The sequence below is a fragment of the Oncorhynchus gorbuscha genome, linkage group LG22, assembly GCF_021184085.1.
Source record: "Oncorhynchus gorbuscha isolate QuinsamMale2020 ecotype Even-year linkage group LG22, OgorEven_v1.0, whole genome shotgun sequence".
Lineage (NCBI taxonomy): Eukaryota > Metazoa > Chordata > Actinopteri > Salmoniformes > Salmonidae > Oncorhynchus > Oncorhynchus gorbuscha.
The window spans coordinates 3557007-3687317 of record NC_060194.1 but is presented as its reverse complement, the minus strand read 5'-3'; the positions used below and the strand labels follow the sequence as shown (position 1 = coordinate 3687317).

At 42.6% G+C, this 130311-nt stretch overlaps 1 protein-coding gene across 1 annotated transcript; it reads left to right on the top strand.

The window, feature by feature from the left end:
- Positions 1 to 16550: 16550 nt before the first annotated feature.
- kcnq3 (potassium voltage-gated channel, KQT-like subfamily, member 3) lies at positions 16551 to 129655 on the top strand. Its single transcript, XM_046320589.1, has 16 exons — positions 16551 to 16934; positions 17473 to 17838; positions 96395 to 96485; positions 96688 to 96814; positions 97102 to 97274; positions 100709 to 100882; positions 101853 to 101963; positions 102780 to 102875; positions 110173 to 110271; positions 111309 to 111331; positions 115053 to 115255; positions 115589 to 115688; positions 120315 to 120446; positions 124637 to 124738; positions 124878 to 124965; positions 128203 to 129655. Exons 2-16 carry the CDS (start codon positions 17534 to 17536, stop codon positions 129001 to 129003), a joined length of 2625 nt encoding a protein of 874 aa, XP_046176545.1. The 5' UTR covers positions 16551 to 16934; positions 17473 to 17533; the 3' UTR covers positions 129004 to 129655.
- The last annotated feature ends 656 nt before the right edge of the window (positions 129656 to 130311 follow it).

Below are 130311 nucleotides of genomic sequence, written 5' to 3'. Positions count from 1 at the left end.
GGAATGTGAAACTCTGTGAGTGTGGTGTCAATAGCCATGTACAGTGCCTTGCGAAAGTATTCGGCCCCCTTGAACTTTGCGACCTTTTGCCACATTTCAGGCTTCAAACATAAAGATATAAAACTGTATTTTTTTGTGAAGAATCAACAACAAGTGGGACACAATCATGAAGTGGAACGACATTTATTGGATATTTCAAACTTTTTTAACAAATCAAAAACTGAAAAATTGGTTGTGCAAAATTATTCAGCCCCCTTAAGTTAATACTTTGTAGCGCCACCTTTTGCTGCGATTACAGCTGTAAGTCGCTTGGGGTATGTCTCTATGACAATGCAGTAATAACCAACAATGAATCTAACTAACAATTCCAAAACTACTGTCTTATACACACAAGTGTAGGGGGATAAAGAATATGTACATAAAGATATATGAATGAGTGATGGTACAGAGCGGCATAGGCAAAATACAGTAGATGGTATTGAGTACAGTATATACATATGAGATGAGTATGTACACAAAGTGGCATAGTTAAAGTGGCTAGTGATACATGTATTACATAAAGATGCAGTAGATGATATAGAGTACAGTATATACGTATACATATGAGATGAATAATGTAGGGTATGTAAACATTATATTAGGTAGCTTTGTTTAAAGTGGCTAGTGATATATTTAACATAATTTCCCATCAATTCCCATTATTAAAGTGGCTGGAGTTGAGTCATTGTGTTGGCAGCAGCCACTCAATGTTAGTGGTGGCTGTTTAACAGTATGATGGCCTTGAGATAGAAGCTGTTTTTCAGTCTCTCGGTCCCAGCTTTGATGCACCTGTACTGACCTCGCCTTCTGGATGATAGCGGGGTGAACAGGCAGTGGCTCGGGTGGTTGTTGTCCTTGATGATCTTTTTGGCCTTCCTGTAACATCGGGTGGTGTAGATGTCCTGGAGGGCAGATAGTTTGCCCCCGGTGATGCGTTGTGCAGACCTCACTACCCTCTGGAGAGCCTTACGGTTGTGGGCGGAGCAGTTGCCGTACCAGGCGGTGATACAGCCCGCCAGGATGCTCTCGATTGTGCATCTGTAGAAGTTTGTGAGTGATTTTGGTGACAAGCCGAATTTCTTCAGCCTCCTGAGGTTGAAGAGGCGCTGCTGCGCCTTCTTCACGATGCTGTCTGTGTGGGTGGACCAATTCAGTTTGTCTGTGATGTGTATGCCGAGGAACTTAAAACTTACTTTACTACCCTCTCCACTGCTGTTCCATCGATGTGGATAGGGGGGTGTTCCCTCTGCTGTTTCCTGAAGTCCGCAATCATCTCCTTAGTTTTGTTGACGTTGAGTGTGAGGTTATTTTCCTGACACCACACTCCGAGGGCCCTCACCTCCTCCCTGTAGGCCGTCTCGTCGTTGTTGGTGATCAAGCCTACCACTGTTGTGTCGTCCGCAAACTTGATGATTGAGTTGGAGGCGTGCGTGGCCACACAGTCGTAGGTGAACAGGGAGTACAGGAGAGGGCTCAGAACACACCCTTGTGGGGCCCCAATGTTGAGGAGCAGCAGGGTGGAGATGTTGTTGCCTACCCTCACCACCTTGTTTATGGGAGATTCAAAGGAATACCTCCCAGATTGCAGTTCCTATGGCTTCCACTAGATGTCAACAGTCTTTCGAAAGGATTTCAGGCTTGTTTTTTGAAAAATGAGCTAGAATTTGTAGTTTTTCAAAGTGGCTGTCATTTGGAATGTAGTCTTGTGGTGCGCGTGGATGAGGGCGCGCACATCATTATTTATCTCCGGTAATGAACACACTATTCTCCTTCTTAAATTGTATAGTTTATTTACATATTAAGGTACCTGAGGATTGATTAGAAACGTTGTTTGACTTGTTTGGACGAAGTTTATTGGTAACTTTTGGGATTCCTTTGCATGTTGAACTAGTGGAACTAGTGGATTACTGAATCAAACACGCCAACTAAACTGACTTCTTTAGGATATAAAGAAGGACTTTATCGAACAAAACAACCATTTTATGTGTAGCTGGGACCCTTGGGATTGCAAACATCTTCAAAGGTAAGTGATTTATTTTATCGCTATTTCTGACTTTTGTGACACCTGTGCTGGTTTGGAAAATGTTTTTAATGCTTTTGTGTGTGGGGCACTGTCGTCAGATAATCGCATGGTATGCTTTTGCCGTAAAGCCTTTTTGAAATCTGACAAAGTGGCTGGATTAACAAGAAGTTAAGCTTTTAAATGATGTAGGACACTTGTATGTTCATGAATGTTTAATATTATGATTTTGTAGTTTGAATTAGGCACGCTTCAGCTTCATCGGATGTTGTCGAGTTTGATCCCGATAACGGGATTTGTGCGCTAAGAGGTTGGAGCCTTTTGGTCCCAGACTAGGCGCTCCGGTACAGTTTACCGCGTGGTCGTGGAGAGAACAGTCTATGACTTGGGTGGCTGGAGTCTTTGACTAGTTTTATGGCCTTCCTCTGACGCCACCTGGATGCCAAGACGTTGCCATACCAAGCGGTGATGCAACCAGTCAGGATGCCCTCGATTATGCAGCTGTAGAACTTTTTGATGATCTAAGGTCCCATGCCAAATCTTTTCAGCCTCCTGAGGGGGAGTAGGCATTGTTGTGCCCTCTTCATGACTGTGTTGGTGTGTTTGGACCATAACAGGTCCTTCCTTTTTAAAAAAAATTTTTTTATTTTTTTATTTCACCTTTATTTAACCAGGTAGGCTAGTTGAGAACAAGTTCTCATTTGCAACTGCGACCTGGCCAAGATAAAGCATAGCAGTGTGAACAGACAACACAGAGTTACACATGGAATAAACAATTAACAAGTCTATAACACAGTAGAAAAAATGGGCAGTCTATATACAATGTGTGCAAAAGGCATGAGGAGGTAGGCGAATAATACAATTTTGCAGATTAACACTGGAGTGATAAATGATCAGATGGTCATGTACAGGTAGAGATATTGGTGTGCAAAAGAGCAGAAAAGTAAATAAATAAAAACAGTATAAAAACAGTATGGGAATGAGGTAGGTGAAAATGGATAGGCTATTTTCCTATAGACTATGTACAGCTGCAGCGATCGGTTAGCTGCTCGGATAGCTGATGTTTGAAGTTGGTGAGGGAGATAAAAGTCTCCAACTTCAGCGATTTTTGCAATTCGTTCCAGTCACAGGCAGCAGAGTACTGGAACGAAAGGCGGCCAAATGAGGTGTTGGCTTTAGGGATGATCAGTGAGATACACCTGCTGGAGCGCGTGCTACGGATGGGTGTTGCCATCGTGACCAGTGAACTGAGATAAGGCGGAGCTTTACCTAGCATGGACTTGTAGATGACCTGGAGCCAGTGGGTCTGGCGATGAATATGTAGTGAGGGCCAGCCGACTAGAGCATACAAGTCGCAGTGGTGGGTGGTGTAAGGTGCTTTAGTGACAAAACGGATGGCACTGTGATAGACTGCATCCAGTTTGCTGAGTAGAGTGTTGGAAGCCATTTTGTAGATGACATCGCCGAAGTCGAGGATCGGTAGGATAGTCAGTTTTACTAGGGTAGGCTTGGCAGCGTGAGTGAAGGAGGCTTTGTTGCGGAATAGAAAGCCGACTCTTGATTTGATTTTCGATTGGAGATGTTTGATGTGAGTCTGGAAGGAGAGTTTGCAGTCTAGCCAGACACCTAGGTACTTATAGATGTCCACATATTCAAGGTCGGAACCATCCAGGGTGGTGATGCTAGTCAGGCATGCGGGTGCAGGCAGCGATCGGTTGAAAAGCATGCATTTGGTTTTACTAGCGTTTAAGAGCAGTTGGAGGCCACGGAAGGAGTGCTGTATGGCATTGAAGCTCGTTTGGAGGTTAGATGTCATGTTTTGTCATATATTGTCATGTCTTGTCCTTGTGCTTCCCCTTCTGTTCGTTTCCCCCTGCTGGTCTTATTAGGTTCTTTCCCTCTTTCTATCCCTCTCTTTCCCCTCCCTCTCTCCCCTCTCTCTCTCTCTCTCTCTATCGTTCCGTTCCTGCTCCCAGCTGTTCCTCATTCTCCTAACTACCTCATTTACTCTTTCACACCTGTCCCCTATTTTGCCCTCTGATTAGAGTCCCTATTTCTCCCTCTGTTTTCCGCTTCTGTCCTTGTCGGATCCTTGCTTGATGTTCGCTGTTCTGTGTCCTTGTTCCGCTCTGTCGTGTTTTACCTTATTCAGATGCTGCGTGTGAGCAGGTGTCAATGTCAGCTACGGCCGGTGCCTTCCCGAAACGACCTGCAGTCTGTGGTCGCGTCTCCAGTCATTCCTCTCTACTGACGAGTGGATTTCAGTTTTCCTGTGTTTGCATTTGCCTTGATATTATCCAGGAGTATCGCTTTTGTCTAAGACTGGAATAAAGACTCTGTTTCCGTTAAGTCGCTTTTGGGTCCTCATTCACCTGCATAACATTAGATAGCACAGTGTCCAATGACGGGCCGAAAGTATATAGAATGGTGTCGTCTGCGTAGAGGTGGATCAGGGAATCGCCCGCAGCAAGAGCAACATCATTGATATATACAGAGAAAAGAGTCGGCCCGAGAATTGAACCCTGTGGCACCCCCATAGAGACTGCCAGAGGACCGGACAGCATGCCCTCCGATTTTACACACTGAACTCTGTCTGCAAAGTAATTGGTGAACCAGGCAAGGCAGTCATCCGAAAAACCGGGGCTGTTGAGTCTGCCGATAAGAATATGGTGATTGACAGAGTCGAAAGCCTTGGCGAGGTCGATGAAGACGGCTGCACAGTACTGTCTTTTATCGATGGCGGTTATGATATCGTTTAGTACCTTGAGTGTGGCTGAGGTGCACCCGTGACCGGCTCGGAAACCAGATTGCACAGCGGAGAAGGTACGGTGGGATTCGAGATGGTCAGTGACCTGTTTGTTGACTTGGCTTTCGAAGACCTTAGATAGGCAGGGCAGGATGGATATAGGTCTGTAACAGTTTGGGTCCAGGGTGTCTCCCCTTTGAAGAGGGGGATGACTGCGGCAGCTTTCCAATCCTGGGGATCTCAGACGATATGAAAGACAGGTTGAACAGGCTGGTAATAGGGGTTGCGACAATGGCGGCAGATAGTTTCAGAAATAGCGGGTCCAGATTGTCAAGCCCAGCTGATTTGTACGGGTCCAGGTTTTGCAGCTCTTTCAGAACATCTGCTATCTGGATTTGGGTAAAGGAGAACCTGGAGAGGCTTGGGTGAGGAGCTATGGGGGGGGCGGAGCTGTTGGCCGAGGTTGGAGTAGCCAGGCGGAAGGCATGGCCAGCCGTTGAGAAGTGCTTATTGACGTTTTCGATAATCATGGATTTATCGGTGGAGACCGTGTTTCCTAGCCTCAGTGCAGTGGGCAGCTGGGAGGAGGTGCTCTTGTTCTCCATGGACTTCACAGTGTCCCAGAACTTTTTGGAGTTGGAGCTACAGGATGCAAACTTCTGCCTGAAGAAGCTGGCCTTAGCTTTCCTGACTGACTGCGTGTATTGGTTCCTGACTTCCCTGAACAGTTGCATATCACGGGGGCTATTCGATGCTATTGCAGTCCGCCACAGGATGTTTTTGTGCTGGTCGAGGGCAGTCAGGTCTGGAGTGAACCAAGGGCTGTATCTGTTCTTGGTTCTGCATTTTTTTGAATGGAGCATGCTTATCTAAAATGGTGAGGAAGTTACTTTTAAAGAATGACCATGCATCCTCAACTGACGGGATGAGGTCAATGTCCTTCCAGGATACCCGGGCCAGGTCGATTAGAAAGGCCTGCTCACAGAAGTGTTTTAGGGAGCGTTTGACAGTGATGAGGGGTGGTCGTTTGACTGCGGCTCCGTGGCGGATACAGGCGATGAGGCAGTGATCACTGAGATCCTGGTTGAAGACAGCAGAGGTATATTTGGAGGGCCAGTTGGTCAGGATGACGTCTATGAGGGTGTCCTTGTTTACAGAGTTAGGGTTGTACCTAGTGGGTTCCTTGATGATTTGAGTGAGATTGAGGGCATCTATCTTAGATTGTAGGACTGCCGGGGTGTTAAGCATATCCCAGTTTAGGTCACCTAACAGAACAAACTCTGAAGCTAGATGGGGGGCGATCAATTCACAAATGGTGTCCAGGGCACAGCTGGGAGCTGAGGGGGGTCGGTAGAAGGCGGCAACAGTGAGAGACTTGTTTCTGGAGAGTGTAATTTTCAAAATTAGTAGTTCAAACTGTTTGGGTATGGACCTGGAAAGTATGACATTACTTTGCAGGCTATCTCTGCAGTAGACTGCGACTCCGCCCCCTTTGGCAGTTCTATCTTGACGGAAGATGTTATAGTTGGGTATGGAAATCTCTGAATTTTTGGTGACCTTCCTGAGCCAGGATTCAGACACGGCAAGGACATCAGGGTTAGCAGAGTGTGCTAAAGCAGTGAGTAAAACAAACTTAGGGAGGAGGCTTCTGATGTTGACATGCATAAAACCAAGACTTTTTCGATCACAGAAGTCAACAAATGAGGGTACCTGGGGACATGCGGGGCCTGGGTTTACCTCCACATCACCCGCGGAACAGAGAAGGAGTAGTATGAGGGTGCGGCTAAAGGCTATCAAAACTGGTCGCCTAGAGCGTTGGGGGCAGAGGATAAGAGGAGCAGGTTTCTGGGCATGGTAGAATATATTCAGGGCATAATGCGCAGACAGGGGTATGGTGGGGTGCGGGTACAGCGGAGGTAAGCCCAGGCACTGGGTGATGATGAGAGAGGTTGTATCTCTGGACATGCTGGTTGTAATGGGTGAGGTCACCACATATGTTGGAGGAGGGACAAGGGAGGTAACAGGGGTATGCAGAGTGGATCTAGGGGCTCCATTGTGAACTAAAACAATGATAACTAACCTGAACAACAGTATACAAGGCATATTGGCATTTGAGAGAGACATACAGCGAGGCATACAGTAATCACAGGTGTTGAATTGGGAAAGCTAGCTAAAAACAGTGGGCGAGGCTAATCAGCTAGCACAACAAACAGCAGGTAAAATGGCGTTGACTAGGCAACTGGGCCGACAGATAAACAAACAAGCAGAATGGAGTACCGTGATTAATGGGCAGTCCAGCGTGCGTCAGCTATGTAGCCAAGAGATCAGTGTCCAGGGGGCAGCGGTGGATGGGCAGGGAAGCTGGGCTGGCGAGTGTTATTCAGGTTTTTTTTTTAAACTAACAATGACTAAATAGCTTGTAGCTAGTTAGCTGGTTAGCGTCTGGAGGTTCTTGAGTGTGTCATAAAAATAAAATTAAAATTAAAAGTAACAGCGATTCCGTATCACAGTGGGTGAGGCAGGTTTCCGGAAGGTATAAACAAAATAAAAATCAAAAAGAGATAGAAAGTAAATGGGTTCAGAGTGTTTGGGATGCGGTGATTCAGATGGTTAGCAGGCCTGTGCTAACAAGCTAACAGTTCGTAGGCCCGGGCTAGACAAGCTAGCCGTTAGCAGGCCGAATTAGCAAGCAGGGAGATAGCGAGGGCTAGAGAGTTAACCTTTGGGGGACGTCGCGATGGGGTGAGTCTGTTTATTCCTCTTCATGCGGTGACATCGACAGACCGGTCGTGGGTCGTGTAGCCCAGGAGTATGCTACAGCTGCTCTAGTACGCTAGGTGAGCTGGAGACACAGCGTTTCAGAAAGCTCGCGGGCCTTGGCCAGCAGATGGATGTCGCAACGAAAAAGCCTGTTGAAACCACCTCGGACGATTATGTCGGCGGACCAGTCGTGATGGATCGGCGGGGCTCCGTGTCGGCAGTAAAGGGTCCAGGCCAATTGGCAAAAGAGGTATTGTTGAGCCTCTTCGGCTAGTCGGGAGATGGGCTTAGCTCGAGGCTAGATCAAGGCTAACTGGTGCTTGTTTTGGGACAGAGACGTTAGCCAGGAGTAGCCACTCGGATTGCAGCTAGCTAGTTGCGATGATCCGGTGTAAAGGTTCAGAGCTTGCGGTAGGAATCCGGAGATGTGGTAGAGAAAAAGCAGTCTGATATGCTCTGGGTTGATGTCGCACTGGTGTCCTAGTTAGCTTTGAATACCGCTAGCAATGGCTAACTGAGTACTAGCTAGTAGCTAGTTAGCTGGCTAGCTTCTGATGGGGGTTCCGGTTCTAAAGTAAAGTATAGAAAAGGCAGATCCGTACCACATTGGGTGATGCGGGTTGCAGGAGAGTATATTCAGCTCTAGTTGGAAAGTGAGATTAAAATATGTATGAAATATATACAGAAAAAAAACGAAGAAAACTATATTTACACTAGACAGGACGGGACAAGACTAAACACACGTCCGACTGCTACGCCATCTTGGAATCAGTGATGTGGACACCAAGGAACTTGCTCCACTGCAGCCCTGTTGATGTGAATGGAGGGCGTGCTCGGCCCACCTTTTCCTGTAGTCCACAATCAGCTCCTTTGTCTTTTTCACATTGAGGAAGAGGTTATTGTCCTGGCACCACACGCTGTTTCATAGTCGTTGGTGGTCATCTGCCAACTTAATGATGGTGTTGGAGTCGTGTGCAGCCACGCAGTCATGGGTGAACAGGGAGTACAGGAGGGGACTAAGCACGCACCCCTGAGAGTCAGCATTGCAGATGTGTTGTTGCCTACCCTCACCACCTGGGGGCGGCCCGTCAGGAAGTCCAGGGATCAGTTTCAGGGGGAGGTGTTCAGTCCCAGGGTCCTTAGCTTAGTGATGAGCTTGGAGGGCAGTATGGTGTTGAACACTGAGCTGTAGTCAATGAAAAGAATTCTCATCTACAGTTGAAGTCGGAACTTTACATACACTTAGGTTGGAATCATTAAAACTAGACACAAGATGTACATACATCTTGTTTCTGAGCCGTTAAATTGCGACTCTACTTTGTCTCTATACTGACGCTTAGCTTGTTTGATTGCCTTGCGGAGGGAATAGCCACACTGTTTGTATTCGGTCATGTTTCCGGTCACCTTGCCCTGATTAAAAGCAGTGGTTCGCACTTTCAGTTTTGCACGAATGCTGCCATCAATCCACAATTTCTGGTTGGGGAATGTTTTAATAGACGCTGTGGGTGTAACATCACTGATGCACTTGCTAATAAACTCGCTCACTAAATCAGCGTATTCATCAATGTTGTTGTTCAACGCTATGCGGAACATATCCCAGTCCACGTGATCGAAGCAATCTTGAAGCGTGGAATCCGATTGGTCGGACCAGTGTTGAACAGACCTGAGCGTGGGTGCTTCATGTTTTAGTTTCTGTCTATAGGCTAGGAGCAAAAAAATTGAGTTGTGGTCAGCTTTTCCCGAAAGGAGGGCGGGGGAGGGCCTTATATACGTCAATGCAGTTAAAATAACAATGATCCAGGGCTTTGCCAGCCCTGGTTGCGCAATCGATATGCTGATAGAATTTGGGGAGCCTTGTGTTCAGATTAGCCTTGTTAAAATCCCCAGCTACAATAAATGCAGCCTCAGGATATGTGGTTTTCAGTTTACATAGAGACGAATTAAGTTCTTTCAGGGCCGTCGATGTGTCTGTTTGGGGGGGAATATACACGACTGTGATTATAATCGAAGATAATTCTCTTGGTAGATAATGCTGTCGACATTTGATTGTGAGGAATTCTAAGTCAGGTGAACAAAAGGACTTGAGTTCCTGTATGTTGTTATGATCACACCACGTCTCGTTAATCATAAGGCATACAGCCCCGCCCTTCTTCTTACCAGAGAGATGCTTGTTTCTGTCGGCGCGATGCGTGAAGAAACCAGGTGGCTGTACCGACTCCGAAAGCGTGTCTTGAGTGAGCCATGTTTCCGTTAAACAAAGAACGTTACAGACTCTGATGTCTCTGTGGAAGACAACCCTTGCTCGGATTTCGTCTACCTTGTTGTCAAGAGACTGGACATTGGCGTCAGAATACCTGCAGACGGTAGCGGGTGGCGCAGTGGTCTAAAGCAGTGCTAGCTGTTCCACCAGAGACTCTGGGTTCGAGCCCAGGCTCTGTCGCAGCCGACTGCGACCGGGAGGCCCATGGAGCGAAGCACATTTGGCCCAGCGTCGTCCGGGTTAGGGAGGGCATGGCCGGCAGGGATATCCTTGTCTCATCGCGCACTAGTGACTCCTGTGGCGGGCTGGGCGCAGTGCACGCTGAGCAGGTTGCTAGGTGTACAGTGTTTCCTCCGACACATTGGTGCGGCTTGGTTGGGTTGTGTTTCGGAGGATGCATTCCTACCCGAGTCCGTACGGGAGTTGCAGTGATGAGACAAGACTAACAATTGGATACCGCAAGAAAAAGGGTTAAAAAAGAATACCTGCAGACACAGAATAACACAAATAGGTGGTCAGTTCAGTCATCTGTGCCCAATGCAGCAATTGCCTTCTACATATTCTTACCTCTTTGTTGATGGACATCCATTGAATTGTGTCCTATTTTATATTTTAGAAAGAAGGGGGAAAGTGCCAAACACAGTAATTTGAACAAATATGAATAGATAGGTGGTATCATCATAAAACAATATCAATTTAGATTATACAAGCGAGAAACCTTACCTTAAATTGAGGAGATCTTTAAAAAATCCATGAAGTGCCTGCACCTGCTGTTTTCTCAAATTCAAATCCACATTTCTCAGTTGGGCAGTTAGGTTCCTGCAAGAACCCCCAAGAACGAAGGAGGTTCCCCGATAAACCCAACCTCTTATGCAGCTCTTGGAATAACCTTTTGGGGACATTTTTCAGTTCCATGAACTCTAAGGTTCTTCGAAGAACTATGAGGATCTTAGAGGAATCCTTGTTGAACCCATAATGTTTTTTGCATGTAGCCATCTGTTGCAGCACAAATGTGCAACATTGTAGCCCACACGTCAGACAAGAAATGTGCGCTGTTATTGTAGAGCCAACATAGCCTACAATGACCATGATCTGTTTTTGATTTATGATGGAATACACGTTATGCTAAATTATTATGGACTTACTGTGCATTTTCAGTTAATCTGCATTTGCATGTAGACAGTCTCTTCCATGAAGCTGCATTGCCTGATAACATGTCGCTTTACACGAAAAGGATCAATCAAACACATTTGATGTGTCATAGTGGTCTCTGACTTGTGGTCAGACTCGCTCAGGTGGACTTGAACTTATACATGTTTTCAATGCACCTAGGAGCAGTGAAATGTGTTGATTTATAGGGTCAGTCATAGTAGTACGGCGCCCCTGGAGAAAAGTATGGTTAAGTGCCTTGCTCAAGGGCACATCGACCAATTTTTCACATTCTCTATGCAGCTGGAGAGAGTGTATCTCCTACCACATGAAATATGTTTTGATTAAAGCATTCAAATATTGTTGTTAAAAGAAATACTGAATGTATATATAGGCTACAGTTGAATCCATTCTGTTTCTACAGTTTTAGAAGCTGAGTGGTGAGTAAAATACGTAATAAGTAAACTCTTTCCTTTCATGAAGACAGAACAAGAGGTGTCAAATGTCTTGATTGAGGAAGTGTCACACAGGGCTATTGCAGCTTTCGATAAGCAGAACCTATGTTGAACTCTGCACCCAAATCCCCACTGCCTACAGCTGACAGACTGTAGGCAATTAAGGTCACAGTTATGAAAATTTAGGACACTAAAGAGGCCTTTCTACTGACCCTGAAAAACACCAAAAGAAAGATGCCCAGAATCCCTGCTCATCTGCGTGAACGTGCCTTAGGCATGCTGCAAGGAGGCATGAGGACTGCAGAAGTGGCCAGGGCAATAAATTACAATGTCCATACTGTGAGACGCCTAAGACAGCGCTACAGGGAGACAGGACGGGCAGCTGATTGTCCTCGCAGTGGCAGACCACGTGTAACACCTGCACAGGATCGGTACATCCGAACATCACACCTGCGGGACAGTTACAGGATAGCAACAAAAACTGCCCGAGTAACACCAGGAATGCACAATCCCTCCATCAGTGCTCAGACTGTCCACAATAGGCTGAGAGAGGCTGGACTGAGGGCTTGTAGGCCTGTTGTAAGGCAGATCCTCACAAGACTTCAAAAGGTTTTGGGCCACATGTCAGCGTAAAGGTAATTCCTGTTCATCATGTTAAGTTTGTACGTTGCAATTTTGTTTGTTTCCTTGAATATTTATGCAGATTGCGTCATTCTAATAATATTAACAACATAAACATTGCTGAGTATATAAAGCTGTAACTATTCCAAATTTGGGATATGCATAGGCTCTTGAGGAGCTAAGACACCTCTATTAGCCTCATTGTAGCTACAAAACTGTCAGTGTTCAACTTTAACATGTGATGACAATACAACAGAACAGATTAACAGGAATGACATTTACTGTAACGGGTGGCCCAAAAAAAGATTGAGCTTAAAGTCAAGCCCCTACAAAGTGCACCTCCATTCCAGGGTTCTTCCAGGAACCTGCTGCTTCATTGAACCATTTAAGGTTCCTCCATGAACCCCTCAACTAAACGAAGGTGCAAATATGAACCAGTGACTAGCAATGGTTCCCTGAGGAACTCAACAGGTTCTTTGAGGATCTCCAGGGTTTCTTGAGTCACCACTAATTCTAATAGTGTAGACTGCTATCGATAGACTTGTCTGTCCATTCCTCCACCCACCATGCACTCTTTAAAGAGTGAAGGCCTACTTTCTATTAAAGATAATGGCAAAAAGCACAGGTCTGTTTCTTCTTAGCTTAAGATTTTGAAGAAAATAAAACGGATTTGACTATATAAAGTGATCTATAACAGTGCTTTGGTCCGCGATGCTTTAGGCTAGAAACAAGCTGTAAAATACCAGAGAAAGATGTGACTCCGATATCTATGGGAATATCACTTTTTTGTAGACAAAAAAATGACTTTGCTTGGGAAGTAATCTAATTCTGTCACTATCACTTGATTTAAGCTATTAACTTTCTGTACAATATCACATGTTTAAAACCAGACAGCTTTTAGGGAAACACATGTGACCTTCTCTCGTTGGGTTAACAGAAGAGTAGCCAGCAGTTAAAGCTTACATTTTTCTGAGTCGTTAGGCCGACTCTGTCTGGGGTGGAAAGTTAGGCCTAAATTTTGAAAGTACCATGTAAGGATTCCTAATGACACCTCAGATGTAATTATTTGCAAACAAGACACACTGATTTGGCATTGGAGAAATATGATAAGATGAACATGATAATGAACATTAAATATGATAAGATGGCAATTTGTGTAGTATTATAAAATACTCTGCTAATATGCAAAATAATGTAGATTTTATGACATTTTTATAAAATGATAGACTCATATAATGGTTTTACAATAAAGGAGATCTTTCCACCCCTAATCTTGTCCAGGAACCCACAACCTTCTGGCCCGCAGCCTTGTGCTCTGTCAAAATCCCTGCATTGCCATGTAATGCTAACAGATCAAAGACCAGTTTCTAAAACTGCATATCTAAGGCTCTGGTCTGTTCAAGAAGTGAGTATAAATGGTAGTCATGTTCTCTGCTATCCACTTTGTTTTAATGATTATTTTGGGTTTAGGGGAGTTGTTTTATTTGTTTTTTTTTTCAAGCATTTAGGAAGGGTTTAGTTCAAATATATTTTGATGAATGGAGGGCCAACCATTTTCATTTTAGAGCAGTCTGATTTTCTCCATGTAACACTTATTATAAATAAAGTTCACTCCCTTACTGTTTATTATATATCCTGTTGCCAAGACCCTTACCTATATGTACATACACTACATTACCAAAAGTATATGGACACCTGCTTGTCGAACACATCATTCCAAAATCATGGGCATTAATATGGAGTTGGTCCCCCCTTTGCTGCTTTAACAGAGTCTACTATTCTGGGAAGACTTTGCAATAGATGTTGGAACATTGCTGGAGGGGACTTGCATCCATTCAGCCACAAGAGCATTAGTGAGGTCGGGCACTGATTTTGGGACGATTAGGCCTGGTTTGCAGTCAGCATTCCAATTCATTCTAAAGGTGTTCGATGGGGTTGAGGTCAGGGCTCTGTGCAGGCCAGTCAAGTTATTTCACACCAATCTCGACAAACCATTTCTGTATGCACCTCGCTTTGTGCACGGGGGCATTGTCATGCTGAAAGAAGCAAGGGCCTTCCCCAAACTGTTGCCACAAAGTTGGAAGCACAGAATTGTATAGAATGTCATTGTATGCTATAGCGTTACGAATCCCCTTCACTGGACCTAAGGTGCCTAACCCAAACCATGAAAAACAGCCCCAGACTATTATTCCTCCTCCACCAAACTTTACAGTTGGTACTATGCATTGGGGCAGGTAGCGTTCTCCTGACTGGCGCCAAACCAAGATTCATCCATCAGATGGTACACTCCAGAGAACGCGTTTTGGGGGGACGGAGTGGCGCAGCAGTCTAAGTGCAGCGGTCTAAGTACCAACTACAGACCCGGGTTTGATCCCGGGCTGTATCACAACCAACCGTGATCGGGAGTCCCATAGGGCGGCGCACAATTGGCACAGCGTCGTCCGGGTTAGGGGAGGGTTTGGTCGGGGTAGACCGTCATTGTAAATAAGAATGAGTTCTTAACTGACTTGCCTGGTTAAATAAAGGTAAAATTAAAAAAGAATACAAAAAAAGAATGTGTTTCCACTGCTCAAGAGTCCAATGGCAGCGAGCTTTACACCAGCCGACGCTTGGTGCGTATGGTGATTTTAGGCTTGTGTGCGGCTGCTCGGCCATGGAAACCCATTTCATGAAGCTCTCAACGAACAGAGGCAGTTTGGAACTTGGTAGTGAGTGTTACAACCGAGGACAGATGATCTTTACGCGCTTCAGTGCTCGCCGGTCCTGTTCTGTGAGCTTGTGTAGCGTACCACTTTGGGGCTGAGACATTGTTGATCCGATACATTTCTGCTTCACAATAGCAGTTCTTTAAAGTTGACTGGGGCAGCTCTAGCAGGGCAGAAATTTGACTAACTGACTTGTTGGAAAGGTGGCATCCTATGACGGTGCCACGTTGAAAGTCACTGAGCTCTTCAGTAAGGCCATTCTACTGCCTGCAACAGGTGTGGCTGAAATAGTTGAATCCACTAATTTGAAAGGGTGTCCACATACACTATATATCTACCTCAATTACCTCGTACCCCTGCACATCGACTCAGTACTGGTACCCTGTGTATATAGCCAAGTTATAGTTACTCATTGTGTATTTATTCCTTGTGTTGTAATTGTTCTATTAAGTGAGCGTTTCACTGTTACTCTATACCTTTTGTTTACAAAGCATGCGACAAATTTAAATACAATGTGAAGCTCCAGTCCAACAATGTCTAACTGAACAGTGACACCTACTGGTATATGAGTGGTAATGCACTTCAGTAGTAACCAGCCTACCATGTCACATGCTGCCAAGACCGGACACGTCGCTTGCGCATTGCAAAATAAATGTACACATGTTATTCCATCATTGCACCCACACTGCTCTCGAGCATCTGTGTGGCCAGGCACTAAACTAGACATTGGTTCTCTTTGTGACGCTCAACGCACTGCAAGTTTGGCCTCTCCCATCTCCTATTTGGTTTTTAGGAACGTATACCCACGTGCCAACTCCTCATTGGTTTTTAGGAGCATATACCCACGTGCCAACTCCTCATTGGTTTTTAGGAACGTATACCCACGTGCCAACTCCTCAGTGGTTTTTAGGAGCATATACCCACGTGGGTAGTTGAAAGATGAACTTAGGTCCACACTCGTCGGTTGCGGCAATACACCTAAAGTTGGTTGCCAACCACCATATAAAGTCCAAAATAATAATGATAAGCCTTAAGGAAGGAGGAGAGATGACTAGAAATGAATATTTCAACCTGCATATCCTGATCGTGTCTGATGTGGGTGGGCAAAATCAATGTGCGCACGTTGGTGCGGTCTGGTCAGCATGCAAGACTATGTGCCCTGCTTAGCTTTGAAAATAAGCTATGTTGATTCAGCTGAGCTACATTTAGACATTGATCAGCTTCCATAGTAATTTGCATAGACTACCTCAAATAAAATGTCTAATCAAATATCCACTTCATTTCAATCACCCAATACATGAATAGGATTAAAAATATCTTTAATGTTTCCATGTGGAATTCTCATCGCAATTTCAAGGTATATATAGTTCTGATGATTATGTTGAAATTAGATTGATGTAACAACCTGTTAGTCAGATATAGTCAATGTATTTAAATGGACAATTTACCCCAATTGCAATGTTACACTGCTGGTTGAAATGAGAAGAAAACAGTACTTTTTTTCAAATTCAATGTATTTTCCACGTTGATTACACCTACATTGATTACCTTGAAAACCACTGTATGCCCAGTGGGTGTTGCAAATCCTATTTGCACCCACAGACGTCCATATATATATTTTTGTATTACTTCAGGAGCCTATACAATTCCTAATTACAATTTGCTTTGCTTATCACGAACCATTAACACAATATAAAAGCAATAAATAGGCAGTGCCGAATCTAATTTGATAATCATGTAATATTTACATAATTGTGCGGACGTGCAAAAGCGGTCGGGGATGCGATGTCAGCAATGCATCCCCTGCTCCAGGAGTCTCCTGTGCTGCAGCCCAGGTTGAAAAGACGTACAGACGTCGGTTCTGGCTTAAGCCTGACGTTTCACACTAAATTCTACCACTGCTCTGTCGCGCTCCACGTCCGTGGGCGTGGCCTACCGGATGGTCTGGGTAGCCAGGCAACTTGTTCTCGCCACTGTAAGAAAAAGGAATCTTTACCTTGTGTCGTTGATGCTTCAATTTCCGTATCGACTCCTTTCTCCTCCTCCACGCAAGACTTCTCATCCGTACCCCACCGCTCATCACAGCGTTGGTTTTATCGGGAGCGGCAGGTGTAGACTGGAAGGAGGAAGCCGCGACATAAATCATGCTTTGTCGGGAGCAGTCGGCTTTGGAGCACGGGTAGGCTACGGGTCAACTCCCTGTGGACGTCTCGTCCCTCGTGGATAATTTAGTCAGTGTTCTGAGCTCGCCGAGCCTATGTTTTTATATCAGTTATTTTCACATTTTAGCGATGCAAATGCAAGGTGTAGTAGCCTATTAACTGGTGACAGTCTGTTAAGGGTTATGAAATAACATGCCATGCAATTGTTGCTCGAATCTTCTTAATGTGGTCGAATGTTTCCATTCATGGCTACATTATTGCTTCATCACTAGGCATTAATAACCTACGCTGGCACGCTTCCTAATTGATAGCCTTGGCTGCAAACACAGCACCCAATTGAATAAGCTGAGCCATTCAATTGCATGAGCTATTCACTCATGCATTGTCAAGTGTGCAAAGTAGCTATAGCCCCCCTCCCCACATATATATATATATTACATACACACACACACCCTTTATGTTCTCTCCAGTCAGACTGAGAAGCACCTCCTTTTATGAAGGGGACCAGATCCTTAAATGAACCTCTGCTGAAGTCATCTCGATTTATCCCCTCAGATCATGACATGCGGCTCATACCAGATCTCCATAAGCGAGGCGCCAAGGATCACGAGTGAACATGGGGATCAGGTCCAGAAATGTTGCTAACGGTTCAGAGGAGCAGAGGGACAAAAAGGCATCAGCCCTGCCCGTGGACTTGGACCAAGAGGCTGGGGTGGACAAAGATGGAGCTCTCTTGTTGGTGGCTCCGGGTCGGGAAGATTTCAAAAGGAGCACACAGGGTTTTGGACTGTTGGCCAAGACGCCCCTGGGGTACACGCGACCCGTTAAGCGGAATAACATCAGGAAGCGGAGAATTCAAACCCTTATTTATGACGCCCTGGAGAGACCGAGAGGATGGGCGCTACTGTACCACGCGTTTGTGTAAGTAACCAAAATATCTATATGAAGTCTGTTTTACTCGCACACATGCGTAACTTGTTCCCTTTGTTCTACGGTATTTCAATTTGAAACATTTGCTGAGAAAAGTCTCTGGCAGAATACTGGATAGAAAAGAAGAAAAAAAGCTCACCTGGCTCACACCTTGGAAAATTATCCAACGTCAAGTCAATTTTATTAATTTTAATATCCAAACTGTTTATGTAAAAATGATTGCCCTAAGATAAAAATGGAGGTAGACTGCATTATATGCTCAGAGCATCTCAAGTGTCTCACTTATCAGTCTCGCCCAAGTAATTTGAGTATAAGTAGTCCACCATTTCCAAGACTTAGCGCTCACAATTTAATAAACATTTTTTAAGCCAGTCTTTCTGTAATTGAGCAAAATGTATGGTTTTGCTTTCATGTGTTTTTCCATGTCACAACTCTCTTCACAGATGAGTAACTGTGTGTATGTAAGTCTGGCAATCCTTTCATTTAGATTCATTGGAGAAGTGGTTGTTTTTTTAAGTCAATGAAAGACGTTTGTTTCACCAGAGGACAACAAAATAACACCTAAAGGGGATGGATGCCCCAAAAGCAAATGGATCTCAATTGAAATGTTGACCAATAGTCTAGGGCAGGGATGGGCAACTTTGATGGGGTGGGGGCCACAAAGAAATGGAACTCATCGTGAGGCGCCGCAGTGGGTCTGCGTATCCACATCAGTCCCTCACCTTGTTAGCAAAACATTTTAGTGGACCCCCTCGTGGAAGCAGAGATACTTAAAAAAAAAAATGTTTTAAAGTTAATTTTCTACACATTTTGACATGGGGCATAGTGAACATTTTTCTGTTTTTAAAGCAAGTTTGCTGCAATTCTAAACATTTTGCTATGGAGAGGAGAGAAACATTAGCAGTTCTACACATTTTTCATTAAAATGGAGGCAAATGATAACAGATGATCAATAGGCTCCACCCTGGTCAGTAATTCGACCATGCTTACTACAATTTTAGATAGCTGGCCGCTAAACATTTAGTTGACATGGGCTAACTGAGTGACTGCTGATGCACAACCACATTTTTGAAATTGCACCTTGTGTATTCTATTATTCTACCTCTCAACAGTAAGTTGAGACCCAGACTGAGTACCCAATTTGTGTGAAATTGGTCCGTGGGCCTACAAAAGGGGTCCGGGTTCCACTAGTTGCCCATCCCTGGTCTAGGGAATTGACTCTCATGACCATTCTTGATCTTAGCCTAATGCTGTAACTCAGTGCAATTCAAGAAGAGTTAAGAAAATATTTACCAAATAAAGTAAAGGATAATAAAAAAGTAACACAATAACAATAACAACGCTATATACAGGGGGTACCTAGTTGGTGTGCGTGGTTACAGGTTAGTTTAGGTAACTTGTACATGTAGGTAGGGGTGAAGTGGCTATGCATAGATAATAAACAGCGAGTAGCAGCAGTGTAAAAAACAAATGGAGGGGGGGGGGGGTGTCAATGTAAATAGTCCGGTGGCCATTTGATTAATTGTTCAGCAGTCTTATGGCTTTGGGGGTAGAAGCTGTTAAGGAGCCTTTTGGTCCTAGACTTGGCGCTATGGTACTGACTGCCATGTGGTAGCAGAGAAAACAATATATGACTTGGGTGAATGGAGTCTCTGACAATTTTTGGGGGCTTTCCTCTGACAACGCCTAGTAAAGAGGTCCTGGATGTCAGGAAGCTTGGCCCCGGTGATGTACTGGGCCGAACGCATTACCCTCTGTAGCGCCTTACGGTCAGATGCCGAGCAGTTACACTTGCCAGTTGGTCCGCACCTGCTTTGAATACACGTCCTGGTAATCCATCTGGCCCCACGGCTTTGTGAATGTTGACCTGTGTAAAGGTCTTGCTCACATCGTCTACTGAGAGTGTTATCACGCAGTCGTCCAGAACAGCTGGTGCTCTCATTCATGCTTCAGTGTTGCTTGCCTCGAAGCCAGCATAAAAGGCATTTAGCTCATCTGGTTGGCTCGTGTCACTGGGCAGCTCACGGCTGGGTTTCTCATTGTAGTCCGTAATAGTTTTCAAGCTCAGAGACAATTTAGTATGATCTGATCTTAATCCTGTATTGACGCTTTGCTTGTTTGATGGTTCGTCTGAGGACACAGCAGGACACACAGTGTCCGGATTAGTATCCCGCTCCTTGAAAGCGGAAGCTTTAGCCCAGTGCAGATATTTCCTGAAATCCATTACTTCGTACGGTCACTTTGGGGGCGATGTCGTCTGTGCACTTATTGATGAAGCCGATTACTGAGGCGGTGTACTCCTCATCTGGAATCAGGAGGATAGAATTATGGTCAGATTTGCCAAATGGAGAGCGAGGGAGATCATTTGCAGTGCTTGACTTGGGCAGGAGCTCACTGGAGCGGAGTACCGGCACCTCAAATGTTCTACTGCTTGAGCTCCTGTTCCTCTTATAGAATGTTAGCTCAAAGGTATTGTGGAGCTCCTGCACCTCAGTATAAACAGTACCTGCACCTATTCCAGTGCAAGTCAAGCACTGCTCGTTTGTGCCTAGGTGAGAACTATATGTGTGGTCCATTGCAGGGTCACATTTATATATGTGTGTTAGGCTCAGTACTGCATCTGTCAGGGTCCTAATGTGGTAGCATCAGGAGTGTGTGTGTGGTAGGGTCAAGAAGAGTTTGTGTGTGCGCTCTATGGTACGTTTAGCGTGTGTTTGTGGTCATTGACTGAAGTCTTTGCACTTCGCAATTGTGGTAGGAGTGTGTATGTGTGTGTGTGTGTGTGTGTGTGTTCACGCACAAAGGCGGCACTGGAAAAAAAAAATTGTTCGCATTTATCTATATGCTAAAAGTGAGAAACCATGGCTAATTTATCACAACCTTTACAATTGATGAATCCTAATTGCCAAATTGGACATACCTACTAATTTAAGGGTTTTTCTTTATTTTTACTATTTTCTACATTGTTGAATGATAGTGAAGACATCAAAACTATGAAATAACACATGGAATCATGTAGTAACTAAAAAAGTATTAAACAAATCTAAATATATTTGAGTTTCTTCAATTTGGTTGAGGTTGGGTGATTGTGGAGGCCAGGTCATCTGATGTAGCACTCCATCACTCTCCTTCTTGGTCAAATAGCCCTTACACAGCCTGGAAGTGTGTTGGGCTATTGTCCTGTTGAAAAACAAATCATAGTCACACTAAGCGCAAACCAGATGGGATAGCATATCGCTGCAGAATGCTGTGGTAACCATGCTGGTTAATTGTGCCTTGAACCTAAATAAATCTCAGACTGTCACCAGCAAAGCACCCCCACACCATCACACCTCCTCCTCCATGCTTCACAGTGAGAACCACACACGCGGAGATCATCTGTTCACCTACTCTGCGTCTCTCCCAAAGACACTGCGGTTGCAACCAAAAATCTCAAATTTGGACTCCATCGGTCGAATGTCCATTGCTCGTGTTTCTTGGCCCAAGCAAGTCTCTTCTTCTGATTGGTTTCCTTTAGTAGTGGATTCTTTGCAGCAATTCGACCATGAAGTGGTGTAAACCTTGCCGCCATTGGACTCTGGAGCAGTGGAAACCCGTTCTCAATGCATATTGGGTCATGTAGTAAATAAATGAGTAAATAAAATAAAAAACAAGTGCCATTTATTGAAACTGTAACATCAACTGGTTATATTATAAAGTAGTCCTGTGTTGCTCAGTTGGTAGAGCAAGGTGCGTGCAACGCCAGGGTTGTGGGTTCGATTACCACGGGGGATCGTTCTGAAAATCAATGCCTTCTGGATAAGAGCGTCTGCTAAATGACTCAAATGTAAAAATGGCTGTGCAATGGCATAGACTTGTTTTGTTAGTTTAGCAGACAAGACTATCTTATTTCCAGAGCCCTTATTACAGGGAACACCTATTTTATAGTATAAAACATGATTTAATATAACAGAATAAAATGGAACAAAGTACTGTGGCTGGAACAGTTGTTTTCAGTAATTATTTGAAACGGTGCTCAAATTGGCAAGTTGATAGTGTTACAAAGTCTTCTTTTCGATATACAGATGTTCGATTGAGTTTATTATGCTTTTTCCTTGGAATTTTCTACATGGATGAACAATTGTACATTGAACACTGCATGGGATTAATTATGGCCAGGACATCTGTCTGGTGAGTAGGCCTAGGCTTAATGACTGAAAATACGCACTTTGTCTTTATCAAACTAATGTTTTTGCATATTTTCAGTATGGAACTGTCTATTTTTTAGGGGGCTAGTAGCCTAGGTTAACGAATTCTAAATGCCACTAGCAGTTCGCAAAGTAGGGTTGTTGCTAACGTTAGTTACCACAGCCACAAAGTCATAAACCATTCTTGTATCTACAATTTTGCTTATTAAAATCAGATTCTAAACCTTACTCTTAACCCTAGCCACACTGTTAACCTTTCGCCTAACCCTATCCCATCAGTTAGATACCTTTTTTCTAAGCATTCATTTCTTTACACACACAGAGCGTGCGTGTGAAGCTAGCAGACAGACATAATGCAATTGAGCAGAACTGTGTGATGCTTGGTTTATTTTCTTTTGTGCCCTGTAAAGCGCTACAGAGGGTAGTGCGTATGGACCAGTATGTCACTGGGGCCAAGCTCCCTGCCACCCAGGACCTCTCTATACCAGGAAGGTGTCAGAGGAAGGCCCTAAAAATGGTCAGACTCCAGCCACCCAAGCCATAGACTGTTTTCTCTGCTTCCGGGAATATCTGCATTGACCCTTTTTGACTCATCACATACGCTGCTGCTACTGTTTTATGATCTATTCTGTTTCTTAGTCACTTTACCCCTACTAGCTATATGGACATACCTACCTTAATAAACTCACAGCACTGCATATCGGCTCAGTGTGTGTGTGTGTGTGTGTGTGTGTGTGTGTGTGTGTGTGTGTGTGTGTGTGTGTGTGTGTGTGTGTATAGCAAAGTTATTGTTCTTTAGTCATTGTGTATTTATGTTGATATTTTTCAATTTTTCTCTCGGCGTTGTTGGGGAGGGCCCAGTAAGTAAGCATGTGACAAATACAATTGTATTTGATTTGAAACCCACTCTTGCTCCACAGACTCATGTTACGAGAGACTAGAGGTGCATACACTTAACCGAGAGAGGGAGGGGAACCGGATGGACAAATACAGATAGATGGTGGGAGAGAGAGGAAGGGAGAGACGTTGTGCATCAGCAGTTCTAGCCTGGATCAGTATAGTGATCCTTGGCATGCAGACAAACTGGTGCACTCATTGGCAGACAGCTCCCAATGCCTATGCTCTCAGAGTAGAGATGACTGTATAATGCCTTGCTAAAATGGAAGTCTTTCCTTTTACTGGAAAAGGAAAGACTGCAATTACCAAGCAGGGCATTTCCTTACTTGGTTTTCATCATGGCATGTAACAGATGTTTATTTAAAAAAAGGAGATGCTGGAAGCGTACTGGTCAAAACCATATTCCGACTCAACTATTATTATTTTTACAAAAGTGAGAGTGCATAGAGCCCAAAAGGTGTGCGCTAGAGCAAGTTAGAGTAAACATTTGAGCTACATGCCTTCTTCACATGGAATTACCTATACCAGTGGAGGCTGGTGACTTGGAAAATAGAAGGGTGGGAGACCCACGGTATAGGTGCGGACCAGACGCAGACGTCAAAACATTTGAATAAAGACATTATAGTAACATTATGGGGGATGGGAATGATAGGGCTACTAGTGTTGGGAAGGGATCACAGCTGTGATTATTTGAGGCATGAGTTGAGGTGTTCAGAGGCTTGACTTCAGTGCAGGACAGAGGGGTGTACTACAAAGCAGGATCAAGGAATTAGCAAGCTAACTTTCAAGATGATTCGGTACATACAGTGCATTCGGAAAATATTCACATTTTTTTTACGTTAGAGTTATTTTAAAATGGATGAAATAGTTTTTCCCCCTCATCAATATACACACACTACCCCAAAAATGACAAAGCGACAAAAAGTAACAATAAATATAGTATGCAAAGAGGAAAAAATAAACAAAAAAGAAGTGCGCAATCAACAGGAAACTGTTGAGCATGAAAAACCCAGCATCGTTTCAGTTCTTGACACGAACCAGTGTACCTGGCAAACACAATCATACCCTGTTCTAAGGCACTTAAATATTTGGTCTTTTGCCCATTTAACCATCTAAATGGCACATACAAATGTCTCAAGGCTTAAAAATCCTTTTACCAAATAATGATGTCTGTGGTCTTCAGGTTGGAAAGCCATAGATCTAAAATGATACCCGAGTTTCTGGGTTGGATGACCATTCGAAACGATTTATCCCAGTTGGATCTCTTTTTCGGAGTTCTCTATTGTCTTGAACGCTTTCCGTTTTGAACAACGCATTCGTCTCCGTGGAGGGAGGGAGAGAGCCTGGGCCGTGAGAGGCAGACCCTCTGCTGCTCTCTCCCTCCCTCCCTCCACTCACTCCGGTGAGGCTGACCAGAGAGAGGGGACACCGTCTTCCACCCGATGGTGAAGTCGCACCACATCTACCTTGTTCAGAAATTCACGACCAGAGAAAGTGAAATATTCCTCTTAAAATAGACACAACAAGCTGCTAATGATAATAATAAAGCAGGGCTGTCGATACACTTGGCTGCTCATTCACTACAGCACGAGTGAAAGTAAGGACTAGTGGGTTTTATGTTTTGTAATAGTGTTGAGTAAAAACAGTGTAAATATAAACTTAAACACTCGTAAATTGGAAATCAGTAAGGAAGCATGGCTTTCAATCTGTCATGGAAAGAGCAGGTGTTCTTAATGTTTTGTAGACTCGGTGTATACAGTTGAAATCAGAAGATTACATCCACTTAGGTTGGAGTCATTAACTCGATTTTCAACCATTCCACAAATTTCTTGTGAACAAACTATAGTTTTGGCAAGTTGGTTTGGACATCTGCTTCATGCATGACATAAGTCATTTTTCCAACAATTGTTTACAGACAGATTATTTCACTTATAATTCACTGTATCACAATTCTAGTGGGTCAGAAGTTTACATACACTAAGTTGACTGTGCCTTTTAAACAGCTTGGACTATTCCAGAAAATGATGTCATGGCTTTAGAAGCTTCTCATAGGCTAATTGACATCATTTGAGTCAATTCGAGGTGTACCTGTGGATGTATTTCAAGGCCTATCATCAAACTCAATGCTTCTTCGCTTGACATCATGGGAAAATCAAAAGATATCAGCCAAGACCTCAAAAGAAAATTGCAGATCACCACAAGTCTGGTTCATCCTTGGGAGCAAATTCCAAACACCTGAAGGTACCACGTTCATCTGTACAAACAATAGTACGCAAGTGTAAACACCGTGGGACCATGCAGCCGTCATACCGCTCAGAAAGGAGACGCGTTCTGTCTCCTAGAGATGAACGTACTTTGGTGCGAAAAGTGCAAATCTATCCCACAACAACAGCAAAGGACCTTGTGAAGATGCTGAAGGGTGAGATGAGAGAGGCCTGTAATTTTCATCATAGGTACACTTCAACTATGACAGACAAAATGAGAAAAAAAATCCAGAAAAACATTGTAGGATTTTTTATTAATTTATTTCCAAATTATGGTGGAAAATAAGTATTTGGTCACCTACAAACAAGCAAGATTTCTGGCTCTCACAGACCTGTAACTTCTTCTTTAAGAGGCTCCTCTGTCCTCCACTCGTTACCTGTATTAATGGCATCTGTTTGAACTTGTTATCAGTATAAAAGACACCTGTCCACAACCTCAAACAGTCACACTCCAAACTCCACTATGGCCAAGACCAAAGAGCTGTCAAAGGACACCAGAAACAAAATTGTAGACCTGCACCAGGCTGGGAAGACTGAATCTGCAATAGGTAAGCAGCTTGGTTTGAAGAAATCAACAGTGGGAGCAATTATTAGGAAACGGAAGACATACAAGACCACTGACAATCTCCCTCGATCTGGGGCTCCACGCAAGATCTCAGCCCGTGGGGTCAAAATGCTCACAAGAACGGTGAGCAAAAATCCCAGAACCACACGGGGGGGAACCTAGTGAATGACCTGCAGAGAGCTGGGACCAAAGTAACAAAGCCTACCATCAGTAACACTCTACGCCGCCAGAGACTCAAATCCTGCAGTGCCCGACGTGTCCCCCTTATTAAGCCAGAGCATTTGGATGATCCAAAAGAAGATTGGGAGAATGTCATATGGTCAGATGAAACCAAAAAAGAACATTTTGGTAAAAACTCAACTCGTAGTGTTTGGAGGACAAAGAAGCTGAGTTGCCAGTTTCTCTCCTATGTTTTACACCTAAACTAATGTAGTTTTTGAGTAATGCATGTTTCTATTGATTATATAAAACATACCACTACTTCTGCATCACACATACCCTCACCTAACTTCAGATATATTGGATACGTAGCTGCAGGGTAAACTTATCTGTATGGGAAATTAAATCAAGTATGCACAAACGCATGTACATTAATTGAGCACTCAATGAATTGCAGTCTTTTTACAGTACAGTGGATAACATGTATTTTTTCTTCAAAACGGTGACCACATGTGCTATTCATATTGCATGCGAGACCAGGGTTACACGGCATGTATGTGTATGCGTAGGATTCTGTGTCTTACTTGGATTACTTGTGTTATACCTTTGAAAACATTGTTTTTCTTTTCAAACTTGACACTGTTTTCTAGATCAACAAATTCACACATATCACTTTCACAGATCTACACACACTGAGTCAGACATTCACCTCATTTATACCATTGTCATGACAGCGGTTTGTCACTGAAATCTGTTTTTTTCATCAGAAATGATTGCTCCGGGTAAAAATATGATTTGTTCTCAGATTGTAAATTCATGTAATTATTTTTGCAAAACACTATATATCCATTGTTTGGCTGGAATGGAATGTTCGTATGCTGTATATTTGTCTGTGATATGTGGTTGTATCTCACCTAGCCATCTCAATTAAGATGATTGCACTGGATAAGAGTATCTGCTAAATAACTATTGGCCGACTGAGCTCACTGTTTGGCAGACTGGCTGATGAACAGACCAATGTGGTACACAGCAAGCTGTGCCCCAACGGTCTGGAAAGTCAGTCGTTATTTTTTACATTTGATCAGTCTCAGAACCATGACATTATTTTCTAATCGTTCCGAACAGAACCCTTATTTTATTTTTTTCCCGTTCACTTCCAGTGTTACAACATGAACGGTTCATAGTTCCTTTTTTCAAAAAATGTTTTACCTGTGAAATCAGCAATAGGTTTTACATTTTCATTTACTCCACCAATTAGCACTTATGAAGCAGCTTGCTATGGAATGGGTGAGCTAGTTTTTGTTTCACACGTTTGATGGACAGATGCAGGCGCGAGATGTGACTGAAATGCCCAGTTGGGGAGCGACCTAGAGGGAGGGGTGGACATGCCGGGGGGCTTCGCTTGAAGCGGTGAGCTTCATGACAAGACGTGAGTTGGAATGTGTTTAGGCTATTACTAGCAACATAACTTCACTGAACGATAAATTGGACATTTAGGAATATTTTTGGAACAGGAAATAAGATTATTGACCGGTTGTCAAGATTTGAAAATAACTCTGTTTCAGAACACTAGAGATCACTTTCTTTCCCGGTTCCATTTCCGTTCAGGAGGACTTCGAGTTTGGTATCAGACAAACAAGTCAGCAGACAAAGCTCCTATTGGTTGAGTTGAACCCCATGGAAGGGGCACCTGAGGAAGAATCAGATTTGTATTGGACGATTGAAGATGTGTGGGCGGGGCATCCCAAAGACAGAGCTGTTATTGGCTTACGGATGTTGGTCATGGTGAGTGGTTGTCTTTTTAAGACCTGCTCTTAACTTTGTACTCTGTTGTCTGGCGTCAAGCACCATTATCCCAAACGCCAGAACAAATCCGATTGTCCAGCTCTATCAGCACTCATCTGCCCCCCCCCCCTCCATCCTTCCATTCCCCCTCCACCGCTCCAAGAGACACATTCTGCTATGCTTTCCCAGGCCCAGACAAGCGTAATGTGCATGGCGCACAAGTTCTCCAACCCTGCCCCAACCTCCCCCACCAGGGACCTTACTTCAGGGCTTAAGGATGATGATGCCATCCAATTGAATTATGTCAAGTCGTGCACAGAAAACATTAACTACTCAGGTACCAGTCGTTTCACTACGGTTGGTCTGGGCAGCTGTGCTGGAATGAAGGGCAGTGTGCTTTAGACTTGCTACAAAGACGGAGTGTATTGTGTTCAGACAGAGATGTGGTTGCGTCTCAAATGGTAACCTATTCCCTTCATAGAGCGCTACTTTTGACCAGGGCCCACTAGTAGTAGTGCACTTTGAAGGGCAGGTGTCAAACTCATTCCATGGAGGTCAGTGTCTGCAGGGTTTCGCTCCTCTCTTGTATTTGATTGATGAATTAAGGTCATTAATTAGTAAGGAACTCCACTGACCTGGTTGTCTAATTCTTATTTGAATGGAAAAAACTCAAACCAGCAGACACTAGGCCCTCCATGGAATGAGTTCGACACCCCATTCCATATCCACACAGGGTTTTTTCTCATTCCTCAGATCGACTGCTCTGTAACAGACGAACCCCTAGGGGGGAACCGTCATCTATGTAACAGACGAACCCCTAGGGGGGAACCGTCATCTATGTAACAGACGAACCCCTAGGGGGGAACCGTCATCTATGTAACAGACGAACCCCTAGGGGGGAACCGTCATCTATGTAACAGACGAACCCCTAGGGGGGAACCGTCATCTATGTAACAGACGAACCCCTAGGGGGGAACCGTCATCTATGTAACAGACGAACCCCTAGGGGGGAACCGTCATCTATGTAACAGACGAACCCCTAGGGGGAACCGTCATCTATGTAACAGACGAACCCCTAGGGGGGAACCGTCATCTATGTAACAGCCATGGTGGACTCAGGCTCTGTCTTTGAGATTAATTTGTGTGGCATATTCGGAGGTAATTAAGGAGGTCAGGTGCACATATGGCTCCACGACGCGCCGACGGGCATCTTGTGACTTATTTTTTTTGTCGATACGGAAACGTGGAAACTCAGTCGTACAATTACAGCGCTTGTGTCGACTACAGACTCTGTGTTCAGATACCAGATTGGAGGAAAGGCCATTCACCGTCACTGTTCAATATCGCAGCACAGTCAATGGACAATCGTACACCACCACTCACCATCCGATCTGGCTTCAAATAGCTTGAATTTACCTGGCGCAATGGAACCAATGGAATAGTCCCAAAAGTGCAAACGCCGCCCGCCGGGCACTCAGAATTTGAAAGAATACAAATACTATTTGAACCCAGCTGTATCAACTCATAAATTGAATGCATAAAAATATTATGAAGTCACCCACTGGACACAGAATACAACAGCCACTCAGGTTATTATTACTATGAATAACTTCAACATTTTGAAAATTATAGAATGATACTATAATATCCTGCATATTATACTGTATATAATACATTTACCAGAAATACTACACTGAGCTTTACCACAAAATAACATCCAGTTTGGTATCCTATGTGAAGCATGACCAAACACACAGACACTATCTTTGACTCTGACAACTCCCCAGTACCACTCCACATACAATGGACTGTGGTGGTCATGACATTTTTGTCAGACGGTTAATGTCATACATGTTTTATTTTAGGCAGGTCTAAATGAACATGATATGAAGAAAATGTTTTTCAGAAGAACAGAATATGAGTTGGCCTACTGTATGTTATCTGGCTTTGTGCCATACCATAGGCTGTAGGCTTGTTCATTTAGCAGACAAGATATGCTTATATGTCCATTGCCATTATTTTTACATGATTTAAAGTAAGAATAATATAATTGAACTTAGCTGAATAAAATAGAATGGATATTTTTCCCGGAGCGAGAGTGAACACGTGAGGTGGTTATGTTCACCGTAAAAGTGATCATTTGAAATGGGTCCTATACCCTAGATTTAGAGTTATTTGGCAACTTTAGTTGTGAATGATACAAACCTGAGAATGTCTTAGAAATCAAAACATACAGTGAAAGTATTATGACCCCTTGACTTTTTCCACATTTTGTTACATTTAGACTTTTCTAAAAAATGGATTTACACATTTAAAAAATCCTACACAAAATACCCCATAATGACAAAGTGAAAACAGGTTAGAAATTTCTGTAAATGTATTAAAAATAAAAACGGATATCTTATTTACACAAGTATTCAGACCCTTTTGCTATGAGACTCGAAATTGAGCTCAGGTGCATCCCTGTTTCCATTGATCATACATAAGATATTTCTACAACTTGATTGGAGTCCACCTGTGGTCAATTCAATTGATTGAAAGGCACACATCTGTCTATATAAGGTCCCACAGTTGACAGTGCATGTCAGAGCAAAAACCAAACCATGAGGTCGAAGGAATTGTCCGTAGAGCCCCGAGACAGGATTGGGTCGAGGCACAGATCTGGGGAAGGGTGCCAAAAACATTCTGCAGCATTTGAAGGTCCCCAAGAACACAGTGGCCTCCATTCTTAAATGGAAGAAATGTAGAACCATCAAGGCTCTTCCTAGAGTTGGCTGCCCGGACAAACTGTGTAATCGAGGGAGAAGGGCCTTGGTCAGGGAGGTGACCAAGAACACGATGGTCACTCTGACAGAGCTCCAGTGTTTCTCTGTGGAGATTGGGAGAACCTTCCAGAAAGATGACCATTTCTGAAGCACTAAACCAATCAGGCTTTTATGGTAGAGTGACCAGACAGAAGCCATTCCTCAGTAAAAGGTACATGACAGCTCGCTTTGAGTTTGCCAAAAGACAACTAAAGGACTCTGAAATCAAGATTGAACTCTTTGGCCTGAATGCCAAGTGTCACGTCTGGAGGAAACCTGGCACCATCACTACGGTGAAGTATGGTGGTGGCAGCATCATGCTGTGGGGATGTTTTTCAGCAGGGGAAAAAAATACCTGTCATCTCTCCACTTAATAACGAATGGAGGATGCTTTTTCCGTGACTCATTTTCATGTCAGCCAAGTAGGCTATACTCCTGTTTGTAACGAGAAGCAATGTGCTTAATATTAGGAAACTTAAGAAATGCATATAGTAGGCCTAGCCAATGCGATCCTGCCCTTTTTAATAGATGCCATCAAAACTCTGTTTTCTCACGGAATTACATAGCCTAAGGAAATGTTGTGCAACATGAGCTCATGGTCTCTCATGAAGTGTTTGAATCGAATTTTGAGTACATTTGCATTGATGTCAGAGTGATTTAGAGGGACAATAGAGTGCTGAGTACCAGGTAGTTGGGTAGGCTGCTAATGACCAGCAGCAGTATCAGAGCTTGTAGAAGCCTAATTACTGTGTCTAAACAGTCACATGGAATTTGACAGCCGTCATGACTCGTGACCGCCGTTGTGGCGGTAATGCAGTCACCGTAACAGCCCTAGATGGACTTAATTTCATATTTGGAACACACACACACACACACACACACCACATCCCCCAACCCATCTCCTGCCACACACCTCTTGCTTTATCCTTCCTCTGATCTCACCATTTCTAAGTGTATTTAAAAAAAATATATATTCACCTTTATTTAACCAGGTAAGCTAGTTGAGAACAAGTTCTCATTTACAATTGCGACCTGGCCAAGATAAAGCAAAGCAGTGCAACACAAACAACAACACAGAGTTACACATGGAATAAACAAACATACAGCCAATAATACAATAGAAAAAGTCTATATATAGTGTGTGCAAATGAGGTAGGATAAGAGGTAAGGCAATAAATAGGCCATAGTGGCGAAATAATTGCAATTAAACACTGGAGTGATAGATGTGCAGAAGATGAGTGTGCAAGTAGAGATACTGGGGTGCAAAGGAGCAAAATAAATAAAATAGATATCAATATGGGGATGAGGTATTTGGATGGGCTAATTCCAGGTGGGCTATGTACGGGTGCAGTTTGGTATTCTCCTTCCTCCTCCAATCTTGTTTCCCGCAGCCCTCTTAAAGGAGACTGAGATCAATATAGTAGCAGGCTTGAGGGGGAGCACCCTGAGGAGGATTCTCTTACACCCAGAGAGAGGAAAGGAGATCTGGCCCAGTGTAAGTGGAAACCCCTCTCCATGGCCTTGGGCACAGCAGCACGTTCCGATAACTGATAGGTCAGTGGCTGTGCTCCACTAATGTAACTCACATTGTCAGGGTCGTGGAGGATGTAGACACAATGGACAATTGGGTGACACTTGACATAACGTCTGGCAGATGCTTTGTTAGCATATTACGAGCATGACTCATAACTAAATTCCGAAATCTTGTAGTGTCCCTTTAAACTGACTCGATGTGCCAAGTGTTTCCCCTTTATTCATTTAGCAGTGGGCTGCTCAATCATTGCAGCCACTCCAAGAAATATGATATTTATTTATTTTTGGAAATACTTTTTCATAATGGTAAAACATTGTCAGTGTAAACTTAAATGACTAAAACCCAGATATAAAATATGTAGAAAAGATAAAGGCGCTGTATATTTTTTTTTAAATAAGAATCTTTGAGAACTAACAATCAACAATAAAACAATTGACTGTCAGAGAGAAAGACAGAGGGAGAGGCAGAGAAAGAGCTAGAGATTGACAACGAAAGGGAGAGAGAGACAGCGAGCAGTTCCGTTATGCTTCAGCAGTTTTGTCTTGCATAAGTAGGGATCTTTGTCCCATCCTCCTGGCACTCTGACAATACACTTTTTCTGTTGGCAGAAACAAGTTTCCACCATACCCTATCCATGGCTTTATAATTGGGCTGGAGCAATGAATCGCTTCACCAAGCCATTATTTATGTCAACACTTCGATATAATCACAGAGGGATTTCCGTGGTCGTAAAACCGTTTTGCTGCTTCTCTGTATAATTAGTTAAAACTTCTTAGGGCTCAGATCCCAATAACGAGATCGATATGACAACAGCCAGTGAAAGTGCAGGGCGACAAATTCAAAACAGAAATCCTATAATTAAAATTCCTCAAACATATAAGTATTTCACACCATTTTAAAGATCCACTTCTTGTTAATCCCACCACAGTGTCCAATTTCAAATAGGCTTTATGACGAAAGCACCACAAATGATTATGTAGAAGTTTATGAGTGCTTTTGGTGACAAGCCGAATTTCTATAGCCTCCTGATGTCAGAGCCAAGTCACAGAAAAACACAGCCATTTTTCCAGCCAAAGAGAGGAGTCACAAAAATCAGAAATAGAGAATTAATCACTAACCTTTGATTATCGTCATCAGATGACACTCATATGACTTAATGTTACACAATACATGTATGTTTTGTTCGATAAAGTTCATATTTATATCTAAATATCTCAGTATACATTGGCGCGTTATGTTCAGTAGTTCCAAAAACATCCGTTGATTTTGCAGAGCCACATCAATTTACAGAAATACTCATCATAAATGTTTACGGTGCATAAACGGTGCTCAGAGCCCAAACAAGCCAAAAAGATATCCACTTTGCAGTCAACAGAAGTCAGAAATAACATGATAAATATTCACTTACCTTTGATCTTCATCAGAATGCACTCACAGGAATCCCAGTTCAACAATAAATGTTTGTTTTGTTCGATAATGTCCATCATTTATGTCCAAATAGCTCCTTTTGTTAGCGTGTTTGGTAAACAAATCTAAACTCACGAAGCGCGTTCACTAGGAGCAGACAAAAAGTCAAAAAGTTCCGTTACAGTCCGTAGAAACATGTCAAACAAAGTATAGAATCAATCTTTAGTATGTTTTCAACATAAATCTTCAATAATGTTCCAACCCGGAGAATTTCTTTGTCTGTAGAATTGCAATGGGACAGAGGTCGCTCTCACGTGAACGAGCTCAAGGCATTCTGGCAGACCTCTGACTCATTCCCCTCTCATTCACCCCCACTTCACAGTAGAAGCATCAAACAAGGTTATAAAGGCTGTTGACATCTAGTGGAAGCCTTAGGAAGTGCAACATGACCAATGTCCCACTATCTTCAATAGGGAATGAGTTGACAAATGACCAACCTCAGATTTCCCACTTCCTGGTTGGATTTTTTTCTCAGGTGTTTGCCTGCCATATGAGTTCTGTTATAGTCACATACATCATTCAAACAGTTTTAGAAACGTCAGTGTTTTCTATCCAAATGTCCAAATAATATGCATATATTAGCAACTGAGACGGAGTAGCAGGCAGTTTACAATGGGCACCTTATTCATCCAAGCTACTCAATACTGCCCCTCAGCCATAAGAAGTTAACACTTGACTTGACTCCACCTATATAAAAAGGCTAAATAAAGCTGTCATGAAAGGCGTATAACGTTAATGAATTATCATGATATGGCCGGTGTTGGAAAGTGTTCATTTCATAAACCATTGGCAAATCAGGCACATTTCTAGTATGCTTTGGAGAATGCACATTGACTGTACTGGTACAGTACAAAAAAACAAAATAAAACGGCATAGGTGAGATGCAATAGATGGTATCGAGTACAGTATATACATATGAGATGAGTATGTAAACAATGTGGCATAGTTTAAAGTGGCTAGTGATACATGTATTACATAAAGATGCAGTAGATGATATAGAGAACAGTATATACGTATACATATGAGATGAATAATGTAGGGTATGTAAACATTATATTAAGTAGCATTGTTTAAAGTGGCTAGTGATATATTTGACATCAATTCCAATCAATTCCCATTATTAAAGTGGCTGGAGTTGATTCAGTGTGTTGGCAGCAGCCACTCAATGTTAGTGGTGGCTGTTTAACAGTCTGATGGCCTTGAGATAGAAGCTGTTTTTCAGTCTCTCGGTCCCAGCTTTGAGGCACCTGTACTGACCTCGCCTTCTGGATGATAGCGGGGTGAACAGGCAGTGGCTCGGGTGGTTGTTGTCCTTGATGATCTTTATGGCCTTCCTGTGACATCGGGTGGTGTAGGTGTCCTGGAGGGCAGGTAGTTTGCCCCCGGTGATGCGTTGTGCAGACCTCACTACCCTCTGGAGAGCCTTACGGTTGTGGGCGGAGCGGTTGCCGTACCAGGCATTGATACAGCCCGACAGGATGCTCTCGATTGTGCATCTGTAGAAGTTTGAGTGCTTTTGGTGACAAGCCACATTTCTTCAGCCTCCTGAGGTTGAAGAGGCGCTGCTGCGCCTTCTTCACGATGCTGTCTGTGTGGGTGGACTAATTCAGTTTGTCTGTGATGTGTACGCCGAGGAACTTAAAACTTACTACCCTCTCCACTACTGTCCCATCGATGTGGATAGGGGGGTGTTCCCTCTGCTGTTTCCTGAAGTCCACAATCATCTCCTTAGTTTTGTTGACGTTGAGTGTGAGGTTATTTTCCTGACACCACACTCCGAGGGCCCTCACCTCCTCCCTGTAGGCCGTCTAGTCGTTGTTGGTGATCAAGCCTACCACTGTTATGTCGTCCGCAAACTTGATGATTGAGTTGGAGGCGTGCGTGGCCACACAGTCGTGGGTGAACAGGGAGTACAGGAGAGGGCTCAGAACGCACCCTTGTGGGGCCCCAGTGTTGAGGATCAGCGGGGTGGAGATGTTGTTACCTACCCTCACCACCTAGGGGCGGCCCGTCAGGAAGTCCAGTACCCAGTTGCACAGGGCGGGGTCGAGACCCAGGGTCTCGAGCTTGATGACGAGTTTGGAGGGTACTATGGTGTTAAATGCTGAGCTGTAGTCGATGAACAGCATTCTCACATAGGTATTCCTCTTGTCCAGATGGGTTAAGGCAGTGTGGTTGAGATTGCATCGTCTTTGGACCTATTTGGGCGGTAAGCAACTTGGAGTGGGTCTAGGGTGTCAGGTAGGGTGGAGGTGATATGGTCCTTGACTAGTCTCTCAAAGCACTTCATGATGACGGAAGTGAGTGCTATGGGACGGTAGTCGTTTAGCTCAGTTACCTTAGCTTTCTGGGGAACAGGAACAATGGTGGCCCTCTTGAAGCATGTGGGAACAGCAGACTGGGATAAGGATTGATTGAATATGTCCGTAAACACACCAGCCAGCTGGTCTGCGCATGCTCTGAGGGCGCGGCTGGGGATGCCGTCTGGGCCTGCAGCCTTGCGAGGGTTAACCCGTTTAAACGTTTTACTCACCTCGGCTGCAGTGAAGGAGAGTCCGCATATTTTCGTTGCGGGCCGTGTCAGTGGCACTGTATTGTCCTCAAAGCGGGCAAAAAAGTTATTTAGTCTGCCTGGGAGCAAGACATCCTGGTCCGTGCCTGGGCTGGTTTTCTGTTTGTAGTCCGTGATTGACTGTAGGCCCTGCCACATACCTCTTGTGTCTGAGCCGTTGAATTGCGATTCTACTTTGTCTCTATACTGACGCTTAGCTTGTTTGATTGCCTTGCGGAGGGAATAGCTACACTGTTTGTATTCGGTCATGTTTCCGGTCACCTTGCCCTGATTTAAAAGCAGTGGTTTGCGCTTTCAGTTTCACGCGAATGCTGCCATCAATCCACGGTTTCTGGTTTGGGAATGTTTTAATCGTTGCTATGGGAACGACATCTTCAACGCACCTTCTAATGAACTCGCTCACCGACTCAGCGTATTCGTCAATGTTGTTGTTTGACGCAATACGAAACGTATCCCAGTCCACGTGATGGAAGCAGTCTTGGAGCGTGGAATCAGATTGGTCGGACCAGCGTTGAACAGACCTCAGCGCGGGAGCTTCTTGTTTTAGCTTCTCTCTGTAGGCATGGAGCAACAAAATGGAGTCGTGGTCAGCTTTCTCGAAAGGAGGGCGGGGGAGATCCTTATATGCGTCGCAGAAGTTAGAATAGCAATAATCCAAGGTTTTACCAGCCCATTGAAAGTCACTGAGTGTCCACATACTTTTATGTATATACACTGCTCAAAAAAATAAAGGGAACACTAAAATAACACATCCTAGATCTGAATGAATTAAATATTCTTATTAAATACTTTTTTCTTTACATAGTTGAATGTGCTGACAACAAAATCGCACAAAAATTATCAATGGAAATCAAATTTATCAACCCATGGAGGTCTGGAAAACCACACTACAGGCTGATCCAACTTTGATGTAACGTCCTTAAAACAAGTCAAAATGAGGCTGTGCAGTGTGTGTGGCCTCCACGTGCCTGTATGACCTCCCTACAACGCCTGGGCATGCTCCTGATGAGGTGGCGGATGGTCTCCTGAGGGATCTCCTCCCAGACCTGGACTAAAGCATCCGCCAACTCCTGGACAGTCTGTGGTGCAACGTGGCTTTGGTGGATGGAGCGAGACATGATGTCCCAGATGTGCTCAATTGGATTCAGGTCTGGGGAACGGGCGGGCCAGTCCATAGCATTAATGCCTTCCTCTTGCAGGAACTGCTGACACACTCCATCCACATGAGGTCTAGCATTGTCTTGCATTAGGAGGAACCCAGGGCCAACCGCACCAGCATATGGTCTCACAAGGGGTCTGAGGATCTCATCTCGGTACCTAATGGCAGTCAGGCAACCTCTGGCGAGCACATGGAGGGCTGTGCGGCCCCCCAAAGAAATGCCACCCCACACCATGACTGACCCACCACCAAACCGGTCATGCTGGAGGATGTTGCAGGCAGCAGAACGTTCTCCACGGCGACTCCAGACTCTGTCACGTCTGTCACATGCTCAGTGTGAACCTGTTTTCATCTGTGAAGAGCACAGGGCGCCAGTGGCAAATTTGCCAATCTTGGTGTTCTCTGGCAAATGCCAAACGTCCTGCACGGTGTTGGGCTGTAAGCACAACTCCCACCTGTGGACGTCGGGCCCGCATACCACCCTCATGGAGTCTGTTTCTGACCATTTGAGCAGACACATGCACATTTGTGGCCTGCTAGAGGTCATTTTGCAGGGCTCTGGCTGTGCTCCTCTTGCTCCTCCTTGCACAAAGGCGGAGGTAGCGGTCCTGCTGCTGGGTTGTTGCCCTCCTACGGCCTCCTCCACGTCTCCTGGTGTACTGGCCTGTCTCTTAGTAGTGCCTCCATGCTCTGGACACTACGCTGACAGAAACAGCAAACCTTCTTGCCACAGCTCGCATTGATGGTCCATCCTGGATGAGCTGCACTACCTGAGCCACTTGTGTGGGTTGTAGACTCCGTCTCATGCTACCACTAGAGTGAAAGCACCACCAGCATTCAAAAGTGACCAAAACATCAGCCAGGAAGCATAGGAACTGAGAAGTAGTCTGGTTACCACCTGCAGAACCACTCCTTTATTTGGGGTGTCTTGCTAATTGCCTATAATTTCCACCTGTTGTCTATTCCATTTGCACAACAGCATGTGATATTTATTGTCATTCAGTGTTGCTTCCTAAGTGGACAGTTTGATTTCACAGAAGTGTGATTGCCTTGGAGTTACATTGTGTTGTTTAAGTGTTCCCTTTTATTTTTTTGAGCAGTGTATATAGTGTAGCTAGTGATAGCGATGCACAAGCTAGGGCTATTTAAAACATCATCACCTGGCAGCATTTACCTGCCATATTCTGAAACTCGAAAACTCTATTTAAAGAAAGAAAAAAGCTTGAAAACCCTATTTGATTTTTGCCCAACGTTTAGATATATATTTTTTATGAATATAATTCATAATTTTTTTTTTTGGAGTTAAAGGTAATAGTTCCTGTATAGTTTGTTTTTTCAAACAGTTTTGTTAATTATTTTATTTCAGTTTACGAAATTGTTTTTTCATGATCCCTTTTTGTTTTCGTTTACTTTAATCACCTTGCAGGACATTTAATAAAAAATATGTTACATGTTCAGATGTTCCTCCTGAGATTCACTCAATCCCCGCCAAACTACCTGATTTTACTTTTTTTGTTCAACCTTGGGCTCCCTTGAAGAGAGTTGAGGTAATGGATCATAGGGAAATACCTTGTGCTGACACCAGCTTTGTGACACAGTAGGTGTCATATTAGAATTGGCAGGGAGCTATATCTGGTAAGAATTAACACATATTAAGCCAAATCACTCTGAAAGATGCGTGTTCATGTAAAGCGGTTGAAGGGCGAGAGAGGACACAGCTTGAGACCAGTGAGAGATGGAGAGAGGGAAGAGGGGATTGCTGACTCGACAGTTACAAACAATGAAAGCATACAAATCTAAAGGGCAGGTTACATGCACAGTTTCAAAGGATAAGTACTGTCACGGTCTTTGAAAAAAAAAACAGTTACAATACACACTTTTTCAGAGGCCATTTCAGTTGTGTGAATGTGATGCTCTCTCAAATTCTATTGGTCGCGTACACATATTTGGCAGATGTTATCGCGGGTGTAGGCATTTCGCTATCTCCAACAATGCCTGAAAATACAAAACAATACATGCAAATCCGGAATATATATATATATATATACATCTCATTCCAAAATAATGTTACTTAATATGGAGTTGGTCTCCCCTTTACGGCTATAACAGCCTCCACTCTTCTGGGAATGCTTTCCACGAAATGTTGGAATATTGCTGCAGAGATATTGGGTGATTAGGCCTGGCTCGCAGTCAGCATTCCAATTCATCCCAAAGGTGTTAGATCAGGTTGAAGTCAGGGTTCTGTGCAGGCCTGTCAAGTTCTTCCACACCAATCTTGACATACCATTTCTGTATGGACCACACATCATTCTCGGGGGAATTGTCATGCTGAAACAGGAAAGGACCTTCCCCAAACTGTTGCCCAAAAAGTTGGAAGCACAGAATCGTCTAGAATGTCATTGTAGGCTGTAGCTTTAAGATTTCCCTTCACTGGAACTAAGGGGCCAAGCCCAAAACTTGAACAACAGTCCCAGACCATTATTCCTTCTCCACCAAACTTTACAGTTAGCACTATGCATTCGGGGAGGTAGCTTTCTCCTGGCATCCGCCAGACGGTGAAGTGTGATAAATCACTCCAGAGAATGCCTATCCACTGCTACGGAGTTTAATGGTGGCGGTCTTCACACCACACTTGGCATTGCGCATGGTGATTATAGGCTTGTGTGCGGCTGCTCAGCCATGGAAACTCATTTTATGAAGCTCCCGACAAAGTTATTGTGCTGATGTTGCTTCCAGATGCAGTTTGAAACTCCGTTGTGAGTATTTCAAACGAGGACAGATGATTTTTACGCCTTACGTGCTTCAGCAATCGCTGGTCCCGTTCTGTGGTATCCACGAGTTCTTCTGACTCTTGGGAAGTAGATAAAGGGCCAAAATCATGACTATCCCTTTAATCTGGATTGGCTGAACCCATGAAAGATATGTGTTTTTAAATCTAACTTGGCTGAACACTTAACCAACTTGCCCAAACGTTAAATGCCCTGAAAAATCAGACCCTTGGTTCACGCATGAATTGTATGAAAAATTACAGGGAAGAAATGTAGCTTGAGCTAAAGCTAGATTGACTGATACTATGTCTGATTTGCAGTCCTTCAGACATTTTAAAAAGTGCAGTGCCTTCAAAAAGTATTCACACCCCTTGACTTTTTCCACAATTTGTTGTTACAATTTAAAATGGTTTAAATAGAGATGTGTTTTGTCACTGCCTATACACAGTACTCTATAATGTCAGTGGATTCATGTTTTTCTACATTTTTACAAATGAATTACAAATGAAAAACTGAAATGTCCTGAGTCGTTAAGTATTGTTATTGTTATGGTAAGCCTAAATTAGTACAGGAGTAAACATTTTCTTAACAAGTCACAAAATAAGTTGCAAACTGGTGCATATACCCTGACTCTGCGTGCAATGAACGCAAGAAAAGTGACAATTTCACCTGGTTAATATTGCCTGCTAAACTTTCTTTTAGCTAAATATGCAGGTTTAAAAATATATACTTCTGTGTATTTTCGTGAATGGACGGACTAGTGGTTATGATTGATTGTTTTTTATAAGATAAGTTTAACTGTGCAACTTAATAGTGTTTTGGAACATGGTTGCAAGATTTTTGACGATTGTTGAACAAGGCTGTTAACCCACTGTTCCAAACTTGAAAATAAGAATGTGTTCTTAATTAACTGACCCTAAATTAAAAAAAATAAAAAAACATCGGCGTCCAAAAATACCGATTTCCGATTGTTATGAAAACTTGAAATCGGCCCTAATTAATCGGTCGACCTCTAGTACAAAGCACTTAGAGACTTGCCCAGAAAGAATCACAGCTGTACTCGCTGCCAAAGGTGTTCTACAAAGTATTGACTCAGGGTTGTGAATACTTATGTAAATTGTATTTCTGTATTTTATTTTCAACAAATTCACTAACATTTCTAAAAACATGTTTTTACTTTGTCATTATGGGGCATTGTGTGTAGATGGGTGGGAGAAAAAATAGATTTCATAAAGACATGTAGCCTGTTGCACAACAAAGCCCTTGACTTATTCCACAAGTCAAAGGCTTTGACTATATTCTTTAGGCACTGTAAATGTCTCTGGTTAGAAAAGTCAGCATACTAACAATAGTGGAAATCCAGCCAACTTATGGGATGAAGTCAAATCTAGGGTTGCAAAAACCAGCAACTTTCCCAAAATCCACAGATTTTCCAGAAATCCGGGTTGGAATTTTTGGGAAGTTATTTTTTTAACCCTAGTCAAATCTCGGAAAAGGAACTCTACCCACCATCATAGGCCCAGCAGGTTATGGCAGCCTCTGGTTTCTTAATATACAAAATCAAAATTTCTGGTGCTTTCAATAACCATTTGTGACCTGTTTCAGGAAGCTAGGAGTATGTCGCATGTCACTACATCACAAGAGAGGTGTTTCAATGTCTTTAAATTTTTTATCAAAATGAGTTTTTTTCGGCAGAAATGCCTTCTGGAACATGTTAGCTTTCATGTGCCTTTTTAAAAATAAATTTGTATACAATATGTAAATACAGATAAAATTGTTAAATTACTAGCCTAGTTGGTTTGTCCCTGAAAAAGTCATGAACCTACCCGCTAGCCATGATTGGCTGAGATAATGGAAGGGCTGGACATGCCGGGAGATGGGTTTGGATTGGTCAGCCATGTAGTATGGTTCTGTATATAACTGGAGCTGCTCAGTATATACTGACAATCCTTTCTACCCTTTTGAAAGATATAACGTCAGCCATTGAGCACTACAAAAGATTTGCTACTTTTCTCAACAACATTGATGCCCTGAAGTTAGCAGGCGTTATCTTCAGGTCAGTTGGAAAAAGTTGTGATGGGCTACTTTCTGCACACGCCACGGTCAATGTAAACTGGCGTGTCTTGACACAACGCTGGCCAAACAAGATGTAGCTACAAACAAACAGAGTTAAATGCGTCCAGTCTGCCATGAAGCGTTCATCCATGTATACGGATAAGAGTCTAGCTACACTTTCATTCATTTATGTTTCTAATTTTGTCAGTTATTTTCATTGCAAGTTAAATTGTACAGTTAGTGAACAGTAGCTTGCTAGCTAAAGTTACATTTATGATCTGTGGTAATATTATTTGAATAAGAAATACATTTGCATGGCTACTAATAGCCTAATCTTAGTTAGCTAGCTAACAATGAATCTAGTTGGTCAGCTTTAGGTGCCTGCAGATTCATACAACAGCTTTGACAATTGATAAAATATTTTATCTGGACATTTTCTGTTTTTGATATTGCTACTAGGCAAATATGCAAGTTACAATTTCACTGTACCGTTTACACCTTCTGCATGTGACAAATAAACTTAGATTTTATTTGATATAGTGTGTGGTTAGCAGAGACTGTAATGTGAAGAACAATACCTGCACCAAAGTCAGATTTGATGTAGGCCAAGGACTAGATAAAGTATATTTTTTTACTTGGAGTTTTTCATTTTTGTAGGCTACTACTTTTACCACTTTTATTGCTGATAGGTGTAGACAAAGAAGAGCTTTCCAGTAGGTGTACCAAAACATTCAAGGGACATTTTTAAAAACATTTTTTACAAGTTTATCGACTTTCAAAGCAGAATTACTTTCCCATTGTTCCGCAATGTCTGATATACGTTTTCCCATCTCCGAGTCTCTACTTTTATCCCATGTAAAAAAAAAAAAACACAATTTCAAATTTTGCTACATTTGACCGAATCTTGGTTGGTGGGCCACATTTTGCCTCAGCTGGCCATCTATGTTAAATAATAGTTTCTTGAAATTCTTATAATTCTTGTGGAGGGATACACAAGCACTATTTTAATTTCAACCATTTTATACCTATGATGTACTAAGTGCCTTGCTAAAAATCTATGTAAAAAAAAATCCATAGGCGCTGATTCTATTGATCCCTTCTTACTGCAGGTCTCTGCCCCACTTTATATATTTTTTTTACTTGAGAATTGTTTCTGGTATTACCCCGAAGATCTGGAAAGTTGTACATATCCTCTACCTACACAAAGGAGGAGATCCTTCTGACTTCGATACCTTAGTTACATTATCTTGCCTTTCCAAAGTTTTATAATCCTTAGCCAATTCTTAGTTAAACTTTTGTAACTTATCATTATATTCTAAATGTGCACTAGTATGTATGGTTTTAGACCTGGACATAGCACTGTTTCAGCTGCTAAACTGGTTTTAGACCTGGACATAGCACTGTTTCAGCTGCTAAACTGGTTTTAGACCTGGACATAGCACTGTTTCAGCTGCTAAACTGGTTTTAGACCTGGACATAGCACTGTTTCAGCTGCTAAACATGGTTTTAGACCTGGACATAGCACTGTTTCAGCTGCTAAACTGGTTTTAGACCTGGACATAGCACTGTTTCAGCTGCTAAACTGGTTTTAGACCTGGACATAGCACTGTTTCAGCTGCTAAACTGGTTTTAGACCTGGACATAGCACTGTTTCAGCTGCTAAACATGGTTTTAGACCTGGACATAGCACTGTTTCAGCTGCTAAACTGGTTTTAGACCTGGACATAGCACTGTTTCAGCTGCTAAACTGGTTTTAGACCTGGACATAGCACTGTTTCAGCTGCTAAACTTGCCGGTAGGCCGTCATTGTAAGTAAGAATTTGTTTTTGACTGACTGGCCGAGATAAAGGGTTAAATAAATAAAAATATTTGGACCAATATATGTTGTTTGCTAATTCTCGTAAGAATGTGTCAGATGAATTACATATTTATTCACTGGATGGTTCGCCTATCGATCGGGTTTCCACCTATACATATCTGGGCATTTGGATTGACAAAGATATAATGTTTAAAATGTACGTATGAGCTAGTTAAAAATATTTGTTTTTTAAAAAGTGGGTTTAAATATATCTTGCCTCCCTAAATAGCAGGAAGCAGATTGTACAGTCAACTTCCTGACAGTTCTGTACTATGGTGACGTCATTTACCAGATTGCAGCAGCCACTACTCTTAAACCTTTGGATGCCGTCTACCATAGTGTCCTTCGCTTTATCACAGGTGACAGTTTTAATACTCAACTGTATCAAAAGGTTTGGGTGGTCCTCATTAAAGGCCCGCAGATCACTTCATTATTGCCTTTTAGTTTATAAAGCTCTACAACACAAGCTTCCTGGCTTACCTAACTTAAAATATAAAAACATGAGATACCAAACCCCCTGTTTCCTCGGGTCTTCGCCGACCCAGGTAAATACGCTTTTAGTTTTGAAGCACCTCGTTGTTGGAACCAAGTACAAAATACATCCCAAGTGGATTGTTCTGGTGCCGCTCTGACAATTTAATATATTGATAGGGTACCTTCTTATTGAGGAATCTAATTGTATATGCAGGTCTCAGTAAAACAAAACAAGGTTAGTTTTCATTTCCTCCACTACAACCATTTATATGGCTGGAGGTTGCCTACTGAAGCCTCTCAGAAACATTTACCAAACAGTTTCATGCTGTGACTAAAATTAACAAACAAATACGGTTTCTTCTATTCACCATCCAATATCTTGCCACTATGCAATATCAACAATATGCATGCGTTTTCCAACACTATTTTCCATTATAGTGAGCCGGCTCTCTTACACATAATGTCAGCCATCACGTTGTCATTGTAAATAAGAATTTGTTCATAATTGACCTACCTGGTTAAGTGAAACTACAATTTAAAGAAATAACCTCAAGTGGATAATTTACATTGTGACATGTGGGGATTGACTCCTGCAGATGTCTTAAATCATCTATTGGTCAACAGGGTGTATCAAGCATGGGCGTAAAAAAGGCATTGCGTCACTGACAGCCGTGTTCCTATTGGTTAGTCATTGGGATCAGTTCGTAACTTCTGCCACACTAGGCAAAACAATTGTGACACTGCCAGATCTTTTTTTCGAAGCCTACGACCCTACATAAGTTGACCTAGCTCATTCAGTGTGACATGGTTTAAGACGTCCGGCAATCGTTTACGACCTAAGAATTGGCCCACGACGTGGATATTTTGTCTGGGACGAGAAAATCGTGGTTTAAGATTTTAGCTATGTGGGCCTTAAGGTGCAAAGTTCTCTCTGTCCTCTGTGGCAATGAGACAAACTGCAGACAAGGTGAGGGTAAAACAACCCAAACCAACAAAGTTGTGAGTTGTGCTGATAAATATCCAGTTCTTTCACATAAGTGCAGATGGAGGAGTAGTGTAAAGTTGCCCCTAGACACAGATTTTGGGTTTGTTTAGAATTTCCACAGTAATGGTTAAGGATAGGATTGTGGGAAGGAAAGCTGAATCACTCCAGGGCATAGATGGTGGAAAGGTGATGAGGACGGGAAGCCACTTCTGATTGATTGTCGATAGACGCACTGAAAGAGCAACCAAGCTGTCTTCTGTCATCTCAATTCATATTTCCATGATTCCTTGCACCCTATCTACTCATCTCCTTTTCAACCGTATTGGAGGAGATGGTCCAAGGTCCTTTCCAAGGACATTCTTTTCCAATGTCTTTTTAGAAGAAGCTGAGGAGAGCGGATGCAATGAATCAAGGAAGGATGACTGGAGAAAGAGCCTTTGACTGAACAAGTATCACGTTTCAGGTATGACCCAGATGCAGACAGTGTTGCAGAAACCACGTTTATTTCTAATACAGGGGCAGGCAAACGACAGGTCAAATGTAGGCAGGGGTCAATAATCCAGAGAGGGCGCAAAGGGTCCAGAACGGCAGGCAGTCTCAGGGTCAGGACAGGCAGGGGTCAATAATCCAGTTAGGTGTGGTAAGGTACGAACGACAGGCAGGCTCAGGGTCAGGACAGGCAGAACGACAGGCAAGCTCAGGGTCAGGGCAGGCAGGGGTCAGTATTCCAGAGAGGGCGCAAAGGGTCCAGAACGGCAGGCAGTCTCAGGGTCAGGGCAGGCAGAACGGCAGGCAGTCTCAGGGTCAGGGCAGGCAGAACAACAGGCAGGCTCAGGGTCAGGGCAGGCAGAACAACAGGCAGGCTCAGGGTCAGGGCAGGCAGAACGGCAGGCAGGCTCAGGGTCAGGGCAGGCAGAACAACAGGCAGGCTCAGGGTCAGGGCAGGCAGAACAACAGGCAGGGTCAGGGCAGGCAGAACAACAGGCAGGCTCAGGGTCAGGGCAGGCAGAACAACAGGCAGGCTCAGGGTCAGGGCAGGCAGAACGGCAGGCAGGCTCAGGGTCAGGGCAGGCAGAACAACAGGCAGGCTCAGGGTCAGGGCAGGCAGAACAACAGGCAGGCTCAGGGTCAGGGCAGGCAGAACAACAGGCAGGCTCAGGGTCAGGGCAGGCAGAACAACAGGCAGGCTCAGGGTCAGGGCAGGCAGAACAACAGGCAGGCTCAGGGCAGGCAGAACGGCAGGCAGGCTCAGGGTCAGGACAGGCAGAACAACAGGCAGGCTCAGGGTCAGGACAGGCAGAACGACAGGCAGGGTCAGGGCAGGCAGAACAACAGGCAGGCTCAGGGTCAGGGCAGGCAGAACAACAGGCAGGCTCAGGGTCAGGGCAGGCAGAACGACAGGCAGGCAGAACGGTCAAAACCAGGAAGGACTAGAAAACAGAAGCAACAAACAGACAAGAGCAGGGGAACAAACGCTGGTCGGTTTCACAAACAAAACGAACTGGCAACAGACATACAACACCAGCATAAATACACGGGATATTGGGGAAGATGGCCGACACCTGGAGGGGGGTGGAGACAATTGCCTTCAGACATTAGGTAGCCACGCTTGCCTCGCTTCAGTGGCATTGAGAGTTTGGTGCTGTGGTGATCTGAGCATATGCAGAATTTTTGACATTTCCCAGCCCACAGGTTGGTGAATAATTGAGCAGAGCCTTCACCTCTGAGACTGTCTCTACTATATGAGCAACACTCCCTCCCTCCATCTCATTCTCTCTCTCTGTCGCTCAATCCATCCCTTCTCTCTGACTCTATCCATCTGCACATTTCTCATTGTTTGTATTTTTTGCTCTTTCTCCTCTTGCTCTTTTTCTGTCTCGCTCTCTTCTCAGTGCCAGCACTCGAAAGGCCATTTTTCCTCTCTCTCTTTTTTCATCCTGTCTTATTGTCTTTTCATGCGACTTGTTCTGTGTCAGCCTCCAGCCCTTCAACGTGGGCCTCTATATCCCTCTGAGTCTCTTTTTCTTATAGTAGCTTTGTATAATGTTTCTGTATATCTGCCTCTCTCTCTCATTGTCTCCAATGGTTTATACCACCACTCTTAAGAGCCACATTCTTTCTGCATCTGCTTCTTTTTCTCTTTGTTCTACCACCAGCAGTCACTCATTTCTCTTTCTGTCCTCTCCTACTCCCTCCTATCCCCCTTTTCTGTCACCAGCTCGTTTGCTCCCCCTACCTTTCTCTCACCCCGTCCTCTCTTCAACTCGTCCTGACACCAGCACTCCTAGTGCATGATTTTGACCCCCACTCTGTCATTATTATTCTCCCCCCCCCCCCCCCCCATTGCCACTGTTCTCCTCACATTACCATGTGCAGATGGTAAGGTCTGAAGTTATTCAGACTTTTTTTTTTGTGCCTTGTGTCTTCAGCATCGTGGGCTAAGCAAGTGTTTTCTTGTTGAGCATTACACCTGATACAGTGTGACTGGCTGTAAATTAGCTGAGAGATGAACCCACCTCAATGCGCACACACATTTGTGTTGTATAACACTGCAGTCCTTCCGCTTTGAAAACACACCCCTTTCAAACTCTTGTTGAAACTGTGCAACTGCCAAGCGTCGGCAAGGTTACCTCCTTTTGCAAACTGTGCTGTGACTATAGCTCTTTTTTATTGTTACAACATTAGCAGTGGCAACTGGCAGCATCATGTTGTCTTCTATAAGGAATGCTTGAATCATCAAAACTAATTGGCGAGGAAACGAGCTCTTTTGAACAGATTATCGTGGTGTATTATGAACCCAGACACTCACAGCAGTTGGTCTCTTTCGTTGTATAACCCAGGCATGACTCTGCAAATATCACAACGCAATAGGGTCACTCTTTAAATGACTTTTCGCTTATAAAGGCTTCAAAATGCTTTCATAAGCAGTAAATAAATGTTGTAAAGTTTCTAGAACCGTATGTCCTGCTTTATAAACGGTTCATAAATGTGCCATAATCACCAATGTCAAATGTGACATAACCCACAGGTTTGCAATACGCTCTGAAGTGAAAAGTGAGTTGTATTACACCTAGTCTTGTTCCCAGTCAGTTTGGCCCAAATGTGGACCAACGCACCAAACTTGGCCTTCATTAGTTAGGGTTAGGTTTAAAATCACCTTTTAAGAAGATAAATTTTAAAAATGGGCAGGTTTAGCCTTTTTTTTTACAGTTATCTAGTGACCCTGACACACATTTTTCTCAGTAAGGTCACACACACAATTCTATGGTCACTCCCATTAAGACCAATTTGGAATAGTTGATATAAGCCTGGGATATTGTATGTGATGTGTATGCAATAACCTGGGGACGACGTTACACCCAGAAACACTTACCTTGATGAAAGTTAATTGAAATGGACTTCCTTCTGGAACCAAGTTGCATGTTCCTCATTACACAAACACACATGCAACAAAAATGAACCACGCGGTGTGGTTGTTCAGGTCTTTGACACATTCAACCGTTGAAAGATCAGCCACAAAATGTTGGCCCCATTGACACAGAATGTAACCCCTGGTCTCCATGGTGCGGTCGTCTCAGGTTGACCTACTCCAAAACATCTTGGTTCTGACACACACACACACAGAATGTAACCCCTGGTCTCCATGGTGCGGTCGTCTCAGGTTGACCTACTCCAAAACATCTTGGTTCTGACACACACACACAGAATGTAACCCCTGGTCTCCATGGTGCGGTCGTCTCAGGTTGGACTACTCCAAAACATCTTGGTTCTGACACACACACACAGAATGTAACCCCTGGTCTCCATGGGAACAGAAGAGGAATACCTGGTGCGGTAGTCTCAGGTTGACCTACTCCAAAACATCTTGGTTCTGACACACACACACAGAATGTAACCCCTGGTCTCCATGGGAACAGAAGAGGAATACCTGGTGCGGTAGTCTCAGGTTGGACTACTCCAAAACATCTTGGTTCTGACACACACACACACAGAATGTAACCCCTGGTCTCCATGGGAACAGAAGAGGAATACCTGGTGCGGTAGTCTCAGGTTGACCTACTCCAAAACATCTTGGTTCTGACACACACACACACAGAATGTAACCCATGGTCTCCATGGGAACAGAAGAGGAATACCTGGTGCGGTAGTCTCAGGTTGGACTACTCCAAAACATCTTGGTTCTGACACACACACACACAGAATGTAACCCATGGTCTCCATGGGAACAGAAGAGGAATACCTGGTGCGGTAGTCTCAGGTTGGACTACTGTGGATCATGAGAACCTTCATGAATCAGCAAAACGTTAATAACCTATTTATTGACACTTTATGTCCTGTATAGAGGTCAACCGATTTATGATTTTTCAACACCGATACCAATTTTGTGTGTGTGATTCCCATTGTATATGGAATATATAAACATCACATGTGCGATAAGTGCGCTACAGAAAACCCTCTAACCACACAACTATGCAGGGCATGAGCACTGAATTAAAGAACAAATACACAAAGTAAATAGAAGCTTCTTGGATTTTTCACAGACTTCAAAAGTCATCCCCTGATGTGGTTTATGCATTGCTGTGAACACAGAAATCAGATGTTTTTCTATTAAGAAAGTGTGGAAACATTGGGGAAATCTGAAACCTGGAAAAACATAACTGAGAAAATGGACTTTAGGGAAAAAAACAAAAGGAGGTTATAAAACTTTTTTTTTTTTTTTAAAGGCCTCACCAATGTTTTTTGCAATGCATGAATGCACTTTTGAGAGTGTCATCCTGCAGAACAGCATTTTGTGGAAAGTTGAGTTCAGGTCCAATATTTACACCCAAGAGGGAATGTTTTAGAGTATGGTTCTAGAAATGTTTTAGAGTAATATATCAAATTTAGCCAACACTTTTATCCAAAGCGACTTAGTCATGCGTGAGTACATTTTTAAGTATGGGTGGTCCCGGGAATGGAACCCACTATCCTGGTGTTGCAATGCTCTACCAAGATGCATGACAGGTTTGTAAACAATGCTCCCTCAAAAAATAATTGGGCACTGAGCAAATTTTGGTCTGAAAACTTGAAGATTCTGTGCAACTTCCAGTGCACGTTTTCTCTGAAAATCAACTTCAAGTTACAGTTTTAACAGTGGTCAAGTAGGCTATCATAATGTAGGCCTACCAGGGTGGCCTACCATCACAACCACTGGATACATTATTCTATCATTCAGCCTACAGCAGCAGCCAATGTGTGGTGGTCGATGTAGACCTACATTCTATGAGACTTTTGAAAACAAGGAGGTGACGTAAAATGTTGTTGTTTGATGCAAGATACCACTTTACAACATGAAATGTATCATTATTCCCATACCATTGTTACAGAGAATCAGACTAAGCATGCCTCACCCTCTGCCTATTGTCTAGTTAGCTTATTCAAACACTGGCCCTTTAAGATAAAAAAAAAGCTTTTTACCTGTCTCACTTTTCAAAGATGCCTAGTAATGCACACCTTTTGTGCTCTTGTAGGAAGCAGTTACTCCCCCATTGCTGACTACAAATGATCTAGTACTGGGCTAGTAACTCACTAGCTAGCAAAGAATATGAACAAATGTGCACACATTGCTACATATAGCTCTCGCTTTGATCTCAAAACAAGCGCATCTACTCATGACCGCTCATGCTGTAAACACAGTCTAGTTCAAATGGAATAGAACAGATCGATATATGGTAATGGTCTATTTGCATATAGGCCACTGGAGCTCTGATTGGTTATAACGCACCGCTCTGTGTAGAGTATGGGCCCGAGTCGTGCCTGTCGATTCAATAGAATCATACTCCGATGTGTTCTGCCTAAAACAACATCTCTTGCATAGTTCATTTTGCATACTAAGTCTTGCATACTTCATTTTGTTTTGGTATGTTGCATTGAAAGCAGCTAATATTGCATTGATTCGATCACAATTTCAACAGTAAAGGGAAACATTGATAGTGTTAACTATCATGGAAAACTCTAGAAATTTGAGTGAAGTTAAATCTTGTGGTTCTCTGCGCGGGCTGATATTTACGTGCAGCTTAGAGGGAACATTGGCTGTAAATGCTTTGTAAAGCCTCAATTTGATATGATTTATAATGCTTTTTATTAAGCAGTGCTTATGCCACCCTTTTAAGAAGCACAGGTTTGTCATATTTGACATAGTGGGTTATGTCACAGTTATGCCACATTTATGGACCCTTTATAAAGCATGACATACAGTTATAGATGATTTGTAACATGTATGTAGTGTTAATGAAGGCTTTCTGAAGCCTTTATAAGTGAGGCACGTCATTTAAAGCGGGGCCAAAGATGGTCTAGAGACTGAAGCTGTGACAGATCTGCAAATGGAAAATAAAGATGGAAATGGAAAATACGCTGGCAAAGTAGAGACGGTGAGAGTGTCAGTTGGTCTCTTTGGTCTATTTGTTGTGATATTTTATTCAGACACATTGAATCTTCTTATGGAAAATAAACAAAATAGAGACAGTTGCCTTCAAAGGAGACAGTGAGAGTGTAGGAAAAAGTCTTTGTCTCCGATACCTCTCAAGTTCCACTCGCATAGTAGTTTACCCTTTAACCCCTTTCACCGCTTGAAAGCACACCTCCCCTGAGCTCCCACCGGCATCTGGACCGTGGGGTGTTGCCATGGTAACGCCTCCATGCAGAGAGTCCCGCTTATCTTGCTTCGCCCTCTCTCCCACACATGGGGGTACTGAGAGTAACACTATGTGTGCTCGCTCTGTGTTTGAAGTGTATTTTTTATATGCACTAGGTGTGTTGAACCCAAATGCTCTGTGTATGTATGCGGTAGAGGTCGACCGATTATGATTTTTCGATACCGATTAATCGGCCAGGAAAAAAATGGATTTATTTATTTGTAATAACGACAATTACAACAATACTGAATGAACACTTATTTTAACTTAATATAATACACCAATAAAATCAACGTAGCCTCAAGTAAATAATGAAACATGTTCAATTTGGTTTAAATAATGCAAAAACAAAGTTTTGGAGAAGAAAGTAAAAGTGCAATATGTGCTATGTAAGGAAGCTAACGTTTCAGTTCCTTGCTCAGAACATGAGAACATATGAAAGCTGGTGGTTCCTTTTAACATGAGTCTTCAATATTCCCAGGTAAGAAGTTTTATGTTGTAGTTATTATAGGAATTATAGGACTATTTCCCTCTATACCATTTGTATTTCATTAACCTTTGTCTATTGGATGTTCTTATAGGCACTTTAGTATTGCCAGTGTAACTGTATAGCTTCCGTCCCTCTCCTCGCTCCTCCCTGGGCTCGAACCAGCAACACAACGACAACAGCCACCCTCGAAGCAGTCTTTCCCATGCAGAGCAAGGAGAACAAGTACTAGAAGGCTCAGAGCGAGTGATGTTTGAAACGCTATTAGCGTGCGCTAACTAGCTAGCCATTTCACTTCGGTTACACCAGCCTCATCTCGGGAGTTGATAGGCTTGAAGTCATAAACAGTGCAATGCTTAACGCACAACGAAGAGCTGCTGGCAAAATGCACGAAAGTGCTGTTTGAATGAATGTTTACGCGCCTGCTTCTGCCTACCACCGCTCAGTCAGAAAGTTAGATACTTGTATGCTTGTATGCTCAGTCAGATAATATGCAATGCAGGACACGCTAGATAATATCTAGTAATATCATCAACCGTGTGTAGTTAACTAGTGATTATGATTGATTGATTGGTTGTTTTTTATAAGATAAGTTTAATGCTAGCTAGCAACTTACCTTGGCTTACTGCATTCGCGTAACAGGCAGTCTCCTTGTGGAGTGCAATGAGAGAGACGCAGGTCATTATTGCGTTGGACTAGTTAACTGTAAGGTTGCAAGATTGAATCCCCTAAGCTGACAAGGTGAAAATCTGTCGTTCTGCCCCTGAACGAGGCAGTTAACCCACCAATCCTAGGCCGTCATTGAAAATAAGAATGTGTTCTTAACTGAGTTGCCTAGTTAAATAAAGGTATAAAAAAAATCAATTATAATAAATTTACAAAATGGCGCCCAAAAATTGCGATTTGCGATTGTTATGAGAACTTGAAATCGTCCCTAATTAATCGGCCATTCCGATTAATCGGTCAACCTCTAGTATGCGGCCTACTTTTGTATTCAGATGCTAATTGCCAGTACGGTATTCCCCAGCTAGCACATTCGGTTCTTTGGAAGTTGTGGGAACATACATTTTTGGTTTCCTATTGGTTCTGGGAACAAAGCCATACGTTTCCTGACCGGTAAAACGGTAAAAAAATTAACATTCTGAGAATGGAAGTGAACATTTCCATAATTCTTGGAACGTACATTTTTAGGTTGCATGGAGGTCCTGAGAACATTTTACTGTGGTTGACTGAAAGTTTTTCTCTGAGGTTTTATTAACGTTCTGAGAACGTAAATGATTGAATAACGTTCTGAGAACATTCTATAAATGTTGTGAATGTTTTGAAAAGAATGTAAAGGTTATTTTGAGGTTTTTGAATAACTTCCTTAACTTTCACTAAATATTTCAATAAAACTTAACACTGCTAGCTTAGTTTGGGTTAACTGTTTTGTACTCCAAGCACAGCTATTACACTTGGAAATCCATTTGCTTAGACATTAATCATGAAAACACATGTATTTTTTATTGTGGCATGGCATCTGTTCTCTATCCATGGAGTTCGTTTTTACTCATTCTAAGTTGTTGATTTTCATCTATTCAAACAGACCACATTTCAAAGGAAACAAGCACTTGTTAAGACCAGGTTTTGTTAATTGGTGCCAACACACCTGAACACTCTTAACAAGATGGAGGATAGAGCTGTTGACGCTGAGAACGGAATGTACACATTGTTTGAACTTGCAGAAAACATTATGCTGAACTATTGAAATTCCCACAGAAGAACATGGTTTCTTAATGTTCCCTGAACTATTTGAGAACATTCTCAATGTCAAACCAGTTGGAAAACGTTCCTAGAACATTACCAAACATGTATTTAAATGTAACCATGTTTGAACTTTTAGGAAACATTCTGTTAAAGTAATGAAATAGCAATAAAATAACGTTATTTTGTGAAGTTCCTTAAATGTACTGAGAACGTTCTGAAGCCAAGCAACTATCCTGCCCCATTCCCAGAACATTGTGGGAAGGTTTTATGCAAAATAACCATAGAACAACCACGCCCTCATCAAGCTCTAAGAAACATATGGTTCTTGGAATGTTGTGTGCTTGCTGGGTCATGCCAGAACTAAATCAATATATATGTATTTGTATACAGAGCACTGTCGAGCACCTATATTTAGAAAAATGTTCTGTGTATGTCCGCATTATGAACTAGACTGAGTGTGTGTGTGTGATTATACCATGACACAGCCATGTGCAACAAAAAAAATCACAGTTGCTAGGCAACCGCACCTATAAACGCTCAATAACCAAAATAGAGGGAAAGGAATGAACAATCCAGCCTCTGCTGGAAGAGTAATAACACCTAGACGACAACTCAAACACACACAGGTAAGCCACTGCAATTTGACTTGACACTAAGCAGTCCTGTTTGAGGTTTCCTATCGAGGAATTGGCATTGGGACAAATGTTCAGTCATATTAGATAATTAGATATACCCATTTTACTTTGAAGCATATGAGTGGCATGTTCCTCCCACAACTAACCATTACATTCCAAATAGGCTGGAGCTCTGAATATCACACCTCCGAATGAATTTGAGTGCATGTGTCACACTGTTTACTTGAACTCCAAAAGGTTGGAAGCAGCACAGGACCACCTGCAGAGCAGCGTCACTGGAGCAGGTTAGGGATGCAGTGCCTTGCTCAAGTGCACAATGGCAGCAGGTGTCACTTGAGCTTCTGACGCCAGCCGTCAGCCAATGAATCAAATGTATTTTACATTGCCCTTTTTACATCAGCAGTTGTCACAAAGTGCTTTACAGCCTAAAACCCCAGAGAGCAAGAAATGCAGGTGCAGAAGTACAATGGCTAGGAGGCAGGAACTTTGGAAGAAGAGAGGAACCAGGCTTAGAGGGGTGGCCAGATCCTCTTCTGGCTGTACCGGGTGGATATTTAACCCTTTAAAAGGAAAGGCGGTTGAGGTCATTTTGACAACTAATTTTAAATTAAATTAAACATGAACTTTGGTTGGCATATTTGATCATCTTAACCATCTTAACCAATGCTAAATGGGATCTGCTCTATATGTGTTTGTGTGAGAGAGAGACATCATATGCTGTTCTGTCAGGATGATGGTGTGATAGCCTCTATCATTAAAGGGGCAGTGCAGTTAAAAATCAGTTTTGCCTGTGTTTTATATATTATACAACAGCTGATGAAACTAACACTGTAAAAATGTAAAATGATCGTGTGGTTTTCATTATCGGACTTTTAAACACACATTCAAAGATGGTTGAAAACCGGGAAGTGAACGTTAGCTAAACCAAAACTCATTAATCACACATTTTCAGTACTAATTATAATATTAGAATTGCAAGACTGTAAAAATGTTGTTGACCTTTTTAAAACGTTATTTTGGAATTATGAAATAATTATATATATTTTTTTAATTATTTTGGGAATTCTTATTAAAATATGCTCTACCAGGCCATTGAGTTGCCCATTTTAAAGGAATGCTATTTAGTCAAAGTAGAGCCCTGCGCGGGACTTAATTTTAAGTCCCTATCCATGTCCATGACGTTCAGGCCCTACACTACCCAGGCCCATGACGTTCAGGCCCTACCCTATCCATGCCCATGACGTTCAGGCCCTACACTACCCAGGCCCATGACGTTCAGGCCCTACACTACCCAGGCCCATGACGTTCAGGCCCTACACTACCCAGGCCCATGACGTTCAGGCCCTACACTACCCAGGCCCATGACGTTCAGGCCCTACACTACCCAGGCCCATGACGTTCAGGCCCTACACTACCCAGGCCCATGACGTTCAGGCCCTACACTACCCAGGCCCAGGTTCCTACCCAGGCCCATGACGTTCAGGCCCTACCCTATCCATGCCCATGACGTTCAGGCCCTACACTACCCAGGCCCATGACGTTCAGGCCCTACACTACCCAGGCCCATGACGTTCAGGCCCTACACTACCCAGGCCCATGACGTTCAGGCCCTACACTACCCAGGCCCATGACGTTCAGGCCCTACCCTATCCATGCCCATGACGTTCAGGCCCTACACTACCCAGGCCCATGACGTTCAGGCCCTACACTACCCAGGCCCATGACGTTCAGGCCCTACACTACCCAGGCCCATGACGTTCAGGCCCTACACTACCCAGGCCCAATTGAAACAACTTCCTCCGTTTAGTAAATCCATTAGCTCTGTTACTTGTTCGCTCCCTGCGCGCAGCTAGCGTGCTAGCTACATGCACTCTCATCATGGCAGCTCTGAGTCTGTGTATCCATAGCAATGACCCGGATTTGGCTGCTCTGCCAGAGATATTAGCGAAAGGAGGAGATGGGAATCCCATTGGGCAGTGAATAGAGGAGCGCATAATGCCCCACCCAGCAGACTGTCGACCAATCGCGTTCACGTTCTCATGCTGCTTCAGGTGGTAGCCAAGATAATCATCACCAAATCCCTTCTTAAAGTCAGGGTATGAGTCGACACGTGCCTATTTTCCTCAAGTATGTAATGTCACAATTCCAATTATTACAGATAGAAGGTTAATTATCTCACATCTTTGAAAAGATTTGTAATGTTGTACTTGTTGTTCACAACATTCATGCTAATATTGGATTTTGAGCTAGCGCCAAATTGACTCCCATTCACTCCTTAAAGGAGAGCTCTCCTTGTCCCAGAATCACCCAGAATGCACTGTGTGGCCCATTTTGACATACCATGAGCAACCTACACAATTGCCGTTAATACTATTCCAATGGAATTTCCCAGATGCAAAAAACTATCTCTGGCTCTGCTCTACGATTGAAGAGACATGAGAGCAGTTAGCTACTTTTGGTTACTCTAAACTCTGACAAAATTCAAGGAACATCATACTTTTTTGAAATCTCTCCTGTCTTTTATATTTAACTAGGTTTAAGCACATCTGACACCATGTTATTATCTGAGACAGATATGACTGTACTGTGCAGCAGAACATGAACAAATGGTTCATCTCCAAAATGTTAGTGATCAATTTAGTGATGCCCTACCCTTTAAACTAGTTATTGATGAAAAACAGGCCCGACCCAGCCCTAACCCGATGTATTCCATCAGGGCCCATCAAGCCCGACCCGGCCCTAACCCGATGTATTCCATCAGGGCCCATCAGGCCCGACCCGGCCCTAACCCGATGTATTCCATCAGGGCCCACCAGGCCCGACCCGGCCCTAACCCGATGTATTCCATCAGGGCCCATCAGGCCCGACCCGGCCCTAACCCGATGTATTCCATCAGGGCCCATCAGGCCCGACCCGGCCCTAACCCGATGTATTCCATCAGGGCCCATCAGGCCCGACCCGGCCCTAACCCGATGTATTCCATCAGGGCCCATCAGGCCCGACCCGGCCCTAACCCGATGTATTCCATCAGGGCCCATCAGGCCCGACCCGGCCCTAACCCGATGTATTCCATCAGGGCCCATCCGGCCCGACCCGGCCCTAACCCGATGTATTCCATCAGGGCCAATCAGGCTCGGCCAGGTAGCAGAGCTTTTAAACGAAATGATGGACAAATAGAGAACTATTGTTATGGGATTTTTTTTGGTCTGTGCAAATAGAAACATATTTTCATGTTCATATCATTATTTTCTGTCTGCAGGTTATCTTCAATATGTTAAACTATATTATGAGCAGATTAACAGTTAACACATGAATTTACATATATTTGACACAGAAATGTATGATATATTATTCATATGATGTCAGCCCTCATTAAACTAGGCCTGTCTTCATAAGTAACTGAAGTAGACATAATGTTAATTAATGAATCATATTCTTGAACTTTAAAAGTCTGTGCAAATTCCAACAGAAAATGAGTTTACCCATTATTGGGCAACTGAACCGGCTGGTTGAGATGTTTGCGATGCGTTATCTATCAAATTTTAAGTCATACAAATGAAAAGGATTCATTTATGGCTAAATGCACATAGAGTTCTTAAAAATATTTGTTGGGATATTTATTTCTTGGTGTGTCAGTTAATGGGTTAAGAATGCATATGGCATTAAGGCCAGATCGTAATTCCAGACGTTCAAACGTTCATCGAGGACCAGCAGGGTCAAAAAATAATATCCGTGCTGGCTATTGAGGGTTCAACACCTCAGGAGTCAATATCAGTTGGGTTTTCATAATCAGGCATTTTGAGATTTGAGGTCGAAACAGCAGCTCAGAGAGGGAGAATCAGGTCAGGGGTCCGCAGCAGGCAGGCCAGCAGTCACACCTGGGTTCTGAACCAGCAACCTTCTGATTACTGGCCCTCCTCTCTCACCTCCTGCCGTCATGTGTATACTTAATATGTGTGTGTGAGTTTGTAGCCTCACCAACAACCTCAATGGCAGCAGTTCAAGGCTCTCTCCCGGAAGCCCTTCCAATCGCCCTCACACTGGAGTTTGTGCCAAGGTGGATAATGAGACTGAGTTGGATGACCTTGGGGTAATTACTGATCTCAGAACAGCGGTGGTCTCTGATATGCTGATTTGGCCCCAGAAGAGGGTGCCTTTTGGTTAAAAGTTATTGGTGGAATTTTGATGTGGAATGTTCATGTTTTTAGTTGTATATTTTTTTCCAATTTCCATAAAGCGAATATTGATTAGGTTGCACATATTATACTTTTTGGTGATCGGTTGCCTGGGAAGAGTCATCAAATGTCGTATTGTTAGGGTGGTAGTTTTGTATCCAAACATGCAACTATGTTTTTCAATGAAAATCAATACTTTTAAGACCCATGTCTCTGACCCCCCCACACATGCGCACACACACAGACATGACTACTGTATTGTCAATTTGACAAATAGTAGCACAAGACAAAGTTGGATGAACAAATATACAACCCATTTGTATGCAACATCAAGGACGGAAAGCTCTTTACAGGGACAATACTTGAGGAAAATGCGAGAGCAGTGCTCGATACAGGAAGGGGAGCGCAAAGAGTGAACCGGTAGGCACATTTTGACTCCTGAGTTGGCAGGGACAGAGCCATTGGGAGTAGAGATGAACAGAGGCACTGGGTTAGAAGTTATGGAATAAAGGAGAGCTAGGTAGGAACCAGAACAGAGTGGCAAGGTCAGAGACCGAAGCACAGGGGTCAAAAAAGGGGAAGAGAGGGTAAAGAGAGACATTTAGAGAGAAGGTTAAGATTAGAGGATGAAGAGGTTGCGGGGCTGAGAGAGAGAGGGGGAGAGAGAGAGAGATACAAGTATAAAGTAGGGTTGGGTGGTATCCAGATGTTCATAACGTCCTTCTCTCATCCTGGATTTACATTATAACTGGCTTAGTACACAAGGGGGTGCCAAAAAACAAATCTATTACCAGAATGCTAACAAAATTAGCACAGGTTGTAGCTCATTTCCATGGAGGCTGCTAGTTAAATATGCTAACGAGTGCAAACAAATGGGAAAGAGAGGCAATCCAGGTCATGAAGTTATACATACAGTGCCTTCAGATGGTGTTCACACTCATTTACTTTTCCCACATTTGTGTTGTGTTACTATCTGTTTTTAAAGGTTTTACATTGAGATTGTGTGTCACTGGCCTACACACAATACCCAATAATGGCAAAGTGGAATTATGTTTTTAGAAAGTTTTACAAATGAATATCTGAAATGTCTTGAGTCAAGTATTCAACCCCTTTGTTATGGCAAAAGCTGAAATAAGATCAGGAGTAAAACAAATCTTAAAACCTCTTCAGGTTTGGACCTTTTTTCTCTCTAATTTTCGTCAAAAAATGACATACCCAGAAACAGCAGGGGTTAAAACTTTAGAACTTTAGAATCAAACAAACTATGCTACATTTTATCTCTGTGACCCTCAGGATGACAAATCAGAGCAGGATTGCTGAATGTAAGTACATTATTTACCTTGAGGCGAATGTATCTAACTAGTTGCCATGAATAAAATATATGTGTTGTTGTGCACTCTCCCCAAACAATGGCATGGTATTTATTCACTGTAATAGCATTTAGATTAACAAGAATTTAAGCTTTCTGCCCATATTATATATTTCTATGTCCTGGAACATTTTCTTGTTACTTATAACCTCATGCTAATCATATTAGCGCACATTAGCTCAACTGTCCCGATGGAGGGACACCGATCCCAGGTCACATAATGAGTTGAATGGACTCACTCTGTTTGCCATAAGTGTTTAACGTGATTTTTTTAAATGACTACCTCATCTCTCTACATCATCTCATCTCTCTACATCATCTCTCTAAATCTCTCTAAAAAAAGGGCAGGTTTTGGTAGGTGGCAAAAAAAAGCAGATATTGAATACTTTGTCCTGAATAAGTGTACAATGTTTGGGCCAAATCCAATATAACACATACATGAGTACCACTATCCATATTTCCAAGCATAGTGGTGGCTGCATTATTTTATGGGAATGCTTGTAATTGTTAAGGACTGGGGTGTTTTTCAGAATAAAACAAAACAAAAAACTACGGAATGGAGTTTAGCACAGGCAAAATCCTAGAGGAGAACCTGGTTCAGTCTGCTTTCCACCAGGCACTGGGAGATGAATTCACCTTTCAGCAGGACATTAACCTAAAACACAAGGCCAAATCTAGACTGGAGTTACTTACCAGGAAGACAGTGAATGTTCCTGAGTGGGGGAGTTGCAGTTTTGACTTAAATCTACCAGATAATATATGGCAAGACCTGAAAATGGTTGTCTAGCAATGATCAAAAAACAATTTGACAGAGATTGAAGAATTCTGAAAATACTAATGGGCAATTGTTGCGCAATCCAGGTGTGCAAAGCTCTTAGGAGACTTACCCAGAAATACTCACAGCTGTAATCGCTGCCAAAAGAGCTTCTATAAAATATTGATTCAGGTATGTGAACATGTACAGTGGGGCAAAAAAGTATTTAGTCAGCCACCAATTGTGCAAGTTCTCCCACTTAAAAAGATGAGAGAGGCCTGTAATTTTCATCATAGGTACACTTCAACTATGACAGACAAAATGAGAAAAAAAATCCAGAAAATAACATTGTAGGATTTGTAATGAATTTATTTGCAAATTATGGTGGAAAATAAGTATTTGGTCAATAACAAAAGTTTATCTCAATACTTTGTTATATACCCTTTATTTGCAATGACAAAGGTCAAACGTTTTCTGTAAGTCTTCACAAGGTTTTCACACACTGTTGCCGGTATTGTGGCCCATTCCTCCATGCAGATCTCCTCTAGAGCAGTGATGTTTTGGGGCTGTTGCTGGGCAACACGGACTTTCAACTCCTTCCAAAGATTTTCTATGGGGTTGAGATCTGGAGACTGGCTAGGCCACTCCAGGACCTTGAAATGCTTCTTACGAAGCCACTCCTTCGTTGCCCGGGCTGTGTGTTTGGGATCATTGTCATGCTGAAAGACCCAGCCACGTTTCATCTTCAATGCCCTTGCTGATGGAAGGAGGTTTTCACTCAAAATCTCACGATACATGGCCCCATTCATTCTTTCCTTTACACGGATCAGTCGTCCTGGTCCCTTTGCAGAAAAACAGCCCCCAAAGCATGATGTTTCCACCCCCATGTTTCACAGTAGGTATGGTGTTCTTTGGATGCAACTCAGCATTCTTTGTCCTCCAAACACGACGAGTTGAGTTTTTACCAAAAAGTTATATTTTGGTTTCATCTGACCATATGACATTCTGCCAATCTTCTTCTGGATCATCCAAATGCTCTATAGCAAACTTCAGACGGGCTTGGACATGTACTGGCTTAAGGAGGGGGACACGTCTGGCACTGCAGGATTTGAGTCCCTGGCGGCGTAGTGTGTTACTGATGGTAGGCTTTGTTACTTTGGTCCCAGCTTTTTGCAGGTCATTCACTAGGCCCCCCCGTGTGGTTCTGGGATTTTTGCTCACCGCTCTTGTGATCATTTTGACCCCACGGGGTGAGATCTTGCATGGAGCCCCAGATCGAGGGAGATTATCAGTGGTCTTGTATATCTTCCATTTCCTAATAATTGCTCCCACAGTTGATTTCTTCAAACCAAGCTGCTTACCTATTGCAGATTCAGTCTTCCCAGCCTGGTGCAGGTCTACAATTTTGTTTCTGGTGTCCCTTGACAGCTCTTTGGTCTTGGCCATAGTGGAGTTTGGAGTGTTACTGTTTGAGGTTGTGGACAGGTGTCTTTTATACTGATAACAAGTTCAAACAGGTCCCATTAATAAAGGTAACAGTTGAGGACAGAGGGGCCTCTTAAAGAAGAAGTTACAGGTCTGTGAGAGCCAGAAATCTTGCTTGTTTGTAGGTGACCAAATACTTATTTTCCATCATAATTTGCAAATAGATTCATCCTACAATGTGATTTTCTGGATTTTGTTTCTAATTTTGTCTGTCATAGTTGAAGTGTACCTATGATGAAAATTACAGGCCTCTCTCAACTTTTAAGTGGGAGAACTTGCACAATTGGTGGCTGACTAAATAATTTTTGCCCCACTGTATATACATTTCAATATATTTGCAAAAATGACAAACTTGTATTCACCTTTTCATTATGGGGCATTGTGTGTAGATGATACACATTTTAAAATGTATTACATTTATTTGTTTAACGCGACAAAATGTGGAATAAGTCAAGGGGTATGACTACTTTTGGAAGGCACAGTATATACAGCGAACAAAAATATAAACAACATAACACAATTTCAATGATGTTTGTGAGTTACAGTTCACATAAGGAAATAAGTCAATTGAAATAAATTCATGAGGGCCTCATCTATGGATTTCACATGACTTGGAATACAGATATACATTTGTTGGTCACAGATACCTTAAAAAAGGTAGTGACTGGTTTTCTGATTTTACTCCCCTATCTGGTGTGACCATTTGCCTCATGCAGAGCGACACAACTCCTTCACATAGAGTTGATCAGGCTGTTGATTGTGGCCTGTAATGTTGTCCCACTCCTCCTCAATGGCTGTTGCTGGATATTGGCAGGAACTGGAGCACTCTGTCATACACGTTGATCTAGAGCATCCCAAACATGCTCAGTGGGTGACATGTTTGAGTAAGCAGGCCATGGATGAACTTGGACATTTTCAGCTTCCATGAATTGTGTACAGATCCTTCCGACATGGGGCCGTGCATTATCGTCTTGAAACATAAGGTGATGGTGGGCGGATGAATGGCACGACAATGGGCCTCAGGATCTCGTCACGGTATCTCTGTGCATTCAAATTGCCATTGATAAAATGCAATTGTGTTTGTTGTCCGTAGCTTATGCCTGCCCATACCATAACTCCACCTCCACTATGGGGCACTCTGTTCACAATGTTGACATCAGGAAACCGCTTGCCCACACAACACCCTACATGCTATCTGCCCTGTGATTGTCTGAAGAAAGAAGAGTACTGGCTCTGTAGCAGCATTTTTCACGTTATTTGTAAACTTATTTCGTGCATAATGTTGCTGCTACCGTCTCTTATGACCGAAAAGAGCTTCTGGATATCAGAACAGCGATTACTCACCTCGAACTGGACAAAGAGTTTTTCTTTAACGAGTCGGACGTGAAGGATTTACTGCTGATACTGGACCAGTCCCAAATCCCCATCATTCACATGAGGAGGAGATTGAGATATAGGGGAGAGAGGTCGGGGTGCCTTGTAAGGATCTGATGGCGAGTGGGTAATCCACCTCTACCATCCATCCTATTAGCCAACGTATACTCATTGGAATTGTAATATCTTATGTTTCACCAAGTCGTGGCTGAACGACGACATGGATAACGTACAGCTGGCTGGGTTTTCGGTCCATCTGCAAGATAGAACAGCTGCCTCCGGTAAGACAAGGGGTGGTGCTCTGTGCATATTTGGCAATAACAGCTGGTGCATGAAATCTAATATTAAGGAAGTCTCCAGGTTTTGCTCGCCTGAGGTAGAGTATTTCATGATAAACTGTAGACCACACTATTTACCAAGAGAGTTTTCATCTGTATTTTTCGTAGCTGTTAATTTACCACCACAAACCGATGCTGGCACTAAGACGACACTCCACGAGCTCCATAAGGCCATAAGCAAACACTCATCCAGGGGAGGAGCTCCTAGTGGCTGGGGACTTTAATGCAGGGAAACAAATCTGTTTAACCTTATTTTATACCAGCATGTTACATATGCAACCAGAGGAAAAAGACTCGAGAACACCTTTACTCCACACAGAGATGCACACAAAGCTCTCCCTCGTCATCCATTTGGCAAATCTGACCGTAACTCTGTCCTCCTGATTCCTGCTTACAAGCTAAAAACGAAATCAGCAAGTACCAATGACTCGCTCAAATACAGATGTGGTCAGATGATGCAGATGCTAAGCTACATGACTGTATACTAGCACATACTGGAATATGTTCCGATATTCTTCTGATGGCATTGAGGAGTAGAGCACATCAATAACTGCATCCATGATGTCGTCCCCACTGTAACCGTACATACATACCCCAAACAGAAGCCATGGATTACAGGCAACATCCGCACTGAGGTAATGGGAAGCCTATAGGGAGGAGGTCAGAGAGTGTGGTGCCAGGATAACAACCTCTCCCTCAACGTTATCAATACAAAGGAGATGATCGTGGACCACAGGAAAAGGATGGCCGAGCACACCCTCATTCTCATCGACGAGGCTGTACTGGAGCAGGTTGAGAGCTTCAAGGTCCTTAGTTCGTTGGTGATATGGACACCATTATGGTCCAAACACACCAAGACAGTTGTGAAGAGGGCACGATAACGCCTATTCCCCTTCAGGAGACTGAAAAGATTCGGCATGGGTCCTCAGATACTCAAAATGTTCTTCAGCTGCACCATCGACAGCATCCTGACTGGTCCCATCACCGCCTGGTATGGCAAATGCTCGGCCTCCACCCGCAAGGCACTACAGAGGGTAGTGCGTGCGGCCCAGTACATCACTGGGGCCAAGCTTCCTGCCATCCAGGACCTCTTTACCATGCGGTGTCAGAGGAAGGCCCTAAAAATTGCCAAAGACTCCAGCCACCCTAGTCATAGACTATTCTCTCTAGTACCGAATGGCAAGCGGGAGCAGAGTGCCAAGTGTAGGTCCAAAAGACTTCTCAATAGCGTCTACCCCCAAGCCATAAGACTCCTGAACAGCTAGTCAAATGGCTATCCAGACTCTGGGTACCCCCCCATTCTTTACGTTGCTGCTACTCTCTGTTTTATCTCTGCTTAGTCACTTTACCTCTACCTACATGTACATATTACCTCAATTACCTTGATTAACCTGTGCCCCCAAACATGGACTCTTTACTGGTACCCCCTGTATATAGCCTCGTTATTGTTATTTTATTTTTGCTCTTTAATTATTATTATTTTTATTTTTTTGAGGAACATCGGGAAAGTAATTTGAGACAATGTCCCTCGAATGTTTTGGTACACCTACTGGACAACTCTTCTTTCTCTACACCCATTCAGCATCGTCCACAGCCTCTTAAGACGTATCTCCACCCTTCTCCTTAAGGATTCACATGTGAGGCCATGTGTTAATCAAGGTGAGCAGTGTAGTAAACATCCAAATATTTTAAGACTAAAAGTAGTAGCCAACAATAAGAAAACTCCAGGTACACTTTATGTAGTCCTTGGCCTGTATCATAATCTGACTTTGGTGCAGGTCATGATGTTCTTCACATTACCGTCTCTGGTAAACACACAGTATATCAAATAAAATCTGTTTATTTGTCACATCAATCAAATTTATTTATAAAGCCCTTCTTACATCAGCTGATGTCACAAAGTGTTGTACAGAAACCCAGCCTAAAACCCCAAACGGCAAGCAATGCAGATGTAGAAGGGCGGTAGCTAGGAAAAACTCCCTAGAAAGGCCAGAACCTAGGAAGAAACCTAGAGAGGAACCAGGCTATGAGGGGTGGCCAGTCCTCTTCTGGCTGTGCTGGTTGGAGATTATAACAGTACATGGCCATTTTTGAAACATCAAAGGAATGTTTTGTGCACCTTGATACAATATGTTCAAATGTTCATAGATAACCAGCAGGGTCAAATAATAATAATCACAGTGGTTGTAGAGGGTGCAAGAGGTCGGCACCTCAGGAGTAAATGTCAGTTGGCTTTTCATAGCCCATCATTCAGAGTATCTCTACCACTCCTGCTGTCTCCTCTAGAGAGTTTAAGACAGCAGGTCTGGGACATGTAGCATGTCCGGTGAACGCGTCAGGGTTCCATAGCCGCAGGCAGAACAGTTGAAACTGGAGCAGCAGCACGGCAGCACGGGGACCTGCCAGGTAGTCCTGAGGCATGGTCCTAGGGCTCAGGTCCTCTGAGAGAGAAAGAGAAGTAGAGCGAGCATACTTAAATTCACACAGGACACAGGATAAATTCTCCAGATATAACAGACTGACCCCAGCCCCCCCGACACAAACTATTGCTGCATAAATACTGGAGGCTGAGACCGGAGGGGTCGGGAGAAACTGTGGCCCCGTCCGACGATACCCCCGGACAGCACTAAACAGGCAGGATATAACCCCACCCACTTTGCCCCTGCACAGCCCCCACACCACCAACTTACCATCCTGAGACAAGACCGAGTATATCCCACAAAGATCTCCCCCATGGCACAACCCATGGGGGGGCGCCAACCCGGACAGGAAGATCACGTCAGTGACTCAACCCACTCAAGTGACGCACCCCTCCTAGGGACGACATGGAAGAGCACCATTAAGCCAGTGACTCAGACCCTGTAATAGGGTTTGAGGCAGAGAATCCCAGTGGAGAGAGGGGGACCGGCCAGGCAGAGACAGCAAGGGTGGTTCGTTGCTCCAGTGCCTTTCCGTTCACCTTCACACTCCTGGGCCAGACTACACTCAATCATAGGACCTACTAAAGAGAATAGTCTTCAATAAAGACTTAAAAGTTGAGCCCGAGTCTGCATCTCTTACATGGATAGGCAGACCATTCCATAAAAATTTAGCTCTATAGGAGAAAGCTCTACCTCCAGCTGTTTGCTTAGAAATTCTAGGGACAATAAGGAGGCCTGCGTCTTGTGACCATAGCGTACGTGTAGGTAGTATGTACAGCAGGACCAAATCGGAAAGATGGATAGGAGCTTGCCCATGTAATGTAGGTTAGCAGTAAAACCTTGAAATCAGCTCTTGCCTTAACTTCTTCGGGATAGGGGGCAGCATTTTCACTTTTGGACAAATAGCGTACCCAAATTAATTAATAAATAAATTAATAAATTAATAAATTTCCTGCTACTCATCCCCAGAATATAATATATGCATATGATTAGTAGATTTGGAAAGAAAACACACTGAAGTTTCCAACACTGTTTGAATCATGTCTGTGAGTATAACATAACTTATGTAGCAGGCAAAACCCCAAGGACAAACCATTCAGATTTTCTTTGTCTATTCAATGAGTTTTCATTGGGAAACCAGATTTCTAAGGGACTTGTTTGCTGTCCCTACCGCTTCCACTGGATGTCACCAGTCTTTAAAAATTGGTTGAGGTTATTCCTTTTTGTAATGAAGAAGTACGGCCATCTTGAATGAGTGTCACTTGAAGTGGACTTTTTGAGAGAGTTTGTTCATCATCAGTTTGTTTTCTTTTTGTATTGAACACAGATCATCCCGTCTTCAATTTGAGCGATTATTAACGTTTAAAAACACCTAAAGTTGTATTACAAAAGTAGTTTGAAATGTTTTGGCAAAGTTTACAGCTAACTTTTGAGATATTTTGTAGTGACGTTGCTCAAGTTGGAAGCTGTGTTTTTCTGGATCAAACGCGCCAAATAAATGGACCTTTTGGATATATATCGATGGAATTAATTGAACAAAAGGACCATTTGTGATGTTTATGGGACATATTTGAGTGCCAACAAAAAGTTCGTCAAGGGAAAGGCATGATCTCTGTTTTGTGTCGCTCCTGAAGGGTTGAAATATGCTACTCTCTCTTTGTTTACTGTTTTGTGATCTTCAGATAATAGCATCTTATGCTTTCGCCGAAAAGCCTTTTTGAAATCTGACATGTTGGCTGATTTAACAGGAAGCCAGTGTAAAGAGCCTAGCACTGGAGTAATATGATCAAATGATTTGGTTCTAGTCAAGATTCTAGCAGCCGTGTTTAGCACTAACTGAAGTGTATGAATTGCTTTATCCGGGTAGCTGTAAAGTAGAGCATTGCAGTAGCCTAACCGGTGGCTAGAATCTTGACTAGAACCAAAACAAAAGCATGGATACTGATTTTTGCAATGTTACGTAGCTGGAAAAAAGCTATCCTTGAAACAGTCTTGATATGTTCGTCAAAAGAGAGATCAGGGTCCAGAATAATGCCGAGGTCCTTCACAGTTGTATTTGAGATGACTGTACAACCACCAACATTAATTGTCAGATTCAACAGAAGATCTCTTTGTTTCTTGGGACCTGGAACTAGCATCTCTGTTTTGTCCGAGTTTAAAAGTACAACATTTGCCGCCATCCCCTTCCTTATGTCTGAAACACAGGCTTCCAGGGAGGGCAATTTTGGGGCTTCACCATGTTTCATCAAAATGTACAGCTGTGGGTCGTCCTCATAGCAGTGAAAGTTAACATTATGTTTCCGAATGACATCACCAAGAGGGAAAATATATAGTGAAAACAATAGTGGTCCTAAAATGGAGCCTTGAGGAACACCAAAGTTTACAGTTGATTTGTCAGAGGACAAACCACCCACAGAGACAAACTGATATCTTTCTGACAGAAAAGATCTAAACCAGACTAGAACTTGTCTGTGTAGACCAGGTAGGCTAGTTGAGAACAAGTTCTCATTTGCAACTGCGGCCTGGCCAAGATAAGTGTGAACAGACAACAACACAGAGTTACACATGAAGTAAACAATAAACAAGTCGATAACATAGTTGAAAAAATAGAATCTATATACATTGTGTGCAAAAGGCATGAGGAGGTAGGCAATAAATAGGCCATAGGAGTGAATAATTACAATTTAGCAGATTAACACTGGAGTGATAAATGATCAGATGAACATGTGCAGGTAGAGATACTGGTGTGCAAAAGAGCAGAAAAGTAAATAAAATAAAAACAGTATGGGGATGAGGTAGGTAAATGGGGTGGGCTAAATACCGATGGACTATGTACAGTTGCCGATCTCTCCAACAGAATGTGGGGATGGATGGTATCAAAAGCAGCACTAAGGTCTAGGAGCACGAGGACAGATGCAGAGCCTCAGTCTGACATCATTAAAAGGTAATTTACCACCTTCACAAGTGCAGTCTCAGTGCTATGATGGGTTCTAAAACCAGACTGAAGCGTTTCGTATACATTGTTTGTTTTCAGGAAGGCAATGAGTTGCTGCGCAACAGGTTTTTCTAAATGTTTTGAGAGGAATGGGAGATTCTATACAGGCCAATAGTTTTCTATATTTTCTGGGTCAAGGTTTGGCTTTTTCAGGAGAGGCCTTATTAATGCCACTTTTAGTGAGATTGGTACACATCCGGTGGATAGAGAGCTGTTTATTAGGTTCAACATAGGAAGGCCCTGTCCAGGAAGTAGCACTTTCAGTAGTTTTGTTGGAATAGGGTCCAGTATTCAGTTTGAAGGTTTAGAGGCCTTGATTATTTTCATCAATGTGTCAAGAGATATAGTATTAAAAAACTTGAGTGTCTCCCTTAATCCTAGGTCCTGAGTTGTTGTTGTTCAGACTAAGGACAACTGAGTTTTGGAGGAATACGCAGATTTAAAGAGGAGTCCGTAATTTGCTTTCTAATGATCATGATCTTTTCCTCAAAGAAGTTCATAAAAGTATCACTGCTGAAGTGAAAGCCATCTTCTCTTGGGGAATGCTGCTTTTTAGTTAGCTTTGCGACAGTATCAAAAATACATTTGGGATTGTTCTTATTTTCCTCAATTAAGTTGGAAAAATAGGATGATTGAACAGCAGTGAGGGCTCTTCGATACTGCACGGTACTGTCTTTCCAAGCTAGTCGGAAGACTTCCAGTTTGGTGTAGCGCCATTTCCGTTCCAATTTTCTGGAAGCTTGCTTCAGAGCTCGGGTATTTTCTGTAAACCAGGGAGCTAGTTTCTTATGACACATTTATTTTTATTTTTAGGGGTGCGACTGCATCTAGGGTATTGAGCAAGGTTAAATTGAGTTCCTCAGGTGGTTAACTGATTTTTGTACTCTGACGTCCTTGGGTAGGTGGATGGTGTCTGGAAGGGCATCTAGGAATCTTTGGGTTGTCGAGCATTTATAACACAGCTTTTGATGATCCTTGATTGTGGTCTGAGCAGATTATTTGATGCTATTGCAAACGTAAAAAATTGGTGGTCTGTTAGTCCAGGATTATGGGGAAAAACATTAAGATCCACAACATTTATTTCACAGGACAAAACTAGGCCCAGAGTATTACTGTGGCAGTGAGTTAGTCCGGAGACATGTTGGACAAAACCCACGAGTCGAAGATGGCTCCGAAAGCCTTTTGGAGTGGGTCTGTGGACTTTTCCATGTGAATATTGAAGTCACCAAAAATGTGAATATTACCTGCCATGACTACAAGGTCCGATAGGAATTCAGGGAAATAAGTGAGGAATGCTGTATATGGCCCAGGAGGCCTGTAAACAGTAGCTATAAAAAGTGATTGAGTGGGCTGCATAGATTGCATGACAAGAAGCTCAAAAGATGAAAACATTATTTTTTGGGGTGAATTAGAAACTTGATATTGTCAATGTTAACAACACTTCCGCCTTTGCGGGATGCGCGGGGGATATGGTCACTGGTGTAACCAGGAGGTGAGGCCTCATTTAACACAGTAAATTCATTGGGCGTAAGCCATGTTTCAGTCAGGCCAATCACATCAAGATTATGATCAGTGATTAGTTCATTGACTATAATTGCCTTTGAAGTAAGGGATCTAACATTAAGTAGCCCTATTTTGAGATGTGAGGTATCATGATCTCTTTCAATAATGACAGGAATGGAGGTGGACTTTATCCTAGTGAGATTGCTAAAGCGAACACCGCCATGTTTAGTTTTGCCCAACCTAGATCGAGGCACAGACACGGTCTCAATGGGGATAGCTGAGCTGACTACACTGACTGTGCTAGTGGCAGCTCCACTAAGCTGGAAGGCTGGCTAACAGCCTGCTGCCTGGCCTGCACCCTATTTCATTGTGGAGCTAGAGGAGTTAGAGCCCTGTCTATGCTCGTAGATAAGACGAGAGCACCCCTCCAGCTTGGATGGAGTCCTTTACTCCTCAACAGGCCAGGCTTGGTCCTGTTTGTTGGTGAGTCCCAGAAAGAGGGCCAATTATCGACATATTCTATCTTTTGGGAGGGGCAGAAAACAGTTTTCAACCAGTGATTGAATTTTGAGACTCTGCTGTAGAGCTCATCACTCCCCCTAACTGGGTGGAGGCCAGAGACAATTACTCGATGCCGACACATCTTTCTACCTGATTTACACGCAGAAGCTATGTTGCGCTTGGTGACCTCTGACTGTTTCATCCTAACATCGTTGGTGCCGACGTGGATAACAATATCCCTATACTCTCTACACTCGCCAGTTTTAGCTTTAGCATGTACCATCTTCAGATTAGCCTTAACACTGGTAGCCCTGCCCCCTGGTAAACAGTGTATGATCGTGTCAAAGTGTCAATGCGAGTAGAGAAATAACAAAATAATATACACTATGTACAAGAACAATATCAGTGATACTGGTGATAGATGAGGTAGTTATACAGTATGTACTAGAACAATATCAATAACCATATCAGTGATACTGGTGATAGATGAGGTAGTTATACAGTATGTACTAGAACAATATCAATAACCATATCAGTGATACTGGTGATACATGAGGTAGTTATCGTTAGTTATCGGTAGTTATACAGTATGTACTAGAACAATATCAATAACCATATCAGTGATACCGGTGATAGATGAGGTCGTTATATATATATATATATATATTGAGCTCCGAGACAGGATTGTGTCGAGGCACAGATTTGGGGGAAGGATGCCAAAAAATGTCTGCAGCATTGAAGGTCCCAAGTAACACATTTTTTTTTAAAGAAGTTTGGAACCACTAAGACTCTTGCTAGAGCTCAGGGAAGTGACCAAGAACCCTATGGCCCCTCTAGACAGAGCTCCAGAGTTCCTCTGTGGAGATCTGAGATCCTTCCAGAAGGACAACCTTCTCTGCAGCACTCCACCAATCAGGCCTTTATGGTAGAGTGGCCAGACTGAAGCCACTCTTCAGTAAAAGGCGCTTGACAGCCCACTTGGAGTTTGCCAAAAGTCACTTAAAGGACTCTCAGACCATGAGAAACAAGATTTTCTGGTCTGATGAAACCAAGATTGAACTCTTTGGCCTGAATGCCAAGCGTCACGTCTGGCGGAAACCTAGCACCATGGTGGTGGCAGCATCATGCTGTGGGGATATTTTTCAATGGCAGGGGCTGGGAGACTAGTCAGGATTGAGGGAAAGATGAACCAAGCAAAGTACAGAGAGATCCTTGATGAAGCCTTCTCCAGAGCGCTCAGGACAGACTGGGGCGAAGGTTCACCAACCGGACAACGACCCTGAGCACACAGCCAAGACAACACTGGAGTGGCTTTGAGTGGCCCAGCCAGTGCCTGGACTTGAACCCAATCTAACAACTCTGGAGAGACCTGCAAATGGCTGTGCATAACCGCCACAGCCCTACAAGGGCCGGCACATTTGAAACGAATGACTGAGGCGACAGGTGCAACACATCCTGACCAACGAGGATGACTCCAACTCGTGCACGTCCACACCCAAATAGAGACAAAATTGAAAACAAAAACCAAAGCCTGTGACAAGACTAAGACCTCATGGTGTTCCAGGTCAACTTTATTGCGGTTGTGCTGCTTATCTCAGAATGATGCAATATCATATTAATATGGCCACTGACATAATTAAACACATGACAAGGTGTTGTGACATCTGACAATGCTGTTGCAATAGAGTACCACAGAAGGTGTCATAATACCCATAAAACCTAGCAGCCAAACAAGGAAATGTTTCCAATAGTTTTTCCATCATTCATTTTTCCCATATGGGATTTTTTGAAACACTTAAAATAAGGCCTATGTTTCGTATAGGCTTACCGTGGCGTGCATTCAGAAAGTATTCACACCCCTTGACTTTTTCCACATTTTGTTACGTTACAGCCTTATTATAAAATGGATTAAATTATTTTTCCCCCTCATCAATCTACACACAATTCCCCATAATGACAAAGCAAAAACAGGTTATTAAATGTATAAATGTTTGCAAATGTATCAGCCTAAATAACAGTTAAACATTTAATGATGGAGGTATTTCATCTGCTACATGTGTCAAGTCTCAAATTCAGACATAAACAAATGCACAAATGCACAAATGCACAAACTCCAAACATATTTCAGTGTGTGTCTGGATAGCACTTCACTTTGGAGTCTAGAGCCTTTCTGGCTCGGTCAAACTGTCTATCTGATGGTCTAATTATACCAGTGGTCACCAACCTCAAGATCACTTTCTGAGTCAATCTGAGACCTACCCCTTCCAATTTTTTTAAAAACGTGACGTAAAAACTTGCATAGACTTAAAGCCTATGCAACATGAATCAATTAAAAACAGTTCTGTAGCAATGAAATTTGTGCAGTTGGCTTTTGGCCCAATATATATATATACATATTTTTTTTTTACTGGACTGATGGCATGCGTCTATCTGATGGTCATTCTGACGGGAGGGAGGGAGCAGCGGTGAGGCTGCTTCTCACCCGACTCACCGTCCCTCTGCTCTCCCTCCCTCCGCTGAGAAAAGGGGACAGTCTCCCAGCGGATGGTCATTCTGACGGGAGGGAGGGAGCAGCGGTAAGGCTGCCTCTCCCCCAACTCACCGTCCCTCTGCTCTCCCTCCCTCCGCTGAGAAAAGGGGACAGTCTCCCAGCTGATGGTCATTCTGACGGGAGGGAGGGAGCAGCAGTAAGGCTGCCTCTCCCACAACTCACCGTCCCTCTGCTCTCCCTCCGTCCGCTGAGAAAAGGGGACAGTCTCCCAGCGGATGGTCATTCTGACAGGAGGGAGGGAGCAGCAGTAAGGCTCCGCTGAGAAAAGGGGACAGTATCCCAGCAGATGGCGAAACACATCACTGCATTATTTCTGCCTCATGCACCAATTCATTTTGTTGAGCGGAGAAAGTGAAAAATTCCTTTATATTAAAAAGACACAAGCCGCTGATAATAGAAAGTTTAATCAGAACACGTCGCTTATGAAACTTTGAACGAAGTGTTGACAGTGCTGAATAACAACTTAAACAGGAATTTACTCATAAAAACCACAGCTCTATGCTGTATTCGCTGAGTCTCTCTGTAGTCATGGTTTTGACGTGTTGGACTCTCACTGTATCAACTTTGCAGTGCGTTCAAGGCTTCTTATTACAGTCTATGGCTCGAGGAAACTGTGCCAACAGGGTGATCTGAGCGGCCAGTGGTAGGTCTGTAGGTGCACTTGATTTGCTCTCTGGGCCTGCCGGGTAGGTGGAGTTCTACCTTCAGACACATGAAATGGTTCAAATTGGGAACACTTTTCCTTCCTGGCGCTAGGGCTGCTGAATCAAGTGCACCTACTGTGAAAGTGTGAAACAACATTTAAAAAAATAGGGATGCAAGGCTTTATCGTTGTTTTTGTTTTTTATGTGAAATGTTTGATCAACAAGGAAGGCCTAGTTGATCGCTCTCGACCAGTTGGTGACCACTGCCCTGCACCCTCTAATTTTCACTCTCTCAGCTTTGTGACAAATGGATGGCCGATGGAAAGGGGGTGATTTGAGATTCAGCTCCAGCCAGTAGGCATCCCCAAGGATTCCTTTCAGAACCCATTTTAAAATCCCACCTCTTTTGTTTTGGTTTTCAGTGGCTCATTTGTTAGTTCCCCTTTTCTGTTGAGCGACAGTTGTTGGTTTATTTTGGGGGAACGTAACAGACGGATTAAGTCCTAACCCAAACTTTTCCCCCAAGTCACATTTGAACAATAACTCAGTCTTGTCTCTCACATCAGCAAAGTATGGTGATTTTTATCTACATTTTTTTCCTGAGAAATACATTCTCCACCTGCAAGATATTCTCCCTTTTCCGTGACTCACACGCACACACACCTCTTAGTCATGTTTGACACATCCATTTCCCCATGCAGCTATTCAGAGTGCAAACAACCGTTGTCAGTGGGCATATTGATAGCTATGGAAACACAATGCAATTGCTTTGATGAGAGAGAGGGGTGCTTTGCAAAGCCTCAGCGAGTGTCAAATGAGACCTTGAATATTTCCCAAATGGCACCCTATTCCCTACTTAGTGCACTACTTTTGTCCAGAGAAAAGCAGTGCTATGGGTTCTGGTCAAAGGGAGTGCGCTATGTAGGGAATATGCTGCCATTTGGGATGCAGATATTTCTATAGGGAGAGCCGGTAATTGACCATCAGGAAACCACACAATAGAAGACCATCAGGAAACCACACAATAGAAGACCACCAGGAAACCACACAATAGAAGACCATCAGGAAACCACACAATAGAAGACCATCAGGAAACCACACAATAGAAGACCATCAGGAAACCACACAATAGAAGACCACCAGGAAACCACACAATAGAAGACCATCAGGAAACCACACAATAGAAGACCATCAGGAAACCACACAATAGAAGACCATCAGGAAACCACACAATAGAAGACCATCAGGAAACCACACAATAGAAGACCATCAGGAAACCACACAATAGAAGACCATCAGGAAACCACACAATAGAAGACCATCAGGAAACCACACAATAGAAAACCTCCGCATATGTTGGAACTCCTTCAAGGCTGGTGAAAAAGCATTCCAGGTGAAGCTGGTTGAGAGAATGCCAAGTGTGCAAAGCTGTCAAGGCAAAGGGTGGCTACTTTGAGGAATCTCACATATAAAATATATTTGCTTAATAACACTTTTTTTGGTTACATTGTTGTACTGTTTTCAGTTGGTCACCAGAATTATAGTTTCATCTCTTCAAATAACTGGACACCTGGAGATTACTATTCCCAACTACAAAAGACTACTCCTTTTTTTCTCAAAGTAAGAAAAGCTATTCAAGAATTGACTACAGCAACCGCGGTGTCCTCTTCTGTGATGTTTACATACTATAGTTTACTATAGAATACTGCAGTACTTATTATAGAATTATATTGTATATTGTACCCTGTAGTATGCATCGATCATGTGTAGTATTTACTAATGAATGTTGTAATATACTGTTAAATGTCCGCAAAAACACCTCACTACAGTAAAACATTTTAATGTGCATATACCCTGCCCATTCCCCTCCTCCATAGATTAGAAACCTAAATTCATAGACCATACAGTATATTGTGTTACCTACAAGGTATAGAAAAGAATAGAAGCTCTGAATTATGCGTTCAAACCCCAGTCCTACCTAGCGACCTACCTACAGGTTATGGAAAATGTAGTATTTTCTGTATTTAGAGAGCCTCCATTTCTATGTCAATGATAATTATAAACAAAAACACGATAGTAAATACTACAGTATTGTACAGTCTGCAAAAACACTACGGGAAATACTGCAGTATAGTACAGTCTGCAAAAAAACTACAGTATCAGCAAAAACACTACATTAATTACCATAGTGCATATACTACAGTTTTATTTTACTACAGTATTTATGCTATAGTTAACTGTAAATAATACATTATACTACAGTAAATATTAAAGTATTCACTTATGTTTTTGCCGACTAAGCTTAAACATTACACGAATACAGTAAAGGCCGCAAAAACTATACATTGAATACTGTAGTATTTATACCATAGTATACAGTACTATAGTATTTTTTATGTGGGTAATACAGAGCAAATTAACTGTCAGGACTGCAAATTAGGCAGCCTTTTATTGAATCTTCCCCGTAAATTGGTTAAAAATACCCAGAGTCATGATCACCCCAAGGTAGACTGGCAGAAAAAGGTGCTTCCACATTGCAGTGATATGTAAATGCCTCACCAAAGTGAGAGCAACAGGTTAGTGCAGGATGGAAAGTTGACCTTTGATGGAGGCAACTCTGCCGTCATGCTCCAGAAATGTACATTGATAGTCAGTTAATCTGAGTTGATCAGTTTAGAAACTGTGTGTTGTGTGTGTTATAGCAACCTTACACTGTGAGTATGAGTGCTACTGTAGGTCATCAACAGCTTATCAGATGATAATCAGTCTTATAGCCCTACATTTCTCTAATCAATAATGATATAATTTGCCCCTTTTTTTTCTCCACATAATGCATATTTTGAAAACTATTGCGTTTGTGTCCACAGTTTGTCACGATTCACTATGCTTCAGCGAGGGTACTGCGTTGTATTCCGTTCTCTCTGTGGCCTCTCAAGGGAATGTCACGCCAGACACCACACAAACCCAGAAGAATCCATTCAAGTCGAAAACCATGGTTACCACGCCAGCACTCTGCTAGGTTATTGGCTGTAGTTGTGCAAGCATTGTATTCGAGAGAGGGAGAGAGAGTGCAACATCTGATGTTAATTTGGTTATTTGGAGAGGATTCAATACCATGTAGTCTAAATAGCGAGAAATGTTCTGACTTAAACTTCTGACTCTTGATGATCTAATTTATTACAGTGAGGATTGATTCGTTACAATATCTTGTACTGTAGGCTCGACCTTAATTTATGTGCTCTCTCTCTCATCTCCGTGATGAGAGACGATGAGAGACGATGCCTAAAGGTCAGTACGTCCTTACACGTCAAGAGGCCGAAATATACTTTATCTCTCTCTACAGTATCCAGACAACGGACTCATTTATTTATTTTATTTAACTTGGCAAGTCGGTTAAGAACAAATGATTATTTACAATGACGGCCTACACTGGCCAAACCCGGACGACGCTGGGCCAATTGTGCGCCGCTCTATGGGACTTCCAATCATGGCCGGTTGTGATTCAGCCTGGAATCGAACCAGGGTGTCTGTAGTGACGCCTCTAGTGACGCCTCTAGAGATGCCTTAAGACTGACCTCCTCAGACTTAACATTTGGCACTATGCATTGGGGCAGGTAAAGTTCTCCTGGCATGAGCTCAACTCATATTCTTCAGTTGGACTGCCAGATTGTGAAGAGGGATTCATCACTCCAGAGAACACGTTTCCACTGCTCCAGAGTCCAATGGCAGTGAGTTTTACACCACTCCAGCCAACGCTTGACATTGCGCATGGTGATCTTAGGTTTGCGTTTGGCTGTCCGGTCATGGAAACAAATTTCATGAAGCTCCTGACGAACAGTTCACGTGCTGACGTTGCTTCCAGAAGCAGTTTGCAACTAGGTAGTGAGTGTTGCAACAGAGGACAGACTATTATTACTAGTGCTACTCACTTCAGCACTCGCCGGCCCTGTTCGGTGAGCTTGTGTGACCTACGACATTGCATCTGAGCCATTGTTGCTCATAGAAGTTTCCACTTCACAATAACAGTATTTACAGTTTACCAGGGCAGCTCTAGCAGGGCAGAAACATGACGAACTGGCATCCTATGAAGGTGCCACGTTGAAAGTCACGGAGCTCTTCAGTAAGGCCATTCTACTGCCAATGTTTGTCTATGGAGATTGCATGGCGGTGTGCTCGATTGTGTATATATACCTGTCAGGAACAAATGTAGCTGAAATAGCCAAATCTACTAATTTGAAGGGGTGTCCACATACTTTTGCTTATATAGTGTATGTATGTCATGTCAACTTCATCGGCTGAATTGATATTAGAAAAGTTCATGTTTAGTTACAATGGTACTTACTAGACATCACACCTCATTTATTTAGCTAACGTGGTAATGGAGCATTCCAATGGATGCATCCAGTGTGAAGTATGTGTCTAACTCGACTTCCAGTCAGGCAATAATCCTACCCATAGCAGAACGTGTGTTAAACAGAGTTCATTTTAGGTCTAGTGGCTTTGTGCTTCTTCCCCGAGCGTTACTCAGGGTCTTGTGTGAATTGTGAGTTATGATTTGGATTTGTGTCAAAACTCGAGTTAAGTCAATACCAAGGTATTATGTCAAATTTGGAAGTACAACTACAGTCTTCCTTCTTGACATTTGAGTCCAATCAATCAACAGTTGAGCCCAGTGTGGCATATCAGGCTATTTGCGTACAAGATGTGAAAATGGCAAGGTTAAAGTGAAACGCTTTTGAAATGTTCAATTCAATGACAAGTGCGTTGAACTGAACACCTGTGAATCCTAAGTATACTGCATTTGATGAGGCTGCCATTTTACATTGTTTTAGTGGTCAACTCTTTGATTTCACTCTATATTTATGAGACAATCCCATAAGACATTGACACTGCTGGTTGTGCCTTATTGAACAAACTGTTTGAAGCAGAAATACTAATAGAGGGCTCAACTGCAGTGCGGCACCAATTTTTATTGGTTGCTGGGGTGCCAGTGAATTGTTTTGTTGTTGCTGGTCTTTGCAATTCAGTCGTCATGTGCTGTTTGAGTAAACATTTCTAATGGCTTTCCCAAAAAACCTTCCCAATTAAATGTTGGCTGCAAAGTAGGCCTACCTGGCAGAATGATATCACAATGATTTGTGTTAATCACGGGCCATTTGTTTTGAAACTCTGCCATAACATGTTTCCTACACTGTACATTATACAGTACAAAAACTCCACTAGCCAAAAGATAAAACAAATTGTATAGGGACCTACAACTGTAAAGCGACAGTTCAAAATCACTAACAATTAACACCCTTTTTGAGACTGAGCCGAGGATTATTTTTTTCTCTCCAAACAATCAATCAATATGATATTATCAAGTTGAAATTTTATTTTTTTGCGGGCTGAGCAAGTAGCCAATTATGACCTACCCTCCTCCGTAGGTCATTATTGGCTACTTGCTCAGCCCGCAAATTAAAGATAACATGTAAATGATCTGTTAAAAAATTGGTGCGACCACATCAAGTCTAGAACCCTGCTTGCGGTTAAACCCCATTCATCTTTACTTGATAGATCCGTATTTACTGTACTCTATTGACCTAACATTGACATAACCAGGTGTAATGAATAAACACTGTCCTTTGGCTGACTTGTCCTTACAGCTTCCCGTTAGCTTGGGGTTTGGGGATACATAAAAGGTGAAAAAGGGGAATCTGCACACTGCATGTTCTGGTATGGCATTTCTGATTCTTTTGACAAATTATTAATTTGTGGGGGTGGTGTTTGAAGTGGAGGTGGGGATGTTCACTGCAAAGCATTGTAAACACAGGTGGACTTTTCAGAAGGGGAAGTTGGTGATTGGAGGATGTTTTGCTGCGCGCAAGATTTGGTTCTGGGTGCAAAAAGTTTGCATTGTGTATGACTCAGAACACATAACCACTCTGAGTCAATCAAGACTAGCAAATTACACACACTCTGTTTGGGCTGCCATTGAAATGCTGTTATGGTTTTGTGCTTCAGAACTTATCGGAGGTGTCGACGCAGCCTAATGGCAACACAACACGCCCATGAATGATTTAGTTTCTGGAAACTGGGGGAAAGTGCTGAGCATTAGAGAATTAGGCAGGAGGAAACTCCCAAAGGCCATCCCTTTGTGAGGACTCCATTTTGGATCATCTATCTGAAGTGCACTGCTCAAGTATCACAAAAGGCACGTCAACAATATACTGAAAACTGCAGACTGACGTTCCCACATCACAGTTAACAGACGTTTTTGTGACTTTTGCAGATGTATTACTTCTACAAAGTCTTGTGAAGGCAACATTTATTCATTAGCAGGCTCAGTGTGTACACTACTGTACGTCGTTATCCTTGTTAGCTTAGCATGTGTTTTCATGTCCTGTTTCACAACCCTCAAAGTTAGCTTTTGTGATGTGTGTAGCCTGCTTGCCTGCGTTCTGTCTGTAAAGGGTTGCGGTACATATAACTTCATTGCCCAGCGCTAGCAGTCAAGCAAAAGAAATAGGACCATTATTCTGCATTGTAAATTGTAATTGACATATACAAAATGGCTGTTTAAATGTTAAAGAAATAGGACCATTATTCTGCATTGTAAATTGTAATTGACATATACAAAATGGCTGTTTAAATGTTAAAGAAATAGGACCATTATTCTGCATTGTAAATTGTAATTGACATATACAAAATGGCTGTTTAAATGTTAAAGAAATAGGACCATTATTCTGCATTGTAAATTGTAATTGACCTATACAAAATGGCTGTTTAAATGTTAAGCGAAATTGTCCATTTGTCAAATCCCTAGTTTCAACCAAGAGTAAGTCTCAAAACCGAATAAGTGGATTGGGCTAAGTGGGTGAGGAAAAACAACTACTTTCAAGTTGAATTAAAACATTCTCTTTTGTAGTGCACAGACAGACACTGTGGGTTTGATTGAGTTTGCCCCATACATAGCTTAGCATATAAGACTACACTTACACTTCCCAGCCCTGCAGCGCTTAACAGTTAGCTTAGCATAAGAGACCATTTCTGCTTGATCCGAAAATGTGGTCAGAGGCGCTGTATGGATGATGTGAAGCAATTACAGAGCCTCCAGAGGCCAAATTGAGCTCTGAACTGCATCGCCGTGCACCTCTCACATTTTGTAACAGTGCAGAGGGCTCCGTATAGCTCCCCATTGACATGATTGTTAAAAAAATAAGTAATTTTTAATTTAACTAGGCAAGTCGGTTAAGAACACATTCTTATTTTCAATGACGGCCTAGGAACAGTGGGTTTAACTGCCTGTTCAGGGGCAGAACGACAGATTTGTACCTTGTCAGCTCGGGGATTCGAACTTGCAACCTTTCGGTTACTAGTCCAATGCTCTAACCTCTAGGCTTCCCTGCCGTGAGGGCGGGAGGCCTTTTATAAACCCAAACCCACTTCTTTGACAACTTCCGTAACAACAGCTCTACGCTGCTCCGTGGAGCGCAAGAAGTGTGACTGCAGCTGCATGGTCAAGCCGATGTCTGCATTGGCGCCACAGCGTTTACAGTGATACAGCCTCTGCTGAAGTCAGTGCATTCACACTTCTTGCACTTCACAGAGTAGAGCTATTTGGTCTATGTAGAGTAAGCTGATGGCAAGGATCTTCAACTAGTTGATTTTTCTTAAAGGTTGTGCGATTTTTGAGAAATTAATTGTTGTAACAAGAACATTTTCAAACACCCAGAGAGGCCAACCCTCCTGGAGAGCAAGCAGGAGTTTCTGACAGCCCTGTTTTTAAAGAGAGCTCAACCAAATTACAAACTGTTTGTGTCCTTACCTTGAAACAGTCTATGGACAAGGAGACCACAATCTATTATTTGGTTACCCACTACCATCGAGCATTAATATAAAAATATTACTGTAAATGTAATCCCCAAATAATCTCAAAGTAACAAAGTCGTCAAATTGTTCATTTCGTGTGCAAAGCATCCTGAATTTTTACATTTTCCACCTTGGTCATATGCCTAAGCCATGTCAAAATATGTAGAATTGCAGGATATTTGCTTTATAACAGGGGTTGTGCCAGGGGGCAATGCCATTCACAAAGCAAATATCACAGCCCTGTCATTGTTGTCTGATCCTGTCACTGATTCTGAATCAGCACTCCTACTCCGAGACGCTTGATAAATACACAGCCCTGTCATTGTTGTCTGACAAGCTAAACTGATCCTGAATCAGCACTCCTACTCTGAGACGCTTGATATATACACAGCCCTGTCATTGTTGTCTGACAAGCTAAACTGATTCTGAATCAGCACTCCTACTCTGAGACTCTTGATAAATACACAGCCCTGTCATTGTTGTCTGACAAGCTAAACTGATCCTGAATCAGCACTCCTACTCTGAGACACTTGATAAATACACAGCCCCTGCTCTCTTCCCCTTCACAGCCCTCATAGTTAGGTTAGCACTTTACTTAGAGTTTCCTGTAAACCTTCCACCATTTCAACCTTCATAAACTCCGCCCCTACCCTGAGCTAATTGCCAATATGGGATCATGCTCCTGATGAGCCTGTACATGCTGTCTTATTTCAGGACCCTCTTAAAGTCATATTGAATCTGCATTCCATGTGCACTCTGTTGCGATGAATGGGGTACGCCCAGGGAATATGGTACATAAAATAACTTTGCAAAAACACTACTCGAGAATATTGGACAGTGGCATTAGGTAAACGTTAATTGGCAGTCGGTATGCTCATGCAGTTGGTGATTCCATGCTTATTTAGACCATGATTGTTATGTTTTACATTCAGGGTATTGAGCAGTGTTTCCCCTAGGATTTTTTTCAGCCGCGGTGTCAGAGGTGTGTTCTTCCTGGGAGGGTCCAGGGGCATGCTCCTCCTGGAATTTCTAGTTTTTTGTTGAACAATTGTGAAAAGGTAACTGACTTTTTTTAACGGACAGTCTACTCCAAAATGCATGAAAATCAAATGTTATTCCTTTGAAACTCATCTGAAAATCGAGGACAGTTTGAATTTGATCTCTTGATCTCAGTAACATCACCAGCCAATTTTATATTGACCCAACAAATGATTTAGCTAGCATAATGTTACTGTATCTTGGCTAACAATTGTCACATATACAGTGCATTCCGGAAAGTATTCAGACCCCTTCCCTTTTTCCACATTTTGTTAGTCTTATTCTAAAATGTATTCAATATTTGTTTTTCTCATCAATCTACATCTCAAGGATGATCAATGGAAAAAGGATGCACCTGAGCTCAATTTTGAGTCTCATGTCAAAGGGTCTGAATACTTATGTAAATGTAATATTTGTGCAAACATTTATAAAAACCTGTTTTTGCTTTGTCATTATGGGGTATTGTGTGTAGATTGATGAGGGGAAAAAACTATTGAATCCATTGTAGAATAAGGCTGTAATGTAACAAAATGTGGAAAATGTCAAGGGGTCTGAATACTTTCCCGAATGCACTGTATATATGAATAGGGTTGACTACATTTCCAGGATTCGGACGATCTGATGAGAATCTGAATAAGATGTGTAACTTGTTGTAACTTGTCACTCTGATCTTAAAAACGTGTCTAGGCAAAAATGTACAAAACAAATAAGAATTTAGGGGAAACACTGCATTGAGGATGCAATATGTGGATAGAAATATAGATGCACTGGTCATATAATAGAACGGTATCACTAGTCATATCACATTATTCATTTTAAACCTAAGATAAACACATTTATTAGAAATGAACAAACCTTTGATTAAACATTGAGATTTTGTTTAAAATAATTGCATTTATACATATGAATGAATATATAGTACCAGTCAAAAGTTTTAGAACACCTACTCATTCAAGGGTTTTTCTTTATTTAAAAAATGTACTACGTTGTAGAATAATTGTGAAGACATCAAAACTATGAAATAACACATATGGAATCATGTAGTAACCAAAAAACTGTTAAGCAAATCAAAATATATTTTATATGTGAGATTCTTCAAAGTAGCCACTCTTTGAAGACAACTTTGCACACTCTTGACATTCTCTCAATCAGCTTAATGGGGTAGTCACCTAGAATGAATGTAAAATTAACAGGTGTGCCTTGTGAAAAGTTAATTTGTGGAATGTCTTTCCTTCCTAATGCGTTTGAGCCAAACGGTTGTGTTGTGACAAGGTAGGGTTGGTATACAGAAGATAGCCCTGTTTGGTAAAAGACCAAGTCCATATTATGGCAAGAACAGCTCAAATAAGCAAAGAGAAACGACAGACCATCATAACTTTCACTGACCTTCATGTCTTAATCTGGAAAATGGTGGTGCTCCTCATGGCCGGGGACTTTAATGTAGGCAAACTTAAATCAGTTTTACCTAATTTCTGCCAGCATGTCACATGTGCAACCAGAGGAAAAAATACTATAGACTACCTTTACTCCACAGACATAGATGCATACAAAGCTCTCCCCTGCCCTCCATTTGGCAAATCTAACCATAATTCTATCCTCATGATTCCTGCTTACAAGTAAAAACTAAAGCAGGAAGTACCAGTGACTCGCTCTATACGGAAGTATTTAGAGCGGGAGACGAATCAAGGAGCGGGATTGATGGTTCGTGCCTTCAGATGAACCATCAAACAAGCAAAGTGGCAATACAGGATTAAGATTGAATCCTACTACACCGGCTCTGTGGCAGTGCTTGAAAACCCTTACAGACTACAAAGGGAAACCCAGACGCGAGCTGCTCATTAACGGGAGCCTGCTAGATGAGCTAAAAGCCTTTTATGCTCGAGGCAAGCAACACTGAAGCATGCATGAGAGCACCAGCTGTTCTGGATGACTCTGTGATAACGCTCTCGGTAGCCGATGTGAGCAAGACCTTTAAACAGGTCAACATTCACAAATCCGCTGGGCCAGATGGATTTACCAGGACATGTCCTCAAATCATGCGTGGACCAACTGGCAAGTGTCTTCACTGACCATTTCAATCTCTCCCTGACCGAGTCTGTAATACCTACATGTTTCAAGCAGACCACTGTAGTTCCTGTGCCCAAGAACGTAAAGGTAAGCTGCCTAAATAATTACCGCCCCGTAGCACTCACGTTGGTAGCCATGAAGTGCTTTGAAAGGCTGGTCGTGGCTCACATCATAAGCATCCTCCCTGATACCCTAGACCCACTCCAATTCAATCTCAATCAAACACTCCACACTGCCCTTTCTCACCTGGACAAAAGGAACACCAATGTGAGAATGCTTTTTATTTACTTCAGCTCAGTGTTGAACACCGTAGTGCCCACGAAGCTCATCACAAAGCTAAGGACCCTGGGACTAAACACCTCCCCCTGCAACTGGATCTTGGACTTCCTGACGGGCCGCCCCCAGGTGGTAAGAGTAGGCAACAACATCTGTCGTCTTGATCCTTAGCACTGGTGTCCCTCAGGGGTGTGAACTTAGTCCCCTCCTGTACTCCCTGTTCACCCACGACTGCGTGGCCAAACACGACTCCAACACCATCACCAGTGCTACCAATGTTGTGTCGTCAGCAAACATAATGATGGTGTTGGATCACCGACAAAGATGAGACAGCCTATAGGGAGGAGGTCATAGAACTGGCAGTGTGGTGCTGAGGGAGAGGAGCTGATTGTGGACTACAGGAAAAGGCGGGCCAAACAGGCCCCCCTTAACATCGACAGGGCTATAGTGGAGCAGGTCGAGAGTTTTTAAGTTCCTTGGTGTCCACATCACCAACAAACTATCATGGCGCCAAGCTTCCTGCCATCTAGGACATATATAATAGGCGGTGTCACATAAAATCAGTCATAGACAGTTTTTTCTGCTACCGCATGGCAGTCAGTACCGGAGCGCCAAGTCTAGGACCAAAAGGCTCCTCAACAGCTTCTACCCCCAAGCCATAAAACTGAATTACCTCAACTAACCTGTACCTCCACACACTGACTCGGTACCGGTACCCCCTGTCTCTTGGCCCCAGCTTTGATGCACCTGTACTGACCTCGCCTTTTGGATGGTAGCGGGGTGAACAGGCAGTGGCTTGGGTGGTTGTTGTCCTTTTTGGCCTTCCTGTGACATCGGGTGCTGTAGGTGTCCCAGAGGGCGGTGATGCATTGTGCAGACTGCACAGGATGCTCGCACTTGTGCATCTGTAAAAGTTTGAGGGTTTTAGGTGACAAGCCAAATTTCTGTTGCGCCGCCTTCACCACAGTGTCTGTGTGGGTGGACCATTTCAGTTCGTCCGTGATGTGTATGCTGAGGAACTTAAGACGTTACTGCTGTTCCGTCGATGTGGATAGGGGGGTGCTCCCTCTGCTGTTTCCTGAAGTCAATGATCATCTCCTTTGTTTTGTTGACGGTGAGTGACAGGTTATTATCCTGACACCACACACCGAGTGCCCTCACCTCCTCCCTGTAGGCTGTCTCATCGTTGTTGGTAATCAAGCCGACTACTGTTGTGTCATCTGCAAACTTGATGACGGAGTTAGAGGTGTACATGGTCACGCAGTCATGGGAGTACAGGTGGGGACTTAGCATGCACCCTCGTGGGGCCCCAGTGTTGAGGATCAGCAAAGTGGAGATGTTGTTTCCTACCTTCATCACCTGGGGGAGGCCCGTCAGGAAGTCCAGGACCCAATTGCACAGGGTGGGGTTGAGACCCAGGGCCTATAGCTTAATGATGAGCTTGGAGGCTACTATGGTGTTGAATGCTGAGCTATAGTTAATTAACAGTATTCTTACATAGGTATTCCTCTAGTCCAGATGGAATAGGGCTGTGTACAGTGTTATGGCGATTAAATCGTCTGTGGACCTATTGGGGCGGTGAGCAAATTGAAGTGGGTCTATGTTGACAGGTAAGGTGGAGGTGATATGATCCTTGACCAGCCTCTCAAAGCACTTCATGATGACAGAAGAGAGTGCTACTGGGCGATAGTCATTTAGTTCAGTTACCTTTGCCTTCTTGGGTACAGAACAATGGTGGCCATCTTGATGCATGTGGGGACAGCAGACTGGGATAGGGAGAGATTGAAAATCTCTGTAAACACACCAGCCAGATGGTCTGCGCATGCTCTGAGGGCGCAGCCTTGCGAGGGTTAACACGTTTAATCGTCTTACTCACGTCAGCCACGGTGAAGGAGAGCCCGCAGTCCTTGGTAGCGGGCCACATCCATGGCACTGTATTATCCTTAAAGCGGGCAAAGAAAGTGTTTAGTTTGTCTGGAAGCAAGCCTTTGGTGTCTAACGTGGCTGGTTTTCTTTTTATAGTCTGTGATTTTCTGTAGACCCTGCCACATACGTCTCATGTCTGAGCCGTTAAATTGCGACTCCACTTTGTCTCTATGCTGACATTTCGCTTGTTTGTTTGCCTTGCGGAGGGAATAACTACACAGTTTGTATTTGGCCATAATCCCAGTCACCTTTCCATGGTTGAATATGGTGGTTTGCGCTTTCAGTTTTGCGCCAATGCCGCTATATATCCACAGTTTCTGGTTAGGGTAGGTTATAATAGTCACAGTGGGTACAACATCCCCTATACACTTCCTTATAAAGCCACTCACAGAATCAGCGTATAGGTTGATATTATTATGTGAGGCTTCCCGGAACATGTCCCAGTCCGCGTGATCAAAACAATCTTGGAGCGTGGATTCCAATTGGTCAGATCAGCATTGAATAGTTAACACGGGTGCATGCTGTTTGAGTTTCTGTCTATATGAAGGGAAGAGCAAAATGCATTTGTGGTCAGATTTGCCTAAACGAGGGCAGGGGAGGGCCTTGTATGCATCGTGGAAGTTAGAGTAGCAGTGATCCAGAGTTTTGCCAGAGCGAGTACTACTGTTATTTGGTGCGGTAGGGTAGCCTAGTGGTTAGAGCGTTGGACTCGTAAACGAAAGGTTGCAAGTTCAAATCCCCGAGCTGACAAGGTTCAAATCTGTCATTCTGCCCCTGAATAGGCAGTTAACCCACTGTTCCTTGGCCGTCATTGAAAATAAGAATTTCTTCTTAACTGACTTGACTAGTTAAATAAAGGTAAATGTGTCGTGATATCGGCTTGAGGGGGGACATACATGGCTGTGACAATAACCAAGGAGAATTCTCTTGGGAGATAATACGGTCGGCATTTGATTGTGAGGAATTCTTGGTCAGGTGAACAAAAGTACTTGAGTTCCTGTATGTTCTTACAATTACACCATGAGTCGTTAATCATGAAACATCTTCTTCCCGGAGAGATGTTTATTCCTGTCTGTGCGACGTACAAAGAATCCAGGTTGCATCTCCCGAGAGAGCCATGTTTCCATGAAACAGAGTATGTTACAATCCCTGATGTCTCTCTGGAAAGCAACCCTTGCCCTAATTTCGTCTACCTTGTTGTCTAGAGACTGGACATTAGCGAGTAATTTACTCTGAAGTGGTGGGTGGTGTGCGCGCCTCCGAAGTCTGACCAGAAGACTGCTCTGTCTACCTCTTCTCTGGCGGCGTTGTTTTGAGTCAGGCTCAGGAATCATCTCAAATGCCCTGGGAAGTTCGGACAAAGGATCCGCTTCGGGAAAGTCATATTCACGGTCGTAGTGCTGGTCAGTTGACGCCGCTCTGATATCTAATAGTTCTTCCGGCTGTATGTAATAACGCTTAAGATTTTCTGGGCCAACAATGTAAGAAATAATACATCAATAAACAAAATACTGCTTAGTTTCCTAAGGACTGGAAGCGAGGCAGTTCTCTTTGTCGGTGGCATTTTCCCTGTCTGGTACAGGCACCCCACCACACTCTCTCGCTTTCGCTTGCCTCCAGCACACAGCCACTGTTGGGGCGAGTGACTCTGAACTTACAATGGCTAGCCCCAAGTCGTTATATTTATTTTATTGTGCATTTAGCTATTTTACTATTCGCCTCATGACTCCTGCATGCTTTGCTGACTGAACTTTCTTGTTTACCCAACCGTGGGACAGACTATGTTTTCCCGACACTCGGGACTCTGGCTCTCTTTTGGTTAGACAGACTTTTGTTCTCCCGTCCTATTCTAACGACCTCTCGCCAGCTTTGTATTCATGTTACCTGATGAAATTGCTGTACAATATGATCTTGTTGCCATCGAATGCACATTAAAATGTCATAAAATAACACTGTAGAGCTCTCCCTGTCCTCTGCCGTGTCTTGATTATGTTACTGTTGATGATATCTGGAAATGTGCACCCTAGCCCATCTACTGTTGCTAGTCCCAATTCTGACTTGTGCTCTGATATCTGCTTCACTGATTTCTGCCGTTAAAACTTCTTTAGCCTAGGTTCCGGTGAAGCTGGAGGCCGCGTAATTCAAATAAACAATCATAAAAAATATGGATATTACACATTTAGGTACATGTGTCTTATATCAGTTGAAAGCTGAAATTCTTGTTAATCTTACGGCACTGTCCAATTTACAGTAGCTATTACAGTGCAAGCATGCTATGCGATTGTTTGAGGACGGCGCCCCACGTCAAAATATTTTTCCATGAATTCACAAATAGCAATTTAAATATTCACTTACTTTTGCAAATTTTCCTCTAATTCGTCATCCAAAGGGTCCCAGCTTAAACATGTAGTGTTGTTTTGTTAGATAAAATCCTTCTTTATATCCCAAAAGGTCAGTTTAGTTGGCGCCATCAATTTGAGTAATCCACTCGTTCAACATGCAGGGAAAGAAATCAGAAAATCTACCCCTAAACTTTGCGTCAACAAGTAAAAATATGTTTCTATTTACTCCTCAGGTACCCTAAAATGTAATCAAACTATAATATTTCTTATGGAAAGAAGTATGTTCAATAGGAAACAGGTGCGTCCTTTCTTCATCCTGCGCTCAAACACGAATTTCCAAGACTTTGTCCCTGTACTAAAACTGATATTTCTTATTCATTTTGAAAGTTACAAACCTGAAACCTTGAACAAAGACTGCTGACACCCTGTTTGACTCAGCCATGCCTCCTTGCCCGTCCAACATTTCCTCATCTCCCAACCCTTCTAATGCTACTAGCACCAATGCTCCTCTTCTCCCCCTGCCCCGCTACAAAGTTTCTCCCTGCAGGCAGTCACTGAGTCCAAGGTGCTGAAGGAGCTCCTTAAACTTGACCCCCAAAAAATATCTGTGTCAGATGGTTTAAACCCTTTCTTCTTTAAGGTTGCTGCCCCTATCATCACCAAGCCTGTCTCTCCTCTCGGGGGAGGATCCCATTGCTTGGGAGGCAGCCACGGTTCGTTCTTTATTTAAAGGGCAGATCAAGATGATCCTAACTGTTATAGACCTATTTCTATTTTGCCCTGTTTATCAAAAGTGTTGGAAAGAAGTATTCTTGCTAGTATGCAATCTTGTTTCCGCTCAGGTTATGGATGTGTCACAGCACCTTCAAGGTCCTCAATGATGTCACCATTGCCCTTGATTCTAAGCAATGTTGTGCTGCTATTGTTATTGAGCTTTAGGAAGAAACCGAGAGGGGAACCAGGCTATGAGGGGTGGCCAGTTCTGGCTGTGCCGGGTGGAGATTATAACAGAACATGGCCAAGATGTTCAAATGTTCATAGATGACCAGCAGGGTCAAATAATAATAATCATAGTGGTTGTTGAGGGTGCAACAGGTCAGCACCTCAGGAGTAAATGTCAGTTTGCTTTCCATAGCCGATCATTCAGAGTATCTCCTCCGAGAGAGAAAGAAAGAATTAGAGAGAGCATACTTAAATTCACACAGGACACTGGATAAGACAGGAGAAATACTCCAGATGTAACAGACTGACCCTAGACCCCCGACACAAACTACTGCAGCATAAATACTGGAGGCTGAGACGGGAGGGGATGGGAGACACTGTGGCTCCATCCGATGATACCCCAGGACAGGGCCAAACAGGCAGTATATATATCCCCGCCCACACCAGTAGAGGGATATCTCCAACCACCAACTTAACATCCTGAGACAAGGCCGAGTATAGCCCACAAAGATGTGTGCCAACCCAGACAGGGAAGATCACGTTAGTGACTCAAGCCACTCAAGTGACGCACCCCTCCTAGGGACGGTATGGAAGAGCACCAGTAAACCAGTGACTCAGCCCCTTTAATAGGGTTAGAGGCAGAGAATCCTAGTGGAGAGAGGGGAACAAGCCAGGCAGAGACAGCGAGGGCGGTTCGTTGCTCCAGAGCCTTTCCGTTCGCCTTCACACTCCTGGGCCAGACTACACTCAATCATAGGACCTACTGAAGAGATGAGTCTTCAATAAAGACTTAAAAGTTGAGACAGAGTCTGCGTCTCTAACATGGCTAGGCAGACCATTCCATAAAAATTGAGCTCTATAGGAGAAAGCCCTGCCTCCAGCTGTTTGCTTACAAATTCTAGGGACAGTTAGGAGGCCTGCGTCTTGTGACCGTAGCGTACGTGTAGGTATGTACAGCAGGATTAAATCGGAAAATTGGGTAGGAGCAAGCCCATGTAATGCTTTGTAGGTTAGCAGTAAACCTTGAAATCAGCCCTTTGCCTTAACAGGAAGCCAGTGTAGAGAGTCTAGCACTGGAGTAATATGATAAAATGTTTTGGTTCTAGTAAAGATACTAGCAGCCGTGTTTAGCACTAACTGAAGTGTATTTAGTGCTTTATCCAGGTAGCCGGAAAGTAGAGCATTGCAGTAGTCTAACCTAGAAGTGACAAAAGCATGAAAACATTTTTCTGCATAATTTTTGGACAGAAGGTTTCAGATTTTTGCAATGTTACGTAGATGGAAAAAAGCTGTCCTTGAAACATTCTTGATATGTTCTTCAAAAGAGAGATCAGGGTCCAGAGTAACGCAGAGGTCCTTCACAGTTTTATTTGAGACGACTGTACAACCATCAAGATTAATTGTCAGATTCAATAGAAGATCTCTTTGTTTCTTGGGACTTAGAACAAGCATCTCTGTTTTGTCCGAGTTTAAAAGTACAACATTTGCAGCCATTCACTTCCCTTATGTCTGAAACACATGCTTCTAGCAAGGGCAATTTTGGGGCTTCACCATGTTTCATTAAAATGTACAGCTGTGTGTCGTCCGCATAACAGTGAAAGTTAACATTATGTTTTCGAATGACATCCCCAAGAGGTAAAATATATAGTGAAAACAATAGTGGTCCTAAAACGGAACCTTCCAGCAAGGGCAATTTTTGTGCTTCACCATGTGTTATTGAAATAGGCCGATAATAAAAAAAAAAAAATTCTTGGTCAAGGTTTGGCTTTTTCAAGAGAGACTTTATTACTGCCACTTTTAGTGACTTTGGTACACATCTTGTGAATAGAGAGCCATTTATTATGTTCAACATAGGAGGGCCAAGCACAGAAACCAGCTCTTTCAGTAGTTTAGTTGGAATAGGGTCCAGTATGCAGCTTGAAGGTTTCGAGGCCATGACCATTCCATTCTTGTGGGTCGGCTAAGGAGTATTGGTGTCTCTGAGAGAGAGGTCTTTGGTCTGGTTTGCTAACTACTGTTCTCGAAGATTGCAGTGTATAAAGTCAGAACATCAGCTGTCTCAGCCACTTCCTGTCACCAAGGGTGTACCCTAAGGCTCGATCCTAGGCCACACGCTCCTCTCAATTTACATCAAACACATAGCTCAGACAGTAGGAAGCTCTCTCATTCATTTATATGCAGATGATACAGTCTTATACTCAGCTGGCCCCTCCCCTGCACTATTTCACACCTGATTTGACTAACCTTGGGTTTGGTGATTATTAATTTAGTTAAATTGAAGTGTGTTAGTACTGGGCTAGAACACGATCAGTTGTAACTGGTGTGTTAGTACTGGGCTAGAACTAGTTGATAAGTTGAAACAGGTGTGTTAGTACTGGGCTAGAACTAGTTGATCAGTTGAAACAGCTGTGTTAGTACTGGGCTAGAACTAGTTGATCAGTTGTAACAGGTGTGTTAGTACTGGGCTAGAACTAGTTGATCAGTTGTAACTGGTGTGTTAGTACTGGGCTAGAACTAGTTGATCAGTTGAAACAGGTGTGTTAGTACTGGGCTAAAACTAGTTGATCAGTTGTAACAGGTGTGTTAGTACTGGGCTAGGACACGATCAGTTGTAATTGGTGTGTTAGTACTGGGCTAGATCTAGTTGATCAGTTAACAGGTGTGTTAGTACTCAGGGCTCAGTTGAAACAGGTGTGTTAGTAACTGATCAGTTGATCAGTTGAAACAGCTGTGTTAGGTGTGTACTGGGCTAGAACTAGTTGATCAGTTGAAACAGCTGTGTTAGTACTGGGCTAGAATATGATCAGTTGAAACAGGTGTGTTAGTACTGGGCTAGAATATGATCAGTTGTAACTGGTGTGTTAGTACTGGGCTAGAACTAGTTGATCAGTTGAAACAGGTGTGTTAGTACTGGGCTAAAACTAGTTGATCAGTTGTAACAGGTGTGTTAGTACTGGGCTAGAACTAGTTGATCAGTTGTAACTGGTGTGTTAGTACTGGGCTAGAACTAGTTGATCAGTTGAAACAGGTGTGTTAGTACTGGGCTAGAACTAGTTGATCAGTTGAAACAGCTGTGTTAGTACTGGGCTAGAACTAGTTGATCAGTTGAAACAGGTGTGTTAGTACTGGGCTAGAACTAGTTGATCAGTTGTAACAGGTGTGTTAGTACTGGGCTAGAACACGATCAGTTTTAACAGGTGTGTTAGTACTGGGCTAGAACTAGTTGATCAGTTGATACAGGTATGTTAGTACTGGGCTAGAACTAGTTGATACAGGTGTGTTAGTACTGGGCTAGAACACGATCAGTTGTAACAGCTGTGTTAGTACTGGGCTAGAACTAGTTGATCAGTTGAAACAGCTGTGTTAGTACTGGGCTAGAACTAGTTGATCAGTTGAAACAGGTGTGTTAGTACTGGGCTAGAACTAGTTGATCAGTTGTAACAGGTGTGTTAGTACTGGGCTAGAACACGATCAGTTTTAACAGGTGTGTTAGTACTGGGCTAGAACTAGTTGATCAGTTGATACAGGTGTGTTAGTACTGGGCTAGAACTAGTTGATACAGGTGTGTTAGTACTGGGCTAGAACACGATCAGTTGTAACAGCTGTGTTAGTACTGGGCTAGAACTAGTTGATCAGTTGTAACAGCTGTGTTAGTACTGGGCTAGAACTAGTTGATCAGTTGATACAGGTGTGTTAGTACTGGGCTAGAACACGATCAGTTGTAACAGGTGTGTTAGTACTGGGCTTATTAGAACCAGTTGATCAGTTGAAACAGGTGTGTTAGTACTGGGCTAGAACTAGTTGATCAGTTGTAACAGCTGTGTTAGTACTGGGCTAGAACTAGTTGATCAGTTGTAACAGCTGTGTTAGTACTGGGCTAGAACTAGTTGATCAGTTGAAACAGGTGTGTTAGTACTGGGCTAGAATATGATCAGTTGTAACAGGTGTGTTAGTACTGGGCTAGAACTAGTTGATCAGTTGAAACTGGTGTGTTAGTACTGGGCTAGAACTAGTTGATCAGTTGTAACAGCTGTGTTAGTACTGGGCTAGAACTAGTTGATCAGTTGTAACAGGTGTGTTAGTACTGGGCTAGAATATGATCAGTTGTAACTGGTGTTTTAGTACTGGGCTAGAACACGATCAGTTGAAACGGGTGTGTTAGTACTGGGCTAGAACACGATCAGTTGTAACTGAATTGGTTCCCCTGGTAATTGATAGAGAAACACTGGGGGCTACCGTAGCAACACTTCCTGACTGTAGGTAGCTAGAACTGTACACAGTGGGTAGCAGGCATCCGGGAGTGACAAATTCCAACCCCTCACTGAGCCAAACTGAGTTGTATATTGTTTCACTTTACAATTTCAACTAAAAAAGAGACAGAAGTGAAATGTACCAATCCGGTTTCAAATCAGTATCCCTACAGGACCGACTAATATCTACAAATGTAAGGGAATGTTGATGAGTATCTTCTGTGTGAACCTCAGTTGTGTATATCATTTGAACATGTGCTCCAGTAATGAGATACTAAGTCTGTTTACAATTGTTTAAAACATTTTAGATAAAATAGACGTTTTGTGGTCAAATGTGGTGTTTTTGAGGATTTGGGAACCTCTCCACTCCACTAATTTTGTTTATTTAGGGGATATATAAAGCAGAGATTTCTATAAACCCACACATTAGAAAGGACTGATGTCCCCCTAGTGGCATGGCTTTGTGATTACAAAATGGCAAAAAGGTCGGACGGAATACAGTCTCGAATTGAGTTCACTGTAGACAATTGTTGTTCATAAAAATAGTAAATTCCATTTACTAATGAAGCATACTTTCTTATTGTAGCATATGGGCTGCCTTTGGTGTCAAATGGCTGGCCATACATTCTCCTGAATCTATTGTGAACTGTTCTAGTTTTCTGTCTTTACAGATTTTTGATTGTGCTGGGATGTTTGATATTGGCCATACTAACAACTTTCAAAGAACACGAAAAGGCCTCCGGCCATTGGCTTGTTATATTGGTAAGTTTGAAGATTTATCTTGTAAATAAATGCACAAAAGTCCAATATTGAAATACATACATCAAAATACAACACATTTTAATATTGGGTCCAATGGCAATAATATGTACTAATGCATTTAATGCATAATAATGCATAATGATATCAACATTTGATTTGATGATACTGAAGGTATTCTATTTGTCTTGTTTGACTTTCTCAGGAAACATCCACCATATTTGTCTTCGGAACAGAGTTTGGGTTGAGAATATGGTCGGCAGGCTGTTGCTCCAGATACAAAGGATGGAGGGGGCGGCTCAAATTTGCCCGCAAGCCTTTATGTATTTTAGGTAAGCTGGAGGAAGTACAGAATACTTTTGGTTTTACCAGTACAGAATTCTTTATATCTGGTTGATCTGGTTGATATTGTAGACTTATGAGTTAAATATACAACTATAGGCTGGTTTCCCAGACACAGATTAAGCCTAGTTCTAGACTAAAAAGCATGTTCAATAGAGATTCTCCACTAGGCTTAATCTGTGTCTGGGAAACCTTCCCTATGTTATACAAATTGACAATTGGTTTATGAATTGAATCTAATTTTGGATGTTTTGTCTTTTCATTTTCTCTCTGGTAGATATTTTTGTGCTGATTGCCTCGGTTCCGGTGGTTGCTGTACGTAACCAAGGCAATGTGCTTGCCACGTCCCTGCGCAGTCTGCGCTTCCTGCAGATTCTGCGCATGCTCCGCATGGACCGCCGTGGAGGCACCTGGAAACTACTGGGCTCTGCCATCTATGCACACAGTAAGGTATGGTGTCCATTACCACTTACTCCATCTATGCACACAGTAAGGTATGGTGTCCATAAACACTTACTCCATCTACGCACACAGTAAGGTATGGTGTCCATTACCACTTACTCCATCTATGCACACAGTAAGGTATGGTGTCCATTACCACTTACTCCATCTATGCACACAGTAAGGTATGGTGTCCATTAACACTTACTCCATCTACTCCCACAGTAAGGTATGGTGTCCGTAAACACTTACTCCATCTACTCCCACAATAAGGTATGGTGTCCATTACCACTTACTCCATCTACTCCCACAGTAAGGTATGGTGTCCATTACCACTTACTCCATCTACTCCCACAGTAAGGTATGGTGTCCATTACCACTTACTCCATCTACTCCCACAGTAAGGTATGGTGTCCATTACCACTTACTCCATCTACTCCCACAGTAAGGTATGGTGTCCATTACCACTTACTCCATCTACTCCCACAGTAAGGTATGGTGTCCATTACCACTTACTCCATCTACTCCCACAGTAAGGTATGGTGTCCATAAACACTTACTCCATCTACTCCCACAATAAGGTATGGTGTCCATAAACACTTACTCCATCTACTCCCACAATAAGGTATGGTGTCCATTACCACTCCATCTACTCCATCTACCACTCCATCCTCCCACAGTAAGGTATGGTGTCCATTACCACTTACTCCATCTACTCCCACAGTAAGGTATGGTGTCCATTACCACTTATCCATCTACTCCCACAGTAAGGTATGGTGTCCATTACCACTTATCCATCTACTCCCACAGTAAGGTATGGTGTCCATTAACACTTACTCCATCTACTCCCACAGTAAGGTATGGTGTCCATAAAGACTTACTCCATCTACTCCCACAGTAAGGTATGGTGTCCATTAACACTTACTCCATCTACTCCCACAGTAAGGTATGGTGTCCATAAAGACTTACTCCATCTACTCCCACAGTAAGGTATGGTGTCCATTACCACTTACTCCATCTACTCCCACAGTAAGGTATGGTGTCCATTACCACTTACTCCATCTACTCTCACAGTAAGGTATGGTGTCCATTACCACTTACTCCATCTACTCCCACAGTAAGGTATGGTGTCCATTACCACTTACTCCATCTACTCCCACAGTAAGGTATGGTGTCCATAAAGACTTACTCCATCTACTCCCACAGTAAGGTATGGTGTCCATTACCACTTACTCCATCTACTCCCACAGTAAGGTATGGTGTCCATAAAGACTTACTCCATCTACTCCCACAGTAAGGTATGGTGTCCATTACCACTTACTCCATCTACTCTCACAGTAAGGTATGGTGTCCATAAACACTTACTCCATCTACTCTCACAGTAAGGTATGGTGTCCATTACCACTTACTCCATCTACTCCCACAGTAAGGTATGGTGTCCATAAAGACTTACTCCATCTACTCCCACAGTAAGGTATGGTGTCCATAAACACTTACTCCATCTACGCACACAGTAAGGTATGGTGTCCATAAACACGTACTCCATCTACTCCCACAGAGCAGCGTTTCCTTTAGGACAATGTTGCGCCGGATATTTGACAGGCAGCGTTTTAATTTACCCAGTAGCTCTCCAGTACCGGATTTGGAGATGTAATTTATCGTGTCCTCATTTAACTCCATCTATGTAAGTCATGGAGTCCTCATAATTCCATCAGAGAAAGGGCCCTGATCCAACTCCATCTACAGGGCCTTCAGGAAGTATTCAGACCTTGACTTGTTCCACTATTTGTTAGGGTACAGCCCTAATTCTAAAGTTGATTCACTAGTTTTTTCCCCTTATCAATCTACACACAATACCCCATAATGACAAAGCAAAACAGTTTTTTAAATGTTTGCTAATTTATTACTAATACATATTTTTGAAATATTACATTTACATAAGTATTCAGACCCTTTACCTTGGACTTTGTTGAAGCACCTTTGGCGATTACAGCCTCAACGCTACAAGCTTGGCACACCTGTATTTGTGGAGTTTCTCCAATTCTTCTCTGCAGATCCTCTCAAGCTCTGTCAGGTTGGATGGGGAGCGTCGCTGCACAGCTATTTTCAGGTCTCTCCAGAGATGTTTGATCAGGTTTAAGTCCGGGCTCTGGCTGGGCCACTCAAGGACATTCAGAGACTTGTCCCGAAGCCACTCCTGCTTTGTCTTGGCTGTGTGCTTCGGGTCATTGTCCTGTTGGAAGGTGAACCTTCACCTCGGTCTGAGGTCCTGAGTGCTCTGGAGCAGGTTTTCATCAAGGATATCTCTGTACTTTGCTCCGTTCACCTTTCCCTCGACCCTGACTAGTCTCCCAGTCCCTGCTGCTGAAAAACATCCCCACAGCATGATTCTGCCACCAGCATGCTTCACCGTAGGGATGGTGCCAAGTTTCCTCCAGACGTGACGCTTGGCATTCAGACCAAAGAGTACAATCTTGCTTTCATCAGACTAGAGAATCTTGTTTCTCATGGTCTGAGAATCTTTAGGTGACTTTTGGCAAACGCTAAGCGGGCTGTCAAGTGCCTTTTACTGAGCAAAGGCTTCCGTCTGGCCACACTACCATAAAGGCCTGATTGTTGGATTGCTGCAGAGATGGATGTCCTTATGGAAGGTTCTCCCATCTCCACAAAGTAACTCTAGAGCTCTGTCTGCATAACCATCGGTTTCTTGGTCACCTCCCTAACCATGACCCTTCTCCCCTGATTGCTAAGTTTGGCCAGGTGACCAGTTCTAGGGAGAGTCTGGTGGTTCTCTTTAAGAATGATGGAGGCCACTGTGTTCTTGGGGACCTTCAATGCTGCAGAAATATTTTGGTATCCTTCCCCAGATCTGTGCCTCAACACAATCCTGTCTCGGAGCTCTACGGACAATTCCTTCAACCCCATGGCTTGGTTTTTGCTCTGACATGGGACCTTATATAGATAGGTGTGTGACTTTTCCAAATCATGTCCAAAAAATAGAATTTACCACAGGTGGACTCCAATCAAGTTGTAGAAACATCTCAGTGGAAACAGGATGCACCTGAGCTAAATTTTTAGAGTCTCATAGCAAAGAATACTTATCTAAATAAGTATATTTGTTTTTTTATTTTAATACATTTGCAATAATGTCAACCTATTTTTGCTTTGTCTTCATGGGGTATTGTGTGTAGATTGCTATGGATTATTTTGGGGGGTTTACTACATGATTCCATATGTGTTATTTCATATTTTTGATGTCTTCACTATTATTCTACAATGTAGAAAATATTGTATGAGTAGGTGTGTCCAATGAGTAGGTGTGTCCAATGAGTAGGTGTGTCCAAACTCTTGACTGGTATTGCATTTCAATCTGTAAAGTTCAGAGTGCTTCACGTCCCTAAATACACATCAGAACTGTATGTTTCTGTGTGACTGGCTTTTAGGAGCTGATCACCGCTTGGTACATTGGCTTCCTGTCCCTCATTCTGGCCTCCTTCCTGGTGTACCTGGTGGAGAAGGATGATGTCACCATGGAGGTGTCGGATACTGATAGCCCCACCATTAAGCCCGAACCCCAGGACTTTGACACGTATGCCGACGCTCTGTGGTGGGGCCTGGTATGTATTTGTAGAAAGACCTGTAGTTGGTACCTGCCCAGGTCTTTGTTTTAAAAGAGAATCTCAGCCAACTGGTATATTCCCAGTTCTAAGAACCATATGTTTCCTAGAGAGCGCGTTGGCCCTATGTTTAGAGAAAAAAATACCTTGAAAAAAATCTATAAATGTTTCATTTTTATGCAAATCATATCTACAATATAGTCTACATTTACCTTTTTCTTTCATTATTTTAGACTACCTGGCATTAGTGCGTAAGCCTAAGTTTGAGGGCCTAACTGTATGCGCGCCAAAAAGGCGCCAATCACCGAATGCTTTTGGGAACGCATTAAAATGTTATTCACAGAGGCGAAAAGGACAATTTCGGAATTGAAAAGCTGTGAAATGGAGAGTTGAAAATAAAGGAAAGAGAGGGTCAGAAAGAAAATACATTTTTGGTAAAGATTTGGTGAAATGGTAAAAGAGGATGATAGGCAGTGCCAGCTACATTGTGTGTGATGATTGTGAGGTGCTATACAAATTCCACAGTCACAAGACGGGGACTTCAAAAAGGCTTATGGCACATCAAGGGAGCTGTTGCCTGCTGTTCAGATGAGTTAAATAGAATCTGAAATCTGGACACTGACTGTAGGTCTCTAACAGCTCACATAGCCTTAATATTAACTCCTGCAGAATGAAGCATTTCTTACAAGAAAATGTGTATTTTGACATGGGCACAGGAGTGGAGAAATCTGATTTATTTCTTTCAGCATCTTGAGAGAATGTGGGGGGCAGGACCAAGTTTGGGAAACGGAGTGTACAAAACATTAGGAGCTACAATACCAGCTGGCAATGTCACACTTGTCAACTTCAATCAAGATCCTACCTGCATCTTTACAAATACAGCAACATTCACATTACCAACCATTTTGTAAATTTCTTCAGTTTCCATGGCGCCGTGTATGAAGATCATGTCTCTCTCCCCTGTACGTAGATCACATTGACCACCATTGGTTATGGGGACAAAACCCCAAAGACGTGGGCTGGGAGACTGTTAGCTGGCACTTTTGCTCTCATTGGAGTGTCCTTCTTCGCTTTGCCTGCAGTAAGTAAAATCTCTTGGAGATAGGGTTTAGTCCATGATTACATTATTGTGAAATGTATGAATTATCACATACTTTACACATGCATTTGTTTTGCAATTGTACATCAATATGCAAATTCTATACCACGCCAGTGTCAATTTGCTCGAATGTTAAGATAATGATTAATTATGTACTGTATAGTAAGACCACTTATTTACCCAGTTGTCATTCTTCAAGGATTAGATGACTGAATCATCAAAATGAAGAAGTAGTATTTTATTGATGAATAAGGTCTGTTAATGGATACAGAGAGTATTCGATATAAAGTGTATGTTCCTTAGGCTATGTGTAAACTTGGTAAACTCAGTGGCTTCGCAAAGGCGATCAATAGTTGATTAAAGGCCCAGTGCAATCAAAAACGTTATTTCCCTTGTATTATATATTTTCACGCTGAGTTTGGAATAATATTGTGAAAATGATGATACATTTTTGTGTAATAGCAGTTTGAAAAGACTGCATTACATTTTTGCCTGTTTTAGTGAAATTGAATTTTGGCCTGCTTGGTGACATCCCCAGGCGGCTAATTAGTTAACAGACCAATAAGAAAATGAGTTATAAACCTGCCAATAACAGCTAGTTTTCAGCTTAATTTCTTGCTTGAGAAATTGCTCTTTACTAAGAAGCAATTTTTGTTGAAGACATTCACAATAAGGTACTTAATTGTTACCCAGAAATTATATGATATATTGAGATAAAAACGGTTGCATTGAACCTTTGATGCTGTCTTTTCCATAATGGGAACGATAGTTAATGAATGCTGCCTGTCTCCCCCCTAGGGCATCTTGGGCTCAGGCTTAGCTTTGAAGGTCCAGGAGCAGCACAGACAGAAGCACTTTGAGAAGCGTAGGCATCCAGCTGCTGGGCTTATTCAGGTGAGACTACAGTAACAGTAAAGGTGGAATGCCTCTCACACAAAAATCCCTTAATGGTTATGGCATGCAGTGTCTGAATGAAATTCCTTGAGAGAAAAGGGACATTTTTTATTATGAAGGGATATACAGTGCCTTGCGAAAGTATTCGGCCCCCTTGAACTTTGCGACCTTTTGCCACATTTCAGGCTTCAAACATAAAGATATAAAACTGTATTTTTTTTGTGAAGAATCAACAACAAGTGGGACACAATCATGAAGTGGAACGACATTTATTGGATATTTCAAACTTTTTTAACAAATCAAAAACTGAAAAATTGGGCGTGCAAAATTATTCAGCCCCCTTAAGTTAATACTTTGTAGCGCCACCTTTTGCTGCGATTGCAGCTGTAAGTCACTTGGGGTATGTCTCTATCAGTTTTGCACATCGAGAGACTGAATTTTTTTCCTTTTCCTCCTTGCAAAACAGCTCGAGCATTTGTGAACAGCAGTTTTCAGTTCTTTCCACAGATTCTCGATTGGATTCAGGTCTGGACTTTGACTTGGCCATTCTAACACCTGGATATGTTTATTTTGAACCATTCCATTGTAGATTTTGCTTTATGTTTTGGATCATTGTCTTGTTGGAAGACAAATCTCCGTCCCAGTCTCAGGTCTTTTGCAGACTCCATCAGGTTATCTTCCAGAATGGTCCTGTATTTGGCTCCATCCATCTTCCCATCAATTTTAACCATCTTCCCTGTCTCTGCTGAAGAAAAGCAGGCCCAAACCATGATGCTGCAACCACCATGTTTGACAATGGGGGTGGTGTGTTCAGGGTGATGAGCTGTGTTGCTTTTACGCCAAACATAACATTTTGCATTGTTGCCAAAAAGTTCCATTTTGGTTTCATCTGACCAGAGCACCTTCTTCCACATGTTTGGTGTGTCTCCCAGGTGGCTTGTGGCAAACTTTAAACAACACTTTTTATGGATATCTTTAAGAAATGGCTTTCTTCTTGCCACTCTTCCATAAAGGCCAGATTTGTGCAATATATGACTGATTGTTGTCCTATGGACAGAGTCTCCCACCTCAGCTGTAGATCTCTGCAGTTCATCCAGAGTGATCATGGGCCTCTTGGCTGAATCTCTGATCAGTCTTCTCCTTGTATGAGCTGAAAGTTTAGAGGGACGGCCAGGTCTTGGTAGATTTGCAGTGGTCTGATACTCCTTCCATTTCAATATTATCGCTTGCACAGTGCTCCTTGGGATGTTTAAAGCTTGGAAAATATTTTTGTATCCAAATCCGGCTTTAAACTTCTTCACAACAGTATCTCGGACCTGCCTGGTGTGTTCCTTGTTCTTCATGATGCTCTCTGCGCTTTTAACGGACCTCTGAGACTATCACAGTGCAGGTGCATTTATACGGAGACTTGATTACACACAGGTGGATTGCATTTATCATCATTAGTCATTTAGGTCAACATTGGATCATTCATTGGATCATTCATCCCTATGACTTTGATTAAGTAAAGAGACAGTATATCTCAAACTGGGGCACATTCTGAGTGTACACTTGCGGTTGCCTCCCTAGGCACATATATGATTATCCTGCCTGTATGGTTATGAATCCTGGCACGTACCAGCCCTACTCTGTATATCTATGTCTATCTGTGCTTGGAGTTAAAAACAATTATCCAAAATAAGCCAGCAGTGTTATTAAAAATCTTAATGAAACATTGAGGGACAGTTCAAACAAATTGTTATTCAAAAAGTTTTCGGAGTACTAAGAAAACGTTTAATATTAACGATATCAAAACTTTCACAACGTTAAAAGAATGTTCTCAGAATGTTATTTAATCACCTATCCTTTCCGTTCTCAGACCTATACATTCGTTAATGAAATGTTCACAGAACCCACCTTCAACCTAAAAACAAATGTTAACAAGACTGTCTGGAATGTTAGCTTTTGTTCTCAGAATGTATAAAAAACATTCAGTTTTACCGGTCAGGAAACTTGAGGGTTTTGTTCACAGAACCAAAAAACACCTGCTTCACAAATTCTAAGGAACTCACTGGGGAGAAAACAGGATAGATCTGGTATATCGCACTAATGGAAAAATGACAGCGGACCAAAGACTAAACCCTGTGGGGCCTCTGACATTAATTCCCACTGCATAGGCATAGTGGTGGTATTATATAGACAAAAGTACTGACTAGTGATTTCCTTAAAGGTACTGTCAAAAATGTGATTTTAATTATAATTCCACACTACGAGGTCAAAAGAACTCTGAAATTGTGAAAACTATGATTAATACCCTCTTTGTGTAACAGCTGTTTGTAAAAAAAAATATATTTTTAAGTGTCATCTGATCTGATTATCCTGACCAATGGCCAATATTTTATTTGAATACCCATTCAAAAAGGAGGATACATAAAGGCGTCCGCATGCTTCCCGTCTAAAACAGTTCAGAACAGTTTTGCATATATCATGACAACAATTTGTGACGTTTTGGTCTTCGGCAAGGTTTTCTTGTCCCATCGCGTTCTAGCGACTCCTTTTGGCAGGCCAAATGCCTGAAAGCTGACTCCGGTCGCTAGTTGGACTGTGTTTCGTCCGACACATTGGTGTGGCTGGCTTCTGGGTTAAGGAGGCAGTGTAATCAAGAAGCAGTGCGACTTGGCAGGGTTGTGTTTCGGATGGCGCATGGCACTCTACCGTTGCCTCTCCCGAGTCCGTAGGGGAGTTGCAGCGATGGGACAAGAGTGTAACTACCAATTGGCTATCATAAAAAAGGGGTAAAAAGTACAATTAAAAATACATGACTAGAGATACTCAACAAATACAGCATAGAGCTGACAAATGTTATTTATCACATGCGCCGAATACAACAAGAGCAGACGTTTACCGTGAAATGCTTACTTACAAGCCCTTACCCAACAGTGCAGTTCAAGAATAAGAGTAGACTTAAATAAAGTAGACTTAAATAAAAGTAATAATAAAAGTAACACAGTAAGAATAACAATAATGAGGTTATATACAGGGGGCACCGGTACCGAGTTAGTTTACGGGGGTGCAGGCTAGTTGACGTAATCTGCACTTGTAGGTGGGGGCGAAGTGACTATGCATAGCTAACAAACAGCGAGTGTACAAAAGGGAGGGGGGGTGGTGTCAATGTAAATTGTCCGGTGGCAATTTTATGAGTTGTTCAGCAGTCTTATAGCTTGGGGGTAGAATCTGTTGAGGAGCCTTTTGGTCCTAGACTTGGCGCTCCAGTGCCGCTTACTGTGCGGTAGCAGAGAAAACAGTCTATAATTATAATTATACTTGGGTGACTGGAGTCTCTGACAATTTTATGATTTTTCCTCTGACACTATTATATAGGTCCTGGATGGCAGGTCGCTTGGCCCCAGTGATATATTGGGCCGTTCGCACTACCCTCTGTAGCGACTTACGGTCAGATGCCGAGCAGATGCTATACCAGGCAGTGATGCAACCGGTCAGGATGCTCTTGATGGTGCAGCTGTAGAACCTTTTGAGGATCTGGGGACCCATGCCAAATCTTTTTAGTCTCCTGAGGGGGAAAAGGTTTTGTTGTGCCCTCTTCAGGACTGTCTTGGTATGTTTGGACCATAATAGTTTGTTGGTGATGTGGACCCCAAGGAACTTGAAAAACTACAAACCTCAGATTTCCCACTTCCTGGTTGGATTTTTCTCAGGTTTTCGCCTGCCGTATGAGTTCTGTTATACTCACAGACATCATTCAAACAGTTCTGGAACACTTCAGAGTGTTTTCTAACCAAATATACTAATAATATGCATATATTAGCTTCTGGGCCTGAGTAGCAGGCAGTTTACTCTGGGCACGCTTTTCATCCAAACGTGAAAATGCTGTCCCCTATCCCTACAGGTTTTAAGGATCAGCGTGGAAGATGTGTTGTTGCCTACTCTTACCACCTGGGGGTGGCCCGTCAGGAAGTCCAGATTGCGTCATCTGTGGATTGGTTGGGGAGGTATGCTGTTGGAATTGGAGTGGGTCTACGGTGTCTGGGAAGATGTTGTTGACGTGAGCCTTGACCAGCCTTTCAAAGCACTTCATAACTACCGACGTGAGCGGTAATTATTTAGGCAGCTTACCTTCGCTTCCTTGGGCACAAGGACTATGGTGGTCTGCTTGAAACATGTAGGTTTTACACTCGGTCAGGGAGAGGTTGAAAATGCCAGTGAAGACACTTGACACTTGGTCCGCGCATGTTTGAGTACACATCCTGGTAATCCGTCTGGCCCAGCGGCTTTGTGAATGTTGACCTGTTTAAAGGTTTTTGTTCACATTGGTTACCAAGAGCGTTATCACACAGTCAACCAGAACAGCTGGTGCTCTCGTGCATGCTTCAGTGTTGCTTGCATAAAAGTCATTTTGCTCATCTGGTAGGATCGCGTCACTGGGCATCTCGTGTCTGGGTTTCCCTTTGTTGTCCGTAATAGTTTTCAAGCCCTGCCACATCCGACGAGCTTCAGAGCCTGTGTAGTAGGATTCAATCTTAATCCTGAATTGACTCTTTGCTTGTTTGATGGTTTGTCTGAGGGCATAGCGGGATAAACATCCGGATTAGTCTCCCGCTCCTTGAAAGCGGTGGCTCTAGCTTTTAGCGGATGTTGCCTGTAATCCATGGCTTCTGGTTGGGATATGTACGTACAGTCACTGTGGGGACGACGTCATCGATGCACTTATTGATGAAGCCGATGACTGAGGTGGTGTATTCCTCATTGCCATTGGAAGAATCTCAGAACATATTCCAATCTGTGCACGCAAAACAGTCCTGTAGTGTAGCATCCTCGTCATCTGACTACTTCTGTATTGAGCGAGTCACTGGTTCTTCCTGCTTTAGTTTTTGCTTGTAAACAGGAATTATGAGGATAGAATTATGGTCAGATTTGCCAAAAGGAGATCGGGGGAAAGCTTTGTATGTGTCTCTGTGTGTGGAGTAAAGGCCTTCTAGAGTTTTTTCCCCTCTGGTTACACGTGACATGCTGGTAGAAAGGAGGTGAAACAGATTTAAGTTTGCCTGCAAGTCCCCGGCCACTAAGAGTTCCGCTTCTGGGTGAGCATTTTCTTCTTTGCTTATGGCCTTATAGTATTGGTTGAGAGCAGTCTTAGTGCAAGCTTCGTTGTGTGGTGATAACTAGACGGCTACGAATAATACAGATATAGGCGGCCTACAGTTTATCATTAGGTACTCTACCTCAGGCGAGCAATACCTCAAGACTTCTTTAATATTAGACATTCCTCACCAGCTGTTAATGACAAATAGACACACACTCCTGCCCCTCATCTGACCAGACGTAGCTGCTCTGTCCTGCCTTTGCACGGACACTAAGGACAATCACCCACGACAAACTCAAAGAATATGGCTGCCTAAATATGGTTCCCAATCAGAGACAACGATAAACACCTGCCTCTGATTGAGAACCACTCCAGACAGCCATAGACTTTGCTAGATACCCCACTAAGCTACAATCCCAATACCAATACCAAAACCCCAAGACAAAAAAAAACAACATACAAAAACCCCATGCCAAACCCTGGCCTGACCCAATACATGAAGATAAACACAAAATACTTCGACCAGGGCGTGACAGTCCAGAGGTTTATTCCGGTCATAAGAGAAGGTAGCAGCAACATTTTGTACACAATAAGATTTTTATTTTTTATTACGCAAAACGCAAAAATAACAACTAAATAGCACAATTGGTTGGGAGAATGTAAAACGTAAGCCATGATATTCGGCGCCATCTTTACAAGTAAGTTCATGTTTAAGTTGTTATTTAGCACTGTCAACACTTTGTTCAACAGTTTTATAAGCCATAAAATGTGCGTTCTCCCTACTTCCACTCACACTACAACAAGAACTGCAGCTGCAATGAATGAGTAAGTGTTTTGATAAGCTTACGTTGTTATTAATTGTGGCTCGTGTCTTTTTTAATATCGAGGAATAGTTCACTTTCTCTAGTCATTGGAGTAGCAACATGAATTTGTGCATGAGGCAGAAATAATGCCGTGCGACTTGAGTTTCACAATCAGATGGAAAACTGTGTCCCTTCTTCTCAGCGAAGGGAGGGAGAGCGCAGGGACGGTGAGTCGTGTTAGAGGCAGCCTCACCGCTGCTCCCTCGCTCCACTCAGACTGACCATCAGATGCAGACCTTCAGTCCAGTAAAAAAAATAAGCAAATTATTACGGTCACTTAGCTGTGCCCCACAAGTAATACAACAAATTATCTATTACCAGTGTGGCCATATACCTAAAATGGTTTAATTTAATTTCAGAATGGTCTGAGAAGAATAACATCGGCAGGGCAATTCAAGCATAGACAATATGCAGTAATAATGTATTGGGCCTATAGCTTACTGCTCAAACCTCATTGCTCCAGAACTCTTTTTAATTGGTTAATGCTGCATAGGCTTACGCTTTTTAAGTCATGTTTTAAAAAAACTTCTCAGCGGTAGATCTCGGCTTACATTTTCACTCAAAGTGATCTTGACTCAGAAAAGGTTGGTGACCACTCGTCTAACCAATCAGGGCTGTGTATGTAAGTATTTTATCAACACGCCCACATAATCAGTCTGAGAATTTCAATGGCAGAAGGAGGCTCAGGGAAATAAATTATAAAAATATATTTGGAGTTATATTCATGAAATTAACACACATAGTGAACCGAGTGGCACAGCATTCTAAGGCACTTCATTGCAGTGCTAGAAGCATCACTACAGATCCGGTTTTGATCCCGGGCTGTATCCCAACCAGCCGTGACCGGGAGTCCCATAGGGCGGCGCACAATTGGCCCAGTGTCATCCGGGTTAGGGGAGGGTTTGGCCGCAGTAGGCTGTCAATGTAAATAAGAATTTGTTCTTAACTGACTTCCCTAGTTAGGTTACATTTTTTTTAAATAACAAAATATACAGTACCAGTCAAAAGTTTGGACAACTACTCATTCAAGGGTTTTTCTTAAGGCAAAGGGTGGCTACTTTGAAGAATCTAAAATCTAAAATATATTTTTCTTTGTTTTACACTTTTTTGGTTCCCACGTGATTCCATATGTGAGTTCTACAATGTAGAAAATAGTAAAAATACAGAAAACCTCTGGAATGAGTAGGTGTGTGTCAACTTTTGACTGGTACTGTATATTAGACATACAGTGATGATTTAAAAATACAATACAAAAACAGCATGGGGCTTAATTGGCAACTGGTACACACAAACATGGAAAAAACTGTAAGGTGACTTTCCTTACAAAAAGTGTATTGTTTTCTTTCTTGTGCAGTCTGCCTGGCGATACTATGCCACCAATCCAATCAGAGAGGACCTCATTTCTACATGGAGATTCTACGAAACGGTCATCTCATTACCCTGTTTCAGGCAAGTACTTTCGTACATTTATGAAACATATGTAGGATCTTAATTTGAGCCAGTTTGCAACAGCAGGAAAATAATCCTGCAGCAACAGTACATTTGCATTTTTCTGTGAACTTTTGTAGGGGTTGATCAATTTTGAAAATCAAGTTTGGCATTTCAAAGTGGAAATTACAAAGCTTAAACCTTTTTAAACCTCAAATATACTACAAGTTTGACATTTCCTGCATACAGGCAAGTTCTCCTGTAACAGGGGGATCAAATGAAGATCCTACATATGCATGTGAAACTCTCACCATTTCTCTATCACATGCTACAATGTGTTTTTGTTTGATCAAGTGTTGCATTCATGTTGTCAACCCAACATGTACAGTGTGAGTTTCTTCATGATTTATCAATTGATTTGTGCATTTGTATCCTCACCATATGATTTGTTTTGTTTTTTAGTTTGCATGATTTACATTACCCTGAGTTGGAGACATTGGTTTCCATGGAAAACTGGATTCCTGCAACCAAACAAGATAACAATCTGTGAGGTAACACAGATGTCATTTGGTCCTATTTTAACTGTCTATTGCCTCACTGATTTTTTTTTCTTGGTCAAAATATACATTAAGTGAAATGTCTGTTTATAGGACTTAATATAATATTGTCATTAGAAATAACAGTTGTCATAATAGCTAATTGATGAGTGAATTAGCATCTAATCTCATGTTAACTGCCTCATAGAGCCGAACGGCATTATTAATATAGTTGTATTGCTAAGACTCTACCTTAGCTTCCTCTTGTAACGTGATCCTATATGATCTGACATGTAAACATAGTGTCTAAATATTTTCATACAGTTTTACCTATTTATCTATAGGCCTAGTCCTGTTTTTCACTGTTATTCTCTGGTACAGGACAATTATATTGATTGAGATGTTGAAGGTTGTGCAAAACTACTGTCCTTAGTGTCCATTTCATGTTATATTGAGTGGTGGCATGCATTGTAAGTTCTTAAAACTGCGTTAATTTACTGTATTTTCTTTCTGTGTCCAAAGGAAGGATAATTTGGAGGGCATAGCAAGGTAGGTCACCAATGACTGATCTCTTCTACTGATAGATCATGTATAGTCACGAACATGGAAAGGCACTAGTATAACAATCTCTCATGGCATTTTCAGACAGAGTGACCCAAATACCCCTTCTTCAAATAACTTCCTCGATTAATTCACAACTCATATCGATCTGCCAACTCAGTAGTGGCTAATGGCCGTAATAAATATGTGTTCTATGACTTTCGCTCATACACATCTTCTTCTTTAATGAAGAAACCACTCAAATTAGACACATTATTTATAGAAATCTATTAGCTAGTCCATTACTTACTTTTCAATTATAATGACTGTTAGATCATTAGGAGAGTGGGATAATTATGTGAGGTCTTGACATTCGTACATTTTATTTTTATTGCATCATAGGACATTAATACAGGGCTTGGGCTGTTACGATGACTGCATTACCGCAACACCAGCGGTCACGAGTAATGACGGTTCAGTAATTAGGCTTCTCCATGCTCTGATGCTGCTGATGGTCATTAGTAGCCTACCCAACTTGCTAACTGCCTGGGATTCAGCACTCTATTGTCCCTCAAATGTCATCTAAAATCAAATCAAACACTTCATAAGAGCTCATGTTGCGCAACATTTCTATAGGCTATGCAATTGCGTGAGCAAGGGGTTTTGATGGCCTCTATTAAAAAGAGGAGGAACCCATCAGCTTTCTATAGGCTATGCCTACTATATTTATTTCTCAACTTTCCTAATATTAAGTACATTGCTTTTCTTTACAACAGGAGTATAGCCTACTTGGCTGGCATGAAAATGTACCATGGGAAAAGCATCCTCCATTCACTATTTAAGTGCATACATGACATGCATTTTTTTCCCCTACCCCTGTTTCAAGACCGATACATGATAATGGTCCATTCTAAATCTAAACAAATTTCCCACATATATTATTTAGTATATGTAAAGACAAGATTAAATCAAGAATAGTCTGATGGGTGAAAATATTAGCTTATCACTTAAGAATGATATATATATATATGATGTATATAAGAATAAATCAAGTAGGCCTAGCCTATAGAAAGCTGATGGGAACCTCTTCTTTTTAATAGAGGCCATCACTGTTTTCTTGCGCAATTGCATAGCCTATAGAAATGTTGTGCAACATGAGCTCATGGTCTCTCATGAACTCTTTGATAAAATTTTTGAATACATTTGCATTGGTTTCAGAGTGATTAGAGGTACAAAAGTGCTGAGTACCAGGCAGTTAGCAAGTTTGGAAGGCTACTAAAACCATCAGCAGCATCAGAGCTTGGAGAAGCCTAATTGCTGTGACTAAAACGTCACGTGGAATTTGACTGCCTTCATTACTCGTGACCGCCGGTGTGGTGGTAATATGGTCACCGCAACAGCCCTAGCCATAAGTCAGTAGTGTCCCCTGTCAATGATTTTGGAGGACAGGATAATTATGATTTAAATGGTTGCACTGTACAGATCCGTCCACACCTGTAAGAGATCAAGACAATGTGTGCCTGAATACCTACAGAGGTGGTCAGGAAGATCTGATCACAATGTGACTTTTAAAGGTTTTCGGGTCTACACATTGTATTAAAATGTGAAAATGATTAGACTGATATTCTTCCAAATAATATGATGTATTTATTTTAAGACAATTAATGATGGCATAAGTCAATGGTGCTACCTGTCAATGATTTTAGAAGCTGTTATAAGGATTATTTAAGTGGTTTGACCATCCAGATCTGTTTACACTTGATTAATATCCAGACACAATGCCTACCTTTGGAGGTGGTCAGGGAGATCGGCTGTGATTGGGAGTCCCATAGGACGGCTCACAATTGGCCCAGCGTCGTCCGGGTTTGGCCGGGGTAGGCCGTTAATGTAAATAAGAATTTGTTCTTAACTGACTTGCCTAGTTAAATAAGGGTAAAAAAAAAAAAAAAAAAAAAATAAGAATTGTCTAACCTGTCTAAAAATGCAGACCAGATCAAGACAAAGTGTGCATGTTAGCACCAGTTATAAACAGGGCTTAAAAATGTGAACACAATCGGACTGTGGTCAAGATCAGTTCAACGGTGCATGTTAGAACAAGGTATAATCGGTCCCAGGTTGACGTTCACTGTAGCATGTCCTATGCCTGTGTTTATCAACTCCTTGAGTGTTTTAGCCCCACGTGATCATCAATCAAGGCCTTGATGATTAGTTGAGAAGTTGAATCCGGTTTACTTGTGTTGTGTGGGGCTACTTGAGGAGGAGAGTTGAAATACATTGTCCTTGGAAAGACAAGAAGGCCCAAGGCCCTCTTATGTTCCTACTGTACTACCACCTTTCAATAGTCCTTTTCATTCATGGATATTCACTACCCTACAATTAATGGATATAATATAATATTTTGACAACAACCACTTCTTTTTTTTTTTTCTTTTTTTTCCCTTCCCCCCCCTTTTTCTCCCCAATTTTGTGGTATCCAATTGTTAGTAGCTACTATCTTGTCTCATCGCTACAACTCCCGTACGGGCTCGGGGGAGACGAAGGTTGAAAGTCATGCGTCCTCCGATACACAACCCAACCAAGCCCCACTGCTTCTTAACACAGCGCCATCCAACCCGGAAGCCAGCCGCACCAATGTGTCGGAGGAAACACCGTGCACCTGGCAACTTTGGTTAGCGCACACTGCGCCCGGCCCGCCACAGGAGTCGCTGGTGCGCGATGAGACAAGGATATCCCTACCGGCCAAGCCCTCCCTAACCCGGGCAACGCTATGCCAATTGTGCGTCGCCCCACGGACCTCCCGGTCGCGGCCGGTTACGACAGAGCCTGGGTGCGAACCTAGAGTCTCTGAACAACCACTTTTCTAAACATTGGCTATATCCCAATTACCTCTGCTTCCTCCCACATTGTGCACTTGTTCACTTCAAAGGAAATTACTGCTATAAAAAAACATGGTAGAAATTCACTGTATACCAGGCCTCCACCAATACAATGCTTTTAGATTTTTTTGTTGTCCCGATAGGCACTCATTACAAGACTAGAAGAGGATACGTTCTGCTCCAATGCCCTGGCTTGCCGCCCCCGCGTTACAAATCCATGTTCACCACTCAGGATTGCCCCTAAATGCTCCTTGGCAGCCACCCCAAAGGCCAGCCCAGGCACCTCTGCCAAGTCTGAGACAGGGAGGGGGAGAGAGACAGACAAGAGAGTGAGGGGAAGAGAGAGATGGAGGAGAGATAGTGTTCCCATGTCATTTAAAAGATCAGGTGGATATCAAATCAGTTTTCGGTCATATGAGAAACAAAAGTGCCCCGATCCACAACTAACGAGCAACGAGCAAAAAGGAGAGGTGATCTCTTGTTTCTTACTGGCCCGTTCAATGTGTTTCTCCTACTGCGGTCTTTGAGTCTTCGTTTATACCTCAGTACTGAAGCACTGTTACGTTTCGGCAGCAGACTGTGAATCTGTCCCCAGTCCAAGGCAGACAGCCCTAACAAAATACAAACCAAATTATTGGGTTTTCTGTCTCGGCAGTGGTATCATCATGCGTGTCCACAAAGAAGATCCTGAATTTACCTCTATTTTGGAGAAATGGATTCACAGTAGCTGATTGCCTGCCTTGTTTAAGTGTTTATTACCATATTGTCATTACTGTTATTATCATCGATGTAATTTAATACATTCAAGTCACTCATAGGAAAAATACTTTCCTCTCCCCTCTCTCTCGTCTCAGTCAAAAGCTGAGTTTGCTGGAGCGTTGTCGCATGCCTAATTCGCGACAGTCGACAGTAGTGAGGGGCAGGGTGCTGATGCCGGGGAACCCGGACATTGAAGAGAGTCCTTCCAAGGAACCCAAACCCGGCGGCTTCAGTAACCGGGAGCGGTTTCGCACAGCCTTCCGGATGAAGGCCTACACCATGCGTCAGAGCTCTGATGGTAATTCAGCCAATTCCAATCTACATTTCCTCAATTATAATTTAAGTTTACTTCCTGAATTTAAATTAAATTGACACCAACCCTGCTGCCTATCAACACAACTGTGACCATCTGAAGTAATTCAGTAAAATAATCTGTTGCAGTATATGGTCATCTGGAGTTATTTATTACTTATTACCTATTTTGTTTTACCCAAGGAACTGGGTAAGGTATGACATAGGCTTATAGAAGATTTGTGAAACATCTATGTAGTGCTTATGAAGACTTTATATATTCTATATAAAGCCTTTATAACATGTAGATTGTAAGTAGGGACAGTCTTTGTTCCCACAGATGCTGGAGCCCTGCAGGACCCTGAGGAGAGGGGCTTTCCTGCAGACATCCTCCTGGAGGAGATGATCCCCACGCTAAAGCTAGTCATCAGGGCAGTCAGGTAATAGAAGTTTAAAGGGGAAGTTCCCCACGCTAAAGCTGGTCATCAGGGCAGTCAGGTAATAGAAGTTTAAAGGGGAAGTTCCCCACGCTAAAGCTGGTCATCAGGGCAGTCAGGTAATAGAAGTTTAAAGGGGAAGTTCCCCACGCTAAAGCTGGTCATCAGGGCAGTCAGGTAATAGAAGTTTAAAGGGGAAGTTCCGTATTCAACAATTTAATGTTGGATGGTTCGACACCCTGAAGTAATCAATGGCCAGGAGAAACTGTAATCCATGATTATTAACAGCCACTACAACTTGAGCTATGTTTTCCAAATTACTCAGATCAATAGAGCTAGAGAGACCATATTTTATGACCAACAACGTATATACAGTTGAAGTTGGAAGTTTACATACACCTTAGCCAAGTACATTTAAACTCAGATTTTCACAATTCCTGACATGTAATCCTAGTAAAAATGTCCTGTTTTAAGTCAGTTAGGATCACCACTTTCTTTTAAGAATGTGAAATATCAGAATAATAGTAGAGAGAATGACTTTCATCACATTCCCAGTGGGTCAGAAGTTTACATACACCCAATTAGTATTTGGTCGCATTGCCTTTAAATGGTTTAACTTGGGTCAAACATTTTGGGTAGCCTTCCACAAGCTTCCCACAGTAAGTTGGGTGAATTTTGGCCCATTCCTCCTGACAGAGTTGGTATAACTGAGTCAGGTTTGTAGGTCTCCTTGCTCACACATGCTTTTTCAGTTCTGCCCTCACGTTTTCTATAGGATTTGAGGTCAGGGCTTTGTGATGGCCAGTCCAATACCTTGATTTTGTTGTCCTTAAGCAATTTTGCCACAACTTTGGTAGTATGCTTGGGGTCATTGTCCATTTGGAAGACCCATTTGCGACCAAGCTTTAACTTCCTGATGGCTTCCTGATGTCTTGAGATGTTCAATATATCCACATAATTTCCTGACTCATGAAGCCATCTATTTTGTGAAGTGCACCAGTCCCTCCTGCAGCAAAGCACCCCCATAACATGATGCTGCCACCCCCGTGCTTCATAGTTGGGATGGTGTTCTTCGGCTTGCAAGCCTCCCCCTTTTTCCTCCAAACGTAACGATGGTCGTTATGGCCAAACAGTTCTATTTTTGTTTCATCAGACCAGAGGACATTTCTCCAAAAAGTACTATCTTTGTCCCCATGTGCAGTTGCAAACCATAGTCTGGCTTTTTTTATGGCGGTTTTGGAGCAGTGGCTCCTTCCTTGCTGAGCAGCCTTTCAGGGTATGTCGATATAGGACTCATTTTACTGTGGATATAGATACTTCTGTACGTTAATCTCTCAGGAACAATGTGTCTCCATCCTGAGCGGTATAACGGCTGCGTGGTCCAATGGTATTTATAATAGCGTGCTATTGTTTGTACAGATGAACGTGGTACCTTCAGGCATTTGGAAATTTCTCACAAGGATGAACCAGACTTGTGGAGGTCTACAACTTTTTTTCTGAGGTCTTGGCTGATTTCTTTCGATTTTCCTATGATATCAAGCAAAGAGGCACTGAGTTTGAAGGTACAGTCATTGCCAAAAGTTTTGAGAATGACATAAATATTAATTTTCACAAAGTTTGCTGCTTCGGTGTCTTTAGATATTTTTGTCAGATGTTACTATGGAACACTGAAGTATAATTACAAGCATTTCATAAGTGTCAAAGGCTTTTATTGACAATTACATGAAGTTGATGCAGAGAGTCAATATTTGCAATGTTGACCTTTCTTTTTCAAGACCTCTGCAATCCGCCCTGGCCTGCTGTCAATTAACTTCTGGGCCACATCCTGACTGATGGCAGGCCATAATCAGTGCTTGGAGTTTGTCAGAATTTGTGGGGTTTTGTTTGTCCAATCGCCTCTTGAGGATTGACCACAAGTTCTCAATTGCATTAAGGTCTGGGGAGTTTCCTGGCCATGGACCCAAAAATATGTTTTGTTCCCCGAACCACTTAGTTATCACTTTCGCCTTGTGGCAAAGTTCTCCATCATGCTGGAAAAGGCATTGTTCGTCACCAAACTGTTCCTGGATGGTTGGGAGAAGTTGCTCTCGGAGGTGTGTTGGTACCATTCTTTATTCATGGCTGTGTTCTTTGGCAAAATTGTGAGTGAGCCCACTCCCTTGGCTGAGAAGCAACCCCACACATGAATGGTCTCAGGATGCTTTACTGTTGGCATGACACAGGACTGATGGTAGCGCTCACCTTGTCTTCTCCGGACAAGCTATTTTCCGGATGCCCCAAACAATCGGAAAGGGGATTCATCAGAGAAAATGACTTTACCCCAGTCCTCAGCAGTCCAATCCCTGTACCTTTTGCAGATAATCAGTCTGTCCCTGATGTTTTTCCTGGAGAGAAATGGCTTCTTTGCTGCCCTTCTTGACACCAGGCCATCCTCCAAAAGTCTTTGCCTCACTGTGCGTGCAGATGTACTCACACCTGCCTGCTGCCATTCCTGAGCAAGCTCTGTAGTGGTGGTGCCCCGATCCCGCAGCTGAATCAACTATAGGAGACGTTCCTGGTGCTTGCTGGACTTTCTTGGGCGCCCTGAAGCTTTCTTCACAACAATTGAACCGCTCTCCTTGACGTTCTTGATGATCCGATAAATAGTTGATTTAGGTGCAATCTTACTGGCAGTAATATCCTTGCCTGTGAAGCCCTTTTTGTGCAAAGCAATGATGACGGCACGTGTTTCCTTGCAGGTAACCATGTTGACCGAGGAAGAACAATGATTCCAAGCATCACCCTCCTTTTCAAGCTTCCAGTCTGTTATTTAAACTCGATCAGCATGACAGAGTGATCTCCAGCCTTGTCCTCGTCAACACTCACTGAACCTGTGTTAATGAGAGAATCACTGACATGATGTCAGCTGGTCCTTTTGTGGCAGGTCTGAAATGCAGTTAATTTGCATGGCAAAGAGGGACTTTGCAATTAATTGCAATTCATCTAATCACTCTTCATAACATTCTGGATTATATGCAAATTGCCATCATACAAACTGAGGCAGCAGACTTTGTGAAAATTAATATTTGTGTCGTTCTCAAAACTTTTGGCCACAACTGTAGGCCTTGAAATACATCCACAGGTACAACTCCAATTGACTCAAACGATGTCAATTAGCCTATCAGAAGCTTCTAAAGCCATGACTTCATTTTCTGGAATTTTCCAAGCTGTTTAAAGGCGCAGTCAACTTAGTGTATGTAAACTTCTGACCCACTGGAATTGTGATACAGTGAATTATAAGTGAAATAATCTGTCTTAAACAATTGTTGGAAAATGAGTTGTGTCATGCACAAAGTAGATGTCCTAAACTATAGTGTGTTAACAAGACGTGTGTCCACTACCATTAGCATCTGTAATTTAATTTATAGGGTCATTGAGTTTAAATTAAATTGACCAAGAACAGAACTACCTCAGCAATACTTTTGTACCTGCCGGCAGGGCGGGATTAACACAGCCTTGGATCAGAAATAACAGCTGGCGAGAGAAGTGCACCATTTTCAATGCCTATTAATGCTTAGCCCAACCAATCAGCTGCGCTCCAGCTGTCCTTGTCATGCGCGCTCCTCGTGTCTTGATAGAATAAATGTCTTAATTCTCTTCACAAACAGCAAACTCATCATTCTTATCACATGTCTTGACATAAGGTAATTGACCCCCAGAATCATGAAGATATATATATTTCTAACTGCTAACCTCTCGATAAAAGCTTATGTGAGAAGATAATCCATCAAGTCAATTGATTAAGGCATAATTCGAATGTCATATATAATTTTCAAACATTCAGTTACTTGTTGATATTTTGCTAACATTATAAAAGGAATATGAACTAGAGGAGACAATGGACTGTGCTTAATAGTTTATTTTATTTTATTCCAGATGATCATGTTACATTCATCCCACCCATCTCTCCTGTAACTTCTCCTAGGCTAAAATTCCAACTAGCATGATACTTGAAACCTATGCTGTCATTTAGTCACTAGTTGAGATATTTGGAACCTTAAACAACTAAACACTACTCTACAACCGAAAAACACTTCCGGGTTTATTTCTCTCAAAATCACTTTTTGTTGATAACTCAGCAAAACATGGTCTGATTGAGCTGTCTTTTTGCAAGGAGGTCGTCCTCCACATTAGGAACGTGCTGACTTCACTATGTCATTTTAGCTTCTGTTTTATCTGAGAAAATGGCCGTTACTTTCACCCATGCTACTTTTGTCCCGTCTCTCTACTACAAAGCAGGTTAGAATTAGTTTTTTTCAAACACAAAGCTACTGCACTAACTAGATTGTGTTCTGTATTGTGGTTTTTGAGGCCTGCCTTTGATTTTGATTGACATGTGTCCTTATAAAATATTGTTAACCATTTCACATGTTCTGATTGGACTAAGTTAATTATTTGTTTTCCTCACAATTTATCTGGTTCTAATTGCCTTAAACATTTGAGGAGGTAATTCACTTCATCCAGTTTGTATGGTATTTATGGTACCTTTTTACTTGTTCTGATTTGTCAAAAGACAAGCTGCACCTAACCCAATTTTGGACGCTGGCTCACAGGACGAATGAAGTCATTCAGTTCTACTCTATTCTACAGGATCATGAAGTTCCTCTTGAACAAGAAGAAGTTTAAGGAGACATTGAGACCTTATGATGTCAAGGATGTGATCGAGCAGTACTCTGCTGGCCACCTAGACATGCTCTGTAGAATCAAATACCTCCAGACAAGGTAAGCAGAGTTGGGGTTACATTTTGAGTTGACTGAAATGAACCGAGTCGACATTGAACAGCACCGTAAATTGTATTATCCAAAGCATTTCATTTACAGTGCCTAGTCAAAGTCTAGACACCCCTTGCACATTCTTCACAGTTTGCTGTTTTAAATTTAAATATAAAGGACACACCAGAATGGCTTTCCAAAAGGTGTTGAATGGTCCTGAATGGTCTCAGTCCTGAATTAAATCTGCTTTAAAATGAGAGAAGAGGTTTGAATATTGCTGTCCATCAATGACTCAAAACAAAATGGGTATATGTTACCCTAAGAGTTGTTCAAAGTTAGAATCTTAGTCAAAGTGATATAATGGCGCCGGAGGGGATGTCATAAGGTGAATGCACCAATTTGTAAGTCGCTCTGGATAAGAGCGTCTGCTAAATGTGTTAAATGCTAACCAATTGTGCTATTTTGTTAGTGTTTTTGTATTGTGTGTATCTTATTTTGTGCGCATCACGTCAAATTGTATTGGTCACGTGTTTAGCAGATGTAGCGAAATGCTTGTGTTTCCAGCTCTGACAGTGCAGTAATATCTAACAAGTAATAGCTAAAAGTTTCACGACGTATACACACGAATCTAAGTAAAGTAATGGAATCAAGAATATATAAATATATGGAGGAGCAATGTCAGAGCGGCATAGACGACAATAGAATATAATACATTATATACATATGAAATGAGTAATTCAAAATGTGTAAACATTAAAGTGACTAGTGTTTCATTTATTAAAGTAGCCAGTGATTTCAAATCTATGTATATAGGCAGCAGCCTCTAATGTGCTAGTGATGACTATTTAACAGTCTGATGACCTTGAGACAGAAGCTGTTTTTCAGTCTCTCGGTCCCAGCTTTGATGCACCTGTACTGACCTCGCCTTTTGGATGATAGCAGGGTGAACAGGCAGTGGCTCGGGTGTTTGTTGTCCTTGATCATCTTTTTGGCCTTCCTGTGACATCGGGTGCTGTAGGTGTCCTGCAGGGCAGGTAGTTTGCTCCCAGTAATGCTTGGGCCAGAATGTTCCACCCCCTGGAGATCCTTGCGGTTGCGTACGGTGCAGGTTCCGTACCAGGCGGTGATACAACCCGACAGGATTGTGCATCTGTAAAGGTTTGTGGGGGTATTAGGTGCCAAGCCAAATTTCTTCAGCCTCCTGAGGTTGAGTAAACACATATCCTCATTGGGGTATGCCTTTACAGAATCCTGAGTTTTAAGTGTTTACGTTAAGAACTGACCGATTTACACAGGGTTGAATGCACTATTTCTATCAAACTGCAGGTTGGGTATGGAAAAACACATTTATGGTGATTTTAACCACTTCTGGTTGCTTCAGGAAGCTTAGAATCGGCACAGGTAGACCTCATAGTGTCCTGGTGGACTGTCATCGAAGACGGGTTCATAAGTCATTCATAACCCACATAGGTTTCAGGTTGACTTTAGAGGAGCAGGCAATGTATTCCTATGGGGAGAGGTTATTGTAATCTGTGAGATCAAAAAGCCCTTTTTTACTGTTAAGGGTTAATGCCACACGGTCAGGTTAGGCTTGCACAGATCGGGAGGTAGGTGGGACGGTAGCCAACATCCGGTGAAATGGCAGTTTCAGCCAAATCCAAATTAAATCACTATAAATATTCAACTTTCATGAAATCACAAGTGCAATAAACCAAAATAAAAAGCCTCAAAGGCTTTACGGCGAAAGCAAACCATGCGATTATCTGAGGACAGCGTCCAGTACACAAATGCATAACAAATCGTTTTCAACCAGGGAGTTGAGACATGGTAGTCAGAAATAGAGATATATATGCCTTACCTTTGAAGATCTTCTTCTGTTGGCACTCCAAAAGGTCCTAGATACATTGCAAATGGTCCTTTTGTTCGATACATTTTTTCTTTATATCTATAAAAACTCAGCCCGCTTCAGTCAATAATCCACTCGGTTTCCATCGGTCAAAATGCATACAAAATTAATCCCAAACGTTACCAATAAACTTTTCCGAACAAGTCAATCAACATTTATAATAAATCCTTAGGTACCCTAATACGCAAATAAACAATACAATTTAAGACCTTAGGTTCTTTCCCCAAGCAGTATTGTTTCTGTTGTTGATGACTAGACACTCCATCTACTTTGTATCGTTATAAACTCAGCAAAAAAAGAAACATCCTCTCACTGTCAACTGCGTTTATTTTCAGCAAACTTAACATGTGTAAATGTATGAACATAACAATATTCAACAACTGAGACATAAACTGAAGTTCCACAGACATGTGACTACCAGAAATGTAATTATGTGTCCCTGAACAAAGGGGGGGGGTCAAAATCAAAAGTAACATTCAGTATCTGGTGTGGCCACCAGCTGCATTAAATACTGCAGTGCATCTCCTCCTCATGGACTGCACCAGATTTGCCAGCTCTTGCTGTGAGATGCTACCCCACTCTTCCACCAAGGCACCTGCTAGTTCCCGGACATTTTTGGGGGGAATGTCCCTAGCCCTCACCCTCCAACAGGTCCCAGGCGTGCTCAATGGGATTGAGATCCGGGCTCTTCGCTGGCCATTGTAGAAAATTGACATTCCTGTCTTGCAGGAAATCATGCACAGAACAAGCAGTATGGCTGGTGGCATTGTCATGCTGGAGGGTTATGTCAGACTGAGCCTGCAGGAAGGGTACCACATGAGGGAGGAGGATGTCTTCCCTGTAATGCACAGCGTTGAGATTGCCTGCAATGACGACAAGCTCAGTCCGATGATGCTGACACACCGCCCCAGACCATGATGGACCCTCCACCTCCAAATCGATCCCGCTCCAGAGTACAGACCTTGGTGTAACGCTCATTCCTTCAACGATAAACGCGAATCCGACCATCACCCCTGGTGAGACAAAATCGTGACACTGCCTTCTTGCAGCATGCCTAAAGCACATTCACGCAGATAAGCAGGGACCCTGGGCATATTTCTTTTGGTGTTTTTCAGAGTCAGTGGAAAGGCCTCTTTAGTGTCCTAAGTTTTCATAACTGTGACCTTAATTGCCTACCGTCTGTAAGCTGTTATTGTCTTAACGACTGTTCCACAGGTGCATGTTCATTAATTGTTTATAGTTCATTGAACAAGCACGGGAAACAGTGTTTAAACCCTTAACAATGAAGATCTGTGAAGTTATTTTGAATTTTTACAAATGATCTTTGAAAGACAGGGTCCTGAAAAAGGGCTGTTTCTTTTTTTGCTGAGTTTACGTTACTCATTATATTAAACCTACCACCTGCACCTGCGTTCTCGACTCCCAGCTACCTCACGGCAAGCAGTACCGGAGCTCCAAGTCTAGGACCAAAAGGCTCCTTAACAGCTTCTACCCCCAAGCCATAAGACTGCTGAACAATGAATCAAATGACCACCCGGACTATTTACATTGATGGCCCCCCCTTTGTTTTTACACTGCTGCTAATCGCTGTTTCATATCTTCATATCTTTGCATAGTCACTTTACCCCTACCTATATGTACATATTACCTCATGTTACCTCGACTAACCTGTACCCCCGCACATACATAGTCTCGTTATTGTTTGTTTTTTTAACTTTAGTTTATTTAGTAAATATTTCCTTAACTCTATTTCTTGAACTGCATTGTTGGCTTGTAACTAAGCATTTCACAGTAAGGTCTACACCCGTTGTGTACAGCACATTTGACACATTTCAATTTGATGTTTATAATGTTCATGAGATCCAAGGTGGTGAAAGTTTACATGCTTTAAGTAAAACAGGGCACCAATTCAGTGCATGCTGTGTAATTGTGAGATGCTGTGGTCTGTTTTTCTTCAACTGCATTTTAATCCAGACAAAATAGCAAATTAATACAAATTATTTCACAATTCCTAGACAATATTTAGACGATATTTATAATTCAAGAACTGCATTTCAATTAATTCTCTGACCTGTATCCAAAGGCGAAGCCTCTCAACCTCATATACATCTAAACTGACTTTCCGCCATGAACTTCTGTGTAAAAAAGGGAAGTTTAACTAATCCTTTCGTCGCACTTAGCATTTGTGCTATTTATGCGGAGAACATTTGAGCCCATGATTCTTTGTGTTGAAACCATATCACAATATCTGTTCGTACTAATGTTATCTGTTCTTGTTTTTTTTTCTTTTCAGAATAGACATGATCCTCGCCCCTGGTGCCCCTCTGACCCCGAAACATAAGAAGAGTCAAAACAAACAGAACCCATTTGCCTTTCCAACTCAACAGTCACCAAGGTCTGACTGCAAAGTCATTTTCTGTCAAAACATTGCCCCACCGTCATACAATCTTGCATTATTTATACTAATGTGTGGTGCTTGCATCTTGTACTGCATTGCTCTGATCAAACTGTATTAATCCCTAAATGTGTTGCAGGCATGAGTCCTATCTAGCCAAAGCATCCATTCCAGATGCTGACCAAGACCAAAGCATGATGGGTAGATTTGTCAGAGTGGAGAGACAGGTACAGAAAATAACTTATCAGTCCATGTTCCATCCTTTTTCTCTCGTTGTGCTCCTGAGACCTATGACTGTTTTTCAGATGTGCCCTGCACAATACAACATATTTACATATTATATCCAAAATATGCATACACATTTTTTTTAAACACTGTCATGGGAAACACAAATATAACATCATAAATCACCTGCAAAAACAGTTACATTCCTCCACAAAAAAGTCCCCAATCAATACTCTAAACTGCCCGAATGGCACCACAACGTTGATTAAATGTATAGATTTAACTTTGGATTGGAGATGTTTGATGTGAGTCTGGAAGGAGAGTTTACAGTCTAACCAGACACCTAGGTATTTGTAGTTGTCCACACAAGTCAGAACCGTCCAGAGTAGTGATACTGGACGGGCGGGCAGGTGCAGGCAGCGATCGGGTGAAGAGCATGCATTTGGTTTTACTTGTATTTAAGAGCAGTTGGATGCCACGGAAGGAGAGTTGAATGGCATTGAAGCTTGTCTGGAGTGTTGTTAACACTGTGTCCAAAGAAGGGCCAGAAGTATACAGAATGGTGTCGTCTGCGTAGAGGTGGATCAGAGACTCACCAGCAGCAAGAGCGACATCATTGATGTATACAGAGAAGAAAGTCGGCCCAAGAATTGAACCCTGTGGCACCCCCATAGAGACTGCCAGAGGCCCGGACAACAGGCCCTCTGATTTGACATACTGAACTCTATCAGAGAAGTAGTTTGGAATGGAAGGATGGAATGGAAGAAGAAGGTTAGGAAATTTAGATTTTTAGGACATTAGATTGCAGATAGGTAGGGAAATTGAGAGGCAGGTAGACAATAAATCATTTATACTGAACAAAAAGTGTAAACACAACATGAAACTATTTCATTTTTTTTACTGAGTTATAGTTCATATAAGAATATAAAATAAAATAAAATGTTATTTGTCACATTCCCCGAACACAACACGTACAACCTTACAGTGAAATGTTTACTTACAAAAACAATGCAGTTTTAAGAAAATAGAGTTAAGAAAATATTTACTGAATAAACTAAAGTTAAAAAATAAACAAATGAATACAATAAAATAACGATTGAAATAAATTAGGCCATCATTAGGCCCTAATCTATGTATTTTACATGATTGTCAGGGACGCAGCCATGGGTGGACCTGGGAGGGCATAGGCCCATCCACTGGGGAGCCAGACTCACTCACTGGGGAGCCAGGCCCAGCCAATCAAAATGAGTTTTACCCCACAAAAGGGCTTTATTGCAGACTGAAATACTCCTCAGTTTCATCAGCTGTCTGGGTGGCTGGTCTTAACCATCCGGACAGCTGATGAAACTGACGGTAGAGAAAAAGAGAAAATAATAAATGTTAATTAACAGGGTTCCAGCGGCCTTATTAGCCTTTAAAATTAAAATCATTATGACAATCTATAACATATCATAAGACCTTTCTTTGATGGCCTTGTTGTACCCTAACACAGTTGTGTGAGGAAACTCCTGGTTTACAGGCCATATCAGGCCTGCAAGTTACATTATTAAGTTATATGTTATTCCTATTAGAATCCAGCCTGAGTGAGGATATCCAACATTTGGAACTTTTATTCACCCGCAACCTGCATTCAGAATAACTGCTGGGGGGTAGAGAAGTGTGAGTAATGAGACTACCCAACTCATCTAAACTGAAACAACCATCTCAGTAGCAGGTGCAGTAAGTCCAACTATTAAGAGATTTGATTAGTTAGAGTATAGATAGAGTATTTTTGTATTTATTGTAGCATAAGATTTATCAACCACTCAATGTACAAGCAAAAACACAGATTTTGAAACAAACAATTCTGAAAATCAACCTACAATAGAGCAATATGATAGTGATAGGTGATTGTTTGAGAGTTTTACTCTGCAAATAGTAAAAATCACACTCAACACTGGATACTAAAGACATGCTCTGGAACTTTGGCGACTAGTAAAACATTTCTAAACCTCACGCTTTTGGCTGGATGTGTCAATGTGTAGGTCATACATGCGTGATCTATGAGCATGAGCTAGCATCCCTAGTTTAAAAGTGACTGTTTACTGGAAGCTCTACAGCACCATTTTCCCTTACATTTTCCCTCCACGTGGGCCAGCCTAATGGCAATGCGAGTTCCAGCCAATGAGGTTCAGCCACTTGCCATTTGTAGTGACAGCTAGCGAGATGCACACACAGCAGAGCGAAAGAGAAGGCAATGGCACATGTGTGATGTAGTATGCGATGTTGGGCTCGTGAGCACTACTTTCAAAACTACTGGCTAAAAGGTATACACAAGTACCGGAGAATCTTTTACACCACTGTGTAAAATTCATTTAACTTCTGAATCAACACTAGAAATGTTAGATGGAAAAATCAACACAATGTCAAATTTAGCCAATTTGCTGTGTACCATACAACACACAGTGCTGGTTGACTCATACTCCCTTCAATTCCTCTACTCTCTGCACGATAAAATACTAATTTGAAAGACATAAATCATATCCGGAGACACCTGAAACCCCACCTCTTTAAGGAATACCTAGGATAGGTTAAGTAATCCCTCTCACCCCACCCCCCTAAGTTTTAGATAAAATACTGGATGTCATTTGAAAGACATAAATCTTAAATGTAAATGTAAATGTAAATATCACTATGTCAGTACTGTATATGTAAAATGATTAAGGGAATACCAGCGGCATGCACAAAAAGTCCCATATAGGTATAATTTTTAAAACGTTCTCACACCTATCTTAAACATACCAGATTACTTAAACTCCTGATGCCAAGGCGCTAATGCTCAGTCACTTAAACTCCTGATGCTAAGGCACTAATGCTCCGTCACTTAAACTCCTGATGCTAAGGCACTAATGCTCAGTCACTTAAACTCCTGATGCTAAGGCACTAATGCTCAGTCACTTAAACTCCTGATGCTAAGGCACTGATGCTAAGAGAAAACAATATGTAGAACCCTTCTATCCTTCCAAAAAATCATCAAAGAAGCCCTTCTTCCAAAAGTAGTTATTAGAATGAAAAAGTTTTGAGGTAGAACCTGTTGCCTTACAAAGAACCCTCGTCTCCAAGAAAGGGGTCTTCAGATGAAAATGGACCTTTGTAGAACCCTATCCCTCAGTAGAACCCTTTTGGAACTTTTAGGAAAAAGAGAGTGTAGGATTGTAGTAGTTCCAGTTTGTAGGTGAGTAACTGTTGTGTGGTCTCAGGTGGAGGACATGGAGAAGAAGCTGGACTTTCTGGTGGACATGCACATCCAGCACACTGAGCACCTTCAGGTGGACTCGGCCGGCGCCGCCCACATGACCACGGAGCCCCTTGACCATGTGACGGGCAACACAGGCTCTGACGGCAAGGAGGGCTGTGGCTACACTGAGATCCGCCAGGTCTTCTTCAACTACACCGAGACATGCCCCCAAATGTCCTACCAGGTGCCTGTGAGCAAACTGACGCCTTACTACAGCTGCCGCAGGGAGCCCAGTGCTGCAGCTGGAGGGGCGGAAGGAGTTGGAGGACTGGGGCTGCCTGGGGGTGGCTACATCCCCCCTGACCCAGTCCCACCTGGCCACCACCTAGCCCCGATCCCTACCTTCACAGAGCGGCCCAACGTACTCCCCATCAGCTCACTCCTGGACACCCAGGTGGCTGGACGGGATGGAGGGCATGGGCCACAAAGTCCCTACACGGAGCACCTCACGCTGGGGCTGGGCAGGACCATGGGGCAGAGAGCGGTGACGGACACTTCGCCGCTATCTATGCTTTCTGTGAACCACGAGGAGCTGGAGCGCTCACCCAGCGGGTTCAGTATATCGGGAGAGCGCGAGGATAGGGAGGACCCCGCGCTGGGGACAGCAGGGGGGTCGGGAAGGTTGCGGGACAGCCGTTACCTGGCAGAGGGGGAGACGGACACCGACACGGAACCCTTCACGCCCAGCGGGGGTGGGGGGCAACTCCCAATGTCATCCACAGGAGAGGGCTTCCCTGATTCTGTATGGAACACACCGCCCTGAATCGTTTACCATTTTTATTCCTTAATCTTACACCTCCTCACCAACCCTTATTTAGTTTGAGTCAAATTGACAACCTTAAGCCCCTAAGCCCATGCCTCTAAAAGCCAGTCGTCTTTGGGTTAAACGGACATCAATGAACTCAACGCCATGTGCGACTTCAACCGGCACACGTCAATTATTTTGGGTGAAATCCATGTCTCTACACCCAAGTCAGTTTGGATAGACTTTATCCCCATAGACCCCAATTCAATCCAGATTTAATTGACACTAAACCTGACTCATTTTGGTTTACACCCTACACTTTATTGTGTGACCCAATGGCCCAGAGAAAGCTGCGGTCTCAAGACTGCGTACACACACGAAAAGAAAAGACACCGTTTGTATAGTTAACAGACTTTGTACAGTACAGCGCACTCATCACAACATACATAAAGCTAAGATGAAAAAGTATATAGCATTAATATAAATATATACGGCAAACCTTTATCGCTGCAAAGCAAACCGCACTGCATGTACCGCATGGATTCTTTTTGTCGTAAAGCCTGCAATGTTCAGGTTTCAGGAAAAAGAAAACTGTTTTGAATGGTACTTATAAATACTGTCATTTTTTTGTAATACTTATTTTTTTATATAAATACATTTAATTTTTTTGCATGGTTTGCATGATGATGCACCATTTACAGACAGTTGACCTGAATATTTTTAACAAAAGTCTCCTGTCTCATTCTTTAAGTACAGTACATGTGTTGCTTACTAATGTATGTGTGAGTTGGGAAAAGAATGACAAGCCAGAGACAAAAGACTTCTGCTTCCTTTTTGTCAATAGACAATATAGGGATGCCCCTTCTTCTTTCATGCTGTGCAGTTTTTGAAAGGTTGTTTTAGTTCCTATCAGAAATACATTCAAACATAAAATCAGTCATTAATTCACTACTATCCTTAAATGAGAGAGAACTCTTCCTCTTTGACACACCACAGATTTATTTGGCATACAGTAGTTTTTGCATCTTTAAAAAACTTGTAATGACACATTCAGGACAACTCAAGTAAGTTCTGTGATGAGGCATGGTAAGAAACAATTCTTGCATTATAAGTTACAGATCTGATCAATTACAGATCATTTGGCAGATCGGCTTAAAGTGAATTTTAGACATGCCACGTCTAGATTAGAATAAACGGTTATCTAGCAAGATTGCATCACAAATTCTGATTTCATCATTTAAAAAAAAAATCATAATAATATTGTATGTACTTAGACTTATGGCAAATCACTATATAAATAGTACAATATCTGAAAACAGCTAGAAT

Excerpts from the sequence above, each read along its gene's own strand:
- kcnq3 (XM_046320589.1), top strand. The coding sequence starts at position 17,534 with ATGGGGATCAGGTCCAGAAATGTTGCTAACGGTTCAGAGGAGCAGAGG. Across the intron at positions 96,815-97,101 it reads CAAGCCTTTATGTATTTTAG|ATATTTTTGTGCTGATTGCC; the intron begins GTAAGCTGGAGG and ends TCTCTCTGGTAG. Across the intron at positions 102,876-110,172 it reads CAGCTGCTGGGCTTATTCAG|TCTGCCTGGCGATACTATGC; the intron begins GTGAGACTACAG and ends TTTCTTGTGCAG.